This window comes from Dermacentor silvarum, chromosome 1, assembly GCF_013339745.2.
Source record: "Dermacentor silvarum isolate Dsil-2018 chromosome 1, BIME_Dsil_1.4, whole genome shotgun sequence".
Classification (NCBI taxonomy): domain Eukaryota; kingdom Metazoa; phylum Arthropoda; class Arachnida; order Ixodida; family Ixodidae; genus Dermacentor; species Dermacentor silvarum.
In genome coordinates this window covers 204,037,714-204,181,892 of record NC_051154.1, presented here as the reverse complement: position 1 = coordinate 204,181,892, position 144,179 = coordinate 204,037,714, and the positions used below count along the sequence as shown (strand labels likewise).

At 45.1% G+C, this 144,179-nt stretch overlaps 3 protein-coding genes and 1 long non-coding RNA gene across 6 annotated transcripts in view; 3 read left to right on the top strand and 1 right to left on the bottom strand.

The window, feature by feature from the left end:
- Positions 1-23,348, top strand: part of LOC119436664 (proteasome subunit beta type-7-like) — a 24,025-nt gene extending 677 nt beyond the window's left edge. Inside the window, exons 3-7 of the mRNA XM_037703622.2 lie at positions 1-38; positions 8,260-8,400; positions 11,598-11,772; positions 18,843-18,994; positions 23,189-23,348. The exon at positions 1-38 is cut by the window's left edge and continues 60 nt beyond it. Of these exons, the coding sequence (XP_037559550.1) occupies positions 1-38; positions 8,260-8,400; positions 11,598-11,772; positions 18,843-18,994; positions 23,189-23,309 (627 nt within the window). The 3' untranslated portion in view covers positions 23,310-23,348. The remainder of the gene's footprint in view (positions 39-8,259; positions 8,401-11,597; positions 11,773-18,842; positions 18,995-23,188) is intronic.
- LOC125941768 (uncharacterized) lies at positions 46-6,886 on the top strand. Its single transcript, XR_007464590.1, has 2 exons — positions 46-1,085; positions 1,148-6,886. It is a non-coding gene; the product is annotated as an uncharacterized LOC125941768 (long non-coding RNA).
- Positions 23,349-34,447: 11,099 nt separating the features above from the next.
- On the bottom strand, positions 34,448-96,178 carry LOC119436663 (ubiquitin-associated domain-containing protein 1-like). Of its 3 annotated transcripts, none has more exons than XM_049659583.1 (10): positions 95,754-96,178; positions 95,495-95,577; positions 95,328-95,429; positions 95,140-95,242; positions 87,175-87,283; positions 83,102-83,232; positions 80,856-80,977; positions 80,656-80,742; positions 67,049-67,187; positions 34,448-46,066 (listed from the first exon to the last, which is right to left on the bottom strand). In XM_049659583.1, exons 1-10 carry the CDS (start codon positions 96,007-96,009, stop codon positions 45,924-45,926), a joined length of 1,275 nt encoding a protein of 424 aa, XP_049515540.1. In that variant the 5' UTR covers positions 96,010-96,178; the 3' UTR covers positions 34,448-45,923. The 3 variants fall into 3 exon arrangements, with proteins under 3 accessions (XP_049515540.1, XP_049515545.1, XP_049515544.1); XM_049659588.1 differs by having other exon boundaries at positions 95,510-95,577; XM_049659587.1 differs by having other exon boundaries at positions 95,328-95,435; positions 95,510-95,577; positions 95,754-96,177.
- A 16,238-nt stretch (positions 96,179-112,416) lies between these two features.
- On the top strand, positions 112,417-129,141 carry LOC125941401 (transcription factor btd-like). Its single transcript, XM_049658566.1, is given in 5 exon segments — positions 112,417-112,569; positions 128,542-128,592; positions 128,595-128,669; positions 128,672-128,702; positions 128,705-129,141. Coding segments are annotated over 5 exon segments (747 nt in total).
- Positions 129,142-144,179: the final 15,038 nt, after the last annotated feature.

Below are 144,179 nucleotides of genomic sequence, written 5' to 3'. Positions count from 1 at the left end.
AACTGCGACAAGATTCATTACCTTGCTCCAAATATCTAGTATGGTTTGTTTGGAATATTATCTACTGGTGACAAGTTATGTTAACATGGTTGTGATATTGAGTTGCTCCAATTTGTATATGTAAGCAGTGCTGTTTTACGTCGAAGGTTAGCCACAGTGTCTTCCTCAGTACCAGTCGTAGTTATTGTTTGCATGTGTTAGAGCACTGCACGGGCCCGGGCCGTCCGAAACGTTTTTCGGTGGGCTCGAGCCGGGCCCGGGCTTAAAGCCACGGGCCCGGGCCGGGCTCGGGCTTGAAAAGCCGCGGGCCCTGGTCGGTCTCGGGTCCGTTCATTAAAGGACCCAAGTTGGGCCTTCGACCACACGCGAAAGTTATGCATTGCATGGATCAAGGCAATCTGTGCCAAGCTCCTGTGACACGTGCAAAGTGCTGGCTTTTAATATACCTTAGCACAGAAAATCCACAAAAACAAACATTTTTTCCGTGTCAGGAAAAATAAATTATACAAAAGCCACCTTTCAAACCATTTGCCTGTTACCGCTTTTGTGGTTGCAATATAACCACTCTTGACAGCATTATATTATTTTAGCACTAACGCAATGGGTGTCTCCTTCTACTTGTGCATTTAATTTTTGTTGTATGCTCGTGAATTCGCCTGTTCATATATATATATATATATATATATATATATATATATATATGCATGCTACATCATCTCATTGGACCAAATAGTACGATCAAGGTAAATGCATGGGCACCTGCGGAAAAATAACAGCATAGGCAATGGGCCAGATCAGTGATGTTCCCATGGGGGAAACAAAGATTTCAGTATATTATTGCTTATACCCTGCAGCTGAGTCTCGAGAAGGTGAGGCTGACACATATGGTACACTCTAAGTAAAAAATATATATATTTGTTTACTTAGAGGTTGGGCCTATGCATGCACATGCTGGCCCTGGCTAAACTTAGTAATGAATGCCCGGGCTGGGCCCGGGCTTAGCAACACGGGCCAGGGTAGGGCCCGGGCTTGGAACCACGGGCCTGGGCAGTGCTCTAGCATGTGTAGCACATAATAATTTGACAGTTGCATTTGACAGTATTGTTAACACAGTATTGTGACAGTATTGTGACAGTATTGTTAACAGTTAATTTGACAGTATTGCAGTTCAACAAAATTTTTCATTGGGTTATAGCACCTTCCGGCAAAAACCTGTTTAAGGAACACAGTATGTCATGCCCTTTTGATGAATGATAATAGTTGTCATGGTAAAGCACATCTAATGGCTCTCCATGGCTGCATTACTTTTTTTTTTAATTGGCTTGGTTTGATTAGGACTAGGCTACATAATGCACGCAAAAGCTCATCTTGGTTTCAGGAGTGCATGCTGCATGAAAGTACTGTGAGGGTACCTCGGCAGATTTCTCTTCAGTATCCTATTTACTCTAAAGTAACCAGTCTTAATTTTCTAAAAGTGCACAGCCTTTTTATAGTTGCTAATTTTTGTTGTATTTTCTGTCATAAGTAAAAATTATCTTGTGTTACCATTCTACATTATTTATCTATGAAAGCAAAATAGCTTTTTTTTGTACTTCTGAAATGTGATGCTAATTTACAAAGTGATGAATTATTCATTTAGTCACCTGCACTTTATGAACTATTTCTGGGGCACTGTGGCTCTGCAACTCATTTCAACAGTTGATCTGGTCTTGCTTGCACAGTCATCATGCAGACGGCATTCTGAGCAGTTTCTTGTTCTTGAAAGGCCAACTGCTACAAAATTTTTGACCATGTTAAAAGCATAGTTGCAGATAGAGTAGATATATAACATCCTATCCGGAAAATTTAGAAATAGAAGTACTAGTGGTTGCATCATGAAAATTTATGAAAAATAGATGTTTTTGATACCAAAACTCGAAATACTGGAATTACCACTCGCCGGAAATAATGCACGTTGCGCAACATTGTGAACCAGCACACAAACTGGGCATGACCTCCGAGATGGGCACCGCCCGCAACACGCTGAAAATCTGAGGTCATGGTCTGGATTATGCATCATTTCTTGTAACCACCAGGTCCCTGTGTCATCTGCTAACGTGATATAATTGCCTGTCCTGCAGTTTTGCCAAGTTTACTTCAATAGTATGTCCTCCTAAGACCCCTTGTACAATACATTGAACATTGCCTTCTACATTTTTTCTAAATTCGCTCGGTAGTGATTATGCAGATTCTGCGTATAAAGTATGGTGCATGTGTAACTGTAAAGAAGTGGTTTACTCATATTCTTGTCATCCGCTTTCAAGGTATTTGACCCTCTATTAATCTAGACCTTTGTGTCGTCCCAGACCGCCCAAAGCAACCGTGAGGTGTGTTTCGAAATCACTGAGATTGCGTGAAAATACCGGGTGCGCCAGCAACATGGCAATATACTACACGTAGTTCCATCTTCATCTCTGCATTTAAGCAATGAAATGCAGTTTTTACCATAGGAAACATGAGGAGATGTTTACATACATGGAGACACAGTGTTTGGCATCTAACCGTGGTATTAAAAATTTTTAAATTGTTTTTCAAGTTCATAACATAACAGTAGACAATAAAAACCACCTTAAAGAGCAGTTATATCACATAGCTGAGTTCGGGTCTCAGGTGGTTACACTACTCATTTATAACCAATTTAGCCATATTGAAAATTGGTTGTGCTTGGCCTTTAAATAGGCCCTGTAACCAACCAATACAGGTACCTGAAGGAACACTTCACACCAGGCACACATGTGCCGTAGGTAAGACATCTGAGTGAGGCGCAAACATCAGATATTCTCTCACTAGCCTGTGATACACCAGTTGACACCACACACTTCATATCAATGTAGGCACAAAAAAAAACTCGACACAAAAAGCGACACGGAAACGGTTGAGTCTATGAACGAAGTAATACACACAATACAAGCCGCTCGCCCAAATGTACACATAACTGTGACAACTGTTGCTCCCCGCTTACAAAACAAACATTGCTCACTAATCCACCAAACTAACGCACTCATGAAACATAATGAGGAGACCAACAAACTTAACTCGTTAATATTCAACTAGGAGCACTTCAACGAGAACGTTGACACAATGCACCACGCAGAAATACACGAAGCACCGCACGAACATCTAGCTTCGAACAGTTTCCATCTAAACAGAAATACAGCTAGTTTCCCAACATATCAAATCCTTTATTAATGACAAGTACAGAAAAACACTACCTAAATCTACCTCAGAAACCACATCCACCGACTCTGCTGACCATGCCACCTCGAACAACAAAACTGCAACAGTCACCTCAGGAACACTCGGAACACAACCAGCGGAAAGTGAAACGAGCCACTGGACACATGCTACTCCAAAAATGAAATCAACAGCTGTCCAAGCAGACAACACAAAATCCACTACCGAAGTGTTCACACAGACACCCACACGCCCATCTGCACATGCACAGACTCAAACAGAAACAGAGCTGGAATTAAGTGAGGCTTGTGGGAAGAAACCTGCCAAACAGAAACACACCCGAAGCAGATCTACCCATCAAAAGCTAAATAAATGACAGCCATTGAAAATTAATAACCCTTCTCTGCCACGAAGCACTGAATTTTTACAGGCTAGAAAACTTACCAAAAAACGTGCTAGCTACACCTTCCATCTCAAAACGTACTCAAACTGTACACAGAACAATATAATCCCTAAAGGTTAGTACTAACACTGTAGGCTATACCAGCCCTAGGCACTCCCCACTACATCATCATGCAAACTGGCAAACAACATTAAACAATGCTTCACTCTCACTTTTGAATATCCTCAAGGAACACTGCAAAGAACAACTGGAAAGCTTTATCCACAGAATTCAGAACATTGATCTGACACCGGATGAGATGAAAGATTTAGAGCATTACCATGAAAAACAGAGGAAGAAAGCTTCGTGGTGGCGCATGAAAGGTGTTGCGTTGTACTATGCCATGGCTAGACCATGCTGGAGGTTTGTGGTGAGCCTCTATAACCCATTGCCTGGGTGCAAGGTGTTGATCAGCGCATGCACGAATCATGCCAGATGAATTCAAGTACTCCCAGCTTGCATCCAAGGAAGAGTTCAGATCTTTGTTCACCCGGGGCCAGCAGGCACCCTCCGGGTGAACAGGAACCATACTGAAATGGCTGGGGGCTTTGGTACGCCCCTGTAATCCAAATGCTTGGAGGCCTTGGTATGAAAATGCATTCCTTGTGAAAGAGTCAATAACTGTGTTGTTAGGGCCGGGGGTTGGTTGTGCGCCCCTGTAATCCAGCTTACTGGAGGCCACAGCGCAGAAGCCGGGTCTCGTAAGTCGGTCCTGGGAAGAGTCCGGTGACCATTCATGGTCCAGAGGCACCTGAACGATGTGGATGGTTGTGTGTCCGCGTAATCCAGCTTGTTTGGAGTCGCGGCTTCTGGACAGAAGCTCTCCCCACCTCCATGGGGTGCGTCACGGGCAACGTGCGGGTGGCTTCGGATGCCTGCACGGCTTAGAGGGGGAGCTCGCGCTGCTGTCTGGAGTCGCGAGGACCGCGGTGGCAGTGAGGGGGAAAAAGGTTGTACCTATTACGCGTGGCCTAGTTGTAGAGCGTCCACCTCGGCTGCGGGAGGTGGTGGGTTCGATTCCCACCACCGCCGGGCACCCACTGGTTAAAATGGGCACAACTGTACCCCGGCCTGGCGTTCAGCTTCCTTCAGGGGTTACATGCTTGGGAAAGGAGTCTGCGCCCTAAATTCTTGTCAAAACCCTCGTGAGCACAACTAGGCCACGGCTGCGGTTTAATCAAAAAGCAACCTTCCATGCAAACAGCCACCTCATGCCAGCAAGAGGGAGCTCGAACTAGAAACACCAGATATGGCTTAATTCTCCACAAAATTAATCCAGTCTAAAGCTGTAGATGTTTAAAAAAAATAAATAGGGAAGAAATAGGCGTGCTTAGCAAGGGCCTAAACTTTTGTCCCACGAACACAATAAGTAAGTTCGAGCTTCACAAGGACCATTCAGAATTTTCCCGACAAATGCATATCAGGCATTTTTTCACAGGCAACACTCTAGACACTGGGATGACACCACTTAGAGCCCAGTCCACTTGGATTCCTGAACCAGAACAAGCCACAGAACTCGACCTATATCTTAAACCTGTCACTAAAGAAATTATAAGCCAATCCAAGACAGCTAGGCAACCTGAAAAGATAACTGTCTCAGAGAGTCGTATCATCTCAAATCTTGGTTGCCGGAATGACATCATTAAGGAAGCAGATAAGGGTGAAGTGCAATTATTTGGCCAGTAGATAAGTACAAGCACAAGTCTTATAGACAGCTAAAAAAACCCTGAACATTACCGTAAGCTAGACAACAGTCCAACATTGCCATACACACTTTGCCACCAACAGGCTGAAATCACTTTTTCCTGATGAATTGATAACACCGTCAGAATTCAATTTTCTTAAACCAAGCAACAAAACAGCAGGACGCTTCTACCTCCTGAATATTCACAAAATTCCACATACTGAACTATACATTGCTCATATTCCAGGGCGTCCGATAGTATCAAATAACACCACCCTGACAGAGAGCCTCTCCACATTTCTTAACCACTTCCTTGGTGAAATACCAAAAAACTTCCGTCATTTGTACAAGATACCCCCCACCTACTGAGAATTATGGAGGACATTAATAAAGGCAGACTACCGCAGAACATAATTCTCGCTACACTATAGTACATGATGGACCTGTACAGCAACATTTTAATCCCTGATGGCTTATCTTCGATAAAAGAAATGCTGTCCAAACACAATGCACAACACTCTATTGAAGTCTACTTGTCTCGTCTTGAATTAGTTCTAACATATAACTACTTCGAATTTGAAGACAATTACAACCTACAAATACATCGGACAAGTATTGGTGCACCTTTTGCACCAACTTATGCAAACATTTATGGGGACTTTAAAAACAGATTTCCTATATCGCTGCACAGACAAGCCTCATAGATACGTACAATACATAGATGACATATTTATACTATGGGGACATGGTCAGGAGAATCTAGATAAATTTGTAACATTCCTAAATTCTTTTCACACAATAATAAAATTCACATTGGAATCTTCAACTCGGCACATAAACTTTCTGGACACAGCAATATATATTGACAATAGGACGCTAAAGACAACGCTGTATAGGAAACCTTTTGACAAACAACAGTACCTAGAATGTACAAGCCACCATCACAGACATTGCAAACAAGGTATCTTTAAAGGTCAGCCGCATGACTACGTCACATTTGTGTTGAAAACCAAGACTGCATAGACTCGGTCACCTTAAAGAAACCCTATCAAACAGGAACCACTGGAACTCTGCCCTTCAAAAAGCCTACACTGATGCAACAAAACTTGAGCGAGCCGAGGTCCTTAAACCCCGCCATACGATCACAAGATCTACGATCATACGATCTTGCTACTAAATTCTCAAGCAAGGTAACTTCGACTTTAACATGCACATAAAGCAATGTAGTCTACTGTCTTGAGTGTGTATCTTGTAACAAACAATATGTAGGTGAGACTGGACAACAAATTCATACAAGGCTCAACGGCCATCGCGCAGATACAAAACTCAATTTACTTAAAGCAGTAGCCAGCCACTTCAATGAACATGGCCTAATATTTGATAAAGCAAGGCTACAGTACTACAAACAAATTTACATTCACCTCGCGAGAGGAAATATACGAAATCATGCCTCATACACAAGTTTAAATGCCTACACTCGATGGGAATCAATTTGGCACATGGCAACTTAGAATTGCTGAAAGCTGTAACTTAAACTTGAAATTCTCGTATCATAAACAAAGGCACAAAAGCAGGTTACGCCACCAGCTAACCTAGATTCTTAAGCTCATCTATTCCTACATTTCCAGCCCTTCCCTGCCTCTCCCCTACCACTCGATTTAATATTTTCTTCCACGCTTTTACGCATATATCAACCATACGAGCCCTTTTCCCATGTACACCTGCCCCCTCCCGCTTTTTCTGCTTTAAGCCTCCTATTTGTTCTTCCATGTTGTTTTTTTCTCTTTTCTTTCCTTCTTCCTCCCTCTCGCATTCCAAAGTCCCAGATGCTAGAATATCTTTTTCAGTGCCTCCACCACACAGGGTTGTGTCGCAGGATCAAATCCCAGCCACGGCGGCCGCATTTCGCCCCTGCGAAATGTGAAAACACCCGTGTACTTGGGTTTCCCCAGGTGGTCCAAATTATACCGGAATCCCCCACTACAGCTAGCCTCATAATCAGATCGTGGTTTTGGCACGTAAAACCCCATGATTAAATTTTTTTTAACCACACGGGGTTGTGCCACAAGCATGCTGCCGTGGCGATGCCTACGCTGAACATCTGAGGCCCTTAAAAGACCCAACCCCTCCCCTTTTTACTACCCCCATCCATTGCCATGTTGCCTTCAAAGTTACATGATACGCTGCTGCTGCTGCACTACTCAAGACATTCTTTCAACTCATGTCTTTTTGTTACTCGCGCACTGACTGGCTGACCGGCTTTTTTAAAACCACAAATGCACGCCACCTATGACACCTATGGTTTCTGTTCAGTTCTCTGAAAGCTTCCTAACCTCTCGCTCACACAACCCCTCCTATGTCCTCCTCCTTTCTTTTCTCTGTAGCCTTCCTACTCTCCCGCTCTTGTCCCCTCAGAAACCACGCCTAGAGACAACAAGCGACAGCGTTCATCTTCTTTTCAGTCTCTCCCTTTATAGCCACTGACGACCGCACGTGACGTCACTCAACTAACCTGTTAAAACTAACCTGCCGAGGATGACAAGGCCGCCCTTGACAAAGATAGGTCCTCCTATCGAAACGTTGGCCAGCCTTTCTGAGGCACCTTATCCCTGTTTATAACTTTTATACCACAGTGTGCTACTCCATCTGTCTGAAGGTAAGGTTTTCAGGCAAGGTTTTTTTTTCCTGGTAACAAGAAGCCAAGTTTCAGCAAGACAAATGCAATGAAAATGCTGAATGATCAACCATATAAGTTTACTACTGAAGTTTGTGGCAGGAAACTCTTATTCTTGTTCCTCCCCTCCTACCTTTGTGTTTTGCAAAGAAACGCATGTAGGTTATGTTTAAAAGGCTGTTGTACTTCGAAAAGTGCACTTATGCTGATATGTTATGGTTTTATTTTGCGCTCTGTCCTGGTCAGTTGCTGTGGTGCTGGAACTGCTGCTGACACGGTAAAGACAACAAGAATGATATCATCACAGCTGGAGCTTCACCGCTTGGCCACAGGACGGATTGTTCCCGTGTGCACAGCAAACCGCTTGTTGAAGCAGATGCTCTTTCGGTAAGCATTATCATTTTCAGAGTTTCCCGCGTTTCAGATGCAATTTTGCGCGCTTTCATTGCTAGCCTCTGGCATCCTGATTGACTTGGAACAACAGCTTGACATTGCGTGGAGCTACATGCTGCCAGGTGCCTGTACAGAGTTTGGTCCTTTATGTGGTTGACACTGAAATTGACTAACATGGTCATTGAGAACAGGAGCAACATAAAATACTAAGGGAAATTACTTGTACTTACTAATTAAATTAAATAAGTGATAAAGGAATGGAAATTACAGTGGATGAAAAAACTTGCCGCAGGTGGGGAATGATCCCATGTCATTGCATTACGCGTGTGATGCTCTTACCATTGAGCTACTGTGGCGCCGTTTTAGTCACACACAGCTTATTACTTTGTAGTGTTGCTTGCATGTAGGCACAGTAAAATATAACAGGCAAAACATAATTTCACTGAAATCAAGATAATAAGTATACAGGTAGGCATAGGTCGGTAAACTCACTCATGAGTCGACTCACTCAGACACAGACTGACCCGTGAGTGAGACTCAGTCAGTCCAGCTGAGTAGAATGCATGAGAGTTTGAGTCCGAGTGAATATAGCTAAGTAGAATTTTCGCAAGTCTGAGTGCGAGTGAACCTGGCTGAATAGAATTTTGGTGAGACTGAGTCTGAGTGAGCCTTAAGCAAAAAATAAATTTTGTGACTGAGCCTGAGTGAGTTATTATTTGGCTAACCTATGGTCAATTAAAAAAAAAAGCCATTGCTAAAATCGTGGTGACGGTGGCAAAGTTCAAAATTTATCCAAGTGGCACGCACTATACTTTAAACAACTGCATCAAGAGAAGAAAAAAAGGACCCCAGCACAGAACCGCACTGTGCTATTGCTGCATTGTCAGCAGCACTACGCTTGCACTTAAGCTGCACTCCCCAATTCCATCACACACATACAAGCTTTATGTACGCGGCTGTAGCATCAGTCCAGAGCTTTCGCAGCATCGGCAACACTCAGTCTAGACGTATAGCACCTGCTTCCACCTCCCTCCCAGTCTGGTGCTTCTTGTTACTGTGTCCACTGTTTGCGCCTCCGTGGCATGATAGATGGAGCTTGGAAGGGAAACGTGGCGAGCCTTGCAGGCAAGCGCGAAGCATTGGGTGCTATGCGAACGTAGCTTTCGCCTTCGCCTTCAGTTTTGTAGGTAATGTTGGTAACACCTTTGGTAATGTAAGCGTCATTAACTGGCAGAAAGTACATAATGAAAACAATGCTGATGAAGCTTCTGTAAGTTACTAAAGGAAAAATCCATGCAAAGAGCGATGGAACAAAAAAATACTAGGTGTAATGTTAAGAGACGGGAAGAGAGTGGTGTGGATCAGAGAGCAAATGGGGATAACAAATATTCTAGTTGACATTAAGAGATGTGGATCCCACACACTGTGGGAATTGATGTAAGCAAAGCCTTTTGTGCTGTTTGCTTTGATCGACGATAAAGCATTGCAGAAACTGCAGCGCTTACCTTAGTACTAACATGCAACAGTTCAGAGGGGAGGTAGATATAATGGTAGAGAGGAGGTAGGAAGAGGATGCAGAGAATGGGTAGAACAGGCGCAGTCACAAAACGAGTGAATAACAGCCTTGTCACTCTTTGCTCGCAGCTCGCATACATAGGGGAAGGGCGGGAGAGGGAAAAGTCAACAGCAGTTGTAGACAAACTGGATAAATTTAAGTTCAAGGTATGGTACAGTACGGTACATTCCTACGATTTCTAAAAAATAAACACCATGCAAATTTGCGAAGCGGGCAACTGACACAGGGTGTGCAAACTCAAAGCCACAACAAAGAACCGTAGTGTCTAGGCGGCACTATGGAACCGATAGCTCAGCACAAAGCCATAGGTTCAATTTCCGCCTGCAACTACTGCATAATGCAAAAAAATTTTTACAGCATATCCACGGGGTGAATGATGATGAGTGGGCGAAGCTCCGGAGGTTCATGACTCTTCCGTGAAAATTCGCCCATTACATCATCATGAAAGACGTGAGAACCAGTGTGTGAGGTTATATAAGAACTTTTATTCATTTTCTTAGATGAGGTTTGGCTTCCGTTGTCCCTTCCAAATGACGGCTTTATGGTCCGTGAAATGCAAGGAGAGCGGTTCTTGTATGGGTTGCAGTTGGACGTTCGTAAATGCAATGTCTATGCACGTCCCTCAGGCAACGAAGAAGGGCAGAGCTCGCTTGAGCCGCTTAGCAGCAGCTTCCCGCGCTCGCGCAGCCTCGGGATCCGCCTGCCTGTACGCGCGTTTCCTCGCCGCTTCTCAGGTTCTCACAGTTTCTGGATCCGCTTCTCGGCGTCGCCGTGCACCTTCTGCTTCGCGGGCTCGAAAGTCGGAATCCGTTTCTTGGCGCCTCCGTGCAGCTTTGGCTTCGCGGGCTCTCACCTCCGGGTTCTGTCTGCGAGCGCGCGCTGCAGCCGCTTTCCGTGCCCTTCGCTCCGCCGCCTTGTCTTCCATATGGCGCAGTGACTCCTAGCGAAAGAGGAAGCGCGCCAAGAGCGAGCGCATTTTATAGCTCTCACCCCTAGCGGTCTCCTATCGCACTGTATCGAAACATCTCGAACGATCGCCTCCATCCAATGATCTAGTGATCGCTCATCACACTATGCGCTCCCATACATCTGAATGGAGCGAGCGCCGCAGCGCCATCTCGTATTTTAATGCGTCAACTATGCTGCGCTAGCGCCATCTAGTGATATCCCGTCACACTAGCCTTTACCATGTATCTCTATGGAGCGAGTGCCACCAACGCCATCTAGTGATCACTTCACGAACTAGACGAGGTGGCTACGACGGAGGAGAGACTGACCCACGGCGTAAGGAGCTTTGCCCCTAAAATGTCAGTGCACTGAGCTTTGGGTGCCTGCACTGCATGGTAAAGGACCGCCAGTGATTAAAATTAATTGCCACTATGGCATTTCTCTTTAACCCCTATGTTTCTTTAAGATACTGAACCCAATCAATCGGTCAATAGGTTGGTCAGTCAAGTTTTGGGGGATATGTTTTGTCATTTAAAATGTGCACTGTGTTGTGGATGGAGGAAAAATTTTCAGAGACTAAGGTTGTGGTTCCAAAACACATGATGTGTATCTTTATTATTTCTTAAAGTTGGGTAGTTGGGTACACCTAGTGCCGTTTTCTTCCCAGATACCAGGGCCATATAAGTGCAGCGCTGGTACTGGGGGGAGTGGACAGAACTGGTGGTGTCCTCTGCAGTATTCACCCTCATGGCTCTACAGACAGGCTTCCTTATGTGACCATGGGGTCAGGATCCTTGGCTGCAATGGCTGTCTTTGAGCGTGACTGGAAACCCAACATGGCAGTATGTAAACCTTTTGTTGCCTTACACATATGTAAAATTGGATTCTATGTTCAGTCTACAGCATTTCATTTTGCTCTTACATTGCTCTCTTGTCCAAATGAACTGTTGTGCTGTTCTGAGGTGATTAAGCGTGGAAAAAAGCACTATTGGGCATTGCACAGGAGCTCATTGCCATGAAACTGCATACTCTGTATAATTTGCTAAAATTAGTCTTCCAAATTCTTTAGTGAATGCAAAAAAAATATATATATATATATATATATATATATATATATATATATATAACAATAAGAATAGTTCAGGTATAGGAGCAGAATAATGCCTCTAGACCTGTAGTTCACCCAACTTCTCTCTGCATTCATGTTTTTTAAAGTGTTTATCCGCGTGTTTATCCAGCTACAACCTATGGCTCGACACTGGTGGGCTGGGTTTTGTGCTACCCTTTACACAAAAATGACTCTTTTCACTTCCTGAGCAGGCCCGTAGCCAGGAGGGAGGGGGGTGGGCTAGCATCCCCCCCCCCTCGCAATTTTGATCTTTACCGCAAATAATTACTGAAAAATAGGTACTTTCTGCGAATAGTCAAGGCCTTCAGCAAGTGCCCCCCCTCCTTCGAAAAAAATTCCTGGCTACGGGCTTGCTCCTGAGTAAGACCTCATTATAATGAACTCCTATGTAATGAGTTGTTGGACACATGGAAGCAAATTTAAAATTTGGTTGACCTCTAAATTTGGCTATAATGAAACTGGAAAACAAGATCCGAAGCAATATCAGATAAAGGAAAGTGAATACTACAGTTGAACCCCGCTGTAACGAAATTGGCAGGGAAATTGAAATAATTCACTTTCACTATAATTTTGTTGTGAAATGAGACAGCACAGATAGGGAATGCGCTGCAAAATGAAACTTTACAGTCAAAATTCCATTAGCCTACCTTGGAGAGCATTGTTCGAGGCTACAGAACCGCACTGCCGAGAACACAGTGTGCCCCGTGCATCGCTGATAACGTTCGGGGATACGATCACTTTCACAAAATTTCACCTATACTCCATCTCACAAGCTGTTGTCAGCACTGCCGAAGGTACGAGGCGTACACCGGCAATATCCTTGCGCAGCGGTATATAGTTCCGGGAGTAACTGGCTGATTATTGGCTACACTACAGAGTTTTATGATTGATCGCTACATGATACGGTACAGCCATACGTAACATGTTATGGCCTTTGCACATGCACGTCGTATACGGAGAATTACTGTGGCAGTTACCGCCGGTAACTGTGATCACTTATAGAAACATGGCAGCACCCATACAGCGCCGACCACCCGCTTCGATCCAAATTCACACTTTTTACTGACTTTCCCTGTCAGCAAGAAACAAGGGGCAAAATTCGTCATCGCTAAGTCAAAACATTAGGTATGTTTTGTAGAAATTATTGAGATCGGCTGTTTGTTTTCACGCTGCTAGGACTACAGACACGGCACCGAGCCGTAATGGTTTGATTTCTAGTCAGCAGATGGGCGCCACAGCATTAACATTGGTGATGCATTGACGATGCGGAACGCTATAAAAGCCTAATTATTTACTGCATCATTAATTTACTACCCCGCTCTAGCATGGTACTGGATGACGGTAGCGAGCCAATGTCAAGTGTAGATGCCGAGCAGACTCTGTGCCGCAGGGGAACATTTATGAGCGCGTTCGTCCTTATTACTTGCTAAGGAGGCTGCAAGGTAACTGCAGGGAAAGTGTACAGGTAAAGCGAAGCCCTGCTGTCGCATGCATGTTAACGCAGCATATGGTTACGGAGTCGAACCATTTTTTGCGTCAATCCACCAACCATGGAGCATGTAAATGAATGGCAAGCAGACGCTGAGCAGACGACGCGGTGCAGATGAGCACATCTCGAGGGGCATTCGGCCTCCCTATTGGCTAAGAATTCGTGTAGCTTCCACAGTGCTGACAACAGCTTGTGAGATGGAGTACAGTAAAATCTCAATATAATGAACTTCAGGGGACCGCAGTAAATAGTTCGTTATTCTGAAAAGTCGTTATAGTGAAAGCCCCGAATTGAAACATTCCGCCCATTAACTTATCAGTTCATAAGTTATCACCATATGAGCTATCCACGAAGACGTCGCTGTTGGCTCTCAGCTCGCGCAGTTGCTATTCACGCACCACCGAAGCACTTTGTAATAAGAGTGATGCGCTCAAAACAGACGCTGATGCCGAGAAAACTACCGAAAAAAAGGAAGCTCCATGTCGCCTCCAAAGCACAATGTTTCTTGTTTATTTTCACAATCCTTGCTGCCGTGGACACCGCAACTGTCTTGCGAGAGGCGGACACCTTAACTATATTAAAGTTAAGTTTCCGGGCGGTTCTTATAAAAAAAAAAAAAAAAAAAAAAAAAGCTGACGCGTTTCCGGCGGTGCGTAAATGGCACCGCCCGGAAAGTACAAAGTGTGATCGTGTGGCAACCCCGCGAGCACGAAGGCTAAATTTATCCGCGCATGTAGCTACTACGGCCGCAGGAAGCGCAAAAGAGGTGCGCCGAAAGAAGGAAGAGACGCGCCTCCGTTGCTAGGCAACACTTGTCTGGGCGGAACATGCGCTCGCAAAACCTGATGCGTCGTCGCCTCAGCTTTTGTTCGAATGGTCCTGCACGTGACAATCGCCACTTCCGGACCTTCTCAGAAAGAACAGCTTGCTTGACTGTTCAGCTCACACACTGTTACCCTGCCTCGGAACGAAAAAGCACGAGTCTAGAGCCAAAGTATTTTGCGGTGATGCCCAACCCGATGCGCCTTCCGGCCCCACTGGTCCCGGTGCTGTACTGAGCTGCGCCGTTCAAATATCCGTCCACGCGGGGCCTTCGGGCACAATGCGCCGCTGTAGAGCGCAAGGGCGCCATCCTAAACCAGGGACGAATCCATTGCAACGCATGCCGGCATGTCATCTGAGGGCTGGGTGTTACGGAAAAGGCGTGCGCGAAAGAACCTGTATGCGCACGCGGGCGACAGCCGCTTCCTTTGTGACATGCCGCTGTCACCAATTCGTATGATCGTCGCGCTACTTTCGAGTCTTTTTCGGAACTCGTGGAGTGATTATTGTGGGCGATTGGCCTTTCGGTAGGTGGCCGCCCGGCTGCATGCCGGGCGGCCACCTACCGATGCTGCATGCCAGCGTAGTTTTTCCTCAGGCGCCATCTCAGGTTTTCCGGACCTGTGCGCCGCGGCGTCCGCTTTCTGCGCCTTGTCGTCTGCTAGCCTCCTGTTTCGGCTGCCGTGACTGGATACACGGAAATCTAAGAATCCCAGATTTTGGAATATGAGTTCGTAGTACTCATGCGTTGTTAACATGACATGACCACTGAATAACCATCGTTATTCTGAAAAGTTCGGTATTCTGAAGTTCGTAGTACTGAAATATTTTTACATTGAAACTATAAGAAGTCAGCAGGGAGATTTCTGAAAAGTTCATAAATCTGAAAAGTTTGTTAATGTGGGGTTCATTGTAACGAGATTTTACTGTATAACTCAGCCTTATATACACGTCGGCCTCTACAAGCAACTGTGTTCCGGATGAACATTTGCCCAATGGGGCTGTATTCTTGGTCGATCGCTTCCGGAGGTACTATCACTTTTGCAAGATTTCGTGCAACTCGGCACCAGACGCATCAGCGTCCACAGCCAACATGTAGAAATATAGCTTTTTTCTTTTCCTTTATGCAACGTCTCTCTCTTCCGGAGTTTATCTGCACAGAGTAGAAATTTATTTGCACTGAATGACCATAGTCGTCAATCTGAGACTGTTTTTAATTGCTGTCTTGCAGTCCATTAGGTTTGATAATCCGTATTTTTTAAACTGCTCAAAACTAAAGTTGTAAATGGGATCCTGCAATGCACAGAAGTTTCCAAAGCGCCGAAAACATGTGATGCAACTCCAATGCCACTATTAGCATGTAAAATGCCTTTGGATGAGCTTTCATAATTAAAGGTTGAAAGCAGTGCGTCATGGTCTGCACCCTGCGCAAAAACTTGTCGCCATCTTGTGATGGCAAGCTTAGAAGTATTCAAGCTATTAGACTGGGAAGGCTTAGGAGTGAGGATCAATTGTAAATATCTTGGCAACCTTAGGTTTGCAGATGTTTGTCCTGTTCAGCCACACTGGGGATGTATCACAACAAATGATTGAGGACCTTAACCAAGAAAGTGCAAGAGTGGGGTTGAAGATTAATAGCAGTAGACCAGGGGTTCTCAAGCATGTTCGTTACAGGGAACCCTGCTGAGCTCCATAAAGCGCCAAGGAACCCCCCCACACGCACAGAATTAACCAAATTAAAATGACCTAATTAACCTAAGGCCGAATTATCCAGGGTATCAAGAAAACAGTAAATGAATGCTTAGGTCAACACGCTTTTATTTATCGAATGAATCAGCAAGTCTTGTTTCTATTTTGCACAAGAGCAGTGTGGAAGCTGAAATTTTTGTCATCTCATAACTGATTAGAGCTAGCAGCAGCGAAGGCCTCACAATATCCTTTGCAGCGTGGCCGCGGTACGGGTCTTCATCTGAGACACACTTTTCACTACCACACGCACATCCCGATTATTTTTTCGCTAGTGAGCTGGTCGCCAACAAATTGTCCGTCCATCGCGATGTAGCCGGTGCTCTTCATCTTCGACAGCTTTGCGCCGAGTCAAAGCACAACCACTGCTTGCTGCAACTACTGTGGACGAAACGGCGGCTGTTATCCATGCGATCATGGACGGCGACTTTGCGGTTCAGAAGGCAGGCGGCCGACGCACGCACCAAGTCAAAACGAAACTACCGTTTGCTGTAACAAGTATGGACGAATCTGCGGTTGCTATCGACACGATCATGGATGGAGACTACACGGTTTTGAAGGCATACAGCTGACGCGTGCACCAAGTCAAATAGAAACTACTGATTGCCCCAACCACTGCGGACGAAACTGTGGTGGCTATCGACGCGATCATAAATGGTGACTACGCACTTATGAAGGCATGCGACTAGCCGCCAACGCGATGTTACGCACGGCGATTAACGCAAGAATAAAGGCTTTGAGGGCACAATTAAGCATGAAGCGTTCCGATGTTGCTGTCAGTCACGTATAGCGTACATAGCGTACGATTGCCGCTGAGGACCATGGCGATGCGGACTGCGCCGCTTCGTTTTTGGACGCTAGCGCCGTTTTTGCTCTTTTGCGGCACGCATTTGTGGTGCTCCATGCAATTATTTTTTTATTCCTCTGGCGTATACGTCAGTGCGCACACTATCGGCACCTACCCTATCTACAGATAGGAGAAATGCACATGTTGGTAAGTTACGGCTTCCGAGATTCAAGTGCAAAAGCTTAGGCGTGCTGCCTGTTTTCGTAGGTTGGGTGGCTACAAACTGCTTGCGGATTTATTGCGCAGTTCACGCGTTGCCGTTAAACACTGTGATGTGCTTTTTGACACTCAGGCATGGGTAATGGAGGTTGTGTGGATCGAGCAGGGGCCTGGAACCCCGAGCAGGGGCCTGGGAACCCCAGGGTTCCGCGGAACCCACTTTGACAACCCATGCAATATACAAAGATAATGTTCAATAGGCTGGCAAGGGAACAAGAATTCAGTATTGCCAGTCAGCTGCTACAGTCTGTACAGGAGTACATTTATCTTGCTTAATTACAGGGGACCCTGATCATAAGAAAATTTACAGAATTAGAAAAATGGGTTGGAGTGCATACGGCAGGCATTACCAAATCCTGACTGGGAGCTTACCACTGTCGTTGAAAAGAAAAGTGTAGAATCATTGCTATCTACCGGTGCTAACATATGAGGCAGAAAGTTGGAAGTTAACAAAGAAGCTCGAGAACAAGTTAAGGACCATGCAAAGGTTAGCCGTAATGTTAGGGTGTGGATCAGAAAGCAAACGAGGATAGCTGATAGTTTAATTGACATAAAGAGAAAGAAATTGAGCTGGGTAGGCGATGTATATCGTAGGGTAGATTATCGGTGGACCATTAGAGGTACAGAATGGGTGCCAAGGGAAGGAAAGCACAGTCTAGGACGGCAGAAAACTAGGTGGGGTGGTGAAGTTGGGAAATTTGCAGGTGCAAGTTGGAATCGGCTAGTGCAAAACTGTGGTAATTGGAGATCGAAGGGGAAGCCTTTGTCCTGCGGTGGACATAGAATAAGCTGATGATGTGATGGCAGTGGCGATAACTCTGGCTCTGACAGTAGGCTGTTGCTGACAGCCAGTGTGGTTTTGGTTTCGTATCCAATTGCAGGCTGTTTTCGGACCAATTTTGTTGAAAAAATGTTTGTTCTAAAATTGATAATATGGGACTCATTCGCTGTGAGCTACTGTTTTCTCTTCGGAATCGGCCGAAAGCCGGGGCCAAGAATAGGCATTTTTGGCAGGAGGTAATGTGTCTGACGTATTCACTTTCCCCTAGCACTGCCAAGATAGATGCCACAGCTATTGAAGTCAGTTGCATGCATGTGCTGACCATTCATTTTGGAATTATTCGGAGATGGCCATCAAAATAACGAAAGTTGCTATAAAAATATACGAGTCTTGACCGGGACCTTTGGTCGAGATTGATTAACCAAAAAAATGATTAACTTAAATCTAATTAACAGAAGTTTGCTGTAGCGCCTTATAAAATCACAAATATGGTGGAATGCCCTCTGGTCAGGGAAGATCATTGTAATAATACAGTATTGACCCAGATAAAATTTGTTAAGACATTTCAGCTCCCTCATGTGATTGTGAACAAGGCTTCCTTGAAGCTGTCCGTGCTGTGTCTATGAATTACTATCACCTTCACTTTTTTGCCAAGACGTCAGATTTGCATTTTCTTCCCAACTCCACTGTTTATTGACACTGAGTTGAAATGCGTCAATATGACATAAACCGTAACAAAGTTAACCTCTCGGGCTTTTGAGTATTTTCACTTTCTCCCCCCCTAGTAGCACATGTTGATACACATGTGCTACTATAGTAGTGCTGTTGTGAAAAAACAATGGATGTTGAGCACCACATACTTTGTGTACTCTTTTACAGCTGGAAGATGGAAAGAAGTTGGTGAGAGATGCTATTGCTGCTGGTATCTTCAATGACTTGGGATCAGGTGGCAATGTTGATATGGTTGTCATTACTCGAGAAGGACTTACTCGTGCACGTCCTTATGAGGAAGCAAACAAGAAGGGTGAACGGTAAGTTACAAGAGCAACTTTTTTGCTTGCGAACAGCTAGTTAATTAATGTAGTGCTCCCAGTACACTTCCATTTAATGCTAAGCTTAAAGGGTTATTTGTTTAGTACAGTAAAACCTCATTAATTTGCATTTCACGGGGCCAAAAAAATGTCCGAATTAACCGAATGTCAAATTATCGAGGGTATCAAGGAAAACAAATGATAACGACCTCAACACGCTTTTATTTACTGAATGAATCGGCAAATCCTGTTTCTATTTTGCACAAAAGCAGTTTGGAAGCTGCAATTCTCGTCATCTCGTGACCGATTAGCACTCGCAGCGGTGAAGGCCTCGTGACTTCCTTCGCAGTGCGGCTACGACGCATCTTCATTCGAGATACGCTTTGCATTACCGTGCGCACATTCCTATTACAGTGTAGACCGCTTATAACGTAAGTCGCCGGAGTCGTGAATATCTGCACTATAAGCGGTACCGCACTATATAACCAAAACAGCGATTTTCAAGCCCTGTACGTATGCAAAACATGTAGACCAAGCAGCCGCGTGTATCCGTGAATCGAAGCGTGCGACTGGAATTTTGCATCCGTTTAAATTTACGAACGTTGAAAGGTTAATGTCCAAGTGCCCACGATCTTCGCATGAAGCAGACAAAGTAATAATTTTAAGAAATGTCTCAGTTTCGCCCGAAAGGCAAAGCATCAATTGCGATAGCAAATTGGTAGAGAGCTATAAGGAGTAGGGATAGTAGTTTTATCGGCTGCATAAACTTGACACATTCGCTTACTAACTGAATTAACAAGCGTGGTGTCAACGCGCACAAGCAAACATGAATAGACTCAATGACCGCAGACAACTACAGTAGAACCCTGCTGTTACGTTTTTCACGGGACCATAAAAAAAAAAACGTAAGAGCCGGGAAACGCAAGAGCCAGGAAACAGGAAAAATTGAGAAATGCGAAGTAGGGGGGTGTTGAACTGCACACAATATTATTTTAATTCTTACGTGCGACAAAAAGTAGTTTCGCCCGACAGCCGAAGTATCGATTGCGATGAGCTATACAAAGTAAGAATAGTAGTTTTATCGTCTGTATAAACTTGTAAACATTCGGTTATTAACTAATTAACAAACATGGTGTCAGCGCCCACAGGCAAACATGAACACATCACACTCGATGAGCGCGGACACGCGCAGTTAAGCGCCGCTGCAGAAGCGAGCGAAGTGACCTTCGTGCTGTTGTCTATCGCTTCAACCCAAACTGAGCGCCGAGAACACGCAGCACGCACAAAGCCACGAGCCGCCGACGCACCTACACTGCGTAGAATCTGCCCCACGCAGATCGCTTTCAACATACGGCCCGCGGGACTGCGCGCCGCCGCGCAGTATGATGCCAGAGCACAACGCTGCCTGCTATCCCCCCCCCCCCCCTTGCTCCCTCGCTGGTGCCTCGAGCGCAACGGAAGGAGGCGCGCTTCCTCCGTGCTTTTCTTTCGCGCACGAGACGCGGTCGTCGGCTCCCCTCTCACGCTTTCACTCGCACATTCAGCATACGGCCGCGCGGCTTCCCTCGCACGCTTTCACTCACACATACAGCATATGTCGCCACGCGCCGTCGACGTATGCTGTATGTGCGAGTGAAAGCGTGCGAGGGGAGCCGACGACTGCGTCTCGCACGCGAAAGAAAGCATACGGCGCGCGGCGACGGCATTATCGCACTTGGACTTTATACGGAACATCTATGAGCCAAATCCAATTTTAGGGCCGCAACACGTCATAGACATCATCTTTAGATAGCAAAAGCGGATATCAAAGGCCATACTTTTGCTGGCGGAAACCGAAAATACGTAATAAATGTCGCCCCCAGCACTTTGGGCGGCCAATGCCATCGTCAAGCAACCAAGCCAAGCGACATGAAAAGTCAAAATGGCCACTCGGGCCGGCGCGGTGTGGCAGTTCGCAACGTATGATGCGGGAACGGTCCCACAGTTGCGACGTAACAGCAGGGTTACCAATGCATTGGGTTCTATGGAAACTGTGCCGGGACCGGCCGAAAACGACGTAACAGCCGGGAAAACGCAGCACCCGGGAACGTAACAGCGGGGTTCTACTGTACTATCAAAACCCGGGCGTGGGGAAACACGGCCGCGGCAGCGAGAGAAGGTGCGCGCAGTTTATTGCTCTATCGCTTCAACGGAAACTGAGCAGCGTAAGCACAGCGCATACAAAGGTCAGAGCCGTGTGGAGATGGCTTTCAAGATACGGTGCGCGCGACAACACCGACAGCCGGCACAGGCGCGAACGCGTTTGTTGGCAGAGTAGAAGCCGCTCCCCTCCCTTCCTCCTGCGCTGCCTTCTCGCTTTTTTCCTTTTGCGTGGGAGATTGCGTCACCAGTTCCCCTTGCGCCCGGTTGCAAGATACGCATTTGGTGCCGCAGCGAAGCGTCGCCCCCTCCCCCCCCCCCCTCCCTCCCTCCCATACCCCCACGGCCTTTCGCGCAATAGAAGTCGCGTTTGCCCTCCACTGTGCGTTCGCTCTCCGTGAAAGCACGTGTCCCCCGCGCGCTTTCACTCGCACATACGGCGCGCGGCGACGATTTTATCGCCCTTGGACTCATGCTCCATGTCTCATGCTCCTCCGCATCACCCTCGTTGATCTCCTCTCCCATCGGTGGGCGCACCTCGTTGAGAAGCGTGCTCGCTACCACCCTTGTCGGCGAGATTTTCCCGCGGAAGCCGCATTACAACCGGTATTTCGTCTCACGCGGCTGCACTGTAAGCGGTATGCGTATACATGGAGTGCTATGGGAAAATTAACGTGAGTCTGAAAAGACCGTGCTATATCCGGTCCTGCCCTATAAGCGGTTACGTTATAAGTGGTCTGTACTGTATGTTTTTTTGCCAATGAGCTGGTCATCAACAGATAGTCTTTTCATCGCGATGCAGCCAGCGCTCTTCACCCTCGACAGCTTCTGCCGTGTTTGTGAGATTGCGCGTGTAGCCATTGCACTGAGTCAAAACAAAACTGTTTGCCGCTACCACTGTCAACGAAATTGCGGCTTCTATTGAAGCGATAATGGACGTTGACCATGCAATTCAGAACGCACGCAGCTGACACGCACCAAGTAAAAACGAAACTGTGTACTGTTTGCAGAAACAGCGGTCGCTATCGACGCGGTCATAAACTACCGTTTATGACCGCGTCATAAAAAAGCAGTTCTGAAGGCACGTGGCCGATGCACACACAGTCACAACAAACTACTTCTGTTTGCCCCAAACTGCTGTGGATAAAACCGTGGTCGCTTTAGACCTTTGGTCGAGATTAACCGAGAAAATGATTAAATCTAATTAACAGAAGTTTGCTGTAGCACAAAGTGTTCCGGCATTCCTATCGTTCACATATGATTTTCGTTTGTACACTAGGGCAGCTTTTGATTTTTTGCATCGCACTCTCCGCCCTCGCCGAGCTCTAAGAGTTGTCTGAATTAACCACTCACTGTCCAGCCAAGTACTTCGAATTAACGAGAGTTTGATACCATTAATTAAACAATACATACGCCTGCCGGGACCAGACGACGAATCCGAATTATCCAATTTTTTATTGTGATGGGAATGTGGCGAAATGCAAAAACACCCCCGTGTACCGTGCATTGGGTGCATGTTAAAGAACCCAAGGTGGTTAAAATTAACCCGGAGTCCCCCACTACGGCATGTCTCATAATCGTAACGTGGTTTTGGCATATAAAATCATAGAATGAAATTTTTTTAACTATTTGCTTCAAAATTATTCTACTATATTTACTATTCGCTTTGACCTTCCTTCGAACAAAAAATTTATATTTGCTCAAACCTACCTGGAGGGTAACAAGTTGAGTTGTGTGTCCCGGATAGTGGAAATGCAATTGCAAATGAGTTTGTGCGACTGCGTAGAGATGGCAGCATCTCTCAACAACCAGTGGTGTTGAATACACATGAAATATAAAACATAAGGTCGGCGCCATACATGTACGGCAAAAACCCTCAAAGAATTATTCTTGTACAACAGTTGCTATTGTGCAAGGTGCTTATCATGGATTTAACTTATTTGTAGTTATTTATATTGAAAAATACTTTATCGAATTCTTTGTTTGGTCATCTTGGCAATGTGCCAGTTATTGTCACTGCTAATTGTCATTGTTCCTTGTTCCATTCTTGCACAGACACCTGACCTACAAGTTCAAGAAGGGTACAAGTGCTGTCTTGGCAACCAAAGTAGTTCCCATTGAGGTGGAAGAGACAATTGTGAAACACACAGAGGGTGAAGCCATGGACACTGCCTGACTGTAATATTCTTTGCACAGTTCGAAATAAAGTGGACTGCTTACATTAGAAGGCAGTTTTTTTGTTGTTCTTTTGAAGCAAATACCGTATTTACTTGTGTAAGGCCTGGTTCCGTACTTACGAGTTCAAAAGTTTCAAAACAAGTTTCACTAATCGTCACACACATACCCAATTAATTTCCGCAAGAAGCTAGTACTACATGGCACTAATTCAGCTGCCGAGGATGGCATCATCACCACCGTATACCACATTCAATTAGAGGGTAGGCTGTGTAGGTACTAGGCCACTCCCAATTCGGCAGTGGTTCCTTATTCTACAAACAAACCGCAACTTTGGTTGCGGATGAAGTGGCACTGGTTAGGTTCTAGCCAGTGAGTGAGGTGAGCGGGAAGCTGTTGCTGGAAGTTAACCTTTAAAATGTTTGTACTAGTAGACCACATTGAAGATAGGACATGAGATCACGAGCTGGACTGATGCCCACGGGTTATCAGCAGGCCACTACTGTGAATGCTTACCAAGTTTGTGTGTGTGCATACTGAATGGAACAGCATAAGCTCGCATGTACAGAGGTCATCACACTTCTCTAGAATGCGCAAACCACGTTCTCAGGATTACGCTGGTGATATCTGAAGATGGCATGTGGCACAAAATCGGCTGTATGTGAGGTTGAGTGCCTAAATTTAGTTTCCATTTATTTCTCTCGACCTAGTGGTCGGTTTAAGCTTTGATAGCTTCTTTGGCCCTCAGAAGTGTGTTCTAGACAAGTGTGTTGATCTCTGTACTAGGCATGAAGCCAATAAAGCTCCAAACTGATGTTGCGCAGCACAGCCCAAAACTGATCGTGTTGCGGAGTCGAGGTCGCGTATGTGGTATCTTCACTTTATGACAATGTGCAGAGCAGAGCAGCCTAGGCCATGGCTTATTTTATAGAAAGTGCGGAGGTTGTGGATTCAGCGCCCACTGGCAGCAAGTTGTATTTTTCTTTCACGGTTGTTTTCCTTAATAACTCATTTTATTCAAAGGAGGCTATTCTGTGGCTGTGCTGTCTGTTAGCTTTGTAAGGCTATTACCAACAATAAATTACCCCAAGCCTCTCGTGGTTCCTCCAATTCTTGCTCTTTTTTTTTAAGTAAACATGTGATTTGATAAACTTGCTTCCTTCAGACTCGTTAGGTAACAACATTTAATATCAATAGAACCTCGTTGATACGATCCCGTTACGTACAATTTCCCTGCACCAACGGTCGTGATCGAGAACATAGAAAATGACTCAATAGAGTTATGCTTATTTTTTACCGGTTCATACGTTGCGAGACCGATGACTTGTCGTTTAACATTTTCTTCTTTGTTGAGTAGCAAGGACTCCCAGGATTCTCTACATCTATCTGGCTCATCAAAGCTAGGACAGGTCCAAACCGTGTGGACTAAGTCCGCTATACTATCACAATGCCTACACCGGGGGCTATACACCGAGGGATGCCATTTGCTCAACAGTTGTGGGTTTGGAAATACCCCCGTTTGCAGCTTCCTCCATATAACATCCTCGCTTTTGGTAAGGTTCTTATCCGCTCTCGGGCAAGTCTTACGCCCCAGCTTATAATGGTTAAGAATTTCCTGAAAAGTGTTAAGTTCGTCAGCGGTCTGTAGGGATTCCTCGCTTGGGGGTGTTGTCGAAACAGCGCTGGGATCCCGGAAAGTGAGACCTCGGGCCAGCGCAGTGCGCCTTCTCGTTTCCTCGCAAAACCTGATGAGCCGGTGTCCAGATTAGCAAAACCTGCTCCCCGACGGCTATATGTGTACAACTGCGGCTAAGATCCTGCCCGCATCAAAATTTCTGATTGCAGATTTTGAATCACTAACAATAACTCTCACATTCTTTTGAGTCAAAGCCAGAGCAATGGCAACTTCTTCCGCCTCTGTTGCTCCTAAATGTCTCGCGCTGCAGCACGACGCAGGGCCTCTGTTTTCGCGTGTAATTACGGCTGCGTATACTTTGCCTTGCTTGTATTCGGCCGCATCCGTGTATATCACATCCTGCCTGCCTTCCAGTCTTTTCTGCAGCACCTCAGCTTTGTCCCTTCGCCTGCCCTCGTGATGCACCAGTTGCATATTCTTGGGCAACGGGAGTATTCTCAGCCTGTCCCCGACTCGCAGTGGGACTTCGCCTGTCTGCTTAGAACATGCCTGGGGCTCGAACCCCAGCAGCTCCAGGATCATTCTGCCAGCCTGAGTGCGCAGCAGTCTTTGATATTGCGATACTGTCGCCGCTTCATTGAGCTCGTCTAACCGGAAAACACAATTTTTCAGCACCAACATTCAGTACATCGCCAAATTGCGATTGTATGATACGTTTTCTGGCCACTAGAACCCATGCAAACAAGAAAATGCATGAGGCGCGAGCGATCAAGAATAGTATATTGTAACGAATGGTTCAAGGAATTCTGAGATATCACTATTTATTGTGGGCCAACAATAAATAAATAACTGCAGTAAATAAGATAACGGCAAGTAAATAAATAACTGCAGCGTTCTAAGCAGGGGATCAAGGAGCCTTCTTTTTTTTTTTTTTCATCGAGCGGCGCTTCACTTTCTCCTCTTCTATTGTTCACCGACAACGGCCACATATGATGCGAGTGTGTGCGGTGAATGCACGTGCCATTACGTCTTCGTCTTTGTTGTTCTCACCAATACGCCATTGTCCTCTTGGAGGGAGCATAAGCCTGCGTGCGTTATTTAAAGATGGTTTCTGTCTTGCGTCAATATATGTAGTTACCTGCCACGGCAGCTTCTTCGCAATATTCGCCCGCCCAACTCGCGTGAAAATGCCGGCGCACACCCCCCAGTTTTTTTATTCCAGTACCAGCAGTTCTCCCGGGCCGTCGCATGTTGCATTCACTGCTATCGCCGCCAACTCTACTGCCATAAGCATCTTCACCTATCTGTTTTACAGCGCGTGGGTCGTAGAGCCGTTGGTAGCATACTGCACGCTTTTAGTAGGTGATAATCAAAACGTGCCGCCGTTCCCTGCTGCAGGCGACGCAATGTGAGCGTTACATTTCGCTTTGGCGTCATTGGGCGTTGCCCAGCAGCTCAATTTTGTTTCCCATCACCGTCTTGAAACACTGGAAACATTGCGCAATAGGAAAACAATACGTGTCTGGGGCCGCCGAAGCTCCACCAGCTCGACGGAGTCTCGTGCACAAACTTCAGTTGATTCTGTCAATTTTTTTAGTTAGTTCAGGTGAAACGTTTTCACGGTTAGTAGGTTTTTTTCTTGCGTTTTTTTCCCCCAGAACGTATGAATGAGGTTCTACTGTATACCATGCGTTCCACAAAAATTGTGCCAAAATTTAAAAATGTGCAAGTGCCACATAGCTGGACAGGACCAAGGTAATGTTTGCCGTTGCTTGGAACATAGCAGACTATTTTTTTGTATTTCACCTAATTACATAAGTTATTATTAATCAACTTCTCAAATATTCAGAGCGCAAGTGTCGATGCGAAAATCCAGCCTGAAAAATTTCCAATCCAGCTTTCTGATGCTTAACACGTGCAACATAAATGCTTTTTCTAAGCCTGAAAGAAAGCCCACAAAACACAAGAAAGTTGCACGGGAATTTGTATTTTGCCTAATTACATAACTAATTAATCCATGCAACTAGCCATGCAGATTAATGAACTAATTATGTAGTTAGGCGAAATGTAGAGTGCCGTGTGGCTGTCGCGCAGCACTTTTTCATGTTTCGTGGGCTTTCTTTCAGGCTTGGAAAAGAACTTTTTTGTAGCTCGTATTAAGCATCAGAAAGCTGGATCGGGAATTTTTCAGGATGGTTTACAATTTTCTCATTGACACTTTTGCTCTGAATATAATTGAGAAGTTGATTTATTAACTCATTATGTAATTAGGCAAAATAAAAAAAATTGTCCGACTTGCTCCAAGCGATGGCAAGCATTACCTTGCTTCTGTGCAACTATGTGGCGCTTGCATATTTTTACATTTTGGCACAAGTTACGTGGGACACATTGTATATCCTGGGTGTTGATTAGACCATACAGAATTTACAAGAATTGCCTGTGACAGATAGCACAATTCTAGTCTTTGAGCTTGATTACTTGAAGAGGCAGGCATTACTTGCCATCTAAATGCATAATTAACGAAATATTTTTACAAAGTTAATTACGGCCCATATTTCAATTTATGAACAGGAAGATTGCTAAGCAACTTATTTTACAAAGGCTTGTTATTGAGCCACAAACATATAACTTCACATTCTGATCTGCCATAATGTCCTCCGTATTTTATCTAAATTTGATTTTGGTGGCATTTATATTTCTCCCAGGGCATCTGGATAAATTCTGCTATTTGTAAAACGTGCTATAATGTCCCGGATCACTTAAATACATAACTATTGCAAAGTTCCTAATTAACTTTGAACATTGCCTACAAATTGCCCAGAACTTTCCTCTTATTTTAATGAAAACTAAACCATGTGCCTTTATTTCAACAAAGGTGCCGTGGACACCAAATGCGAAATCACTGCTTTCAGCTTAGTGCTGCACCGCTACTGCAAGTGCAAGATTCCACTTGGCACTGATGTGGAAAGGCATTTAACACCTACAGGTGATAATTTGGGAAAATCCGCTCTACAAACTTTAGTTGTAATGTGCAAAATGTTGAGCTAGACGGTGCCTCTGCATCCCGCTCTCAGGTTCGAAAAATCGGGCGTCTGAAAAATCGCTCTGCATTTGACATTTTTGCTACCGGAATATGTATTTTCAGGCACATGCAAAAAAGAAAAAAAATTGCTTCCCTATCAAATTTATACCGTTTCAGATCCTGAATTTTTTATTTTGTTTTAGCAGAATACTCCTTTGAAATAAATCATGACCAACAAAATTTTGTATTTCATTATATCCATGTCTGTTATATTGAGGTTAAACTATTTACTTATATATCCGATAATTATTTTTATCAGTGTTCAATACATTGAGGATCAGCTGTATTTCCATCATAGTATTAGATTTTCTGGATAGTATTAAGTCTACACCCATGTTGTACTCGTGCAAACAAAGTATTGTGCAATCAGTGTCCCTGGAAAGGGGCTAGTATTGGCCCACAAACTGAATATGTGCAAATGCTCCATTGCTCTGCTGCCTTTCCCTATAACTGTTCATAGGGTCTGCATCAGCCTCACCTCAGAAAAATGCCACTTCAGATTTATTGTGCTCAAGAAGAGTACAAGTGCAAGAGGACACATGCTTGTGAGGCTGTGCAAACACCATAAATGAAAATACAAAGCCTTTTATGCATGCTTAACTCTGGTAGTGTTCCACAAAAACATGCAGACTTGACTTTCTGAACATATTCAAGATAATTGGTGCAGAAACATGGTAATGTATCACACAGACTTCCAGTCCACTTTATATGTGCACAACAGATAAATATCTCTTAAAGGGTAGCTGAATCACTTTTCAAAACACTTTCAATGAATTATTATACTTATAAATAATTCAATAATTATTATTCTTATAAAGACGATCGTGACGTCATCTTGAGTATCGGCGAGCGTGATTCGAAGAGAGCGCTCACGTGACCCCTGTATTGACATCATCCTCGGGCTCGGTCTTTCGCCGCTATGCTCGCCGCGCGAAGGGGGCGGAGCTTCGACGAAAATTTAAACAACGATTGCGGCAATGCTGCGCGCATAATCGAGAAAATAACTGCAGGAGTTTAATTATACTGTGTCAGCCTTCCAAACCCCCGTAAATCTTCAAATTCTAAAACCTCTTCAGCTTCCCTTTAATGCTTTCTGCGAAGGCCAAATCTGTTGAAGAAAACTGCGAAACAAAGAATCTTAATTTTCACGCCAAGCTTATTGCGTTACACGTGTAAGAAAATTCCATTCTCCGACAGCAAATCAGAGGGAAGAATGCAGACCTTGCTCCTACCAGTTTTATTTCCACTTCTTACAGCACAAGATCTGGCTTCAAATATTTTTCTATAGCAGCATTTGTTTGTTCATAGACAGACTAACCCAATTTATTACCAGAGAGTCAACTTGCAGTGATGAATGTTGGACATAAAGAAAACTACATTAACTCTTCCTTTACCGCGCCCATTGGGCATCTTTAGCCCTCTATCAATGGTTTGAAACGCTGCTTCCGAGACCTTCCGCGCCACTCACGGACATACTATAGGAGGAGAACTATATTTTAGTTTTCTAAGCAATTCGCTTTTTTCCTGTGAGGCGGTGATTTTTAAACGCGCTCCAAAGTTTCGCGATCGGCAAAGGGAAACGCAAAAATGTCCGGCTCTGGAAACGGCGCGCATGCTTCGGGAGATCGCAGATATCACGATTCCGCGGCCGATATTATCGATACATCGAATAGCAGCGAGTCAGAGCACGCTGACTTTTCGTCGGACTTTGAGTTGGAAAGCGACGACGACGCAAACCAGCTCTGAACATCGGCGGCCGCAGCCCGGCACGCCCAACTATAGTGCTTGCATTAAAATTTTTGTAGCGAAATACCTGTTCAATGAAAATTTTTGATTTCTTCGGAGATAGTGCCTAATAAACGGCAATGCATTCTGTATATCTCACAATTTCATAACATTTTTTTCTTAGTAGATACAAGCGTGTCTTTACGAACTTTGTTCAATTTTATCGCAGTCTTGATTTTAACAATTTATATCTTTTTTTATTACATAAATCTCGTTAATAAAACTTTTATGCGTGAAAAGTGCATTCACTTTGCTTTCTGTTTATGGATTACATTAAATATTGAGTGCAGTAGTTCCTTCAGAAAAAAACATCTGCCGTAACATACAAAAAACACCTATTTTCCCCATGGTAGGGAAAGAGTTAATAACTACAACTGTAGCAGTACATCGGGCCACTCAAGTCTCTATGCCAAAATTGGGAATATGTATCTTTATTACAAGAATGTGCTGCCAACAAGCCAAGCCTAATAATGTGTGACGATTGATTACTGTAGGGCACAGCCTAAATTTTACAAACTGGACATGAAGGCAACATAACACATGGCAGGCAGGCAGGCAGGCAGGCAGGCAGGCAGGCAGGCAGGCAGGCAGGCAGTGAACTTTATTTATAACACATGGCAGTTTGTAAATTTTAGGCTGTGTGCTACAGAATTGTGACCCAGCTAGCTCAGACAAAACCTTTGTTGGTGTAATGATGGACACAACAATAATAAAATGACTGTGAAACAGGTGCAGTAGTGCATCTGCTTCACTGGCCGAAAAAAAAAAGAAAGTTACCTATACTGTTCACATGCAGCACGATAAACTCGGCATAACAAAAAAGGAGGGAAAATAGTAATATATTTGCCTCCAATATGTTGTTTTTAGTGCTATGCGAGTATGTACAGTAGACTTCAGTTAATTCGATCCCGACCTAAGGTGCCGGCCGACGCATTTCTATGGGCCCAAACTTTCGTTGTTTCGATAGTAAATTTGACCTTGGCCGGATAATTTGAACTTGGCCAGTCTACATGCCTGACCCCTGTGATGACCCTAATAACGAACCCTTTATACTGGCAGCGTCTTGGCAGAGCTTAGGGAACAGTGAATGCATTGAATACACGTAACCTCCCATCAAAAACGCCCAATTTCGGCCGGACCTAGCTATGAAGATTTTCAAGCAATAACGGTAGCTTACGATGTCCGATTACGGTATTTACCCGATAATAAAGCGCGGCTTTTTTTTTTTTTTTTCACAAGAAAATTGTATTAAAAACTGTGTTCACAGCGTCAGTATGCTTTACCGCATAACACAGTTGTATTGCGACAAAGCTGACTTTAGGAAACCGGCCGCCACTGTGCAACACAGATTAGACCCTTGCCCACTCGGTAAAAAATTGGGTGTGCGTTAGATTTCTAGTTTGTTTTAGAACTTTAATGTTAATTCTGCGTTATTTTTCTGCTTCAGACACATAGAAAGTGGGCGTGTTGATTCTGTAGGATTCGGGGGCGTGGTGGAATTGGACAAATGCAGCCAAATGAATCAGCGGTGAGTTTAGGAGTTTCTGCAGTTGTTCAATTCGATCCGCCGGATAATTCGATCAATTTTGTAGGTGGGGTAGAATCAACGGAACACGACTGTATTACGCACATGCAAGGTATATCCCAAAAGTTAGTACGTGCAGTACGCTATATATATATATATATATATATATATATATATATATATATATATATATATATATATATATAAATCCATTTCACAAAATTTCAGATACATCAATGTGGTCCCCTTCAAAATACTTCCTATTAGACGCAATACACTGGTTTAACGTCTTATTCCATTGTTAGAAGCACCCTTGGAAGTTCTCTTCTGGCGCTTCAGCAGCGATGATTCCTTTTGCATTGTCGTCACATCCCTGAAATGCTGCAGGCATGCCCCTGGAGCACCAGCTTGCATTAGGAAAAAAAAAAAAAAAAAAAAGTTGCAGGAGGCTAAATCCCGAGAATAGAGAGGGTGTTTCATCACAGTGATGGAAGTGCGTACCAAAAACTTGCGCACTATCAATGCAGAGTGCGCAGGGGCATTATTGTGGTACGGAATTAATCCAGTGCCGCTCATTCGATAAATTTGGTCGCACGCGGTGCACACAATCTTTCAGACGCCTCACGACCTCCATATAGAAAGCTGCATTGACAGTTTGACATTCAGGTACAAATTCGTGATGCACAATTCCATGGCAGTTAAAAAACATGATCGGAATAACTGATTTTAGAGCGCAGCTAGTTCTTGGGCACCCGTTCCTGCGATGAGCGTCAGCGTCGGCGGCATAACTGAGCTAACGAGCATAGCGAAAAATGAAAGCGAGCGCAGAGCGCAGCGGGGGATGAAAGACACGAGGAAAACGAAGAGGGTGCAGCGGAACCATGAGGCGGAAAAGCGGAGGAGAGTATGGTGAAAGCATGACAAAAGCGTAGTGTGGCGACGATGGCTACGAGATGGCGCAGTAGCACGCGTTGTCTGGTAGGTCTGTCGGCGGCAGTTGCTGTAAATCGCGCCCACGCGTCACCCACGCGTCACCCACGCGCTGGCTCTCGCGATCACCAGATTAACGAGGCAGTCGTGCCTCACTTCGCTCCGTTTGCAATGTGCCGCACGAGACAGATTGTCTGCGCCAGCCAATATATCACGAAATACTCAAATTTCGCGTTCGGGAGTATCGTAATCGTCGGTGAATTTTTGCCTTGTTCTCCTGCATTTTCTGGCTTTGGCTCACATCTAATTTTCTTGCTCTGGAACTTCAGCTCGATGTCACAATTCGTAAATCCAAGTTACATCGCTGGTCGACCCTTTGCAAGAATTCATTGCTGTCTGCAGTTTTCCAATAAATGCAACATTCTTTTCATCAACTTCTGCTCAGGAGTCATCAGTTTCGGCACCATCTTGGTGCAAACGTTTTTAATTTCCACATTTTCAGTCAGAATTCGGTGAATGAACGACTTTCCTTAACCAAGTGCTTTTGATATTATTCTAACAGTAATTTGGCGGTCACTGAGCACGAAAGAATGCACATGATGTTTTCATCTTCACATGAAATGGAAGAGTTTCCTGACCTTGCATCATCCTTGGGGTCTTTCTTCCCAAAAGGTTCTTCCCTTTAGGGCATCCTTTCCATAAGCCTTTTGCAACATTTTTTTAAAAATTGCTGCACCATTCGATCTTGCCCAATTTTACAAGAAATTTCATAGTGATCTTTCATTACGTTTGTTCATCGATATCCATTTCGACAGACCAAAAATGGATTGCACGAAAAGTGTGCGCATAAAATTCTACCTTGTGATAAGAGCAGTCCGGCTCGTATTAGAGGTTACCTGGGGTCCTTTCGAGTGGAGTGGGTGGTGCTGCTACTCTCTCCCCCACTTTCTTACTGACTCACTGCATGAACTTTTGGGACAGACCTCATACAATGCGAACCAAGGTTAATTGAAACAGCGCTGTATTCGTTATTTTACTCTCAGTTTTCTGCTTAATTGATATGCCACATTTCAAGCAGCTGCTAAAGCCATAAAACATTGTTGCAATTTGATGCTATTAAAAAAGAAATAAATGGAAGCAACCTGAGATGGGATAATGTAACAACTCTGTTCCAATGATATATTCCTTTCCACGCTTCGTCAATGGTCTGAATGGTCGTGAACGGTGGATGCTAATAAATGAATACTATAAAATCGAATGAACGGCATCATTATATTATACTGACCCTATGTACTGCTACTCAACAAGGACAAGGCAAGAGAGCCTACCCAAACAAGTTTATGCACTATGGCTGTTTAAAGGGCCCACACCAAGTATTGCTAGAAATTTTTGTTATGCACGAGATGTTGCAAAGCGCCATCCCAGGGAGCGTTTTACTACAAGAATTTTTCAATGGCTTTAGTAATATCGGAGGTAGATGCAAATGTAACGTAATGAGGAGATGGTGTGAGGAGTTGAGCTACCCTGCCCGCAGTAGAGGCAGTCTCCTACTGCCTCAAGCAGCACGTGCAAGCGAAATTCCTCTTCTGTCTGCTCCCAAATCAGAGCTAAGAGTCCACACGTGAGGTACATGTCAGGAGCGCCACCTCTTCATCTTTTGTTGCATGGTCCACATTCAGTAGCAGTGCAGAGCCCTCTTCCTTTAACAGGAATTCCCATGTTGTTCACATGGCTGCTGGATGTGCGATATAAGTGAAACCTACTAAGTCTTTGCTGGCAGGGAGACTGGCTGCTCCGACAATAAAGGCATGCGGGTTTTCGTTTATTGTTCAGCTGTTTTTGGAGCGCATATGGATATACCTTGCAGACACGATCGGCACCACATGACCTACATGCCAGGCTAGTTTATGTTTACAATGCCCAAACCTGGTGAGAGTCCCTTTAACAGAGGCCGAGCCACTGCTGATGTATCCCACAAGGTGAAGATGATCAGCATGAGTGTTATTAGTGCTAAACTGAGAGTGGTCATATATTAAAAGTGAGGATACTTTGAGGACAGTATGTGACAAGAGCAACATATGGCAGCAGCAGCAGCCATACTTGATATCGCCTTAAAGTAGCACCAGCTTTACTAATTAAATCAAGTGTCTATAATGCTGGACAACAAACAAAACTGAAAGATTGGGATAACATTTTATTTGACATTGCTTGTCTTTTTTTTTACATCATTATTTATACAGTCAACCCCAGCTACTCTACTGTTCAGTCACCAGAAGGAATACCTGAACGTCTTGATATCATTTGAAAGTTGTCAAAAATTGCTTCATTAATATAAAAATCTCGGTTTTCAAGTCATGTCATGAAGAAGCATGCTTTTCTGTAAGCATGTCTTGCTACTCAGAAAATGCAATTTCCTACAGGTAGCACAGTGTTCCCAAGAGTTGAAGGTGCTTAACATTCAACACAAAGCACTTCTTCCAAAGCATAACACTTTCCATGAAGTTGGCAGCTTCTGCACAGTTGTTCACCCAGATATCTCAGGCAAATTCAACAGTAACAAATACTGTGACGATACCAATATACACTTTATGTATCATTAAATCATGCCTTGAGCATGATTCATTCACAACATGAATAATGCGCATTCATTATCTCCGAAACTCCCTGAATGAAAGCGGGTTGGACAAGTTGAAATATCCAGACAGATCAGCAGCAAACACACCCCGAGTGTACTTTTCCGGGAAGTAAATAGTTTTGCACTAAAATGCAACACGAGAAGTAAAAATCGGGTGACAGTTTGCAAAGAGCTATGTGCAAACTTAGCCGAGACACGTTGCGTGTAGTTGGCAACACGTGTCCAAACATGTGGTCCAAATATGCCCACCACTATTCATGAATTCCATTGCTAGACATTTTCTATAGTGCTACCAATACTTTGGACTTGTGGACATAGAGAATGTTAACTTTGTACACCATGCAAGTTTATTGTTGCACCTAATGAGGTTGTGAATTTTGTAAGCACACCTGTACATCAATGCAGAATGAAAGATTGCATAGAAAGCCTTCATTAGACATGAGAAATTGTAGAACAGAGTGGACCCACATTCTCTCAAAGAAAGGGTCCAATTACGTTAAACATCTGGCTCTAAGATCCGGTATAAAGTTTAAGTGCAATGGCAAAAATGAGGGATCCATACATCCAGGTATTCTCTGGATCCACCTGCTGTTTCAATGTAATCTCAGATCATCATGTAGCATTTATTATTATTTATTATTTCTTTAGTTAAGATTTCATTCATTATTTCATTATCTATTATTTCTTAGTGCACACAATGGAGTTACCGTTTTTATTTAACAGTCATGCAAATCATGAGTGAGAGTGTATTCAACAGGAACTACATTGATTTTAACCGGAAATTTTCACTACCACATTGTTTAAGTTAATATAGCGGCATTGCAATGCCGAGAGCCCGTCAGAAGCAGCCGTTGGTCTTCCAGTCCCGAAATGATCATGGTGGTTTCATCACGGATGTGCTCATGTGTCAAAAGCGGGGACATGATACAAGAAATCACTATTTTCAGCCATGAAACATATTTTTAGTTTTCAGTTCCTTCACAATTCAATGTCGTATTTGCTACATATTATCTGCATTGTTGCCCTAAAAATCCCAAAATTTGCATTTGTTCATCAGCCAGTGTAATCTGCACAGTTATGGTGGGAGCAACTACAACATTCAACGCGCGCTTGAGAAGTGAGGAATACGCCTAGCGCTGCAAGTCAACCACCATCAGAAAAGTTGTTCTCAAGTTCTTATAACATGCTAGAAAGCCAGGATGTGGCACATGATAAGAAGCAAGCATGGCAAGCAAAGCCATAGACAATGCTACTGCTTCGCTACAAGCACCAAAAGGAAGCCAGGACCACCCTGAACACCTCTCATGGATTGTCCTGAACTTTCTCTGTACAAGGCTGTTGCCAGCGATTGCCTCATCATCTCTCTTCCAACACTGTCAGTGTGAGATGTACAAATACTGGTACAAATACTGGTCACACTTCCGAGAAACTCTGAACTAGGTTTTATCGTTTCATTAAAACTATTCTCGCTATATATTACACAAGATGTATCTAACTTTAGGCTTTTTTCTGGTATAGAATTTTTAACTGAGGTTGCCGCATACAGAAAAAAAAAAAGAAAGAATATATATAATATACAGGGTGTTTCAGCGAACACTTTCAAAATTTATTTAAGGTTGTCTGTGGCAGATAGCCCAATTCTAGTTAATGAGCTGGTCTACTCGAAAAGGCGGACATTACTTGCACAAGAATTGAAATGCATAATCGAATAAACAAAAATCCACTAATTAAGTTTTTAGCTAATTACCTGATGGCCCATATTGCAATTTACAAGTTGTAGCCATGGAGTTCGCAAGGCGGATCCGCTTGGAATTAATTCTCAGGATGACGCCAGTTTCGAGATATTAATTCCCGAACTTTGCAGAGAAATGCATTGGCATTCCAGTTAATTTTGTGCTTCAATGCATAAAGCGACGTTTCGTTAAGAAACTAACTGGAACACCAATGCATTTCTCTGCAAAGTTTGGGAATTAATATCTCTAAACTGGTGTCATCCCGAGAATTCGTTCCAAGTGGATCCGCCTTGCGAACTCCACGGCTACAATTTGTAAATTGCAATATGGGCCATCAGGTATTTAGTTAAAATCTTAATTAGTCAATTTTTGTTAATTACTCGATTATGTATTTCAATTTCTTGTGCAAGTAATGTCCGCCTCTTCGAGTAGACCAGCTCATGAACTAGAATTGTGCTATCTGCAGCAGGCAACCTTTGAGAACTTTTTAGAGAGTTCGCTGAAACACCCTGTATATATTTCTAGAACCAAAGCAGAAGAGGAAGAGTGGTGGTGTTGCAAAAAAATTGAAACATAGGAAACATAGCTCCACAGTAGCCTACATGAGACAATCTAAGGCATGAAACAAGCCTTCCTTTAATTCTCAAACAATACAGTTTCCGGAGCCTTGCACAAGCCACAACTTTTTGAAAAACCAGATATCGAATGAGACGCTTGTATTATTGCTACAAATGAATTCTCCAAGTTTACTTCAGACCTGGCAAGTACACTATATATAACAAAAGTTCTCATTCCTGCACCATGTCCCCCCTTAACAAACAGTCACAGAATTGTGGATATTTAGGCCTTTAGGGCAGTATTGGTTTTATGGAATACACACTGTGCAGTGTGTAAACAGTTGCACCACTCGGCAAATGATTGCAACTGTTTACACACTGCACAGTGTGTATTCCGTAAAACCAATACTGCCCTAAAGGCCTAAATATCCACAGAATTCTGTGACTGTTTGATCTCCTTATTGCTACAAACAGCTATTATGAGCCCCCAACTTACTCCGTACATTTGGAGACTCCGAACATGTGATCTTGAAAAGAACCCCACAGTACTCTTTGAAACAGCTGGACAATGCTAAGAGGCACCCCCGCAATCTGAAGTATGCAGCTTCTATGCAGTAGCCAATGTGAGGTGTCCTCAGTGCCATTCATTGGCAAGCAGAACACGCAAGACATGACCAGCTAGTGAGCCCTCTGGCCTTTAAAGGGGTCCAGAACCTCCCCTTGGGCTTGGTGAAAAAATGCAGTCCACAGATAGCATAAGCTGCTGTGAACATCTCGACCAAATTTTGCAGTCGTGCACGGCATGTCGAGCTCGTAAGCAGGTCACCTTTTTCTCAAACACTATCTTTTCAACAGAAGCCTACTCCTCACACTTTTCGGGCATTATATTTTGCCATATAGCGTACTCCCATACGCGGCTGCTAATGGCCAATACATGACATCAATCAAGAAGGGTGTTTGGATTAGTGCGCTTCTTCCTACTGCTACTGTGTATATTTATTGATGCAGTTTAATAAATAGAATGAAGCAAGCGAAAATCTGCTTTTGCCTTTCGATAAGAATTACGTACTCCTGGAAGAAGCCAACTATCGTCTGCTCATGCTCTGCCGCGGCCGCCCGCGTAGAGACTAAGCTTTGGCCAGACTGCTTATTCACTAAACTGTGTTGACTGCTGTCAACACCAAACTAGCCCTGAACCACACAAAACGAAGGTCAGACCACACGCCTGCTTGCCAGTGCACACTCACTCCTGGCTGCTCCTGGCTAGAAAGAAGCCTTGGCAGACCTTGCTTCGTATTGAGCTATTGACAGCGCTTGAAAATGTGCAAGTTAGATGTGGCTATTATCCATCATCAAGCTGGTGCAGGACAAAGACGGTCCGCACCACGTAGCACGGCCAGACAGGAGCGTGAGCGTGCACTCAAGCCATGCCATGCACCCACTACAGTTGCATGTAGCTGCGGCCTGCTATGTAGTGTAGGTACTGTGGCCAGTGCGAGGTGCTGCAACGAGGCTGATCACTGAGTGCACTGCGGCTCACTTAGGGCAACTGCGTTTGGCGCGTCGTAGGCTCCAAAATCGGAAATAGTTGTGTCTATGTGTACATCCAAAATCAAATTCGAACTGCGCACCACAGTGATGTTCAGTAGGCGGAGTGTTGTGAACACGCCCCGCTCTGCCGTAGCTTTCGCAGTACAAGGCATTGAAGAAGGAGCAGGAGCACCACGAGGAAGATCATAGGCGACCTTTCAATTCCAATAACTCCGCTTCTGCTGAACGCATTGAAGTACTCTTTGTGGCAAAGTATTTCTGAGCTGGTCTATTTTAACTTCAAATGCTTTTCTCAACTTCGATAAAAAGTGGTCAAGAGCAAGAATAAGGTGAACTGTACAGATAAGTTACCCTTCTCCAATACCAAAAAAGCCACTCTTACCACGAGAGGAGGCTTGGTAAGCCAAAAAAGACGCAAAAACGAATGACGGGTGGCAGCGCCATCTTGGAAGTTTTCACACTAACTCACTGTGACAAATTTTGACGTCTGATCATGCCTAGATAATTTTTATTGGTAAAGATGGACTACCTTGTACAGTCGAACGGGTCTACAACGAACGCCTTTACAACAAAATGACCTGCATAATGAAGGACTACATACGTGGTACGCCAACATGAAAGGAAACACCGAGTTTGCATTCAAAGCCAGTAATTTTCCTTGTGTATGCTCATGATGAGAAAAAGTTGCATGGGAATTCTTCAACAGGTGAATGGCATAATAGTAGTGGGGGGAGGTTCTGACTCACAGTTTCAAGAATCATTGTTTCAAGACGGATGGTGTTCCCTTTCATACTAGACGAGCACGTAGGTCTTGGCCGAATTTCGATCTTTCATACGTATTGCAAATGCCTCTATAGTGAAGACTACTACAATAAAATTACCTGCAAAGGAATTTAGGCGTATCTGATGGCTGATTTGTTACTTTAAAACAAATGCATATAGTAGCTGCAGCGCGCGTAGGTAGAGCGCCAATCGGCACAGCAACAAGCGCACAGGAGTGTCCGGACTCCATAGTATTCTATGACATACACACATGATGACATGCTCGAAACTGGCGATCGACGACATTGTCAAAACCATCCTGGACAGGAAAGAGGTGAAAGTAGCGGTAATAAAGAGCCTGCCAAGAACCAATTTTGACAAGGGAGGCAGTAATGACATTCAACACTCTGAATCTGTATCTTGCGCCACTCCTCGGTTTCATCGCGGAGCAGTGACATGAGTGCGATGCTGCCGTCACACATTTCATCGAACCAAGTTTGCTCAAGAAAATTCGCAACTCCTTTTACTAAGTATCTCTTGAATTCATGTTAAATTAAGGCTTTCTTTTGCTGAATCTCTATTGCAAGCGGTACGGTGTTCGATCTTTACAAAGGAGTGACCTGTATAATAAGCGATTTTTGAGGTCCCATGTGCTTCATTATAAAGGCGTTTGACTGTATTCTCAAGGGGCCAACTAATGCACCACAACGATCCAAATACAAAAAAAAAAAAATACTATGAAATATGTGGAAGTTGCTCCGATGACTAGTGTGAAATAAAAAAAAAAAAGCCAGAAGTTTGGCCTTCATTTTCTCCCTAGAAATCAACCTGTTATCATGAAATTAATGAAGATAGTTTTGAAAAAATATGTTATCAGTCTAAATTGATTTAGTGTTTCTCTTTAAGGTTCCTTTAATAAGTTCGCCTTTACTTCTGGTACATCTTATGCACTATCTTTACCAATTGGCAAATCTTGCAAATGGCACACACAGCACAATGCAAATGGCAGTGGAACAAAGGAAGACTGCGCTGCAGTGCTTATACACCAGTGCACATTCACCAGCACTGCAAGCACTGCATCTCAACCAGCACTGCAATATGGTGCACTACATGAGCATGACATAAAAGTGTCAACGTTCATCAGCACACAATAAAAGTATATTATCTATTCACTTGGGCAAAGCGGCAGTGGTGTAGTGCTTAGAATGATGGGCTGAAACTGCAAGATCATTGGTTCAATTCTGGGTATAACAGCTCTCAGATATCTTTCTTCCATTACGTTGTGCTGTGCTTAAAGCAAAGTGTGGAAAAAAAAAAAAAAAACATTCAGCTCATTACCAGCTCATAACTGCTGTTTGAAGTAAAATGTATGAACAACTTCTGCACCTCTACAAGGTGTTTTTCCTTGCTTTGACAACAGGTGGCGCCCTTTTGTCAAAGCAAGGAAAAACACAAGAACATTTTGTGCAGACATTCAGTCCATCCTTCTCACATGATTCAAATAAATGCGGAAAGTGAACATTTAAATGCACACAGTAATCAGTAATAAATAGCAGCTTGACTATAAGAAACAGGCCTTTAACACTCAAAAGTATATAAGAGAGACTAGAAGATATGCTGCAGACAGCATTTGGCGTACTGTTTGTATCATTTAATGGCTTGCAATGGGCCCAAGTTATATGGCTTCCTTCTTTTGCACTTATTCAATTTGTGTAGGTAAATAATGAGACATTCATACATCCAGAGCTACTATTTAGTCATTGATATTCTGCCTGATGGAAGTAGGCTAACTGAACTAGATTTTGTCACCAACTACACCAAAACTAGGAATGGCAGTCTTCCCCACTGGTACAGTGAAAATGCATGAATTTTTTCTTAATGGGGCTGTGCAACACCTTTCTTGAAAGGTGTGAAGTGTGCTCTTATTAAAAAGCACCCTCTCGCAAATTATTTTTTTAACAAAAAGCATTTTGAATGCACATTGTATGAATGGAGTTAATCAGCAATCAAACACTGCTAATGCCATGCCCTTGCAGCCTTTCCATCCTTTTTACGGCAGAAGCGATTTTTGTAGAGGTATCCCGCAGAATTCCGTTGCACGGATGCAACGGACATTATGTCATCGCTTGACATGGCAGCACCTCTTCTTGAAAGTGGTTCTTGATATCAAGGGATGAAGGCCTATGGTTAAAGACAGACAGCTCACGATGTCATTGCAATAGGCGCCATCTGTCCCCGCTATCAAAAAACACACTGTGCAGTGACAGATGGCACCACGGTTCTGCTGCAGAGAAATCAGCATCTCTTGAGAGGTGTCACCGCAGATGACATGCACTTGCCATTGCCTTGGATTGGCGTTGCTTTAGGCTACACCAGCATATATGCTCCTCTCGCTTGTGTATCAATGCTCAGACACATCAAATCGGTTTTATAGATATTTAATCACTTCTTAATGCATCCCACATGTGTGAGCTTCTAGTGGCTAAATTTCACTGCATGCTTCAGCGATGGCTGCATCAACTGCAAATAATATAATGGAGTTCGCAGCTTCTGTGCTTACCTACTTTGGTTCAGAAATCAAATATTCTTAAACTTTTTGGCCACTTGAACTGCACTCAAAACTGTGCTGTTGCTACTACAGCTGCTGTTCCACCATGCTATGCCCATTATTGTACTGAGCTTTTGTGTCTGCATAATCTCAAGATCATGTAGTGTGACCCTCCATCATGTTGCCCAATCTTGCGAGACCATAGTGTCAGTAAAGTGGCTTTGTTCTATGCCACCATATGGTGTCACCACCCTTTCAGTTGTGAGATTTCTCTGCTCTTGCTGGATGTGCTGCTTTAAAAGTGACATCACAAGAAATCTAGCCAGTGGCCATCGTTTTCAAAAGTGTGTAGCAATGTGCACAAAAAGTCAGTGATTCCACGAAGTTGCAAGCAATGAGCAGGCATTTTCAGAGTGAAATTGTAGGTTCCCTGCTGCATGTACAGAACAATAATTGTCTCAGATTTTCAAGATAGCAATGAGTGACTAGGCAAACTTATTTACCACATTCAAAAGGTGTTGCAAAGTGTATTTGAGAGCTACCGCATCATATATTTTTAATAATTTGAGGGAAAAGCTCAAGCACTATTTTTTCGAGTCGAGCTGCCATGGTTCAAGGTGATCTGGACATTTCAACTTTCAAGGCCTGCTTTTGTGCACAAAACTCGTTATCTACACAAGCACAATAAAAAGCAATGTAGTTACTAAGCTGTTGAGAATTTCTGCCTTCACTGGGATAATTATTTTGATAAAGATGGGCATGCCAATTCAGACAACTCCTACTTGCACTTGAAACTTTTACAGATTCCTGGACACATCCAGTCTGAAAGACTTTTTGTTCCTTCAGCACAGTAGCTTTCACTTGCAACACAAAATAATTATGGTTACAGATTTGTTGTACAGAAAAAAGAGGCCACCAGGACAATTACTCATATTGCAAGGCTTGCCTCCTGCTGACAGCATTAATATATATACGATGCAGACCAGTGACCACGCACGTGAATGTAGACAGGTTTGTACTTATAAAAGACATGAAGTCTTTTCTTTGCATGTTCAGTTTGGTCTAACTTCAGAGACTGCATTTAAAGAGACACTAAAGATCAATGCTAAGTTAGTTTAACAGTCTGGTAAAGAATGTCTTTTAACACTCAATTTGCATTTTTCTGGCAGAAAAAAAAAGTTGCTTATTACTGGAGAAAATAGAAGTATGTCATGTGACATCACAAATTTCGAAGCACATTTTTGCATGCCAGGAGCTGGTCTGGTTCAGAAATCGTTCTGGAAGCTCACTGGGTTGTGTCTTTAGAATACAATGTAATCCTTATTTATCAATAAACTAGTTCCGAGCAGATTCTGTCTCAAACTCAGGAACTAGCATGAGAACTTCATAGGACCATCTTTTGCTTTTGTCTCTCTCTTAGTTTACTAAGACTCTGCTCATGGCATTCCAGAAGTGTAATTTACGCTTCCAGCATAACTTCACAATTCACTTCAGTGTCCTTAATAAGAGTACGCCTGCTCTTTTGCACACAGCTGCTCATAACATATTTTCTCTGCTTCCACACAGTGCTATCATTTTTGACAACCCCTGCTCATCAAGTGCAACTGTATCTTGGCTTAACATAGAGGAAAGTTGAGCTTTTGCAGAAATAAAGCATCCAATCATACCATGCACCTGTGTAAAGATAAACTCTTTGGCCCTTTGTAGAACTGCAAATTTAGTGCCGAGCTTGTACATAAGGAACACACTAAAACATAGCAAAAAGAAAAAACAAGTTATATGGTTGCTGCTTTCCTCAAATAGAGGCTCTATCCTGAGATGTCGACAGCAGAAATAACTGCAGAAGCTTTTCACTTGAGAACAATAACATCCCTAACATCACACTGGTTGCAGTTCCTACCACACTGGTTGCAGTTCCTACCATCTTGAATGCGTCATTGCTGCACACATTGGCAATGAGTGCTGTACACAATGCCTGCATCTTTTTCTTTCTTGCTTGAGAATAGTGTACATAAATATTGTGACATTTGCTGTCATGATCCAAATGTTGCCATTATCCATGGCAACATTTGTATTAGGTTGCTCTATATTAGGTATGTACCCTCATTCAGTTGAGGTATTCTTGAAAGCAGCTGCAAGAATGACATAACTGTACCGTATGCAGGGATAATTTCTTTTGTTTTAGTGTAGTGACAGGTCATATAGGGCCATGGGGTATCAGCAAAAAAATTCAGCTACATACATGAGCACACAGTTAAATAATAGAGAAAGGGAGATAAAAAAAAAAAAAAAAAGATCCTATATGTAGAAATGCCGTCGGAAGCAGTAAAAAGACTGCAAAATTTTTACGCTTGGGGTTGCTTGCATGAAGTATTTTACCTGTCGGTAAGTTTACCCAGAGGCAGAAAGCTTCATGCAAGTAACCTTAAGTTGCTGCAAAGTTGTTGAATGATAAATGTGAAAAGTTTCACACAAGTTCCACTTCTCTGTCATACAACTTCCTGCGCAGCAACCTACTGTCACAAAATTGCGTGAAACTTCTGCTTGTGGGTTACCACGGGTGAAATGCTTAGTGTAAGCAGCCCCAAGTTCATCTATGCTTATTGGAAATTTGAAATGAAATTCTGTCTGCAACACTTGAGTACAAAGTTTCACATCCATCAATGTCACTGTAAACAGTTTTTAAATATATGACCTAGTTTGATGTGCACGGAGTGCATCCATGCATGTGTTTTCTGACGTGGTTACATTTACTTGAACATAGATAGCATAAAAAATTAACATACACTGAAGATTTCTTACCTCCTGTAATTCATTATTCATTACATCCGATTGTTTATTATAAAGCAGGAAATATAGCTTTTCCACACATAAAAGGCAGAAAATGTCATCACAGAAGCAACTGTAGTCTAAGCTGCAGCAATCAATGAAATACCTTAGCAATCATGCAAGCAAGATAGTGTGCCAAAAAACACAATTTAGTACCAGAGATGGGTACAGAGAAACAAAGGAAACTCAGTTATCAATACCTTTATAAAATGACCTTGAATAAAATAATATATGCTCTCCATCTGTATTGAAGGTCATAATTTATGACATAAATAATAAAAATTTCTTCACACTTTTTACTGATGTTAGTGATCACTTCTATCCGTGAGCCATGCCTTAAGTTGCCCATCTTGGAGATCTGCGCAAGACTCAATGCACTCTATGCAGTCATAAGAACACGACTGAAATGACCGTATTTATTGGAATATAAGGCGAGTTTTTTCCTCACAATCCTTAGCCTCGAAGTCACCCACCCCCTTATATGCGATGCTAATAAATCCAGTTACTATTTCAATACGGTGGCAGCAGCAGCACATTTCTAGCGATTCAGATTTTAGACAGCAGCGCAAATTATAGCATTAAGCCTTGGCAAGTGAGGCAGTACAACATCTTCGAATGTATAACCCGCACCGAGAGTTTGATAAATGTCGGCCAATTTCGTCTTGAGGCGTCTCTTCATAGCAGCGCAAGGCGAAATTCATATATAACCTGCACCGACTATTCTGGGAACTTCCGATTATTCAGTATTTCAAGCAACCCTGCCAAGTCTGAATAATTTGTCGGCTACTCTATATCACTGTATATTAAAATTAGTGTGCATATTTAAGTTCTTTTTCTCGGGTCCCCCAACTGTACCGTTACCTTATAATCGTAACCGCCTTATAACCGAAAAAATATGGTGTATCCTTACCAGCTTTATATCCTTACTAGTTGCTTTCGTACACCTCTCTAACTAGTTGCTTTAGTACAACTCTCTACATATCCCTCCTTGCACGTGAATGTAATGCTCATTACATTCCATTATTACACTCGGTAGCCATGTTTACGTCACTAAGGGCCTCACAAGTTGCACAGAGTGTTTTTCAGCATGGTAGATACGGAAGATCTGGCTTAGAATAGGTGCTGTGTCCGAGTCATTCAGCCAGCGAGAGGCACAGCCAGGATTTTCCAGCATTTGCAGCAGGGCTGTAAAACAAGAAAACAATTTGAATGAAACTTTTGAGATCGGTATTCAAGCCCTCATCATACAAGAACACCGTTCAGGAATGCTCACCTTTCTTGTTACACTCAGAAGTAGGCTACTATTTCAGAAGAAAACAAAGAATTGAACAAAGGTACACTAGTGTATGAGAAATATAGTAACCCCTTATGCCATTTCAATAATTTTTTTCTTTTTTGATGCACTACATTTGCCCGAGTGCCAGCCACTGCACCATTATTTTACTGGTGCAATGTTAAATGATGTCACTATGGAATAGTACCAACAATAGGTAGGGGACGTGCAAATATTTAAAGCTTTTGAATAAAGAATCTAATACTATTGTCTTAATTAGTGCGGTCTTTTGAAAAGGTTTTTTTTAATACTTCACATCATGATAAAACAAAACTGAAGCAAAAATTCGACAACATTATGTGGGTTATAGTGAACATACAGTACGAGAAGCTACGTAACAGATTACGCTGTGTCACTAAGGTAGCCAGGCTTTACAGCTAAGCTATGATCATTCGCACTCAAATTTCACTCTGAGATGGCTTTCTGCTGTGGGTCTTGCCAAGTACTAGGTATGGATCCTGAATCTGTGCGTTCCATTCATAATAAATCTGAATATGCTTCGTCGCAACATTTGATATGATAGCGACACCATATACTGCGACCATTCTAATTAGAGAAAAGTGTTTTTTTCACTCTGCCATTGCCACAGAAGACGCATATTTTCAGTTTATTCTCAACAGTATGCAAAGATTCTAACTGGCCCACAAGGCTACCTTTCTAAACTTCATCTGATAATGCATGACTAGTGTGCACTAAAGAGTTACTGGTATGCAAACAAACTGCTTAATTCTCTGCTCAATTTATATAAGCACTGCGAAGGAAAGCACTTGTTGCCATGACAAAGGCAAGTCCTTTGTCATGGCTAAGCCATCCTTCATTCACCCACTGCTGATAACTTCAAGTCTTTTTCCTGTGACCATTTTGTATAGACTATAATGCTTCATTTATACTTTTTAATAAACCATAAACCAATGTGCAGTGTAATGCCAAAAACATGCTTAAGTTGTGAATACTAGCATGTGAATATTAGTGGAGAAAAGGGCTGCTCATTACAGTCAAAGTCCTTTATAGCAAAGCACTTGGAACCTCCAACATCTTTCATTACACAGGCCACTTTGTTGCAAAGATCACGCACCGTATCACTCACAGTTGAGCAGGCTGAGCCCATTTAGCAAAAGGATACTTTTATTTAACATGAACGTAAGAGATACTTAGTGAAAGAAGCTGCTAATTTTCTCCTGCACATGTCGTCCGATGAAATCTGTAACTGCAGCCGACCTTGCGACATCGAGGTTCACGGTATAGTAGCGCCATTTGACAAAGTGTTCAGCCATTTAGCCTGCTGCGTTTCTTCTTTCTTCAGTAGGGAGGCGAGTGTGGGGGAGGCGTTTACCATACATAACTGCAAAAACTTAATTAAATTCTGGGGTTTCACGTGCCAAAATCACAGCCTGATTATGAGGCGCGCTGTAGTGGAGGATTCTGGATTAATTTTGACCACCTGAGGTTCTCTAATGTGCACCTAAAGCTAAGTACACGAGACCCCATCGAAATGGGTCTACTGTGACCAGGATCAAACCTGCAACTTAGAGCTCAGCAGCACGACTGGGCTACCGCAGTGAGTTTCCTACTGCTAAGTCCAGGCTTTCCCACGTGGTCTTTGTTGAGACAAGTGGCACTCACTATGTACACTGCATCTCAGTGATGGCTGAAAAGGGCAGTGGTGCCACTGCTATGTTTGTTCGGTGTAAGGCAACAAACCACCCATCGGGGACGCCTTAACTCCTTTGCTGTAAGGGCAAATTCGTCTTACTAGTCTTCCCTGTAGAGGTGTTCACAATACATATGAAAGATAGCAATTCGGCCAGGACATATGGAATCCTTTATACAGGTCCTTTCGTTGTAGAGGCATTTGACGGTAAAAGTATTCAAAAGTACAGTTGGCATCGCCCTTTTGTAGAGCGCGGGAACGGCCGCCTCTGGGGCGCTCCGAAGGCAGCCAGCGACGTCTAATGCTAGCTGCTGGGTCCGACATCTAGCGGTAGGTGCTGGGCATGTTTGGGCCCAGCAACCACCGTTAGACGTCGCTGGCTGGCTCTGGAGCACCCCAGCAGCCGCCGCTCCCGCGCTCTACACAAGGGTGACGCCGACTGTACTCGGTATTCAATTCAGTTCCGGTACTATTCAATTTGTATATACTATAGGATTTAGTCTCAAAAGTTGCTATTCACACAACCATAATAATAAGGTAATCTATAAGTTATTGCTGACAGGGATAGCTGCATTTATTAACACATGTTCTTGTGATGGTTTGACGAACTCATTTTACGTAGTATGTGACTTCATTGAACAAAGGGCATGTTTGAAATACAGCTTAAAAGTGAGAAAAACACCAGGGAATATAAACAAAATTGTACAGCAAGCATTTCAGAATGAAGTTGTGATGCGCAGTAAATTCTTAACACTGTTTCAGGCACTCCAAAAATGGCAAGATATCCATGCATGATAATGAACGATCTAAGTGTCCTTCGTCAGCTACTACAATGCTGGTGAAAAAAAAAAAAAAAAAACTCACAAACACCATTTAACTTTAATCACATAATGCAAAGCCCCTAATTTGTACTATGGACAAATTAGGGGCTTTGTTCAAATTCGACTCATTGTCGAATTTGAACATCTCAGCTGCAAACACATCAAAACGAAATTTGTGCATATCTTTACAACTGAGCAAAAGGACCATCAAATAAGGTGCACACAGAGCTCAAACAACTTCTATGAAAAATGATCACTCATTTTTTTGCATTTCTGATCAATATTGGAAGATGAAACACAAGCATGATCGCTAGGCCAACATGTGTTTTTTCTTGGTTTTCTTTTTTGCATCCTAGTGAAGCGGTTGTTCTGGATTTCGTTGTACCTCCTGTGATGTGTAAGGTAATTAACTTCTCACCAGAACACAGCAGTAATTGAAAGAAAGAAAAAAAAAAATCAGTACTGACACTAGAACTGGATTGGGCTGCCCAAAAGGCTGCTTCTTGTGACGTCAGCGGTGGTGTTAAAACAAGCATAAGCTGCAAACAAGACCAATTACAGCAGACTTCCATTAATTAGACTCCAGTTAATTCAATTTTTCGGTTAATTTGATCCTGACCAAAGGTCCCGGCCGGCGTCCATGCATTTCTATGTGCCAAAACTTTTGTTACTTTTATTCTAAAATTGGCTTTTGCCGGATAATTCGAAATTGACCAGTCACCTGACCCCTATGGTGACCCCAAGCGACACTTTTAATGGCAGCGTCTGCCTCGGCGGAGCTTAGGGGACAGTGAATGTGTAAAGCACATGTCATTTCCCATCGAAAATGCCCATTTTTGTCCTGCCCTAGGAAAATTTTCAAGCAATAACCGTAGCTCACTACGTATCACAATGCCAAGAATTATTTTGCACTTTTTATAATGGTCTTGTTGTCGACTTCAGTTTTCAAGATTTTGCTAAGGCCTTTGATTCAGTCTCACATCAGTTACCTTTTCTCAAGCTTAAGTTCAGCCTTGGTGCTAATGTTTTAGGTTATATTGAATGCTTTCTTGCTAAACACTTCCAATATGTTTCGGCTAATAGTTATGATTCTTCTTTTGCTCCTGTAACCTCGGCAGGGTGTCTTAGGGGTCTATTTTAGGACTGATGCTCTTTCTCATATACATTAACAATCTTTACCCAAGCCTCTCCTTTTATCAAATTGTTTGTGGATAACTGTCATATAGCACATAATTTTTAACCCCTGCGACTGTATTGCATTACAGACTGACCTTGATCGTATTTCCTGCTGGTGTGTTCTAACTGGCTAATGAGATCTAATAATAATAAGTGTAAAAGCATGCACATATCCCAACTTTCTTACTCCACTTATCCTGCCGATTACACCCTTTATAGCACACCCCTAATAGCTGTGACTTCTTGCAAGTACATATCTTGGTGTCATTATAACGCAGGGTGTATCACAGACTTTGCTTGTAAATTATATCATCAACAATGCTAATTGCATGCTAGGCTTTTTACATCTACTTCTTCTCACATGCCACCACTACCGTGAAGCTTCAACTTCATAAGACCTTCGTCAGACCCAAACTAGAGCACGCATAAGGTTGCACATTAGACTTAATGGTACATCATATAATAGGTCTAAGACATAGTGCACTCGAAAGAGGATAAAAGAGCGACGCAGAACAGATGCTGTGAGTGTGAACATAGCACCGTGCATGGGTTGTGTGACACCCTGTTGTCCTGTGTTGGGTGCGCTATGCCTAAGGCTGTAGAAAAAGTAGTTAAATAATAAATGTGGCCAGCCAGCATAGGCAAAGAAAAAAAAAAAAAAAAAAAACAAGACATTGTAATACGTAGATGCATTGCCATGGCTCTAGACCTTTAACCCATTGCTGTCTAAGCATCTATATTTGGCACCGAAAACCCACGTGTGGACCTGTCCCTTTTCTATGCACAACTAATCAGGCTCTAATCTCACTTCACATTGTGGGTGGCGCAGAATTGCCTGACCGTGGATGTGAAGATTGCTGTGGGTGCCAGCACATCAGCCAGTTTCGATGCTATCCAGATGAACTGTTTTAAAGGCAAGCGATCTGCATGATGGGAGCAGAACGCTAAGATCATTCAGCCCGATCCTTGCTTGATTCTGCTAACGTCGACATCACGAAACTTTCAGCAGCTGTCCTAGATCGTCTCTCCGCAAGCAATGACAAGCTTTCGCAGTTTACCGTACCCTAGTTTGAGGAATATATTCCGACCGGACATTTCAAAAAGAAGTACACAGCCGCAGTGGAATATAGTGATCAGGCAATTAGCATGCTTGCTGAGCTTCATTGCTGAATCGCTCAGAAAGAACGAGCACGAAGTGTTCAATCACAAACTTTAAGCACAAAAGGTGTAGCCATATCGCCCGCCAGAAATGAGACTCCAGCCAGACTTGTGGGACCCCGATTGCCACAGCTGCATATCTCAATGTTCAAAGGGGACCTCAATAGACAATTTTAGAATAGCATTTGCAACCAAACGTAAATGCATTACGCATGTAAAGAAATAGCGTATAACGTACATTATTTGGCGAGTTTAATGTTTGTAATCTTTAAACGCTAAGAAATAGCATTGTCAAAAATGGTGGCACCCATGGCTCCAGCTTCAGCATGAATTCTCGTGATGGCCATGCCCTCACTCTCGTTGACTGCCAAAAAGTAAGCAAGAAGAATGGGAACCGAGGGGCTCGATTTTTATTAGTCATAACCACATTAAGGCAACAGACAACGAAGCCAAGGAAAGCATCGGGGAAATTAAGTGTAGTTGAAATTGGAAGGAGGAGGAATGAACGTTTATTGCTAGAAACAGCGAGAAAGTGTTCTTTCTTCGCCCTAGGTGGGCGGCTCTCTCAGTCCAGAAAGCCATTGGCTAATGCCGCAGCCCGGGCTCGGTCCACCAGACTTCGCTGATCCTCCAGGCTCTGTGCCGTTAACATTGCCTCCCACGTTTCTTCGGTGGCTTGTATCGTTTCTGAGGCATCGTCTTGACTGTTTTTCTCGCGGTGTGGGCACACCAACACCATGTGTTGTAGGGTGTCTGGTACATCACAATATCGGCATAGGTATGAGAATTTAGTGGGATGCATCCGGTGCATGATAATTCCATGGACATATGTATTTGTTTGTAGTCTGCGGAGGGCGGTGGCTTCTTCCTTGCTTAATTTTGGATGTGGTAAAGGATATTCTCTTCTTTCGAGTCGGTAATGTTGCAGTATTACGGCGTAGTTGATGGGAATGTCCTCCACCCTCGTCGATTTCCGGATCCCGTGCGGCAGGAAATCCCGGCTGGTATGTTCTCGGGAGACAGCATGTGCTGCTTCGTTTCCTGCCAGGTGTTCGTGGCCTGGGGTCCATACGACGTAGGTTTCGGGTAGTTCTTGGCGTCTTGATAGCTCTTTTAGAATTTTCACGGCTGCGGCAGAGATTCGGCCTTTTTGTAAGTTTCTACATGCCGTTTGCGAGTCGCTCAAGATGACTGCGGTGTCCTTGCATGTGGCGATGCCGAGGATGATGGCCACTTCCTCCGCCGTTTCTGGATTTCTGGCCGGTATGGTGGCAGCGACTAGCTCATTCCCTTTGTTGTTGGTCACGGTAATTGCGTAGGCTCTTCTACCTGGGTATTTTGCCGCATCTGTATATCTCGTGTAGGGGTTCCTTGAGTATTTCTTGCTTAGCGCTCGAACTCTTGCTTGTCTTCTGTCTTTGTGGTGTGTTGCATGCATGTTTCGAGGTATTGGAGCGACTGAAATAGAGTCACGGAGAAGTGGTGGCAATCGGGCTTTCACGTCTGAGTCCGCTATAAAGTTTTCGCTGTATGCGAGTTTGCGAAGTACTGCTCTTCCTGTTTGAGTCAGCTTAAGGCGTTCCAGCTGGCTGGCCCTGTGCGCTTCACTCATTTCTTCCCAGGTGTTATGGAGGCCAAGTTTGAGTAGTGTCGTGGTTGAGGTCGTACTGGGAAGTCCTAGTGCGCTCTTGATTGCCTTTCTGATGACAATGTTGAGTTTTTCAATTTCAGCTTTCTTGAGGAGTAGATACGGGGTGCCATATGTTATCCGGCTTATAAGGAGTGCTTGGATAATTTGGACGGTTTCTTGCTCTTTAAGTCCTCTTCTTTGAGTGGTTATACGCCTAATGAGATGAGTTACTTGTGTTAGGGTCTTCTGAAGCTTCGGAAGTGTAGCTGCACCAGAACCATCTTTATGTAGGGTGAGGCCAAGGACGCGGAGGGAGTCAACTTGAGGTATATCAATTCCATTGAGTGTGACGTTGGGATCTGGGTCGACGTAGGCTGGTGGTCTTCCCCGGGTCCTTGCCTTGAGTATAAGTAGCTCTGATTTTTCGGGGGCGCACTGGAGACCGCATCTTGATAGGTACTGTTCTATTAGATCGATTGCCTCTTGCAGGGTAGTTTGCTGTCGGCCGGTTGTCGACGCTTTTGTCCATAACGTTATATCGTCGGCGTAAATTGCATGGCTTAAACCTTCGATGTCATCGAGTTGTTGCGGGAGCTTAATCATAGCGAGGTTGAACAGCAAAGGTGAAATGACTGACCCTTGTGGAGTGCCTTTGTTGGGCATTTCGAATTTGTCGCTTCGGATGTTGCCGATGCCCACCGTAGCCGTGCGATCCTTGAGAAAGTCCTGTACGTAATGGTAGGTCCGGATTCCGCAGTTTGTGTCTTGGAGATTCCGGAGGATTGCATCATGCTTCACATTATCGAAGGCTCCTTTTACATCTATTGCTAAAATAGAGAACTTTTTGTGGCGTTCTAGGTAGTCCAAGAGGTCTTCCTTGAGCTGTAAAAGTATATCTTGGGCTGAGAGGAGCTGTCGGAAGCCAAACATTGTGTCAGGCATGAGTCCTGAGTCTTCGAGGTATGTGGTGAGGCGATCGTGAACCATGTGTTCGAGAAGCTTTCCAGCGCAGGAAGTCAGGGAGATGGGCCGTAGGTTGCTGATTTGTAGTGGCTTGTTGGGTTTTGGAATCATAATGACTTCTGCGTGCTTCCATTCTGCCGGGAGCTTACCTTCTTCCCAGCAGTTATTCATGTAGTCGAGGAGCCAATTTAGGGCCTTGTCCGGGAGGTTTCGTAGGATCCTGTTGGTCACCTTGTCATTTCCTGGCGACGTGTTACGGGTCAATTTGGCAAGAGCGGCGTGAAGTTCAGGAAGCGTAAAAGGGCTGTCGAGGGTCAGGTTTGGTTCGCCTTTGTACGGTCGGGGATCCGAGACCTTGGGGGCATTGTCTCCGACAAGTTTACGCTTGAGTTCTTCCAAAATTTGTTTCTCAGTTCCTGGATGAGAGTGAATGATTTTCTTGAGGTCATGTCTTTGTTGTGTCTTGGTGTTGGTGGTAGCTAGAAGGGCTCGCAGTATATGCCAGGTCTTCTTTGTGCTGAGTGTGCCTTGAAGTTGGTCGCACAGTTTATGCCAGTTCTGACTGCTGAGTTTATCTCCGTATTCTTCTGCTTGCTTTGTTATGTGAGCGATCCGTTTCTGCAGTTTGCGGTTATGTTTCATCTTTTTCCACCGCCTCAGTAGGCTTTTCCACCGCCTCAGTAGGATGTTGAAATTGGAATGTAGAAAATAATGAAGAAAACGGAAATGAAAGTGGACGAAAAGATAACTTGTCGCCGGCGGGAGCCGAACCCGCAACCTCCGCATTACGCGTGCGTTGCACTACCAATAGTGCTACAGCGACGGCCATCAATTCGTCCACTAACTTGGGTATTTATGTTTACTAGATCTAGCCCTAGGAGTGTTAGCCAGCGCCACTCAGAACCATGGTGGGCGGATGTGGAACATCCTTTTTAGCCCGATGGCGTCACGATACACGTGATCTTGGGAGAGCAGGCACGTGGCTAATAAACCCTCGCATGCTACCTAATGACATCAAGGCTGTCAGATTCGAGACCCTCGTAATGAAATACGAAAGATGAATGGGAACCGAGGGGCTCGATTTTTATTAGTCATAACCACATTAAGCCAACAGACAACGAAGCCAAGGAAAGCATCGGGGAAATTAAGTGTAGTTGAAATTGGAATGTAGAAAATAATGAAGAAAACGGAAATGAAAGTGGATGAAAAGATAACTTGTCGCCGGCGGGAGCTGAACCCGCAACCTCCGCATTACGCGTGCGTTGCACTACCAATTGTGCTACAGCGACGGCCATCAATTCGTCCACTAACTTGGGTATTTATGTTTACTAGATCTAGCCCTAGGAGTGTTAGCCAGCGCCACTCAGAACCATGGTGGGCGGATGTGGAACATTCTTTTTAGCCCGATGGCGTCACGATACACGTGATCTTGGGAGAGCAGGCACGTGGCTAATAAACCCTCGCATGCTACCTAATGACATCAAGGCTGTCAGATTCGAGACCCTCGTAATGAAATACCAAAGAAGAATGGGAACCGAGGGGCTCAATTTTTATTAGTCATAACCACATTAAGCCAACAGACAATGAAGCCAAGGAAAGCATCGGGGAAATTAAGTGTAGTTGAAATTGGAATGTAGAAAATAATGAAGAAAAGGGAAAAGGTAAGCAAGTGTTACACGTTCGTAAAACGTGAAGGCGAAAGCCTGCCAGCTGTGGAAGAAGACGACGACGAACGTACGCACAGTGGCACGAGTGCGAGGGGCCGTATGGAAACGCTGGCATGATCAGTGGCATCGGAGCCAGCTGTGGAAGAAGAAGACAACGAATGTGCGAGGAGTGGCACGTGCACGTCTCTGTGACCATGTGACGTGTGCAATCAGGAACGCACTAGGCACACCTTTAGTAGGCCGGAACTGTGGAGCAGCCGTGGCTTCAGGGAAGCGTGCTCAGCTCGCATCCCGAAGGCCCAGCTTCAATTCCCACCCAGACCGAAATGTACCAAATTTTCTTTTCAAAGCCGCTAATTTACTTTGTTTACAGGAACCTCCCTGAGAAATGTTATGTCAATCTGAGTATTTTTAGACATGTTATTACTTTTTGCGACGTTGGACATTTTTCGTTAAGCGCAGTTCAGCCGAAGTCACCACCAACATAGACACCTTAGGCTTTCACCTTAATAACTAGTGACATGAAGTTTCACTTCCTCTAATCTCAACTGAAATCCTAGTTATGAGTGCACAGTGCATCCAATTTCTGAGATCGTTTGGCGATTCCAGCATCCGTAGGCCTGAGACGCATCCGCATAGCAACAACAGGATGGTTGATAATGGACTGTCTTGGCTTCGAAACGTTTGGCATGAGGCGCCAGACGGCGCCCTGTCTTTTAACGTCTTCCTTATGTTTGCATTCCCGTATGTTAAACTAAATGTCTTGAAGGGACGCGCACTGTAACATACAGCAAAGGTGCTTGTGTTTAACGTATGTAAGGCGACAAACGTTATTCTAAAACTGTCTATTCAGTGGAGAGGCTTCTGGGAACAAATTCAACAGATCGTTCACGTCAAGAATGATGTGACGCCTTCCACCATATTTCACAACCTCAAAAGCAGTCTGGCTGGCAATGCAGCAGCAGCAGCAATCGCAGGTTTGCCCACGTCTGAACCGTGCTACACGGACGCCATCGCACTGTTGAAGGAAAGATTCGGAGAATGAACAAAGATCATTCAGCACCATTTGACGGCACTGCGACATCTTGCGAAAGTGAAGTTGGCCAACGAGATATGCGGTCTGCGACGATTGTATAACGCCATGCAGCTATACATCCCCTGTCTTGGTGCACTGAATGTGCCAACCCTAACATACTCGGGAAGCTCATCATCATCCTTCAGCAGGCTCTTCACGATGTCACTCAATTTCACACAAGAAAATCAAAGCATCACTTTCAGGGCCCAATTATCTGACAGCCACTGTACACAAGCCTCTGCGTCAGTTCCGCCATCAGCTTCGTCAGACACCGAACCATGGTGGAAGATATATAGATCGGGACACATCACGGGCGATGCACAGGGGACAAGCGACCCAGATAAAGTACCAGCCACGCTCCTGTGAACCGAGCCGCTGATCACAGCCTCAGCCCGGCCTAGCAGTGAAACTTCGACAGAAGAAACAAAAACATACATGAAAGATCTCGTTGTGATAGCAATCAGATGACATCGCGTGGCTCGTTTGTGTCGCACACGCCGTTCGCATGGCCTGAACTGTTCCTTACGTCGTCGCCAGCAGCATCGTCGTAGCTCTTTAAGCACGCTGACTGCGATTTTACGCCAGCACTGCCCCAGCGGCACGGTGGTGATCGGTAAACTGCAGTGATGGGTCGCAAGTGCTTCGTTGAAAACTGCAACAGTGGCTACGCAACAGTAGCACGCATGCATGCATGCATCCTTGCAAGGATGTAGCCGTGGAATCCAGCGTGGTTGGCTAGTAATGTTTTTGCACTAAAACAATGGAACACGCAGACAAATCAAGAGCGAGTAAACGACTGAGTGAATTAATGGTATAATAAGCAAGTGCACGGAAGTATGAACAAGCGGTGTGTACGAAAGCTGGAACAAATGCTGCAATCATTTAAGGAACAAACGAGCGAGCGAACTAGCGAACAAACAATCAGGGTGTGGCATGGGCGAACCAGTGAGCAGGCAAACTAACGTACGAAGAAAAGGACAAGCCAACGGACCAGAGAACAAAAGAGACGAGCGAAGGTTACGGCTCCTTTATCAGGGCGCCGGTGCTTACTCGTGTAGCAGGTTCAAATAACCCATCAGAAGGCATTGCCTTCTACGTTTCTACATTCTCTTTCTACACTGCCTTGTTTTTGAAGATACCCCGTACTCTGGAATTGGCTTGCTAATAGGCTCGGACTACCTATGGCAAGTCGTCACAGGTGAAGCCATCTGCTGCCCATATGTTTCAGGCCTCTTCGCGATAGACAATATTCGGTCGAACAATCCCAGGAGCAGTCTGTCAAAACACTCTTTTAGACTCTGGCACTCATCTCCTTGTCAGCATCTTCCGAGGAGACATTATAGAAGAAGAATCCACAGCAGAAATTTTTCAGTCTTTCTGCAAATAGAGTCATCACTGACTCGACCAAGATCCCTCTGAAAAGTACCTTGTACAGTTCAAGGGTAGTGTCAAAAAGTCCAGTTGCAGATACACAGTTGCACTGCTGTGGAAAGACAACCACAAACATCTTTTGGGGGAGAACCGTGATACAGCTGTCAACCACCTTCAGAAGCTTGTCAAAGGACTTTTTCACCATAATGGTCTACTCGTGAAATATGACAGCACAAGGCCACACGGGCAGTTGGGGCATGCTGAAGTTCTGCTCAAAGTGACCTCTGACGACAACAGGCTATATTACACGCCACCTCGAGAGGACATCCGAGAAGATTCCCTGACAACGAAGTTGCGAGTTGTGCTCAACGCGTCATCGCATGTAAAAAAAAAAATCTGTCGCTCAAGGATTGTTTGGAAAAAGAGACAAACCTAATACTGGATTTGCTTGAAGTTTTGCTTTGTTTTCGGTGGTTTCCATTAGCCATAACTGCTGACATTACGGATGAGGAAGAGCGGCTAGAAAGATTGACAAGTTCAGCAGCAATCGGGGTTATGCTCTTCGGGACTCCTATGGAATGCTGAACTACCCAGCTAAATTGAAGCTGCATGGAAGGAATGGTTCGCTGAAGTCACTCAGCTGAAGGTGATCAAGGTTCATATGTCCGGACAGTGAGGAACGGACTCACGTGAAGAGCTGAGAACTCTACTTCGACAAGTAGAGGCTGTGACCAACTCCTGTCCTCTGGCCTATGCATATTCACAAGCTCGACAGCCACTCCCAATATGCTCGGCATGCTCTTTGGTTGGAAATTCAATCCTCCCTAATCCTGACCCAACTTCTTTCAGCGTCTCGAACTGTGCGCAGGCTGCTTGAAGAGATGAAATCCAGAAGCTTCAGCAGCTAAGAGGTTTTTCACAGGTTCATCACTGTGAAAACAACAGGAACGATGGATGGAGTATCTCCTGAAATTGGAATCTCTGCAGCATTACCCTGGAAGACCTGACCAAAGTGTGAAGGTGCACGATGTCATTTTGCTGCAGGACAACAGCAAGTCTCAATGTTTTTGGCACCTGGCTTGAGTGCTGCAAGCATATCCCTGCAACAATGAATTGGTGCAGGCTTGCTGCATGAAGACGCAGGGCAGCAGAGTCCTCAAAAAGGCCATTTAAATTCTGCATCGCCTGGAGATGCCAACTGCTTCTTGGGAGGGGCAGGATGCAGAAAAAGAAGGTAAATAATAAATGCGGCCAGCCAGTGTAGGCAAAGAAAAACTAAGAAGACACTGGAATACGTAGGTGCTACGCCATGGCTCCCACCTAGGTATACAGTGTAGACTGCTTATAACGTAAGTCGCCGGAGTCGTGAGTATCTGCACTATAAGCGGTACCGCACTATAACCAAAACAACAATTTTCAAGCCCTGCACGTATGCAAAACATGTAGACCAAGCAGCCGCGCGTATCCGAGAATCGAAGCGTGTGACTGGGAGTTTTGCATCCGTTTGAATTTACGAACATTGAAAGGTTAATGTCCAAGTACCCACGATCTTCGCATAAAGCAGACAAAGTAATAATTTAAAAGAAAGTCTCAGTTTCGCCCGAAAGGCGAAGCATCAATTGCGATAGCAAATTAGTAGGGAGCTATAAGGAGTAGGGATAGTAGTTTTATTGGCTGCATAAACTTGACACATTCGCTTACTAACTGAATTAACAAGCATGGTGTCAACGCGCACAAGCAAACATGAATAGACTCGATGACCGCAGACAACCACTGTCAAAACGCGGGCGTGGGGAAACGCGGCTGCCGCAGCGAGCAATGGTTCGTGCGGTCTATCGCTTCAACGGAAACTGAGCGTCGTAAGCACAGCGCATACAAAGGTCAGAGCCGTGTGGAGATCGCTTTCAAGATACGGTGTGCGCGACAACACCGACAGCCGGCACAGGCGTGAACGCTTTTGTTGGCAGAGTAGAAGCCCCCCTCCCTCCCTCCCTCGCTCCCGTGCTGCCTTCCTGCTTTGCTCCTTTCGCGTGGGAGAGATTGCGTTGCCAGCTCCCCTTGCCCCCGGTTGCAAGATACGCATTTGGTGCCGTAGCACAGAGTCGCCCCACTCCCCCTCCCTCCCATATCTCCCACGGCCTTGGAAGTCGCGTTTGCTCTCCGCTGTGCGTTCGCTCTCCGTGAAGACGCGCGTCACCTTCGCGCTTTCACTCCCACATACGGCGCGCGGCGACGATTTTATCGCCCTTGGACTCATTCTCCACGCTTCTCGAGCACGCTTCTCCTCCGCATCGCCCTCGTTGAGAAGCGTGCTCGCTACCGCCCTTGTCGGCGAGATTTTTCCCGCGGAAGCCGCATTATAACCGGTATTTCGCCTCACGCGGCTGCACTGTAAGCAGTATGCGTATACATGGAGTGCTATGGGAAAATTAACGGGAGTCTGAAAAGACCGTACTATATCCGGTCCTGCGATATAAGCGGTTACGTTAGAAGTGGTCTATACTGTATTTCTATCCGGTTGCCGTCTAAGCATCTATAAAGGCGTTTAGTTTGAGTATGCCTACTAAATTTGAGTTTAGTTTGAGTAGGCCAGGTAACAATAACAAACCTTTTAAAATCCATCCAGAATTGCAGCACCAGGTTTATTCTTTCTAACTACAATCATTATTCTAGAGTTTCCTCAATGAAACTAGTGCTTGAACTACAAGACCTCGATTTGCACCGAAATCGTTCTCTACTGTGCCTCTTCAAAATGTTTTCTTTCAGTCAGACCCTTAAGGAGGAGTTACTTTATCAGCCATCGTACGTATCATCTCGCATTGATCATTCCACAAAAGTTGGTGTACCCTTTTTTGGCACCAAAATTAACCCTGACTCATTTGTATAAAGAACCTCTGAAGACTGGAACCATCATCACCCTGCCTCCATCATTGCCATCTCTAACTCCAAGAAATTGTATACAGCCACTAAAACTCATATCTGTTCTTGCCTCTCCTCTCTGTAAAGCCTTTGGGCAACAGAGAGTATGAAAATAAATAATTTAATTTTGTGGCTTACAGAAGCTCCTTTGATTTATTGTTTATTGGGTACCTGCATTCCTGCAGAGGGGGAATGCACAGAGTTACAACACTGATAACATGTGTAATTAGACATTTAACACATGAACAAAGGCATCATCTGATACAGAAAACACAACTTCAAAGATTGCTCCAATCGAGAGTGATAAAAACTAAAGAAGAATGAAGAATTTCGCTAGTTTTCATGCTGAATTTCCTTCTTTCTCAGTAGTTTTACAATTGAACCTACTTAGTATAACAATATTCAAGTGCATAGAAACCCACTGTTATAACTAGGACTCCGTGTTTTCGGATAAATCCGAAAAAATCCGATAAACACTCACTGGTAAAATTTTTGACAATTCGGATTTATCCGATAAACTCCGATTTTAATGGCCAATATGATCCTGTTCCGTTCTTTATCGAAAGGGCATGTTCTAAGCAGTCATTGATACATCGCCCGGTTTGGCCGATATAAACTACCTCACGTCAAAAGTATCTCATAGACCGCACCCATCACAGATTTAACAAAGGGCTTGTCGCGCACGGAGCGAGGGACGTATGACCACTCAACGACTGTCGCAGACCTTCATAGATCCTACGCTGCTGTCGCTGAAAAGTGGAGACAGACAGTTGAGAGGAACCTTTGAGATGCACTCCAGTACACCAGTGAATTGTTTTTGTATAGTGTTCAAATTGTGAATCCAAATGTGAAGCATGAGCTACCCCAGTAGTTCCTTAGGACCTTAATAAAGTTTGCTAACTGACTGACTGATGAGCTACCCCATGCGTTTGAAACCTATGAGCCGATTTTTAAGTTAGTGTTTCTTGAAACTAATGACATGAGCCAGCTGATGAGCGATTTCTCGAACTATCACAGCTATGAAATCAGTAACATTGTTGAACCCTGGTCGTTTTGGAGACTTCACACTGTCCAGTGGCCAGTGCTTCCTCGCTGCAAGCTGAATCTTCTGGCTCTCCCTGTTTCTAGCGCGAACGTTGAAAGGGCATTTTCAAAACTGAGAATCATCAATCGAAAATAGCGCGCTTCCATCAGTGACAGTAACCTCGTAAAGTATGCTTGCGTCTATTACAACAAGCTTTAAGGTTGTAATACGCACAAACGTAGGTGTTTTGTATTCAAGTATTTGTGCTTGTGTGTATATGTGCTAATGCGTTCAAACCTTCCAGACAACTAAAATACAGTGGAACCTCGATGATACGAATCTCACAGGGTCACGAAAAATATTCGTATTAGCCAAAATTCGTATCATCGAAACACAATTAAAACTAGCTAAATTAAAGAGTCAGAGGTGAACTCACTCAGGCACACGCACGTAAAAAGCATTTACAGTATAGATCACTTATAACGTAACCGTTTATAGTGAAGAACTGGCTACAATGCGGCCTTTTCCGACTCCCGTTTACCCTCCCATAAAACTCCATGTATACGCATACCGCTTACAGTGCAGCCGCGTGAGACGAAATACCGATTATAATGCGGCTTCCGCGGTAAAATCTCGCTGACAAGGGCGGTAGCGAGCACGCTTCTTAACGAGGTGCGCCCACCGATGGGAGAGGAGATCAACGAGGGCGATGCGGAGGAGGAGCATGAGACGTGGAGCATGAGTCCAAGGGCGATAAAATTGTCGCCGCGCGCCGTATGTGCCAGTAAAAGCGCGCGGGGGATGCGCGCCTTCACGGAGAGCGAACGCAAAGCGGAGAGAAAACGCGACTTCCGTGGCGCGAAAGGCTGTGGGGGTAAGAGAGGGAGGGGGAGGGGGGCGTGGCGACCCTGTACTACGGCAATCTCCCACACGAAAGGCGCAAAGCGGGAAGGTAGTGCAAGAGGGAGGGAGTGGGGGCGGTTTTTACTCTGCCAACAAATGCGTTCTTGTACTTTGCGCCTGTGCCGGCTGTCGGTGTTGTCGCGTGCACCGTATCTTGAAAGCGATCTCCATACGGCTCTGACCTTTGTATGCGCCGTGCTTACGCCGCTCAGTTTCCGTTGAAGCGATAGACCGCACGAGCCTTCGCTTGCTGCGGCGGCTGCACGTGGGAAAGAGCAAAGAGACAAAAGGAAAAGCACAAAAGCAACAAAAGCGCCGCTTCAAACTCTTCGCGCCCAGTCGCGGTTTTCGCGCTGTCCGGCGACGCGTTCGCACCTCCGCATCAAAAGAGAAAGGGAAAACGCGCGTAACTGCTCGCTGTTCTCTTTCGCGGCTGTCGGTGGGGCGGCGTTTATTTGTATCAACCGACGCGGGTCGAAAATCTATTCGTAACAACTGTTCTCTAGCACGTTGCAAAGTAATGGGGCTCGGCCGGGACCTCAGAAAAATTCGTATCATCCAGAAATTCGTATTAGCCGTGATCGTATCATCGAGATTCCACTGTACGCTTCGTGTGTTCTGATGTTTTCGTGTTCAGATATCATTTCATCTAAGATTTTGGAGTATTGAGAATAATGCAAAATTAAACTCCGAATATCAGAGAATTGGTGATTTACGAGAAATAAACTCCGAAAACACGGAGCCCTAATTATAATCAATAATTGTTTTAACCGGGTTGCATGAAAAAAGCAGAGAGGACAAACATTCAAACATCTTAATTAGACGAAAAGAAGTACAGTCGAACCCACTAATGGCACTACTGGGTTTAACATTACTCAGATGTAACCACGGAGTAAGATAAACAGGAGCGCCGACTCCGCCGCCGCGCAACGCATTCGCTCGGGACAAACCGTGCAACGCAAATTATACATCGCGTAGCGCCATCTGTCGAGGCGCGTGGAAAACACTCAACAGCTTGCTTCCATGTGCGCACGCGCTGAGTGGCGGAGACCGGCGGCGACGGCGGCGCAGAACGGGCAGCGCGGCACCCGCAGAGCGTGTCGTCTGCTACAAACGTGGACCCTCGGCCGTCTCAATTTGACAGCAATCAAACACAAAAAATATATGCGCACAAATAATAAAAGCGCAAATAAACACGCGGTAGCGCTTTTATGCATGCATACGGAACATATTAAGAAGTCTTTAGAGGAAACAGACGATAAATGATGCTGTACAAAAAGACACAACAGAAGTACTTGTTTTTCACTCCTCTACGTCTGCGCGGAAGCGAAGGTGCGAAATTTTCGTCTTCTTCGCTTTGTTTACCATGTCTGCAGTATGTTTATTCATGCCGGACGGAACAAGGTATTTTGATACTTGTGTGTGAAGAGACTGAGCAACAGGACAGTGTTTTGTTCCCGGCTGTAAATCTGATTATGGCAAAGGACGCGAGAAGTTTTCGCTCTTCGCTTCGCCATCTGATCTTCAACTACTGCACCAGTGGCGTCAAAAAAATTCCTGAAAGTAAGCAAGCGCTTAAAGCAATGGACAAAATATGTGCGCGACACTTCGAGAAGCAGCTTATTTTTGATAGTTACTTCAGCAAAGACGTCCTACTAGATGTAAAGAAAGTGCCTCGACTTCGAAGCGGAGCCGTTCCTTCAAATTGTTTAGGGAAGCCTGGCGTAGCTCAATGTTGCTGAATGCCAGGAGGAACCAGAAGACGCCAATGCGGAAGGACGGGAGGAGCTCAATTTAAATTTCTCTACGACTACACACAGTGCAGGTGCCTTTTCTTGTCCAGAGACATGCCGTAATGTAGAGAGAGAGAAAGGGAAAGAAAGACAAGGAGGTTAGCCAGTGTAAATACCGGCTGGCTACCGTGTAAATTCTCAGCCTTGCCTTCGAGATGATTCCCCCAGTTATGCAGACACATAATCAGAGCTTCTCTTGTGAAATAATGAGCAGGAAACACTGGCAGGAATTCCTAATTATTATGCTTAATGAGAATGTGGCGATTCTGCTCGCAAGAGAACTGGGCGACACGAAAAGCACCGCGAGAAACAAAGAAGCAAGCGAAGCATCTTGGCACTTGATGCGTGCTCAGATAAAAAAGAGTGATAAACGTCAGCTTTTCCGTAAAAACTTATTTTCGTTGTCGTCTGTCATTGCTTGAGACCACCCGAACTGCCGTTATATCGCCTTACCATTTGCTATAGCTTTTCTTTCCGTCTTAGTTTCCATAATTTGTTTATTTTCTGTTCCTGTGCCTTGTAAAGTTCCATGTAGGCCACCTGACAAATGCCCTGCATTTGGCCTGTATAAAATAAATTAAATAAAATGATACATTACTTGTTTCTCCTGCTAACGTTACTCCTGTGAACCGCAAGAGCTATCAGGGCGTGCGCGGAGCAGACAAGCAGGTGCCGCGAGAGAGCCCCCGCGCCTTTGCTCCTCTTCGCTGCAGAGTTTTCTTCATTCGTAGCGCCGTCTGGCGAACACACTGTGAAGCAGGAGCCGGCGTTCCTGCCTTATCTTACTCCGTGGATGTAACAATGGGCGGCTGCTGCACTATGAACCTTTCTTGAGTGCTCTATGGTAAAATTAACAGCTTACTACAATGTTCCCATGCCACATTATTGGCTATAAGAAATAAATCTGGCTACTGGGTGTGTCAGCAAAAAGAAAAGGAATGCGAAATCCAGGAAAAGAAAGAAAATGCAAGCCGCTACGCCATGCCCGCCTTTGTGCCGCGCACGGCATGCCTTCATCGGCCCTCTACCATCTCCCTTCCAGCCCTCTGAGGTCGGTGAGACGGTGGAAGGGAAACGAGATAGGGGCGCATGAGGCCGGCAACGCAATGTGATGCGACGAAGGCGGGCCGTGTAGAGTGAACAGCACAAAGGCAGGTGTGGCAAAGGGGTTCATGCTTTCTTTTTGTTTTTGTTCTTTCAGAGGATTTTGCGTTGTTTTTGCTTTTCGGCGCACAACACACTCAGTAGCCAGATTTAACTGTTATAACCAATAACATGTCATGGGAGCATTGTAGTAAGGCAGTTTATTTTATTATAGAACACATACAAAAGTTGGCGGTGCATCGGCTGTTCCTTGTTATAATCCCGATATATTGTTAAACCTGGTGGTATCGTTACAAATTGGTTCGATTGTACCTACTTTTCACACTATTACTGTTTGCACGTGATGAACTTTGGACTGTGGTTTTTTAGGGGCGAAGCACCTTAGGGCCGAGCCTTGTCCCTCGTAGTCCGTAGCTTTGTTGGCATGGAGACCGCTAATGTATACTATATATATATATATATATATATATATATGTATAGAATATGTACGCCAAGCTCCGGCTTCCGGAAGCCAGAACTGGAAGCCGGCTTCCGCTTCCGGCTCCGCTTCCGTTTCCGCTTCCGGAAGCTAGCTCCTGGTTTCCGGAGAACACTCCCTGGCGTTTTGCCCGAATGATCCCCCCGTGCTTCGCCCTACTCATCATCATTCACTTCGTGGATATGCGGTGTTTTTTTTTAATGCAATCTTTAAGCTGTTACCATTACCATTTGTTGTTCACTTAATGTCATACTTTGTGTCATAATGTAATTGCCAGTTACGAAACAGCCTGCCCCCGTTTTGGATGTAATTGGCAATTGGGGCTGCGATGCTAACTGCACGCTAAGTTAGTTTAGGCACCTCAGTTTAGACAGGTAAAACGACACAATATGACATCAAAAAATGAATTACTATGTACATGTAATGACAATGCACAAAAAATTGCGCTCATTCTAACCAGATTGATGCTGTAACTGGGTAACGCTCCATGAGGTTCTAGCAACATTTATATCCATAATAAATAAATATTTAAATAAAATTTTAATGAAATTACATTATGGGGTTTTACATGCCAATACCATGTTATGATTAAGCGGCACACCATGGTGGGGGACTACAGATTAATTCGACCATCTGGGGTTCTTAAATGTACACCAAATGCACGGTACACAGGTGTTTTTGCCTCGTCTGAATGCGACCGCCCCGGCTGGATTTGAACCTGCGCCCTCGAGCTCAGCAGTGCAATGCCACAGCCACTGAGTTACCACGGCGAGTAATATTCAAATAAATAACTAAAACAATTTTATGGGATGATAGAAAACTAAAAAAAAAAAAAATCCAGGCAGTCAATCTATGAATGAAGTGCTAGAAATTGATTGCGTTAAAATTTTTATCGCATGCCCGGCCATTCAGTAAACAATTGCACAGTCAGTACATTTTTACTTTGAGCCTGAGTGCACTATTATTATTATTCATTAGCCAGATCCTTGTCCTACTTTGAGTTTCCCTTGATCATAGCATGGCATTGAACTGTGTTCACAACTCGGTAACTCAAAGTAACAGCATAATAAAAAATAAAAAAACTGGAATCTTTCTGCGCACCCAGGAGAGTCTTCGGTGAACAAAGGCCCAGCTGCACCACAGGATTACTGACGATAGACCTGTATATACCACTGTTGGTGTCAAGGCCAACTTGCAAGTCCACAGGCTTAGGTCGGCGGTCCCCTAGTAGCCACTCACACTGCACAGTGACAGAAAGAAAAAGATGTAGATGCCACTGCATTAAATCCTCTTACAACTGAAAAAAAAAAAAAAAATGCATGAAATCAAGTTGACTGAATGTTTCAAACATGTACATTAACCATACTGACCACTCACTCCCTCTGTTGACAGTCAATAAAATAATAAATAATAAATAATAAAGTTAACCTATTGTCTTGAGGCAGCATATTCTGACCAAGATGTCAAATGCTCTTAGATTCTAAGCATCTTTCACATGAATTGCCCATGGACTAAACTCAATAATGCTGCGATCACCTTATATTGCAATTTATATTATGCATTGCTGTAACACTGCAATTAAAGAGACACTAAAGACAGTTTTATATACTTTATTTACTTCAAAAAATTTCAATATAGATTCCCAATATTACGTTTTCGCAAGTTTTAAGCTCATCTAAATGCATGTTTCTCAAGAAACGGGGGTTGTATAAAGCATGTTTGTACCTACTATGCTCCCGATGACATAATTATATAAGGCAATTGTGAGCGAGGTGTTGGTGATGATTACAATAGGTGCTACCAGAGTCACTCAATGCTTTTGACTTGGCTAATCATTGTTACTCTGGGTCAGCTACTAGCATCTGCCAAAATGAAGGCGCACCAGACAATGCCTGCATGCAAAGTAGTTGGCGCATGGCACTTTCATTGAGTGAAGTCTCTCCTGAGTGCAGTTTCTAATGGCCCCTCAGACTATTTTGGTATGGTGTATATGAATGCAGCTGTCCCTGCACACGCCTCCACAACAGAGCTTGCTACATGGTTTTAAATTCACCTTTCTGACATGGTGTTAAGGCAACATTAAGGATGCAGATTGTACACTACAGGAGATCCCACTGAAGGGAGTCCAGGGCGATGTAGCGATTCCTTTCACTCAATTCTATTGCTTTCTGATCATCCACCACTCACAGCCAGCCAATGCTAGTGATAACATAGGCGAGGCGTGACTCGAACCACTGACAAAGCACGAAAAGGAAAAGGATTGGAATAGAATCATTGTACTATTATCCAGGTCCAGGTTAAGTTTCGCATGCGGCCATTGATCAGACTGGTGCCACAACTTCTTTGTAGTTGCATTATGTTGAAGCCATTGCAAATATTGCCTAAGTGCACTTTCTATGAAAATGCAATTTTGGAAAACTCACCAAAAATGTGAAGTCATCAACCAATCACATGCGTGTGTGTACTACCGACTCGTGGCTTACAGCAGTTCATGCCAGTGGCAATGGATTCATCAACCGCCTCCTCCCTTAGTGTGCTTTATCAATAAATTATAGCTATGGACCCCAGGAGAAAAGTACTAGGGATCTATACGGTGAATTCACACCTATGATTTACCTTCACTTCAGTGCCTCTTTTAGGGGCCATCTTCTTTTTAAAAAGCTTTATCTATATCTATAAATTGGTGAAGCCTGCATTCCTTATATATTGTGATGTGCTGAATTCGAACGTGTACTCAAGTTCAATGTACAAAAGGTAGTTTTGAAGGTGCGCAAAATTTCTTGTTCTTAGTTTGATGGTGGCTTAGCTACACAACCATAAGTAAAATGAAGAATACTGGTGTACTGGATATGGAAGTATTGGATTTGGAATACACAGTACGTGCAATACAGCAAAAAAAGAAAGATTTGGAACACTTAGGATCAATGTTATAGGCCAACAGACCATCCTATTTAACTCTACAATAGTCCATCTTTTTAAGAAAATGAGAATTACACTGGTATCTGTAGCAGAACCTCAGCTAGAGCTCCTCTAAAATAAAGAAATCATCAAACTTGGGCTTGTGAGAAGCTAAACTTCTCTGGGCAAGTTTCTCGTGAATATGTAAAAATAATCACATTAGCATTATCATACATTGTTTAGAGTGTGCTATAGGGCAAAAATGAACATCTTTCATCTAAACTGGGAAAAAACTTGAAGCGTGCCACACCATTAATCATAAAATACATTTATGCACATAAGACTAATGCATTTTTTAAAGTTCTGAAAATTATTTGATGTAGTAGCCTTATTGCATTTGTCATGAATTTACCTTCCTAAGAGAAGCTATAGCTATTAGAAAAAAAGAAAAGCAAGACAGGCGATACACTCCACCAGGTTTGCAACACCTTCAATGTAGCCCTAAGAAACATGCTTCAGAACACCTTTGCGGGTGGAAAAAAAAGTAAAATGACCTAAAATCCATTGAAATATTTACACATTCCAAAAATGAACTGAGGTACATTCGTGTCGCATGTCATGGCCCAATGCGCATTCCTGTTACATGAACAGCAACCAGTGCCATAGCAGACGTCAATATGCCTAACAACACTATCACTTAGAAGCAGAAGTGTGTGGCATGTGTGGGAAACCTCGGGTCCCATGACCGCCGCACGCGCGGCGAACGTCGCATCGGGCGTATGCGTGCCAGGGGAGAGGGGAAGCTTTCCTTTCGCGGGCGGTGCACGGGAATCCCAAGCGCTATCAGCGCCACCGGGCGTGTCACTAGAGATCCCTCTGACGTCGCCCTGGTCTCTTCGGTCATCAGCAAGCGGTGATAGCGGAAGGCTCTACCGCCGCTCCCGTTTTTCCGCACGTGGTTAGTCAACTGCGTTCTTGCCACGGCGATGTTCTTGTGATAGCAGAAGGCTCCGCCGCTGCTCCCGTTTTTCCGCACGTGGTTAGTCAACCGCGTTCTTGCCACGGCGATGTTCTTGCCACGACCGTCCGTCCGTGCCCTGGAACGGTGGCAGCTGTGGCCTCTCCCCCTCACACTCTCTCAGCAATCATGTGATGGCACAGCGGCGCATAGAAACAGTTGCGCCGCCACAGCTATGGCCTCTCCCCCTTACACTCTCTCAGCAATCACGTGATGGCACAGCGGCGGCGTCCGACCGTCCGTGCCCTGGAACGGTGCCAGCTGTGGCCTGGAGAAGTGTGTGCAGTCAGGCTGTCGACTGAGCTCTTTGTAGTCTGTGTGTACTTGGCCCGAAACCTCGGACAAGAAGCAGCCATTGCCTTTGTGTATCGCATCCTACCAAGAAGCGTCAGGCATCGGCCGATGGTCATTGATGGGGATTCCAACCAGGACGCTAGGAACAGACATGCATTTGTCAGTGGTCTACAAAGTTCACTAGCGTTGCAGTTGGTCACACCGACGACAAAAAAAAAAAAGAAGATATGGCATAGTCAGTCGAATGGCCACAGGCTTTCGCTGAACACACTTTGGAATTTACAAAGTGTCCTTCAATTTTCCCCAGTTAGTAAGTCTATTATTAAGTAAGTAGTAAGTCTTTAGTCGTTAGTAAGTCTTTAATATAGTAAGTGTATTATTCTCTTTGAGGGAACCCTCAGCGATGTCAACTATAGCTAGCTGGCCTGCTCGAAGTGTTAGTTGCAGTCATAATAAATGCTGTCCGAGTGTACACGTGGTTGTCGTCTATTGTTTCCTCGACATTGTACCCGACCGCGGTTGATGCGCAGGCGTGAGCCAACCGCGGGGCTCAGTGTGCCGAGGCAGAGCGCCGTTGGCATCCACCCCATATCCCGACATTTGGTGTTCCCAACGTGGGGGCAAGCTCTTGGAAAACGGGACGACAATTGGTTCGCTGCGAGGAAGGCTCTGTCCAGACCAGCGTTAGGCCTCACCCAAAAGCGTGATTGCTAGCTAGACTGGGCGTGTGCTTTGTCGAGTGCGAGTTAACGTTGCGCCAGTGTCGCCGAACTCGTGTAGATGCTGAGATTTGCAGCGAGTTTTCTCCTAAGAGTATGCCCGAAGCGAGTGAGTGCAGCAGCCGACGCCGTGGTCGATTTTCCCTGTACATATCTAAATAGCCTCCTTTCTGTATCTTTGGCTCTGGGAGCCAGGCGCTGGAAACACTGGCTCGGACGTCAGCGGGACGCAGTTCCATGAGTCTGCTCGGAAGCTGCGTGTTGAGCAGCGAGCGGGGACCACTTAGCTAGGCCTGCATCTCCTCACGGCGGCTCATTGGAACCCTTTATTCTAAGTGTTTGTGGAGTGCATTTCAGTGACTTTGCAGAACGAGTGAAGCCGCCTGGACTTGCTATTGCTGCCATCGTCCACGTCCATGCCTGCTGGTTCGGCCTGAAATTGCAGCGGAGGCTCCTCCCTGTTCTCGGTCCAACGCAGCAGCATATGGCAGCCACGATGAGGGAGGCCCACCATCATGTACTCCCACGAGGATGCGTCGGTGTGAGGTTGATCGTGCCGGCGCGCACGCCGCTTCGCTGAAGTCCTGACTCACTGTTCCCGGGTGGACATTGCGATGCGGACCTTGAGTGCAAGCTGTCTTCAGCCCCCGTCATCGTCAACCACTGTGACAGCTGCCATATCTGGACGGCCGCCACACAGGACGGTGCTGCCTATCGACGTGGATTCTGCCATTCCTGCTGGAGTTTACCATCGCATCTGCACGGACACTTCGTCAACGTCGTCCTTCCAGCGATTTCTCCGCCGTAGGGGAACATTTAAGGGTGGAGGGATGTGGGGATCCTCAGGTCCCATGACCGCCACACGCGCAGCGAACGTTGCGTCGGGCGCATGCGAGCCAGTGAGGGTGGGGAGAGGGTAAACTTTCCTTTTGCGGGAGCGCACGGGAATCGCAAGCGCTATCAGCGCCACCGGGTGGGTCACGTGAGATCCCTTTGACATCGCCCAAATGGCCTGGGTCTCTTTGGTGACCAGCAAGTGGCGATAGCGGAAGGCTCCGCCGCTGCTTCCGTTTTCCCGCACGTGGTTAGTCAACCGAGTTTCTTGCCGCGGCAATCGCCGCAGCCGCCCGTATTCCCCAGTTATTAAGTTGGAAGCCCTTCTTTACTTAGTGTATTATACTCTTCCGAGGGAACCCTCAGCGATGTCAACTATAGCTAGCTGGCCTGCTTGAAGTGTTAGTTGCAGTCATAATAAATGCTCTCCGAGTGTACAAGTGGTTGTCGTCTATTGTTTTCTCGAGCTTGTACCGGACCGCGGTTGATGGGCAGGCATGCACCCACCGCGGGGTTCGGGGTGCCGAGGCAGAGGGTCGTTGGTATCCCCTCCCTTATTCCGACACATGGTAAACCACGACACTTGTGCACACAGAGAAAACACGGGGAATGCGGGAGATGGAAATTCAAGATGATGAGCAACACGAGAACAAGGTGAGAGCAGGAGCCAACATTTCGACAAGTGGACTTGTCTTTTTCAAGGTGACATATGCTCTCCTCGGCACAGTATATATAGGGACGGTTCTTCTCAAGGGGAGAGGAGGTAAGGCGGGTGGGCGAGGTAATGAGTGAAGGTGTGGCAGCGGCGAAGGTGTAGATTTAAAAAGAAAGATAATGCGCAACTGATCGTCGGTGGAGAAATTTGAGGCAGCGCTGTGTGTTAGCCAGTTGACGTGTCATAGTAGGTTCCTCTTTTCAGTGGAAGGGGGTTGCACGACAGGGAGAGGGGGGAGGGGGGTATGTTGCACAGTATCTATGGAGGCAATTTCAAGTGTCCAGGTGATATATGTGCGGCACAAGAGATTAACAAAATTGTTAATCTACAGGGCCAGCTAGAACGCCCTATAAACAGCTGAAATTAATTTACAAGCTCTCGCTATAAGCAAGGGAATAAATATTTTGAGCTGGAACCTTGACCAGGCATTGTTGAATCCCTGTGTGAGCTGGTGTGGACACTGAAGACTGCGTTGCAAAATTATAAATATAAAGTACGTTAAATAGGTGGGTGCACACAGGAGCAGAGGCGGAGAGATCACGTGAGCAGTGTGTGTTGAAGGAATGAAATAATGTCCAGCATAGAGTTTTCCTACAAGAACTACTAGATGGAAATGTGGCACCAGTGTCAATGGGAGCTGTAAGCACGGTGGTTTAGCCAGCATGGGAATGATGGTTAGTACGAGGGACGTTCCGAAAGTAAGTTTCATTGTTTTTTTTTTAAAGACAACATGGTACACTAGAGGTGACAAACAATATCCATAAGAATCCACGCCCGTTGGTGGTCCAAAGACAGAAGGAGTGTCAGCGGAGGAGGAATGACGCACGCGCAGAGCGCTGAAGAAGAGAGAGTAGTAGCAGACCAGTGTGCCCGAAGTTATTCGAGTACAAATCAGGATGGCAGACAGACGTGTGCTCACAATGTAGTCATCAATGAAAGTGTGTCCGTTATCCATGAATGCCTACAGATCGTGTATGGTGAATAGGTCATGTTTCGTCAAATCGTTGGCCGCTGGTGTTGCATGTTCAGTGAAGGAAGGCAGAGTGTGGAGGATGAAGGTCGAAGTGGGCTTCTCTCTACATACATGAATGAAAACAACATTAGTAGAGTACAGGACAAGCCGCACGCTCAGGACGTCACCTCCAAAACAATGCTGAGGTTAAAAAAAAAATTATGGGGTTTTACGTGCCAAAACCAGTTCTGATTATGAGGCACGCCGTAGTGGGGGACTCCGGAAATTTGGACCACCTGGGGTTCTTTAACGTGCACCTAAATCTAAGTACACGGGTGTTTTCGCATTTCGCCCCCATCGAAATGCGGCCGCCGTGGCCGGGATTCGATCCCGCGACCTCGTGCTCAGCAGCCTAACACCATAGCCACTGAGCAACCACGGCGGGTAATGCTGAGGTTGAGCAGGCTGTGCGACAATTCCTTGCATCCCAGGGCACAGAGTTTTACCAGAGTGGTTTCTTCAAACTGATTGCATGCTACGACAAATGTCTCAATGTCGGTGGTGACTATGTGGAAAAATAGTGCAAGGTGTATAGTTCATGATGCCATGGTGTAATGTTTTTTGGCAATAAAGTTTCCGTGTAAAAATAATGATGAAACTTACTTTCAGAAATGTCCCTCATACATGAATTTGCCTAAACTGCATCCTTCTAGCTTGAAATCGCTTTGCAACTTTGAGAATAGATGATTTCCAACAAAAAAATTTAGTTATAAATGCAACAATTTACAGTGATTATGCATCTTCGCAGAACCATATTGCTTTCTGGATTAAGAAAAACAGGACTACGTCGAAATTTAGACTAATAAAGGCAGACAAAGCGTAGCAAATAAAGCCACAAGAACATCTGGAGTCACAATCATGAAGGTCGTGCAAATCCATGAGCTAGCCATCATTCCAATGGTGGCCAAACGATCACAGCTGCAGATCCCTCTGGTAATATTAGTAGGAAATTCTATGGTGTCCAGAGGGCATAGCGCATTATGAAGGCATGATTCTTTTTGGTGGGAAAGATAGACAGCTTCACTGGTCGTCGATAAATAATTTAGCTAAGCTGATGCATAGGTCTGCTAAAATTTTCATTTCCCTCTTTTTTTTTTTTTTCTGGCACATATCATCCTACATCACAACCAGTATTTCAACCCTAACTAGGCCAAGTTCAGTTGGCAAGGTGATTTATTGCCCCCTTGGTCAACTCTAACAAGCAGAGCTTGAACTAGTCAAGCTTCACCACACACACGAAAGGAACAAAAATACCTGGGATAGTGCATATAAAGCCTAGCTTTAGAGAAATGAGCATAGAGCTGGGCCAGTTGGTAAATGTTAATCTTTACAAACAGCCCGAAACAGACAAGGACAGTCGAAGAAACAAAGGGATAGCACTGGCTTTGAATATGAAATTCAGTGCTATCCTGTGCACTCACCTGTTCTGGCTGTTTGCAAAAGATAAAGCAGACTGTTTTAATCTGAGAGAACTATTCCTGTTGGAAAAACTAGAAATGCCGATAGACATACCTGTCTTCAGAAATGTGCCGCAGAACTTTGGTGACATAAAACAAATTCCTTGGCAATTGGCATCAAAGGATGAAAATGTTACTTTACCAACCTTACAGAAATACTTGGTGTCTTGTTCACTGGCACATTGCGCACACCATAACAGTATGTTACTTAATATCAGTTTTTTAAATATGCTGCAGCCGATACGAAAGATTTACATGTGAAGGGGAGCTTGTTATTTTCATTTACAACTTTCAGATGCTGGTTGATTCAAACAATTCAAATACATGAACTGAATTATTAATACACAGTATATTGACAATGCATGCCAGGTACTCTTGGGAGGGCACCAGACGCATGCGTACTGTGTGGGCAGCAAGTCCCTATTGTCTACTCTTTCTATTTTGCCTCTATTTCACAGGGCTGATGGAGATGGGTGCTTAGGCAGTCACTGTTAGATATACAGTAAAACCTAGTTATATAAAGAAGTTGATGAGGAAGCCAGAATTACTGTATTTACTCGCATAATGAACGCACTTTTATTCCTGAAAAATATGCACAAAGTTCGGGGGTGCGTTCATTATGCGAGGTAAAATTTGAGCAATTTTTCTTTGAGGCCACCTTTAAAAATGTTACAGTTTCGCCCAAAAGGCAAACCATCGATTGTGATAGCAACTGTGTAGACAGCTACACGAAGTAAGGGTAATAGTCTTATCAGCCGTATAAACTTGCAAACATTCGCTAACTATGTAAATTAACAAGCATGGTGTCAGAGCACACACAGGCAAACATGAACACATCACACTCAATGACTGCGGACCCTTGCGGTCAAAACGTTGGCATGAGGAAGCGCGGCTTCAATGCAAACTGAGCGGCGCGAACAGAGCACGCACAAAGGTATAAGCTGCCGTCGCAATGCTAGACGCAGATCGCTTTCAAGATAAGGCACCCGCGGCCGTGCAATGCGCATTCTGTGCGTGTTGCGGTGCAGCCCTTGCAGATTGGACTGCTGCAACAATTGCCACATCTGCTTGCATAGCGTTCACGCATGCTTTCAATGCAAGAAAAACGCATTCCATTCAGTGCCCCTCGATGCAATACTATGACAATGTGTGCTTCTAGCACATAAACCAATGATGCAATTAAGCTCTGCTACCAATCCACTTTGCAAATGCGTCCGTGTTGCAGCATTTCGCCATTATGAAGATGTTGAAGTTAGAACTGTGATCCACAAATTGACAGAAACATTATGTAAATGAAGCAGAAAAGCGAACTCTTCTCCGAACAGTTAGCTTTGCTGGCTGCACTTCAACTCGCCCTCAGTTTCTGTTCTCGAACAAGCGCGGATGACCCTTGTCATGCCGCTTGCTTTGTCAATCAAAGCAGTTGTTTCTTGACCCTTCTTTGGGAGATTGCTTTAAAGGGGCCCTGAACCACTTTTTATTGAAATGGAGAAAGGCATTTGAAGTGAAAATAGGCCATTTCAGAAATCCTTTGCCCAAAAAGTACTTCAATGTGTTCAGCAGAAGCGGAGTTATTGGCAATCAAACACTACCTCCGCTGTGATCCCTTTCCTTCTTCAATACCTTGCACTGCAAAGGCTACGGCGGAGTGAGGCGTGGCAACAACGCTCTGCATTTTCAATGTCACGGTGGCGTGCATCTCAAATTTCATTTTGGATGTGAACTATGATGCCACGACTTCCGATTTTGGTTCCTACGACGCACTAAACACAAGCCAAACGCGGTTCTCCTCAGCGAGCTGCAGTGCGCTTGGCCAGTGGACTCGTTGTGGCACCCCGCGGCAGCCGCGGTATCTACGCTGCATAGCCGAGCGCAGCTACCAATAGCAGCTGCGTATGGGAATCCACTTTATTACGAAATAAAGCATCCAGAAGAAAGTGAGGAGCAGGCTTCTATTTGAAAAGAGAGCGTTTAAAAGAAAGGTGACTTCACACTCCGCTTGCGAGTTTCACACACTGCGTACAGCAGCAAAACTTGGCTGAGATGTTCACAGCAGTGTATGCTACCCGCAGGCTATGTTATTTCATCAAGCCTGAGGGGTGGATCAGCGCCCCTTTAATCCTACCACTATGAAGACCACTAATAAAAACGTAAGAATTGATAGCGCAAGTTACGGCATCATATGAGATATTGTAGTTCTGCATGCGTTTAAAAACATTTTCAGCCATGTCTGTATGTACACATTTTTATTTTGATGCTGTTTTGTCTACTTAAAGTAGTGAATGCTGTATAGATGAAGTTCTGCGCAAACGCGATGGAAAGTATATGCGCAGTAGCTCACTTCAATGGTAATCAGTGCCAATGGGGCTGAAAGCTCGCTTTTTTAACCAAACATGCAGTGGGTGTTTGTGTTCAATACGTTACAGACAAAAGGTTAGAGAAGAATGTAGGTAAAGCACACAAGAATTGGATTTTAGAAATGCTGAAATCAAAAATCATGTGGCAGAAACTTGGAACAGGCAGTCCATAGTTAATATTACAAATACAGAAATGACTGCAAGTTGGCCGTTTCGCTAGCGTTGTGGTAAAATTTCCGATTGCTGCGCTGGATACCTGGGTTGGACACTGATTCACTAATTCTTTTTTCTTTCGTTACTTTTCTTGTCCGCGGCAGTTTGCCTGACGTTGCGAAAATCTTTACCACTTAGATTTGACAAGGCACGGTGACAGGAAATAGCCCGTCCTCACTACTGCTGAACAGCCACACACATTGGACCATCAGGTCACACGTTGAAATTAAGTTTATCACGCCGCTCTTACATGCGTTACACAGCACATGTAAAAACAGCAGAAAGAACGTAGTATTCAAACAGTGCTATAAATGTATTAATATGTATACTCGTACACATTCCACTCACACGCATGACCTGATGGTGCAATAGATCATGCTGTTGAGTGGCAGTGAGGGTGCAAGGATTGCTGTCATTTGCCATTATCAGATGCAAATGGCGAAAAGGTGAAGAGAAGAAGTAAGAAAAAAAAAATCAAATGCAGGACCGCAACATGACAATCAGAGGCACTACCTCTACACCACAGCTGCAGGTTACCGGAACGAATTTTCAGAACCACTGCCTTAAAGCTGTCCGAACCGTTTCCACATTATTTTTGTTCATTCCAGCATTTCCAGGGCATATTTTTGAGCACTTTAAGTACATTGTGCTCGACCCTTTTGTCCTAGAACATATTTAATGCCTAGATCTAATCTAAACGCCTCTTTCATTAGAATAGCGAGCCCTCCCACCATTCTAGCACTAACTTCCATCAAAGTGTGCTACAGCTCATAGATTCTCCCGCTTGTTTGCACAGGATTCTGCCTAACACATTTGATAACGGGAATGTATGCATGTGTGATAAGAAGCTCTGTACGTATTCTAACCACTGTACTCTGAAGGTAGTGCGAAGCTTTGCAGAATGTGGTTGCAGAAAAGCTTTCTCACGAGATCCGCAGTATTGGGTAGTTCACGCGTACGTCTGACGTGGCTTTAGACACTTTGTAAATTATTAGCCAATGAAGCTTTTACTTGACCAATCATTAAGTGCATGCTCGCACTGTGGGACCCCACCTGTTTACGCTCTTGCTTGTGTTGCCTGCCAGAGCTCAAATGAAATCTGTACATTAAGTGACAGTGCAACTTTATACCTCTCATGAGAACATGCTGAGAATGTGTAATAGAGCACGCCATCTTGCTAGACTGTTTGCACAGCATCCATTTGCAAGCAGAATCATATATCATCATTAAAGGTCAACTGCAGCGAAATTTCACTTGGGCTAAAGTGGCTATAAATGCATAACATATACTATCAAAGCAATCTTGGCAAAGCTGCAGGGCTGGTAATTGTCTAATTTTCTCATTAGCAGCCTTTCACTTAAGCAGACGATGCCAATGTGTAAGCAGACGAGTGGTACTAATGCAGATGTGGCGAAAGTCCCGCAACCGTACGCAACAGCTGATATCACAGTTGTGCCCAGGCACATCGCTCGCTCAAAATTTGCAAGTTGATGGGTGTCTCTCTTGGCATGCCTTGTTGTTCATGTGATTTGAGTTGTTGCAAGAATGCTGACACACTGCGTGGCTGCCAGCTGCTCGAACATGTGCTCGAACACGAGCAATAACTGTGCATTACACAACGCTACACAAAGGAAGACAGAACAAACCTTTCCTGTCACAGCTTTCACGATGCAAGTGCGAAGCAGACCAGCCAATGCACACAAAGAACGTAAATTAACTGCTCTTGACGAAGCTGCACAGGCTAATTTTTGCAAGCACAGTCACTTCCCCATGCAAGATCTGCTTGCCAAACACTTTCTCGGGATGACTATAAGTACTATATGCCGTGATGGTGCACGAAAAGCAAAGGCCGCGGATTGATGCGAGAGGCCAACTTCGCGAAATTACTACCGTGGGGTAAGTTGTATGTTGTATTCAGGGGCAATATTTTGCGCGTCTCAACATCGGACGTGCTTAAGTAGATGAATGAAAGCCTTTCGGACACAGTGCTAAAACGCTGTCAGCAGGAACCACGTGCTGCATTTATAATGAAGGAGAATGTGACATGGCAGCAATGGTGTAGATGCAATGGTAAACTATACCAGAATGCGATGGCACTCAGAGCAAAACAGGCAAAACTTTACCACGACCCGAGTCCGGCCGTAAGCGCACTTTGCGCTGAGTCTCAGCTACTTCTCACCCTTTACTACAGGTGGCGGTAGCCGCCTGCTCGGTCTAAGGTAGCTATGGTTAAAGGCGCATTTCCAGCGTGCCAGGCATTGCCCGGTGAAGTTGGATACGCCATGCCGGTAACGATAAGATCGCTAAATTGTGCCCTCTGTATAACTCAATGCGTTAAAACGCGGCCTGTAGCAGCGCAGCGATCAGTTGCTGCAGCGCAAGCGCGCGGTGAGCGAGCACTTTGTTGTTTGTCGAAGACACAAACTCAGCACACTTGCTTCAGTGAACCTGAACTGTAGGCCAGCATGCTGCTGGTCAGCCAAGCTAGTGCGCGATGCACCCTGCTCCAGAAGCTCCGGTGTGAGATAGGACATGTTCTAGTCCCCCGCCAGCCACGCTACACTGTAGAGCGTCCAATTTTTGCCGATGTATCGCAACTGTGCCTTGCATGGATCGTGTCTGTGCCTTTAGTTAGGTCCCCCCCAATGCACTCTTCAACACATCGAGCCTCTGCTTGTTGAAAGTAGACAACCAGATACAGACAACCGGCTTGACTTGAAGAAGAATGCTTCGCATTAAAATGAATGTCCTGGGCGTGCAATGGCATGAGCACAGCGCACGAAGCAGCTAGCAGAGTATACTAACTCAGTGGCTATCAGACCTGTGGGACCTGTTCGCTGATACACGGCAATGGTACAAGCAAGGGAAAGACAACACGTGCGAACAGTCCAAGTCGTATGTCACTTCCAGCAAATGGTAACGATAGTTTTTTTTTTTTAGTTTCGGTATGGAAAACATTAATGTTTGAGAGCTATTGTTATGTACCCACTCGCATTTCAAGCTTAAAATTTTCCACAGAGACTACTCTATGTCTAAGGTAACTGAAACTGGGCTTCTTAAACGGTCAAAAATTTCGTTGCAGATGACCTTTAAGAGTTACTTCAATTAAGGTGCAGTTGAACTAATCTGAGCCAATTCTGCATGCTCCACCGCAGTGGGATTAATTCAAATCAACAAAAAAGAGCACATACCGCAGCTTCCTGGCTGTTGCTGTGAATTCGGAGTGCATCCAAGATTGCAGTTTCCGAAAATCCCATCTCTTTAAGATTGTTCATGGCCTAAAACACACATAAAAAAGAAAAAAAAAAGAAATAGAGGTTCAAATGACTATTGTCAGAGCTAGAGAGAACATAAATCAATATTTGGTATACCGATGTTACAAGTCTTGTACCTTTTTATTGGGCTTAAAGTCTTTCCGTTTGTACTCTTGAAAGCATTCAAGCATCGCATTCACGATTCCTTTTTGCTCTGGTTCAGTTGTAGGTGCACTGCAATTTGATACATCAGCATTCGCTGGAAAAGAACCATTGTCACAAATAAGTTTACAGCAGAACTACCATGACTCACACAATAACAATTTAGTCAAAAACAACGTAGGTAAGTTTTTCACACAGAGGAGCTCACAACAATACTACGATTGGCCACACTTTCATATTTTTCATGACCAGAATAAAGGAAACTCCATATGTTTGTGGCCATAAGAAAACATAGGAATAACCCAGGAATTCAAGAAGCAATTCAAAAACTACAGCCGAGGGCTCAACTCTTTCCGTACTGCGCCCATTGGGCATGGTTAGCCCTCTATCGATGGTTTGAAACGCCGCTTTCGAGACCTTCCACGCCGCTCACGCACATACTGCTCTAATGGACGTTAAGGAGGAGAAACTATATGTTTTCTAAGCAGTTCACTTTTTCCCCGCCAAGCGGTGATTTTTAAACGCGCCCCGAAGTTTCACGATCGTCAAAGCAGAATGCAAAAATGTCCAGCTTCGGAAACGGTGCGTGCGCTTCGGGAGATCGCAGATATCACGATTCCGCTGCCTCTACGGCTGATCTTATCGATACATCAAATAGCAGCGAGTCAGAAGACGCTGACTTTTCATCGGACTTTGAGTCTGAAAGCAACGATGACGTAAACCAGCTCAGGACATCGGCGGCCGCAGCCCGGCACGCCAATTGTAGTGCTTGCAGTTAAATTTTTGTAGCGAAATATCTGTTCAATGAGACAGTGCCTAATAGACAGCAATACATTTTATATATCTCATAATTTTCATCACATTTTTTTCTCAGTAGATACCAAGTGTGTCTTTACAAAGTTTGTTCAATTTTAGCGCACAATCTTGATTTTAACAATTTACATGTTTTTTATAACATACATCTCGTTAATAAAACTTGTATGCGTGAAAAGTGCATACATTTTGCTTTCTGTTTATATATTACATTAAATATTGAGTGCAGTAGTTCCTTAAAAAAAAAAAAAAAAACGACTGCCGTAACATACAAAGAACACCTATTTTCCCCATGGTAGGGAAAGAGTTAAGAGGTGGGTAAAGCATAGTAAAGGCATTTAAAAATATGACAGCTACACATGCTACAGAAGCTATAGCACAATGAGCTCAGTATTTCAATACAGATAAGAGGCACTCAAGGACTTCTAATAGCATTCACTCTACAATACACCTGCTCTAGCAAGCCAGGATACTCAGAGACCTAAGTGATGACATAGTGCCTGCTCCAGACAGTCAAGACACTGACTTGTAGCTTCAGCATGTGCAGTGCACAAATCATGGTTTTTATGTTCTAGCGCCACAATAATAACACTGCTGCTGATGTTTCTGTTATTACAAAAGGCTCCCTGCACTATTTGTGATTGTTCTTTATTGGGAAAAACTGAGCAGCAAGCTTGCATACATCATTCAACCTCACTAACTGAAAATGATGCTCATATTCAGCACACATTAGTGCTACATGCTCTCAATGTTCTGCCTTGTTAATCAGTACACACATTTAAATTTCATTACATTACTTGATTAAGATGGTCAGATAGCATCTTTGAAGCGATACAAAAAAATATGCTTGTACAAGCACTTCCAGAGGAAAGCCATAAAAGCAAATAAAAAAATTGAATTGCAGGGTTTAATATCCTGAAATGTGCAGAGGGTTTTGAGGGATGCCATAATGGAGCACTCTGCTATCAATTTCTAGCACTTGGGATTCCATAATGCGCACCCAAATCTAAGTATGCAAGCATTTTTGCATTCCACCTTTAACAGAATATGGCCACCGTGCCCGAAAATTGAACCCATGACCTCATGCTCAGCAGTGGAATGCCATAGCTACTGAGCCACTGCAGTAGCTGAAAGCCACAGTGACCAAAAGTGGCCATAAGTAACCATTTGTACTCAAGAAGTAGACTCTGAACATATTTTCACTTCCAGTGTTGAACATATCAGCATAGCAACTATAACAAAACAATTTAGACAGTGAGCACAGCTGCAAAGCAAGTGAACTCATTTCATATGTATACTGCCGACAATGAGAGTCCAAGCATGCCGAGTACCAGATACAAGGAGAGAAGGATGGTGATAATTTCAGACAAATAACAATATTGACAAATATTACAAATTTCCAACTAACTATGCTTATCCACACTAGCTTGAGCAGTGGCACCAGCAGGAACATCTTTAGTGGAAGTTTCAGACTCGGCATCCTTTTCTTGCCTGCAGCCCTTGGCTAATAGCCAATCCATTGCTGCCATTGGACACATCCTAGAAAAAACAAAGTGCAATTTATAGAGTAATGCACAACACAATGTATCAAATGACCAACTCGCATACACGAGGCTCTGGACAAAAGGAAAATCAAAATAAATATTCGACAGCCCCAAGAAAAATAAGAATGTTTACAGAAAGCGACAACCACAGAAATAACGCAGGCTCTACACTAGGACTTGCCTTCTAGGCCAAAAGTAAAGAAAATAATAAGAAAGCCTTTGAAATGAACGATGAGCAAGACGAGAACAAGGTGAGAGCAGGAGCCAACGTTTCGACAAGTGGACTTGTCTTTTTCAAGGCGACATATGCTCTCCTCGGCACAGTATATATAGGGACAGTTCTTCTAAAGGCGAGAGAGGGTAACGCGGGTGGGCGAGGTAATGATCGAGCGTGTTAGCGGCTAGGGTGTACAATTGAAAAAAAAAAAAAAAGGTAATGCGCTACTGATCATTGGTGAAGGAATTTGAGGCAGCGTCGTGTGTTAGACGGTTGACCTGTCATTGTAGGTTCCTCTTTTCGTGGAAGGGGGCTAGACGACGTGGCGGGGAGGGGTATCTGTTCTACTGGAGGTCAGTGAACTATCGTGTCTCTGAAAGAGAGAATAAAAGTAGAGGCCAAAAAATGGTGCTCGTGGAAAAAAAAAAAGAATAAATTTAGAAATAAAAGAACTAAAGGAATGAATGAAAGGAAAGGGAGGTTGGAATATTATTGACAAAAAAAAAAAAAAAACTACATTAATAATAACTAAGTGGTGTTGCCTATAGTTTAGAAATGAATGCAGTGTGAAAGATAAACGGACAGCACTTAAATCAGATTCAGTTCATTTTAGCAAGATGTAGATATGTGCATTAATAAAATAAAATTTAATTAAACTCTGGGGTTTTACGAGCCAATACCATGCTCTGAAATAGGATTAATTTTGACCATCTGGGGTTCTTTAATGTGCACGTAATGCACGATACATGGGGACGTTTTTGTATTTCATCCCCTTGGAAATGCGTGCAAGCGTACAACATATACCTTGTCCTTAATTTAAATTAAGTGAATTAATTTCAGTAGTTTTACGTGCCAAAACCACAATCTGATTATGAGTGGGGAACTCTGGATTATATTTGGCCACCTGGGATTCTTTAACGTGCACCCAATCCCCAGTACACAGACCATTTTTGCATTTCACTCCCAGCAAAATGTGGCTGGCGCGGCTGGGTTGTAGATATGTTCTTCATGCACATAAAGCTCATCAGCCTACACATTATTTCGATACAGGAAGAAGCACTGTGCAGCATGCATCTGCAATAAAGCTACAGGAGACACAGCCAGGCTCGTACAAGTAAATGTGTTTATTAAACCTAGCAGTTATGCATGCAACACACTAACCGAGAATTAATGTGATTCAGTGGTGCTCGACAGTAGACCTTAGAAATGCTTATACAAAAAGACTGAAGCCGGACCTAAATCGAGCATGTTTATTCTTGTATAAACTTAAAGGGACACTAAAGAGAAACAGTAAATCAGTTTTAGACTGATACAGCATTCTTTCAAAACTCAATTTTCGTTTATTTGTACCAAAAATTCCCAAGTGGTACAAAACTACAAGAGAACCCCACACAGATTCTTCAGAAAGAAAGCTTAAAATATAAGTTCTGTGGTTTTACGTGCCAAAACCATGATCTGATTATGAAGCATTCCATTGTGAAAGACAATGGGTTAATTTTGACCACCTAAGGTTCTTAAACGGGCACCCAATGCACAGCACACAAGTGTTTCTGCATTCTGCCTCCATCGAAATGAGGCTTCCACGGCCAGGATCTAATCTGCAACCTTATGCTTAGCGACGCAATGCCATAGCCACCGAGCTATTGTGGCTGGTGCAAAGAAAGCTTTACAGCAGAAGAAAAAGAGGGTATTGCTTGTAGCTTCATGTAGCTGAGGTGGAATATAACTCTCCCTCTCATGACCTGAGAATTCACTATCAGGGTACAACAGGGTTATGACTGTGCAAGCAGATGCTGTATTAACGACGTCCTACAGAAAATGAAGGCTACCATGTTGAGTGGATTTGCACAATGTTTTGAGAGGGTGTGTTCTTGGTCTCGAAGTCCTATGTGCCTGTGATACGTTGTCAGCCGATAGCCATATACATTGGTTATCAGCTGACTCACTTCATTCAACGTCCTTAACTTAGATATTTTACCCGTTTCACATACATTTACAAACTGCTACAAAATGAGAAATGTCTACTTCTTCCTTCTGTTTGATGAGAGGCAGTTTAGATATGTGCTACCACATAATTTTACATGAAAATGGAACAAGTGCAGTGTCCAAGAAAGTCTGCATTTTTTTGTGAAATGAAAGAAGAATAATGCCTTAAAGTGCACAAGGGCAACTAAGCGACCTTAGAAAGTCACAAAATGGCAGGCAAATTTTGTACTGTATCAGTGTGATGACATACAGGTTCTTAAACTTATGAATGAGAATATTTTAAGAACCTACAAACAAGTGCAAAGCAAATGAAAAAAACACATCAAAAACTGAATATAGGAATGGGTGTGTTGGTAATCTATAATACTATGAATAGAACAGTGCAAACAGCAAGACAAGGATGAGTGAGACGGAACGAGACAAAAACAAGTATAAAAAAGAAAAAAGATAAACTTCAGGGAATTCAAATATACCAAATCAATACATGACAGGCACAGCCTGACCCACAAGCACAACACAAATGTGTTTCAGTCCCTCTTAACAGTTCAGGCACAAAAAAATTAAATAATAACTCAGTTCACAAGATGCAGCCTTTGACTGTTTATCAAAGGAACAAAACATTCTCAAAGGAAAGAAGACCAAGCGTGGGGTCAACCTCGATGGCCTCGTGATGTTGGGTGGCTGTCTTTGGCGTTCTTCTGCAGTGGAGCGGACTACGCCCGCCTCAAGGCTGTTTGCCTACAACTACTGTCAGCCTTTGAACCAAGCCCCCAATCGCTTCCCCACTTCGTTCTCATCTCCTTGCCATTTTTTTTCTAGATGTATGATTTTGTTTTTTTGCCAGTCATTTTATCACAATCAGCTGAATAGTTGAGTTTGCGGAAGTCATGCATCTCAAGAAATTCTAATTTGCACATGATTCCAAGTCAGGACTATAGTGTGACTAACTTATGTTGCATGTGGAGGCCACAACACCTCCCACTTTCCAAAGGAGCGTTAGATGTGCAGGCAATGGCTTAGGTAATGATAGAGGTGACGCGATCCCAATTTTACTTCGATAGGTTTTGCAACAGTCATCAAGAGTGCATCAACACATCATGTGGCAAGAGGCAAACACTGTTGAACACGAAGACCTACACTCTTCTAAATAAATACTATTCTAAAAAATGGGAAGTGTTAAGATCCCTATGTGTCCCTTTTTCACAATGAAAGTGCATGGTTCAGAACCATACCTAAAGCACGAAATGACAGCATAAAGATCTTGCATACTATATATCTAGCATATATTGGTGTGTCAAGGTAGGCATAAAGGCAGTAGGTTGAATATGCAATGATATGAGCAGAAGGCAGGTTATATAAGTAATTTTTATTTTGCAACTAGACAAATGTGCACTGAAATTCGCAATTCTTTTTGATTCAATTCTTTTTTCAACTTACATTAACTCATTAAGTTTAGCGAGTATAAGCAAGGAGCAGGTGTGGGCTAATTGGTTGAACATGATTCAGTTTAATTAGTTGTTAGTAAGCTGTTAGTTAAAATAGTGAGCATATGCTGTATGTTCAACATGGTTTGTGGGTACAATGAAAACTTCTGAGCTTCCCCTATGCCATGATGGACTACTTTAAGGCCATTCAATGGAATTTACCGCAAACATGTAAGCATGGTGTATTATTCTACAAAAACATGCTAACAGTTTCTAGCGTCATAGCAAGTTGCATCACAACCACACTTACTTGTTTTCTTTCAATGCGTGAACTGCTTGTTGCTCCTCAAATCCCATCTCCAACAGCTTTTTCAATGCCGCTTCATCAATTTCAGGTTCACGGTTCTCCATAAGCTTGCCTTGAGTAAAATCACAATGTCCCAAGTTAAACACAGCTGTAAAATTTTCTGCAGGCAGTTCACACACAACACAAATGTCATGCAATAAATAATTTCAAGTAAGCCTTACATTGTGATCTATGCCTGATATTTTTTTTAGAATGCAACAGATGCACTGATGTCATGCATCAACCATGGTGAAAGACACTAAATGGCCATTAACAACCTGCTGCCTCTATAGCATTACTGAAAAGAAGTGAAGATAGTTCAAGAGTGCCACAAGACAACAGACTAGTTGTTGGGGAGGAAAAATTGTAAGTAAAGCAAATCCAGTTCAGTTATATGATCCCAAACAAGTTCCTTTTTCATTGTAAGCAACAATGGGGCTGTTGGCACACTTACTAAATGTGCTTTCACAAAACTGTGCATGTATGCAATGTCTACTTACTGCAAATTCAGCTTACTTTATCTATAAACACCAGAAAAAGACACATTCAAAACAGATGCATCAACAGGCAGCACAGCATGTCTACGGCATGCTTTCTCTTGTCATGGGTGCTGATAAGGGGCACTCTGAATGGTTGTTACAGGTTGCTTGAAAATTTGTTTTGACTGAGAACATAGTAATTTTTCACTTGAAAATTGCAAAAAAAAAAGCAAATAGAATGACACACAAAATGAATCAAATATATATGGTGACTACTTGCTCACATTGCAGTTACTCACGAGAGTGTGTTTCTTTGTCTTGTCTGAAAACGTTAAGGGGCCCTTAACCACTTTTTATCAAAGTGGATAAAGACATTTGAAGTGAAAATAGGCTATTTCAGAAATATATCGCCTCAAAAAGTACTTCGATTCGTTCAGCAGAAGCGGAGTTATTGGCAATCAAACACGGCCTCTGCTGTGCTCCCGTTCCTTCTTCAATGTCTTGCACGGCGAAGGGTACGGCAAGGTGGGGTGTGGCCACAACACTTCGCCTTTGAAATTTCACAGTGGCGCGCAGTTCAAATTTCACTTTGGATGCTAACGTAGATGCCATGACTTCCGATTTTGGTGCCTACGATGCGCTAAACCTAAGCCAAACGCGGTTGTCTTCGTCTTCGGCGAGCCGCAGTACGCTTCGCCAGCGAACTCGTGGCGACACGCCGCGGTGTAGCCGACTGCAGCGACCCATAGCAGCTGTGTATTGGGATGTGCTTTATTACGAAATAAAGCAAACAGAAAAGAGTGAGGATCATGGCTTCTGTTGAAACGAGAGCGTTTGAGAGAAAGGTGACTTCGCGCTCCACTTGCGAGCTCCACACACGGCGTATGACACTGCAAAACTTGGCCGAGATGTTTACAGCAACGTATGCTACCGGCGGATTATGTTATTTCACCAAGCCCGAGGGGTGGTTCAGGGCCCCTTTAAAGAAGTGTACTCCGCTTAAACTGAACTCGATGGTAAATAAAATGGAAATCTTGTAATCTAGCATTGTTTCAAAGCCATTAGAGAATTATTATAAGCAGAGTTCAAAAAATGTTTACGATTATGCTCTACTTTAATTTCACAGCTTCTTTTGTAGAAGGTGTGTGTATACACGAGGATTACTCCAAGAATTCTGCAGTATCATTCTGTTCAATATTGCTACACGCGTGTTGTATTTGGTTGTTTGAACGAGGTGCACGGGCGCCATCACTTCAGAAAAGAGGAGGAAGAATGAACTGGGCTCGCACTGTGAATCCGACCGGTCAGCGCTGCAACCGCTGTTGAAAATATCTCCCTGTAAATAGTTACTCGTCTAATTGACTCATCCTTCGCGTAACATTGTGGTGGAGGTGGAATGTTCCCCATCCTCGCCACGGAGCTCCGAAGCAGCCGCACCGTCGTCTTCTCAACCATGGCTTCCGCTGGAACCACCCCGTCGCCACCTACACCTGCGGCGCCAACCACAACGTACGTTACGGTTCCCAGTCTCCGTGATCTTGGGACATTCTCCGCCCAAAATGGCGTTGACGACAGGCTAAGCATGTCGTCCCCTTGATGGTACCCTTGACCCACAACCCCTTGATGGTACCTTTGACCAAGCGGCTCCCACTATTTCCATTATTCAAGCTGTTGTGCAGCAAGAAATGGCAAACCTTGGCATCCCTACCGCCTGCTCCGTCTCCCAACCTGATTTGGCCCCCGTTCCTATGGCCACAACCTGCAATGACCAGTATTTCACTCCCAGACCACGCAATCCTGCTGAATGGCGAACCCCAGACGACAAACCGATATACTTCCGCTGCCACCGAGTTGGTCATGTATCCCGCCCCTGCCGCACCCCCTGGATGCCGCCATACTGGAGCTCATTCCTTGTTCCTCGCCCATACGCCGACACTCGCCGTTATTCACCTTGCCATCTGTACCCTACTTCTGATGCCCCGGACAGCCGCTCCTCCGTGCGATCGCCGTCGCCTCAGTGCCGTAGCTCCCTGTCATCCCAACCTCGCTGCTTTTCCTTGCCAACCCGCCGGATGGAAAACTGCCAAGCAGCTCTTAGTGCTGCATCACGTTCATCCTGTCAAAATTCTCCGTTGACGCTCCTCACGAACATGAACCTAATTGAAGTAGACGTAGATGGTGTTCTGTTGACAGCATTGGTTGATACTGGAGCCCAAGTGTTCATAATGAGCGCTAACCTATGCCGTCACCTCAAAAAAGTTCTTACGCCCGCCATGACTCCAGCCGTACACATCGCCAATGACGCCCCTGTTGCCGTCAGTGGTATGTGCACTGCTCGCATAGGAATTGCTGGCCGCCAAGTTCCAGTCCTGTTCACCGTGTTGACCAGTTGCCCTCATGACCTAATCTTAGGGGTAGACTTTCTGATGACACATTCTGCCCTCAACGAATGTTCCGCCGGTACACTGTGCCTCGAGCTTCCTCTTCTTTCAGACATTCGCCCTGAACAACCGAACACCCTCTGCACTACAGCGTTTGTTCGCTTACCTTTGTTGAATTGGCCTCAACGGCAACCGTGCCTGATGGCGACTATGTCGTCGCGCCTATTCTTGCTGTCCTCCTGGCGCGTGACATCTCTGTGCCACACTCCGTCGTAACCCTTGCCGCTAATCGGATATGTCTCCCCGTTATCAAATTTTGGCTTGACGAAGCAAGTGTTACCTGAAGGCACAGCGGTGGCCATGCTCCGGTCAGTGACAGACGACCACGTCACTGCTTTTGCAACCAACGCGTCTCCAGATCCTCCTGATTACCCGCAAGATGCCATGAACCTCGACGGCCCATTACGTCCCATGGTCGCTCCGGACCTCGCACCTGCTCAAGCAGCCGCCCTATATCGCCTTTTGCTTTCCTACCGTGACATATTTGACACTGACAATCATCCACTTGGTCAGACGTCCCTTGATAAGCATCGAATAAACACTGGTGATGCTGTTCCCATTCACTGATGATTGTATTGCGTGTCCACGGCAGAGCGGCAAGTTATTCAGCAGGAAGTAAACAAGATGCTCGCGAAAGGCATAGTTGAGCCCTCGTCGAGTCCTAGGGCGTCGCCGGTCGTGCTCATCAAAAAGAAAGATGACACGTGGCATTTCTGCATTGATTACCACCACCTAAACTGAATCACTAAAAAGGACATTTACCCTTTACCACGAATCGACGACGCTCTTGATTGTCTTCACAGTGCTAAATACTTTTCGTCCATAGACCTTCGATCTGGTTATTGGCAGATTTCTGTAGATGAGCAAGACCAAGAAAAGACCGCTTTTGTCACTCCAGATGGCCTCTACCAATTCCAAGGTTATGCCATTCGGTCTATGGAATGCCCCCGCCACGTTCGAACGGATGATGGACTCTCTGCTTCAAGGTTTCAAATGGTCAACTTGCCTTTGTTACCTCGACGACGTCCTTGTGTTTTTTCCTACATTTGAGAGGCACCTCGAGTGCGTCACAGCTATCCTTGACGTCTTCCGCAAGGCTGGGCTCCAACAGATTACAGTGCTAGGCCATCTTGTCGATGCTTCCGGCGTACCACCCGACCTGGAGAAGGTTCGAGCAGTAACGGCTTTTCCTGTACCTCAGTCTGTCAAAGACATCCAGAGTTTTGGGGGACTCTGTTCTTATTTCAGACGGTTCGTGAAAGATTTCACAGCAATCACTCGACCACTCAATGAACTTCTGAAGAAAGACGTGCCTTTTACATGGGGTTCCCCTCAGGCTGCCGCATTTTCACGCCTTATCACGATTCTGACCAATCCATTGATCTTGGCCCACTTTGACCCGTCCGCACCTACAGAGGTCCGAACCGATGCCAGTGGTTATGGGATCGGCGCAGTCTTAGCGCAACGACAACACGGACACGACCGCGTTATAGCCTACGCTAGCCGGCTCCTGACAACTGCAGAGCGCAACTATTCGATTACCGAGCGCGAATGTCTTGCTCTCGTCTGGGCTGTTTCAAAGTTCCGCCCATATTTATATGGCAAGCCCTTCTCAGTAATCACAGACCATCATGCGCTGTGTTGGCTTTCGTCTCTCAAGGATCCTACTGGTAGGCTTGGTCGTTGGGCTCTCCGACTACAAGAATATCCCTACGCAGTGACGTACAAGTCGGGACGCCAACACCAGAATGAAGACTGCCTCTCTCGCTACCCAGTCGAAGACCCGACCTCTACGTCTGATACTGGCACAGACGCCTGCGTTCTCTCTGTTTTTCCACTGCTCCATGTCGCCAACGAGCAGCGCTGTGACCAGTCCTTGCGTATCATCATTGACCGCCTGGAATCGTCACTTGCCGACATTTCCCTTCGCTTATTCATACTTCAAGATGGCGTACTCGACCGCCACAACATTCGCCCCAACGGCCCAGCATTACTCCTTGTGATCCCTAAACACCTTCGCTCGGCTGTTCTCCACAAACTTCACGACCTCCCTGCTGCCGGCCACCTCGGTGTGTCACGTACCTATGATTGGATCCGCCGACGCTTCTTTTGGCGAGGGCTTGCTCACCTCCGTTCGGAGATACATAGCAGCGTGTGAGAAATGCCAGCGAGGCAAGACACTATCGACGCTCGCTGCCGGGTTCCTTGAACCACTAGACATTCCCGCGGAGCCATTCTTTCGGGTTGGTTTAGACTTACTTTGCCCTTTTCCTCTATCTACCTCTGGGAACAGGTGGATTGCTGTGGCCATGGATTACGCCACGGATTACGCCACGCGCTATGCCAACACCCGAGCGTCTCCTACAAGCTGCACCACAGATGTCGCCAATTATCTTCTATGCGACGTGATTTTATTACATGGAGCTCCACGACCACTTCTCACAGACCGTGGCCAGACATTCCTATCAAAAGTTATCGCAGACATCCTGCAGTCCTGTGCAACGAGGCACAAGCTATCCACGTCATACCATCCGAAAACAAATGGCCTCACGGAGCGTCTCAATCGCACTCTCACAGACATGCTCGTGAAGTATGTCTCTTCAGACCACACTAACTGGGACCTTGCTCTACCGTTTGTCCCGTTTGCTTATAACACCTTGCACCACGACACCCAGCCGGTTATTCCCCATTTTTCCTTCTGTCTGGCTGAGAACCAGCACTGCCCCTCGACACAACCCTCCCTGTTCACGCGGCACCAACCAGTGAATATGCACTTGACGCCATCGCCCGCACTGCCCACACAAGGGAAATTGCCCGTGACCGCCTTCTGAACTCCCAAGAGAGTCAAAGGCATCTGTACAACCGGCGACACCGAGACATGCACTTCCCGCCTGGTTCTTTGGTGCTTCTGTGGCCTCCGTCACGTCAGGTTGGCCTGTCTGAAAAACTGCTGTCTCGCTACACAGGACCATACCGAGTGCTTCGTGCCGTGACTCCAATCAGCTACGAGATCGCCCGTGATGCCCCATCTGCTTCCCAGTCCAGTGATATGGTGCACGTTACACGACTGAAGCAGTATCACCCGCCCAGTGATGACATTTAGACACTCCGAGACGTCCCTTCTGCCGCCGGGGAATTATGCTACACGTGTGTTGTATTTGGTTGTTTGAACGAGGCGCGCGGGCGCCATCACTAGAGAAAAGAGGAGGAAGAACAAACTGGGCTCACGCTGTGAATCCAACCGGTCAGCGCTGCAACCGCTGTTGAAAATATAATCTGTATATAGTTGCTCGTCTAATTGACTCGTCCTTCGCGTAACAATATAAAGCAGTAAAACTTCCTTTCCCACATGGCCCCACACAATAACATGTGCAGCATCATTGCTGGTACACAGGTACTTTGTGTGGCTGCTCTACACATCAAGACACAGCACCAAATGCTCAAGCTAATAAGCTGAGCAGTGTGAATGCCATGGAGGAGTCATTGACGTCAGAATGATGCAAGTGCCAGGTAGACCAGATTTTCTTGACCATCCCTCATTACCCCCTCACGTGGTTGTTGGACTGCAGTTGTCTCACATCCTGTATAACAGCCGGTGAAGGCCACGGTAGTTTTATGTCCAGTTCCGTTAACCAAAGTTTGCAAAGAGAAAGGTTTAGCTTAAATGAAGAACAGTATCATCATGCTTCTATGTGGTCAACGAAAGTTGGTACTCTCATTCCATTTAAGCGAGTTTTTGTTTATCTGAAGTACACTTAAATTACGCCAATTACATTTTTCTCCCATATATTTCAGCTCCCTTGGTGTTTGAACTGTGACTTACCCAAACAAATACTGCTCAAGAGCTACAATGCACTAAGAAAATGAAAATTCCAACTTTGTCAAAAGGCTGTCTGGTTTAAAAAAAAAAAAAAAGAACAGAACACACAGCAGCCTGGCACATCCCTTACTCACAAACTTACTACGGTGGCGAAGTTATTTGTCACACACAATGTACCTGTAGTTGGCTGCAGCACATGAATAGCTAGCTCCAGGCTGCCCTTGTGACATCTTGTGGCAGCTACTTGGTCTGGAATCCATTAGCGAAGAATGCCAAGTGTGTGCATCTATGGCTTTCTACCAAGGAGCATGCCTGAGACGTTGCTGTTTGCAAGTAGTGGCCGAGCTTGGAAAGGAAAAGCACTGAGCAACCACTGGCAACTTGTGTAGCAAACCATGTGCACCTCTGCTTTCATAAAGTCAGGTGTGCATGCCAAATACATGTACCAAATGCATACTCCTTGTGCTATTGCACAAACGATCTCAAATCCAGTACATACCATCGTAAATCACAAGTGTAGTCTGGAGCCGGCCACTAACCACTCCAAATAAATGGGATTTGGATCTGTACTGTTGCTAATATGTATGGAATTACATACCTCACGAAGCGATTTTCTGTGCTTTTTATATGTACAATACTCATGGAATGAAACACGACAGTAAACATTTAAGGTGGAACACTTAAAACATGCAATTTCTCCATAGTTTTATGCCATGTTGCTAAGAATATGGTCACTAAGAGTGACGCAGACTCTGACCTAAGTGTACGAAACAAAATTACGCTGATGTCGCATGAATTGCAAACGTTGCAAATGGGAGTATGCGCATTGGTTAGGCCTAAATTGATGCATTTCATTACGTAAGCACTGTACTTCTGACAACTGTATGTGTATTTGCACAGTGCTGACAAATAAAACTGTTGTGGCTCTGTGGCATGCTACTGTAAAAATTGCATATGATACAAATAGGCCTCACACTTTATGCAATATTGCAGAAATGCTGCAAAAGATTCTTGCACTTCCTTTCTCTCCCTGACTTTTGGCTTCAAAGCTTTATCCCTGACCAGGAGAAATAGCAGCTGCCTGTGCTCCAAATTGCTGCCTCATGATGATGCAAGATGGTAAGAGACTTGTAGACCACGCTTATGTACAAAGATTATGTAACACAGAGAAGAAGCATAGCAAACTCACTCTGCAAATTCTTGAAGATGTTCTCAATGTCTGGATGATGACGAAGCAGTTTCTCGGACAACTCCACAAGAGAAACCAATATCCTTCTCAGCTCAGTGTGAAACTGTAATAGGCACAGATGGAAGGCAAACCGTGCAGAAACGTCGCAAAGCATTCAGAGCGCAAGCACGAAGAAAGTTTGCACTTACATCAGGAACTAGAGGCACACCCATGGCAGGTTTGTCAAAATTCTTGCGTTCGACATTCACCGTCGCTAAATCGATGGCAGCTTTGTCTGGAACTGCTTGCTTCTGACCCTGTTACGGGAGTTTTGCACAGGTACAAGAATAAAACGATGTGTACAAAGTGAAGAAACAAGAAAACAAATTACCTCAGTTGACGTTGACTTGTTTGCATTTAAAGAAAACGTGGAACTACGTTTCAGGAGCAGCAGTTCATCTGCGCACAAACAAATTGGGTTATGAATGAACTCGTCAGACACACACACTTGTGTTAACAGATACTGCGTTACACTGTTAAGAACAGCGCAGCAGCACACAACGTATATTCCAGAAAGAAAGCGCATATTTTGCATGGAATTTTATATGACTAAGCAGAAGTTTTGGTCGGCTCACCTCCATCGCGGATCTTTTCCTCCCTGACAGAACTTTGATCACACAGCGGTCTTGCCTGAGAAACGGATACTAGTTTGTAGTAATCGGAAAGCTTTATGCAGTCCAGCGGGTTGCAGAAATGACTGAGAGACATTTGCTTTAGCTTTTCAACAGTGTACTCTGGACAAATCTCAACAGTCCACTCAACACCAGTGCTGCTCATAACGCTGATCTTCATCTCGCACGCACCACTGAGCCTTGTGCTTAAGTATAACATATCTCAAAACTAGCGTGACAAACGCACTTATAATAATTCTGGACGCAGCTTTTCATGCGATTGCGGGTGCATTTTCGAAGCAACTAAATTAGAACGAGGCAGAAATAAACATCAGCTGTTTGCGACGCACACGCCTTAGCAGCCGAAGAAGTGCGAAGCACTGTGACGCCACCGACGGGAAATTTCGAAACCAAGAAAGTGGGTATATTGTGCTGCTAACTATTTACTTCGCTTCCTTGTTTACTTGAAACATATATGTAGGCCAAACTAAATTGCTTATTTTTCAAGTTCAACAAGGTTCTTAGCGGGGTAAATTTAAAGGGACTGACAACCGATATTTATGAACCCAGTTTTTTATGGCGCAACGAAAAGCTCACCCTCGGTAGTGTTTACATATGCTGCGGTCACTTCCAAAAGTGCGTGGATATTTTGTAAGCAGAATTTTTCGATCTGAGCAGCCTCTAAAAAAATAAGAGTCCCTCCTCCAGCAACGCTGAGAAGTGATAGTGATGCCGATAGCCCGCCTCGCAAATTGTGAAAGCCGCCCATCGTCCTGCCAACGTTGGTCCTGCTTTCACTGGAGTACAGTGTTCTAGTACACTGTAACTGGAGGAAGTGCAACTGTGGTTAATCATCTATATTCTCAATTTCGAGCCATTTTTAAAGATAAATAGACTGGTACAATAAGTTTGCGTTGCTGTACAGACCTTCCTTATAGCTGCACCGCATTTTTTCTCCCCAAGTACACGCCTACGTTATGGCTGGCTGGCCCCCGTCTTCGTTATTCGGTCGATAGACGAGCCAAGCCAATCATCGAAAACGAAGGCGAAGCCAGCGCCACTTTTCTACTCACTACAAACGAAGGCTTATCTGCACATCGCAAGAATGATACTGCATTTCAATATTAATAAAAAGACCAGGAACAGCATACACTGGTAGAAAGTCACGTGGTAGACCTCTTAAATAGGTTCATGTTTTTGCCGCATGTGGCGCCAAAGGTAATTTTTCATGACTTTTATTGAAGAATTAAAAGTATAAATCCACGTTTAATGAGAAAAACAGCGCCCGTTCTACCCAATACTAGAGACGATCTTTCCATCCGCGGGGTTATCTCAATTCATGTTCTGAGCGGTTGTCTGTCCCTTTAATTCGTGGCACCACTTTAAAAAAACTTTACACCCTTTGAGGCATATCTTGTCCCAAACTCTTAAAGAAGTTCGCACCCTTTGGGACTAATCTTGTCAAACAACGCTCTAAGAAATGTTTACACCCTTTGGGTCGTATCTTGTCCCCAAACAATAATCGATCGCATCTGTCTTCTCCGTATTTCCTTTCTTTAACGCTGCGAGCCCGGTAGCGCGATTCATTTTCCAGGGAAGCATGGGCCCTCGGACTGTGGCGCCGCCGCACGGGAGAACGTGAACCACGGCGGCGCCTCGGATCTGTTTGAGCCCCGGTGCCGCGGCGGAAGCTGCGGTGCCGGGCGCCGACGCGAAGCGGCGGTCGTTGGGGTGTTGCAGAGCGCAGCATGGCAACACCCCAAATAAAAAAATACTGCTCCAGTCAGGTAGACTGCTCCCTCCCTGATAGCATGATAGTGAGATTATATTTGGATCATCAAAACAGTGATGCGTTTATTTAGGAATAGCATCGATTCCTTAACAGCGGCCACAGTTGTGCCTACAAGTCTGGAAGGTGACAGTGGTCTGCCTTTTCCCGTCCTTCGGCTATTGGGGTGTTGGGTTGGCGTAGCAACACCCCAACGACCGCCGCTTCGCGTCGGCGCCCGGCACCGCAGATCCGAGGCGCCGCCGTGGTTCACGTTCTCCCGTGCGGCGGCGCCACAGTCCGAGGGTCCAGCTGCCCTGTAAAATTAATTGCGCAGCCAGGTACTTCCTAGTCACGAAAGCATAGAGTTCACGAAAGGCTTGCGCGTTATCAGCGTGACACAGCATTCTCGGAAGGAAAGTAGCGAGCGCTGAGTTTTCAAGAAAGGAAACGCAAGCAAGACAGATGACGATTATTGTTTGGGGACAAGATACGACCCAAAGAGTGTTAACTTTTTTAGAGTGAACGATAATCGTTATCTATCTTGCTTGGGTTTCCTTTCTTCGCTCGCTACTTTCCTGTCGAGAATGCTATGTCACACTGATGACGTGCATGTCGTTCATGGCCTTACAGAAGCTTTTAGTAGATACATTATATATACAGGGTGTTTCAACGAACACTCAAAATTTATTTAAGGTTGCCTGTGGCAGCCACAAACCTCAACGAGCTGGCTCACTCCAAGGCGCGAGGTCTCGCTTTCCGCGACCATGGAGAACTCCCCGGCCGGCCCGCAGTGGTGGAGAACATAGATCGACCGACAACATATAACGAAATTACGCAGCACTTTTATTTCGGCAGGAGAGACTTTCCCCTTCCTCACAAGAAGTTAAATAGAGCGCAGGCATTGAGCCTCAGATTATTGCAAACAGGCTCGTATCCCAGCCCGGCTTTATTACACAAGCTTTATCCCGACACTTATGCCAGTAGTTATTGCAGGCACTGCAATGACTTCGCTAGCCTAGACCATATGCTCTGGCGTTGCCCCTCGTTGCGAGGCACGGAGCAAACCAATGAGGACAAGTGGCTCTCCGCTATCAAGAGCCCCGAAGCCGGGGCGCAACTATGGGCTGTCCAGAGGGCCCACGATGCGGCGGTCGGGCATGGCCTGACTGTCCTAAGGTACGCTGCGCGCTCCTCAGGGCTTTCATTAAAGTTTTACATCCATCCATTCATGCCTGTGGCAGATAGCCCAATTCCAGTTAATGAGCTGGTCTACTCTAAGAGGCGGGCATTACTTGCACAAAATATTCAAATGCATAATTGACTAATTAACAAAAATTCACTAATTAAGTTTTTAACGAATTACCTGATGGCTCACATTGCAATGTACAAATTGTAGTCGTGGAGTTCGCAAGGCGGATCCACTTGGAATTTAATTCTCGGGATGACACCAGTTTCGAGATATTAATCCCCGAGAAATGCATTGGCGTTCCAGTTAATTTTGTGCTTCAGTGCATAAAGCGACGTTTTGTTAAGAAACTAACTGGAACGCCAATGCATTTCTCCGCAAAGTTCGGGGATTACTATATCGAAACTGGTGTCACCCCGAGAATTCGTTCCAAGTGCCTTACGAACTCCACAGCTACAATTTGTAAATTGCAATATGGGCCATTAGGTAATTAGTTAGAATTTTAATTTGTCATTTTTTGTTAATTATTCGATTATGCATTTCAATTTCTTGTGCAAGTAATGTCCGCCTCTTCGAGTAGACCAGCTCATGAACTAGAATTGTGCTTTCTGCCACAGGCAACCTTTAGGAATTTTTGAAAGTGTTTGCGGAAACACCATGTATATACATAGGACGATTATTCACTCTTAAACACGTTTGCACCCTTTGAGGCTTATCTTGTCCCACAAAGATAATGGTCATCTGTCTTGCGCGCCTTTCCTTTCTTTAACGCTGCGCGTCCGGTACGAGAGCACTGCACGGCTCGGGCCTACCCGAAAACCCGGGCCTGTCCCAGCCCGTGGGCCGGGCCGGGTAAAGTAGTTTTCACGGCGGGCTTTGGCCGAGCCCGGGCCTGAAGCTCCGGGCTTCGGGTCGGGCCCGGGTTTGAGGTGGCGGGCTCGTGTCAGGCCGGGCTTGTTCTTGCGTGGTGCATGCGCGCATGCGCACGTTCGCGCGAGCGTTTCCGTGTTTACACTTTCCGTCGAGGGCAAAAAAAAAAAAAAAAAGAAGGCACAATTCTTTCATCGTCCACGAAGGCCTGCCACTTTAATTTTACTTCGATTTCACTATGATTCAATTCAGGAATTGAAAATGCATGCATCCCTGTATACGTTGACCAAGCTGCACAGAACTCTTTATATTGAATGCTATGTTTCGCCGGTTTCTCGATAATATAACCAAGGAATGAGTTCAATTAGCAATGTGACGAAATCTTAGTGCTCATTTTATACTATCACAGCGAAGTGAGTGCGTGGGAGCTAAATCCTCTTTGAGACGCGACCATATTACTCAGGTCACAAATACAGGAGCCCCAACAAAGCGCTCTCATTGGTACACCTCTTGGTATACTGAACTTTCCGCTGCGCCGTCCATGCACTTTCTTCCGCTCGCCTTGCCTCCTCACGGCGTCATTTCACTATCTCCCTCTGGCTGGAAAGGTGGTTGCCGTCGTGTTATTATTATTATTATTTTTTATGCGTTTCGGTTTTTCTTCTCGGGTGCGGGCAGGCTCTTCGCTTTACAGAAATTAAGTTAACCACCCTGATCGAGTTACATGAAGTGCGACAGATAAGTGGACAAAGAAAGCGATTGTCTATAGCGCTGTTAGCACGTAATATCAGCTCAGTTTTAGCTGCTATGACTGTTTAGACTAAGACAGACTGGCATTCTGTAGAAGCTCACGGAAGTATTCGCTACTGTATAGAATGATATAACTATCCGGCGCTGAGGGCGACTAAGGCCGGCCGTGCCCGTGTGAGGCAGCAACGCGTCACTCTGGCTTGCATAGGCCAATCCCAGCATCAGCTGGCCCTAAGATGGCTCGAGCCCAGCCAGAGAATTTTTAAAGAAGCATTTTCGATGTGAGCATGACAGGTAGCCCATACAAATGGAACTGTCAAAGAATTGCTTTGCCGATTTTTTTATTATATAGATAGCAAGCATATACACTTATAATTCCTTTTCAAAAATATTCAACTTCATATTTTGCTAATCGTAACAGCAATCGTAACAGCCCCTGATAATTTTACATGTATGCAATGGACAATGAATACATGCTTGAATGAGTACATTGATTCTGGGAAACTGAAGCTTGCGTCAAATCACTCCCAATAGAGTAACGTTTGGAATAAGTTCCTTTGGGTTAACTACAACAACAACACGTTATCACTCAACGCGTCAAAACGTTATCACACGTTAAACTACAACACGTTATCAGGACGTGTGCAATGCAGAGTGCAAGGCCTTTCTAAGCTTTGACACAACAAGTAAGACCGGAACATCTCACCTGCTAACTTCCTTCTTTTCTGAAAAGAAACCCACGGTTCCTGCCAGCCTAAAAGAAAGCTTGGCGACAGCGTGCGTCAGATGGTGCGCTAAAGATGTGAGGCCCTTGGATGTCGTGCGAGTTGATCGACGTTTTAAGCTTGCCAATGAGCTTGTCGGCTGCCGGTGCGCGGTACGGAATCATATCCACCAAATAATCACTTGCGCACTCCCCGACGGTGTCGCGCAAGGCAGCTGAAGTGGCCGGCGATTTGCGAGAAACGCTGAGGCCAGTGATCAAGGCAGCGATGGAGGAAGGCCGTTGTTCCATGAAGGTCGACAGGTGGACTGACGATTGTAATGCCACGTACATACTAGCGGCAAAACGCGCGCGGCGCGCCGCCGGCGGCAAAAGGAAGCTGCGGCAGGGCGGCCACACCAACCGGCGGCGCGCCGCGGCGGCAGTCACGTGACAGCATAGACTCCTCCCCCCTTCTCGAACTATCCGTCAGCTCTCGCCTGCAGATGATAGTGCGGTTGGGCGGGTCCGCATGACACCAGTTTCCCGCGCGCACGTCACGTAAGCGGGCCGCTCTGATTGGTCTCCTCCATCTGCGGCACGCGGCAAACCGCAAAAAATGTCACAGTTTCGCCCTAAGGGCGAAGCAATGAATGCGATAGCAACACAGCAATGTCATACGAAGTAAGGTGAGCGGCTTTGGTAGCAATATGAATTGTAGTAAACATGAGCTGATTAAGTAAGCAGGTGTGCTGCGGCGTAAGTAGACCGACATGAAGAGAGACTCGATGACCACGAGAAGGCGCGTGTGAAACGGTGGTGTTGATGAGAAGCGCTTCCCGTGGGCAGCGCGTCCGAAGGGACACACCTGTAGTGCTGCACTGCCGATCCGGGCAGCATTGCATGTGTAGCGTGCGTTGGAAAAAGTGGCCCGACTATTACTAACTGAATGAACAAGCGTGGTGTGAGCGCACACAAACAAACATAAAGAGATCACACTGAATGACTGCAGACAACGGCTGTCAAAACGCTGGCAGCGAGCCCATACGCCGCAGCGGGCGAAGGTACGTGCGGTCTATCGCTTCAACGGAAACTGAGCGGCGAATGCACGGCGCATAAAGGTCAGAGCCGTGTGGAGATAAGAGGCGAGCGACGAGCGCGGTTGTTGACAGCGTAGAAGTGCGCCCCCCGCGCTCCCTCCGGCGCTGGCTTCCCGCTTCCTTGCTTGCGCGTGGGTGATTGAGTGCGTTCGCTCTCCGTGATAGCGCGCGTCCCCGCACGCTTCCGCTCGGGCATACGGCGCGCGGCGAAGATTTTATCTATAGGGAACCTCACGGCGACGGCGACGGCAGAAATCCGGTTGAAGTGTCCATATAATTGCTATCGCAATAAAAATAGGTCCAGGAGCGATCCCTGCCGCGGCAAGAAAAACCTGTTTCGCGGCTGCTTTCGCGGCGCGCGTCTTGCCGCCGGCGGCGCAGAACGGCGTACATCACAGCCACTGCTCACAACTTGAATGATGACTGGGAACTAAAAAGTTTGCTATTATTTACGAGGGATTTCTCCCACGCACAAACGTCATCAATGCCATTCGACCGTACAGGAGCATCAGCTGCACCGCACATGTCCTCAACACCATCCTCCGCCACATCTTTGAATGGTTTCTTGAATGAGCATCTACCACACGTGCGTGGACAGTTGCAAAATGTGAAGACCGTCGTCACCTTCCTGAAGAAGGGCGGGCTGGTTAGCCAGCTACCCCACGTATAAATCAAGGAGTAGAAGGTGGAATTCAAAATTCACCATGCTGAATTCTGTGCACACGCAGTACGAGAAGTTAGAAGTACCCCTGGATTCCAGAGTTGCAGGCTCATTCACTGACGCCCCCGCAAGATATGAAGCGGGATATATAGACCAGCCAGGCACCACTTCGGTTGGGCACGACGCCGCTGAAGGGATGGGACGCTTACCGCTGCTGTATTTCCAGGTTGGTTACTTCAAAGATGCTTCCTGTCTAAAAAGCAGCCATTACTGCCTTGTAGCGGTGTCGTGCCCGACCGATTTGCGTGATATGATGCGTCGTTTATTGCTGTTCTTTTCACGCTTGCGCAAGAAATCTGCATGTCTGTTGTTGTTGCTTTCGGGTGACATTGAATCAAATCCCGGACCTAGCGTGGAACAAACACTTGAACTTGTCCTTGAAACCGTGCGTAGGCTAGAAGTGGGTCAGAATACATTAACCGGTGAAATTAAGTGGCTGAGAGAAAGCAAGATGCAACCGAGAAAGAAATTAATGGCTTGACCGAGAGAGTGGTCACTTTGGAAGCAAAGCTTGTTTCATATGCCCCTACACTATCCAACTTCTCGGATCATGCTGCTGGTTCATTTGCGAATCAACTTCAGGCAGTTGTGTCAAGGTGTGATGAAGCTGAGAACAGAATGCGACGGTGCAATCTGTTGTTCTTTGGAATTCCCGACGAGGAAAAAGAGAGCTGGGCAACTACAGAGGGAAAAGTTATTACCCTGTGCACAGATAAGTTGGAAACGACAACTACTAGTTCTCAGTTTGAACGTGTACACCGGCTGGGAAAATTTGCTTCAAATAAATGTAGGCCAATAATTGCTAAGTTTACGTTTTTTAAGGACAAGCAGGAAATTCTCACCCGTGCACATAAGCTGAAAAATTCTGGGATCTCTATTAGATAAGATTTTTCGCTGACTACACGACAGGCACGCAGGAAACTGCTTCAATTTGCCAGAGAACGGAATTGCCCTTATAAATTGAATGTCGACAAACTTCGTATTGATAATAACACATATACTTACGACAGTGTTTCTGACTCTGTACTCTGTAGTAACTGCTAGATAGCTAGTTGCCGATGTGCGCAGTGCGAAAGTGCAGTGGCCATCAACTTCACGTGCACCTTCATTTTCAGTATCATTTACTAACATCCGCAGTGTGTTGCCAAAACGTGTCCTGCTTGAATCATATCTTGAAGATAGTAAGCCCGATGTTGTATTGCTGACCGAGACTTGGCTTCACGCCGATGTATGTGACCCTGAGTTATATCATACTTCTAACCAGTATGCCATTTATCGCCATAATCGTGCACATAAAAAAGGTGGCGGCGTGTTGATAGCCATCAATAAAACTATACCTTCCTTTCTTGTTGACACTGACTCTGCTCTTGAAGTAGTCTGGGTAGCTTGTCCTACGTTATTCGGAAAGTTATTGATGGGTGTATGTTACCGCCCACCTGCCTCTGACCGCCTGTTTGTATCTGATCTTCACAAAACTATTTCCAGGGCTCTTGAACAGTTTCCCACTAACAAAATCTACCTATTTGGTGATTTTAATTTTCCTGATATTAATTGGTCTCGCTTGTCGTCATCGAGCAGTGAATCAAGTGATTTTATTGAGCTGTGTTTAGAGTTTAATCTTACCCAGATTGTTACAGAGCCCACTCGCGGCACTAATATATTAGATCTTATCCTCACAACAGAGCCACATAGCATTAGCCCTGTCGTGCAGCTTGACGGCTTTAGCGACCATAACCTACTGCAATTCTCAATTAATATTCCACGGAATTTTGCTGGTGTTGAACGTAAGGTTATTAGGGATTATAATAGGGCAAATTGTGAACAAATGAACACTGAACTTGAGGTTTTTTTTCATAAAACGTTTCTTCCATCATTCACCAACAGGTCTGTTGAAGAAAATTGGAATTCATTTAAAAATATTATGACACTTCTAGTAGATAAGTACGTGCCATTAGTCGCAATATCTAACGACAAACATAACCCATGGTTTAATAAATCGCTTAGATCACTCAGAAATAAAAAAGAAAAGGTTATACGCATCTGCTAAACGGCTATCATGTCCTTCATCATGGTCTAAATATAAAGATTGTTTAAAGACTTACTGTCTTGCAATATCTGAAGCGAAAAAGAAGTATTTTTCCACCGATCTGTCCTCACTTTTACGCACTAACCCTAGGAAGTTTTGGCGAGCTGTTTCTCCTGACCGTGGCTGTAATACTGTTACACTACATAACGCCGACAATGTTCCTGTCTCTGCAGCTGAGTGTGCTTCTACTTTCAATTCGTTTTTTTTGCTCTGTTTTCACTAATGAAGACTGCTCCTCCATTCCCTGTGTCCCCGACCTTAATTATCGCTTCATGTCTCCTATAAGTATTAGTGTTGATGGCATCTCGAAACTAATACGCGATTCGAAAGTGTCTACATCGTGCGGTGTTGATAATAATAATAATAATAATAATAATAATAATAATAATAATAATAATAATAATAATAATAATAATAATAATAATAATAATAATAATAATAATAATAATAATAATAATAATAATAATAATAATAATCATCATCGTCATCATCATCAGCCTATATTTATGTCCACTGCAGGATGAAGGCCTCTCCCTGCGATCTCCAATTACCCCTGTCATGCGCTAGCGTATTCCAACTTGCGCCTGCGAATTTCCTAACCTCATCATCCCACCTGACTTTCTGCCGTCCTCGACTGCGCTTCCCTTCTCTTGGTATCCATTCTGTAACCCTAATGGTCCACCGGTTATCCATCCTACGCATTACATGGCCTGCCCAGCTCCATTTCTTCCGCTTAATGTCAACTAGAATATCGTCTACCCCCGTTTGTTCTCTGATCCACACCGCTCTCTTCCTGTCTCTTAACGTTACTCCTACGATTTGTCGATCCATCGCTCTTTGTCTCTTTGTGCGGTCCTTAACTTGTTCTCTAGCTTCTTTGTTAACCTCCAAGTTTCTGCCCCATATGTTAGCACCGGTAGAATGCAATGATTGTACACTTTTCTTTTCAACGACAGTGGTAAGCTCCCAGTCAGGATTTGGTAATGCCTGCCGTATGCACTCCAACCCAATTTTATTCTTCTGTAAATTTCTTTCTCATGATCGGGTTCCCCTGTGAGTAATTGACCTAGATAAACATATTCCTTTACAGACTCTAGAGGCTGACTGGCGATCCTGAATTCTTGTTCCCTTGCCAGGCTATTGAACATTATCTTTGTCTTCTGCATATTCATCTTCAACCCAATTCTTGCACTTTCTCGATGAAGGTCCTCAATCATTTGTTGTAATTCCTCTCCATTGTTGCTCAATAGGACAATGTCATCTGCAAACCGAAGGTTGCTGAGATATTCGCCGTCGATCCTCACTCCTAATCCTTCCCAGTCTAAGAGCTTGAATACTTCTTCTAAGCATGCAGTGAATAGCATTGGAGAGATTGTGTCTCCTTGCCTGACCCCTTTCTTGATAGGTATCTTTCTACTTTTCTTGTGGAGAACCAAGGTTGCTGTGCAACCCTTGTAGATATTTGCCAAGATATTCACGTATGCCTCCTCTACTCCTTGATTACGCAATGCCTCTATGACTGCTGGTATCTCTACTGAATCGAATGCCTTTTCATAATCTATGAAAGCCATATAGAGAGGTTGATTGTACTCCGCAGATTTCTCGATTACCTGATTGATGGCATGGATATGGTCCATCGTAGAATATCCCTTCCTGAAGCCAGCCTGTTCTCTTGGTTGGCTGAAGTCAAGTGTTGTCCTGATTCTAATGGAAATTATCTTGGTGAATATTTTATACAATACTGAAAGCAAGCTAATGGGTCTGTAATTCTTCAATTCTTTAACGTCTCCCTTCTTATGGATAAGTATAATGTTGGCGTTCTTCCAGCTCTCTGGTACACTTGAAGTTGTGAGGCATTGCGTATAAAGGGCCGCAAGCTTTTCAAGCATGATATCTCCTCCATCTTTGATTAAATCTACTGTTATTCCTTCTTCTCCAGGCGCTTTTCCCCTGGTCATGTCTTTTAAGGCCCTTCTAACTTCATCGCTGTTGATAATATTAATTCTAAAATCCTAAAAAACACGTCAGCTATGTCCAGTCAGATTTTATATCACATTTTTCAGCAGTCTTTATCAACTGGTCTTCTTGCAGCTGACTGGAAGATAGCCAAAGTCATTCCGATTTTCAAAGATGGAAACAGGCACTCTCCTGGTAACTACCGCCCCATTTCGCTAACATGCATTTGTTGTAAGTTTCTCGAGCACCATCATTGCCTCCCATATTTTCAACCATCTTGAATCTAATAACTTTTTCTTTCAAAATCAACATGGTTTCCGTAAAGCGTTGTCTTGTGACACTCAACTATTGGAATTTACGTCAGATTTACATAATGGCATGAATAATAGCAAACTTATTGACTGCATTTTCCTTGACTATGCAAAAGCCTTTGACAGAGTCGCTCACTGTCGCCTAATAGCTAAATTAACTGTTCTTAGGATCGATTCATTAACATTATCCTGGATTCGTAATTTCTTATCTAATCGGCGGCAGTTCGTATCTGTTAATAACTTTAGCTCCTCCACATCAGTAGTAACGTCAGGTGTACCGCAGGGTAGTGTATTAGGCCCTCTTTTCTTAACTTTTATTAATGATTTACCCAGCAACATTTCTTCCTGCATAAGACTTTTTGCGGATGACTGCGTAATTTACAGAACCATTGATTGTCATGGTGACCATTTAACTTTACAAAATGACCTTCACTTAGTTAATCAGTGGTGCGACCGTTGGCAAATGTCACTTAACACATCTAAATGCTGCGTACTTTCCTTCACTCGCGTGAAATCAGCTCTTAATTTCCCGTACAAAATCTGTTCGGCTGAAGTTCCTCGTGTCTCTACTTACAAATATCTTGGTGTTCATTTCTCTACTAATCTTTCCTGGTGTACTCACATCGAGAAGATATGCGCTAAAGCTAACAGAACTTTAGGGTTTTTACGTCGTCATCTGCACCTTTCCCCCTCTACCATTCGATAACAGGCCTACCAAACATTGGTACGCCCTCAACTAGAATATGCTTCATCGATCTGGTCTCCTCATCAACAGTACCTAATAGACAAATTGGAATCCATCCAAAATCGTGCTGCCCGCTTTATAACTTCTAATTACAGTCGTCAATCTAGCATTACCCAAATTAAACGTGATATTTCCATTCCCGACTTGGATTCCCGCCGCTCTGTTGCCCTTCTATGCCTCTTTCATAAATACTTCTATAACTCGTGGTCCAGCCGTTTGTCACTTGAAATTCCTTCTCGCACATCTAGTCGACTTCATAATCATCTCAGCTTCAGGCGCATTTTTGACCACACACAGTCATTCAATAATTCTGCATTGCCACGCGCCATCGCACTATGGAATAACCTTCCAAATGATATTGTTTCAATAAAAGATTCTGCCAAATTTCGTGAACAATTGCAACTTCATATGTTCTCTTGACTTTGTATTAATATATCTTTTTTTATGATTACCAGTGTTCCTATTACCCTTCCAATGTACAAATTTACTTGTTTTTTCCTACTATGTAGTTATTTTTATGCCTTATTTATTGCCTTTTTTCTGTAACCCCCCCCCCCCCCCCCCTACGCAATGCTCCACTGGAGCCTGTGGGGTAATATGAATAAATGAATAAATAAACAGAGAAAGATCGCTAATAGAAGAAGTTAGCAAAAATACTATAAATGAGATAATTGACTTTTTGGCACCGTTTAAAGAAGCAACTGACATGCTCGAGGAAGAGAGGCAATCTACCCTGCCACTCGTTCGGCTCTGTCAAACAAAGCTGAAGAAGCATTTCACGGTCATGCTGACGCATCAACAATTGCAGCGAGGGAAACTGGAGATGAGTGAACTCCACAAGCCAACCTGCTATTAAAGTGGGGACGGGTTCTACAAATAATTTTGCCCGATACAAAATCTGCTCCAAAACGCCCTTGACGATTCCCACCACTGTATTCGCAGAAAAAGTACAGTATGCCGGAGCTGAATAAACGTTCCTCGTACCTGTACGTCTGGTCATCTTTTTCCACCATGACGTTTTGTAAAATAAATTACTGAAGGTTAAAGTACTTGATAGCAATGCATGCGCCAACAAAAACTCGGTTGTTGCTATTTCAAACACCTTGCTCTCGACAGCCTCCGTTCGGGCCTCCGTCGGGCATGATTTGCAGTCGGGCCGGGCCGGGTCGGGTAGGCGACATTTTTTTCGGGCTCGGGCCGGGCCCGGGTCTCGCTTTGAATCACCGGGCCGGGCTCGGGCGGGTAACCATTTACAATCGCCGGGCCCGGGCCGATAATAACGGCCCGTGCAGTGCTCTATCCGGTACACTGTAATGGCCTCATGGAGGAAAGAAACAAAATAGAAGAGGCCCTGACGTCACGTTCTCGAAGCTGGAAGTGCAGTCATGTTGGTGTGTCATCTTCCTTTGCGCGTCCAATCAGCTCGCTAGGGCAGATAGGCGTGAGCTTTGAACTTGCATTGTTACGAGCCGCCGGAAGTGTGTGCTGCCGACGTGCGTCAAAACAAAGCCTACGAAACTTCTGTAGCAGTTTTAGTGAAGCAGTCGCGCTCCTGTTTTTTTCCGTGGCAAGTTGAAGAAGACGATGAAGACCCGCGCCATGATTGCTTTAGTGTAGCTGTTGCTAGCTGACACTCACAGCCCCAAAACAACTTTCAAGCTTACACACAACACATCAAAGTCAACTTTTGTCGCGAACAAATTGTGCAGCGAGAAAGACATGGGCGGAAAAATCTCACTTTTCAGAGGCCGAGAGCACCAGCGAGAGCTTCAGGAGCGCGGTTGCTATGGCAACGTTGACGTTTGGGGTACCAGTCACAGTGCTCCTTTGCGAAAAACAGCACGTGAATTCCTCCCCACTTTCTCCAAAACGTCCGTGCTGGCGGGGCCTCTCCTACGCTTTACCTTCCTCCATGAATGGCCTGGAAGTACGGGACGCGCAGCGTTAAAGAAAAGGAAAGGCGCGCAAGCAGATGACCATTATCGTTGTGAGACAAGCCCCGAGGGGTGAAAACGTGTTTAAGAGTGAAAAATCGTCATCTGTCTTGCCCGCATTTGCTTTCTTTAACGCTGCGAGCCCGGTACTTACACGTTACGAACAGCGTGCGCGGTATCAGCGTGACATAGCATTCTCGACAGGAAAGTAGTGGGCGCAGAGTTTTCAAGAAAGAAAACGGAAGCAAGGCAGATGATGATTATAACGGTGTGGGACAAGATAAGCACCAAAGGGTGCAAACTTTTTTTATCAGTGCTCAAAAGTTTACACACTTTCGGTGTAACCCTTTACTGTGCCCCCTACTAAAATGCAGGCGCTGTGGCATAAATAGAAGACGTGAGCTCAAGATCGGAAGGTAAAACATTACGGCTATTTTTTTTTGTTTTACCTACACTGGCTACACGAGTGTAGAAAGTCGCCATTTTTTTTTTTTTTACTTGGTGTAGAAAAGTGTAGCTGCACCCACCTGCACGCAGCCATTTTTTAAAGTGTAGTGTAACATGAAAACTACACTGTCTACACAGTGGCACGACCGCTGGATATATATAAAGTGCGGCCTGCCGCGTGCATCGAAAATGGCAGGATCTATCGTGGCGCCACCAATCAAGGACTGCCATCTGGGAATTAACGGCGTAGAAAAAGCGTCAGGAACACGCTAGGAACGCCGTATCGGAGCTATTTTTTTTACCTACACTTCCTGCAGGCTCATGTAGACGAGTGTACTGCTGGGAAGAGGAGGAGGAGGAAAGAACTTTATTCTGACAGGGCGTTTGGGACCTCCCAGGCCCCCTGGGTCCCCGCACGACCCCACCGCACTCAAACGTTCATGTTTCACATGTCCAGGACGCTGGCAGCACCGCTGGTGGCGATCTTATGCCTTGCCGGGTCTGTGGAGCGCAGTGAGGTCTCCCAGTCCTCCCAGGTTTAGAGTGCATAGTGTCAGCCCCCCCCCCCCCCCCCCTCCCCTCGAGGGGGGGGGGGGGGGAGCAGAAGCCGGACAGGCCAGGAGTATGTGGGTGAGGTTTGCTTTCGGCGCATTGCACAGAGGGCAGGAAGGTGGGATGGGTCGGCAGATGAAATAGCTAATACCCATAGTCAAGCAATATAAGTACCTCGGCGTATACATAAACTAAGGAAAGACTTTTTCTAGCCACCAAGATAATCTGAAAATAAAGGGGAAGCGTAATGCAGCAATAATGAAACACAGAGCATTTTGGGGCCCATAATAAGTATGAGGTGGAGCGTGGAATCGGGAAAGGAGTAATGGTGCCAGCGCTAACGTTCGCAAATGCCACTCTATGCTTAAAATCGGATGTCTTGTCGGGGTTGGAAGTTAGCCAAAGATCAGTAGGCCGGTTGGCTTTGGGAGCCCACGGTAATACCACAAATGAGTTAGTGCAGGGTGACATGGGTTGGGCCTCTTGTGACGTCAGAGAAGCACAGAGCAAAATTAGTTTTGAAGAAAGGCTCAGGAACATGGATGAAAATAAATGGGCGACTAAAGTGCACAAGTATCTGTACCTGAAAAGCGTGGACGCAGAATGGAGGAAGAGGTCAAGAAAGTTGGCAACCAAGTACAGGATAATTCAAACTCTGAATAGAAAACCAGGAGTCATCAGAAAGAGAGAGATATATAGAGACAGTGAATTGGATGCAAAGAATGGAAACAAAAAGGACAATAGAGATTTACAAGAATGAGAAGAAAGAAATTAGAAGAGAAAATCTGTACGGTAACATAAAGGGCAGTGCCTTGCTATTTGAGGGTCGAGCCGGCTGCCTAAGGACCAAAACATACCGGAGCAAATATTTGGAACTAGATGAGGCATGTGTATGCTGCAGCAAAGATCCGGAGACCCCTCAACACATCCTAATGGAATGTGAAGGGATTCACCCAGTGAGAACAGCAGGTAAAGTACACCTTCCAGAAGCGCGTGGTTTTAAAGTGGACGGAAGCATCAACCGGTCAGCAGTCGAGATAAGCAAGAAACGTTTAGAGTATTAATGGAAGAAAAGCAGGAAAAAGATTGATACGACCTGATTTGATCTCTCTGTCATAGGGAGGTACAAGGTTGATATTGAGGGAAAAAAGAGTAACGAAAGGTATACAAAAATGCTAGATAAAAAACATGTATAGCATACCTGATTAAATTACGCAGGCTAGGTGACATTTTGTCACCGCCCAGTTTCAAAGGAGAGACGATTAAATCATCATTATCATCATCATCGGTAGTGGGGAGAGAAGTAATGGGGTAGGTTGGGTCCGCGTTTGCAGATGGCGCCATAGGTGTTGCTCCCTGGCTGGTAGTGAGGGAAGTGTGGGAGGATGGGTATATTTGCCTCTCGGCGCGAGCATTCGCGATGAGTTCTGCGAAGGCACATGCGCGCTCCCTCGAAACCCCCCCCCCCCCCCCCCCCCCCCCCCCCCCCCCCCCCATGAGGTCCGCCTGTGCCCGGTTGGTCGACCCTCGGGCTGAAGAATCGGCGGCCTTATTGCCAGGGTTTCCCGAGTGCGCGGGCACCCAGATGAGCTCAGCGCTGCGGGAGAAGGGCGGGGGTTTTCTGGGCCAGTATGTGGAAGGTCGCAGGGTGAACTCGGCCCCTAGCATAATGTAGCAGTGCAGTTTTAGAGTCACTCAGGATGTAGGTAGCACTGGAGCTGCCGAGCGCTAGAGGCTGCGACAGCGTACGCTGCACTTGGCTCGCTGGGCTGTAGCCAATCAGACTGCCAGTCGTCTTCTGCATCAGGAGACGAAAAGCGCCTGACTCCGCACTTACTGGTTGCGTATATGCCCTCGTCTGAAACTATACGCCCTTGTCTGAAACAAGCAAAAAAGTTATTGGGACACCACGCGCTGTGGGAATTGGTTTACGCGATCGGTGTTTGCAAGTAATGCTGTTTTGTTTAGCGACGCATGCGCCCGTACGCTTGTAATAACCTAAAATAGCTTGCACCCTGGTGTGGACGTTAAAAATTATATGATACATCGATTATCAACGTATTAAAATATAGCTCACTAGTGTTGCTGTCCCCTTGATTGCTTAGCTGAAACACTTGTCGATTGACTGCAAGACAGGGCCGACTGAGTCGCGAGCCAAGAGTCATCGGCGGCGCCACTTCGTCAGCCTCGTCTTTCCTTGATCGCATAGGCGGAAAGTTGTCATTTTTCCGGGGGGGGGGGGGGGGGGGGCTGGCGCCCGACCAGCTTTCCGAACGGTACTATATATATATATATATATATATATATTATATATATATATATATATATATATATTCTATTTCTAGCTTTATGGCGAAAGCAATTATATATCGATACTTCAAGCAAATTGTCGCGGTTGTCGTCGCCGTGATGTTCCGCATTAAATCCAAAAGCCATATACATGAACGACCCATACCCTGTGGGTGCGGGAAAAAGCACTTAATAGTGAGCCGAAAAGGATGGCGGCTTGATGGGCATTATTTTCCGCGCGCTCAATATACTGGTTAGTTGTAGGTCACGTAACCAAACGCGACTGGGAAGGAGAGCACGCGTCTTCTCCTCTAGCCCTGCCGTAGCTGTGAATGGCTGCGCGCGGCTGACGCTTATGGGGCCCGCGTGCCATATCTAATTGTTGGTAATCATTGGTGGGTGAAATGATAAAGGGTGACCAGGGATGGCTGCTAACTCAATACGCGCTGTCTTCCTTGCCGGGCTGTCTTTCTGCGCCCCTAGGGTTGGAAAGTTAAGAGACAGAGGTCATCACAGATCACTCACAGAGGCCGTCAGTAGTGGACATAAAAATAGGCAGATAATGATGATGGATCTAATTTTCAGAGTTGCGGTGAATCGCGTGGCTGTACGAACCGTTCGCCTCCGCTGCCGGCATTCTTCACAGTGCTTGCGTTGTGAAAGCGAGTGCTCGAGGTCATCCAGTGAGGTTTACATGGTCCGTGCTTACTATGTTCACTATGCTTACTATTTTAATTTTAGGTGAATGTTTACTACACTTTATATGACCACTATAACTAACGTATAGACTCGTGTAAGGGCCACACTTTTCTGTCGCGATTTTGACGAGCCTTTCATGGGACCGGGCCATTTGAGCTCATTTTCCAACTACTATACGAGTATGAAATCCGCCGTAAACCTCCGCGATCGCCTCCTCTCGACATCCAGTAGCGACGCGCGAAAGTACGCTGCGCGCGACAATTCGCTGTTGAGCCCGATCAGAATCAGCGCACGGAACGCGATTGCTTCTCGGTTGGATGTCTTTTTTTTTAAATAATGGCTGTCAAGTTATGGGTGCGGCCCATACACGGGTGCGATCCTTACACGGATTTACACGGTAAGAATCTTACTTTATGTCATTGTCTTCTACTTCGCTATCACTAATACTGCTTCGCCTTCCCGGCCAAACTGCACTCTTTTTTATTTTTTTAGTACTTTGAGTCCGAGTATAAGCACTGCTGCGCATGACTTCTAGACTTCTATTTATTCTGATTTTGAGTGAATCCGGCTTGGCATCATTTCGGTTACTCAGTGAATTCTATATACAAGGTGTTTCAGCGAACAGTTTCCACAATTTTTAAAGGTGGCCTGTGGCAGATAGTACAATTCTAGTTCATGAGCTCGTCTACTCGAAGAGGCGGGCATTACTTGCACAAAAAAATTGAAATGCATAATCGACTAATTAACAAAATTAACTAATGAAGTTTTTAGCTGATTACCTTATGGCCAATGTTCCAATTTACAAATTCTAGCCGTGGAGTGCGGATCCACTTTGAACTAAATCTCAGGCTGACACCAGTGTCGAGATATTAATTCTCTAACTTTGCGTAGAAATACATTGGCGTGCCAGTCACTTTCTCAACAAAACATCGTTTTATGCATCAAAGCACAAAAGTATGAAAAGAACAAATTATGGGATTTTACGTGGTAAAACCACGATGGTGAATTTTTGGTAATTAGTCGATGATGCATTTCAATTTTTTGTGCAAGTAATGTCCGCCTCTTCGAGTAGACCAGCTCATGAATTATAATTGTGCTATCTGCGACACCTATGCATGCGCACCTGCACCGAGACGGATCAGGAGTCGCCACGCTCCCACGGCTCCAACGCACAATCTCCCAACTCACACACCTCGTAAGGAGAGTAGCCAATCGACGCAGTGGCCTCAAGGACCACGACACCCTGAGAGTCGTTCAAGCTCTACTGACCAGCAGAATAACGTACGCAACCCCGTACCTGCTCTCAAGAATTGCGAAGTCGACACGCTCAATGTCATCATCCGCAAAGCTACGAAGCTTGCCATGGGTCTACCACCCGTGGCATCTACCACCCGACTTCTCAAAATGGGTGCTCATAACATCTAGCAAGAGCTGGTGCAAGCCCAGAAGACCAACCAACTCGAGAGGCTGAAGCTCACGCCGACGGGCAGATCGGTCCTTGCGCGCCTCGGCTACGGAGAACGCTACATCTCCGACGCGGACCGCAAGGTCAAGATACCGCCATGCATAAGAGAATCCTTGAGCGTCGGCAAACTACCACGCAACATGCATCCCGAGCATCATCGGGGACGCCGGCTCGCTCGAGTCGACGCCATCCGAAGATGCCACAAGCACGATCCAGATGCTCGCTACGTAGATGCGTCGAAATACCCGGGCAAAACCGCATGCGCCCTGAGTGTGGTTGACTCGAGAGGCAAAGAACTGGCATCCGCCACCGTCAGGGTGCGGAACTCGGAGACAGCGGAAGAAGCGGCGATCGCTCTCGCCACCACCACGAGCACGAACGCGGTCGTAGTCTTCACGGACTCCCAATCCGCAGTACGCAATTACACGAGAGGCCGAATATCGGTGGAAGCTGTCAAAATTCCGAAGAAAAGAAGCACTCCGCTCCCTTACACCTGCGTCACGTGGGTACCAGGGCACGAGAGGCTCGAGGGAAACGAAGCGGCACGCGCCGCGGCCCGCGATCACGTCAACCGGGCCTCTTTCACCGCCTCGCGAGACTCCCGACCGCCTGGTGACGCAGCGGAAGCGGAGACCATACCCCCCACGTATAACGCCATCCTCCAACACTACCGACTGGGACGCAGGGTGTACCCGCCACCTCACCCAAAACTAACCAAAGAGGAAAGCACCGCATTCCGAAGACTGCAGAGCAACACGTACACCCATGGGATCCTCATGCATCGCATCCATCCGACACTACACACCTACAACTGCCCGATCTGCGTCGTGCCAGACACTCTGGATCATTTACTACTCGAGTGCCCAAGGCGCCCCGAAGACGCCGTTACCAAGCATACAACGGCCGAAGACGTGAACCTCCTCGCCGAGACGTGGGAGGCCAAGATCTCCACCCCGGCCCTGGACGAACAACGGCGTCTTGTCGCCAGAGCCCGGGATGCTATCGCGGCCAGAAGATTCCTGGAATGAGGGACCCTCCCACCTAGAGTGATCCACAGCTCAAACGCTCGGGGAACTGTCTCGAAAATTAAAGTTTATTTCATCATCATATCTGCGACAAGCAACCTTTAAAATTTTTTTGAAAGTGTTTGCTGAAACACCCCGTATTTATGGCCTCTGCCTGCAAGAGGCGATGTTTCCATCCCTAATGCGTAAATGTTGTAAATAATTAGAAGATCTTTTTTTTTCTTTTATTTTGTCGCCAGCCATTAGCATTGCCTACTGTAAAGAGAATCAATATAGAGACACATATCACTCACGTGCTTTTCCCACGCTGTTGATAGAAGACTCTGCCGAAGGGGCCACTGAAGTCTGCATTTTTTTTTTCAGGGTCAAAAAAGCACGCAAAGTAATTTGAAGTGAAGTGAACATAAATCAACATATTCATTCTCTAGGTATAGGCTATCCGTTTAGTTGGCTACCTCCTTCTCTTTAAAAAATATAACAAACTTAGTCCTTTGTATATATTTAAATATATTGTGTCTGTGCGTGGTGTTCTCAGCGGAAATAAAAAAAAAATGTTAAAGTAAGGAAACACGGATGAGGTAGCCGCTGGTGCTTCTGATGCGCTTGTCCTATTATCAGGATTTGCCGAAATAAAACCAAAGTATAAATAAAAGCCGTGCACGTCCGCGACAACAATGGTGCCGTAAGCTTGCAGCCACAACAAAAGTGAAAAGGTGGAGGCAACGCAAGAGAATCCTCAAATTATGTGGGTAACAGAACTCCAGTAATGACATTTTAGGGGCGGGGGGTAGGCTACGGATCTCCGGGGGAGAGGGGGGGGGGGGGTTCAGCCCTTCCGGGAAAATTCCGGAGGGGGCTCGAGCCCCGGGGCCCCCCCCCCCCCCCCCCCCCCGCCAATGCTTGATCGAACAGGCACCGATTACGATAAATACTTAACTATTTAATAAGTAACGTTAGTGCGCGCTATTTACTCGCATAATCGAAGTGTGCCAGCGGTCGAGCCATGCCTGTTCAAGTCTCCCGAAGGTGCGACACATTCGCCCTGAATATGCGTCACAAAATACATTGGCGTCTCGTATAGTATATTGCTTCGGGAGGCTTGAGAAGCGCGTCTGAGGCAAATACGCACAACGATTATGTATTTCGCCGTACAATTTGGCCACGGCTACCTTAAAACGTTGGCCGCTTCAGGATCCACGATTTTTCACGGAAGAACGTTATAAATCTCGCATGAACAGATAAGTGAAGCGTCCGCTTCAGACAAGTGTGGCATATTAGTGATTTGTTTAGTAAACATTCAAGTGAACTGAGCACACGTATATAGTCATTAGAAAGAGTAGAGTATACGATGTTTTACTACGATCAATTTCAGTACTATATTTTTTTTTAGTACTTAAGCAAACCGAACGCACTCGATGTCAAAGCGTGTCGGAATGAATATGTTCCCATCTCCACAGCAAGGTCTGAGAGATGAGTAGTCTTCGCCATCGTGGTGCATTGTTCGGCAGGAAAACGCTCCCATACGAGAATACCGCAGCGCGTATGGATCCCGGGCCCATCGCATTTATAGGGGATACTCGTGCCCCGGTAGCCCTTTTGAACACTGTAGCCTTCAAGGTCAGAAGGACCCCTGTAGGCCATGCAAGTGCCACGTCACCTACTCCGAGTAGGGGACGCACGCGTGACCGGGTGACGCCGCTTCACGCGTTCCCTCAGCTAGGGTGGCTAGAATTCTAGCCACCCTACCTCAGCTATACCGATGGGTGAACGTGACCCTTCTTCGATTCATAGCGTATTACATTATGTACAAGGAGCATACAACCCTAATGATCAAGAGAAGAACAAAAACAAATTGCAAATATTTGGAGAAGGAAAATATAGGCCAATAGGGTGACGCGCTAAGCCGGCCGTATTTACCTTGTGCTGTTAAAACTATTGAGGTGACCCTGCTCTTTGTTATTTGCGCTATCTTAGGTAAGTCAACGAAAAATAGATACAGTTGCGGCACGCCACACGGTCTCTTGCTTTTCTTTTGCCTTCCATTGTAGGCATTCGTTTTCTTTAATTGAATCTTTATTTTCATGATTGTCATGTATACATGAAGGATGGCGGGAGTAAAAGCTGCATAAAAGCAACTTGACTAGCGCCCTCTACCTACAAAAGGGCAGCAAAGCAGTGACATCTAATAATAAACAAAACATAATATATCAAACATGAGATATGCTAATTTTTACAATAACAATAATTCAGAATTATTAAAAAAATAAAGTTTAACAGGATATATACAGTATAGTTACTGATGAAGCGTCGCAAAATAGAAGGGAAAGGGAAAATATATACGCATGTTGAAAAGGCACTGGATTACAGTAATACAATTGGGTACATGCATCACACATAATGAATAACTCGTATAAATTAGCATTAACGTTACAAAAACAATGCAACAACATCTATTGAAGTCACATTGTTATGTTTATATCAAAGCCACTAAGATAATTTGACATCTTTGGAATAACATTGCGTAGCATCTGGTCACCATAGTTAGTGCGTGAACGAAGCACTAACCAACGATCATGCTGGTGTGTATCATTTATTCCCAGTGGGTTTTAGGTTGGCTAGGTCTGAAATTATTGTTCTTTGTCTAAGTTCTTTCTTTATCACCTTACAAATGTTGCAATTGTGAAGATTCTGCATACCTACTAGCTTATATTCTTCCTGTATATAACTTACAGAATGATTACACTCTTTTTTTTTAGCAACAATTTTTAAAAATCTAGTTTGAAGTCTTGTTAGCTTATCAATGTTTGTTTGCGTTGTGTCACCCCATACGAGAAAACAGTAGTGAGCATAGGATAAAAACAACGAATGTTAAACAATAAGTATTGTTTTCAACTGAAGTAGATAATGGTTGCGATAAATTATACCAACAATACGTGCAGTATTTGTTACTACCTGCTCTACTTGTGCGTCCCACAACATCTTATTCGAAAATATGACACCTAAAGTTTTAACATGATCGACAATTTGGATAATATCATTAAGATACAGCGAAGGAGTTGCAGGCACCTGCTTGCCTTTTGCTCGAAAAATAACCGGCTTAGTTTTTTCTGCATTAATTAATAGCCCATTGAAGCAGGCCCAGTCATAACTTCCGTAATATACGATTTCCTTTTTGAATTAACGGGTTAATATCGTAATGTGCAAAAAATATACTCGTATCCCCAGCATAAACAATAAATTTTGCTGAACAATCTATGTTTACAATATGTTTTATGTATAAATTGAAAAGAAAAGGCCCTAAGATACTGCCCTGAGGAACACCGAGAGAATTTGATTTAAACGTCGAAGCAAAATTATTTATATGAGTACATACATTGTTTCCTTTCGCTTAAATACGAGCCAAAATTATCTAAGGCGACACCGCGTACACCGTATAAATCTAATTTTTGTAAAAGCAAATTTCCAGTCAGATAATAGAAAGCCTTGCTGAAATCAACGAAAACACCAAGCACCAATTGTTTACTTTCTATGCTATTTATAATAAACTCATTCTGGTCAAGTAGCGCAAATTCAGTAGACCTATTTTTTCTAAAGCCGTATTGTGCGTCACAATAAGTTATGTTTGTTAATGAATTCCGCTAACTGTGAATGAAAAAATTGCCCGCCAATCCACCCTGTGAAGGTGGTTGGAAAGCGAAGCTTTTTACGCCAACCTCACGGTGACTGCGGCGCACTTGATATTTCACACACTACAACGTAACTTTAACCACGGCCTTTATTATTATTTACTTCACAACAATGTTCACTACTGCTTTATGATCGGTGTGATATACACTACTAGACTACCCCATAGTGGGGTAGTCTAGAAAATGAACCGAAGCAGTTACTAGGCTGGAAGGGTTTCGAATGACGTCAACCCTCTTTCAAGCAGCTGCATAAGCTTTGCAACAGCTGCAATCTAATCTTACGGACCGCGCCGAGCCTGTTTCCGTTGTTTGCCCGCAGCCCTTATCATCCATCATGTTGGCTCATCACTTTGAAGCTTGTTTTTGTGGTTTTTCTTGCGAAAACGAGTGCTTTGGGTACGCTGAATGCCTGAATTCAAGTAAGCTATACTGCTATACCTGCAATTGTTAGCGGTTCCTCGGGATCGTTTTTTGATTACAACGACGGACACGACAGAACCCTTGGCTGGTAGAGGTACAAAGCTTCGCTTTAAAAAAATTTATATTTGAGAAAATACCGGCAAAATTGATATCGGCCTGTAGTTTGCTAAATTATTTTTATCTCCCTTTTTGTACAAAATGCGCACCTTAGCGGTCTGTAATATTGAGGGGAAACTTCCTAATGACAGGCAAAGGTTAATGAGATGAGAAAGTGGTTGTGCGATTATTTCGGCAACGTATTTAATTGGTTTAACTTGAAAATCAAAATAATCACAGCAGTTACTGTTTCTAAGCGGCACGATTGTTTTATAGACATCGTTTTCGTAAGTAGGCCTTAAAAACATAAAGGCATTTGTCCTTAATGTATGACGTAATATCATGAGGTGTTCCAGCAAAATTTAAGTTCACTAGGTAATCATTAAGCGTATTAGATAACTGGCTACCACTAATAACATTGCCGTTGATTGTAAGTTCTGTAATTGCGCTTGAGTTGGGTGTTCCTTACACTTTATTCATATTTTCCCAAGTAAGCGGAATTACCAGATGAGTATATAAAAAGATTATCAAAGTAGTTTCGTCTAGCCTTTTGGATATCTTTATTTAGGCGATTACGAAATTTTTAAAGGTACTAAATAGTTGTGGGTCGCGACAAGCTAAAAATGTATTGTACATTACATTTTTTTTTCGTTAATTTTGTGTAACAGGACTTTCGTTCGTTTGGTGTAACAGGACTTTCGTTCGTTTGGTGTAACAGGACTTTCGTTCGTTTGGTGTAACAGGACTTTCGTTCGTTTGGTGTAACAGGACTTTCGTTCGTTTGGTGTAACAGGACTTTCGTTCGTTTGGTGTAACAGGACTTTCGTTCGTTTGGTGTAACAGGACTTTCGTTCGTTTGGTGTAACAGGACTTTCGTTCGTTTGGTGTAACAGGACTTTCGTTCGTTTGGTGTAACAGGACTTTCGTTCGTTTGGTGTAACAGGACTTTCGTTCGTTTGGTGTAACAGGACTTTCGTTCGTTTGGTGTAACAGGACTTTCGTTCGTTTGGTGTAACAGGACTTTCGTTCGTTTGGTGTAACAGGTCTTTCGTCCATTTGGTGTAACAGGTCTTTCGTACATTTGGTGTAACAGGTCTTTCGTACATTTGGTGTAACAGGTCTTTCGTACATTTGGTGTAACAGGTCTTTCGTACATTTGGTGTAACAGGTCTTTCGTACATTTGGTGTAACAGGTCTTTCGTCCATTTGGTGTAACAGGTCTTTCGTTCATTTGGTGTAACAGGTCTTTCGTCCATTTGGTGTAACAGGTCTTTCGTCCATTTGGTGTAACAGGTTTTTCGTTCATTTTGCGTTCACTAACTATTAGTGCACTAACACACGCGTCAGCGAACTAACCGCTCATTTCCCTTCTTTCCTTCCCTCCTCTCTCTCCCTGTCATCTTTGTGTTCCTCTTCCCATTCCCCCGGTGTAGGGTAGGCAACCGGACGTTATCCTGGTTAACCTCCCTGCCTTCTGCCTTTCTCTTGCTTCCTCCTCCTAGGTAACAGGTCTCGCGTGATCCACGGCTTCCTAATTTTTTTAGATGGACAGTGGGTAATTCGAGGAAAATTATGATAATATACTTGTTTGAATTTTTTCAATAAATGTATTGACTGCAATGCATCTTCGCGTTAGAACGTCATTCCATGATGTGTGAATTAGTTCTTGACGAAAATTCTCAAGTTTAGGCCCTGTTATAGAACGCGTTGATATAGAGAGTCGTTTCTCTTTATTTGTTGCTTAGTAACTAGAAATACAAGTAGGTGATCACTAATATCATATGACATGGTTCCTGCTCTAACACACTCAGAATTAACGTTCCTGAGAAAGACATCAATTAGTGTAGATGAATTGGGAGTAACTCTTGTTGGCATATTAATCATGTTAAGTAGTCCAAAGGTATCAAACACACGTCATGTCATGTTTAGAAGTTTCGTTAGATAACATGTCAATATTAATATCGCCGCCACATACAATTAAATATATATTCATCACAGCATGGTTAAACAAGTTTTCTAAATGAGCCATACATTTTGAATTATTTCCTAAGGGGGGGGGGGGGGGCGATACACGGCTGATATGACGGAATTGTTTAGGACAGCTGTCAGCATCTCACAATCAGATTCTGAACAACAAAATTCTGTTCGCAGTTTCTTTTACAAGCAAGCAAACACCACCACCTCGACAATAGGAACGAATTACTCAGTAAAAATCCTAACCAGGTCGAGAAATTGGATTGTCATCATTCGTGTACCAAGTTTCGGTTAACATGATTATGTCAAACTGAAAATCAAGCTGTGAAAATAAGGAATCTAGAGACATACTTGTTTCTTGCGGATTGGCAATTTAACTGGTTATATATAATTGTGAGCGCATTTTGCGCATATCGTCGTCGTAATCTGCAACGGCCCCGACTATTCTACACACTGATGCCAGTGGGCATGGAATTGGCGCTGTCCTGCTGCAGCGGAATCAGAAGTCCGAAGAGCAAGTCGTGCTCTTTCTCCTGCTGAGCGCAACTACACGATTACAGAACAGGAATGCCTCGCCATCGTATGGTCAATACAAAAAATTCGTCCCTATCTCTACGGCCACCATTTCACAGTTGTGACGGACCATCATGCTCTCTGTTGGTTGTCGTCCCTGAAAAACTTGTCTGGACGCCTCGGCCGTTGGGTACTGCGCTTACAGGAATATGACTTCACTGTCACGTATAGGTCCGGCAAACAACATCAAGATGCCGACGCTTTGTCGCGCTGCCCGCTGTCCCCAAACGCCCATGCTTCACCTTCAGTATGCACGCCACCATCTAGCCACACGTCTCAGCACACGCCCAGTAGCCCGGGACAGTCAGTTGCCTCAGTTGACTTTCTCCTGTCTACTGACCTCGTCTCACTCCAACGTACTGACCCATACTGCCGTACGCTGATCGACCGACTTATCGGCTTGGCACGACCCCCCCCAACAGTCGCTTAAGACGACAACTTTCGCGTTTTAAGCTTCAAGGTGGATCGTTATTTCGATCAATCTACCATCCTTCCAGGTAACCGATGGGTACCAGTCATACCTCGCTCACTTCGACTCCAAGTATTAGAAGCATTTCACGACGACTGGTCACTTGGGCTTTCATAAGACCTACGACCGCATCAAAACGCGTTGTTTCTGGCCGGGCTTTTTCCACCTCTGTCGCCAAATACGTTGGATCCTGCGCGTCATGCCAGCACAGAAAACGCTCGACATCCCTTCCAGCCGGTCCTCTGCAGCCTCTACCATGCCCGTCCACCCCCTTCGAAATTGTGGGCATAGACTTGTACGGGCCCCTTCCACTCACGCCCGCTGGTCACCGCTGGATCGTTATCTCAGTGGATCATCTAACGCGGTACGCTGAGACAGCTGCTCTTCGCTCTGGTACTGCCTCCGAAGTCGCCGAGTTTTTCGTGCACAGTATCGTTTTGCGCCACGGCGCACCTCGTGTCCTCCCGAGTGACCGTGGCAAGACGTTCCTATCGCATGTCCTACGTGAAGTCCTCCAGGCCTCGGACACCACCCATAAGACCACATCATCGTACCATCCGCAAACAAATGGTCTTACGGAGCGTTTTCATCGAACTTTGTCTGACATGATGTCAATGTATGTTGGACACGATCACACCAACTGGAACACCATCCTACCTTTTTTGGACGTTTGCGTATAATACTGCCGTCCAACGTACAACCAATTACAGTCCCTTCTTCCTTGTGTACGGTCGAGCGCCGTCTTTCGTCTTGGACACTACACTCCTTTCAACACCTGCTGCTCCATCCGCGTCTCTTCCTGAAGAATTTGCCGCTCGCATCTCCCGGTGCCGTGAAATTGCCCGCGCCAACACCGCTACCATTCAGGACAAAAGGAAAATTCGCTATGATGCGACGCGTCGTGTTGCTTCGTTCCTTTGTGACACCAGTTCTTTTGTGGACACCTGTTCGCGCACCGGGGCTATGTGAAAAATTTCTCCACAGATATCTCGGCCGCTACACCGTTTTGCAACGAACTTCGGCCATTAACTACCGCGTCACTCCTGTCACCTCATCTACTGACCGCCGCCGCCGCACTACGGAAATCGTTCACGTATCTCGCCTGAAACCCTACATGCGCCGTACCTACCCTTTCTAGCTTGCGGTCTTGCTGACCGCTTTCCTGAAGGGGGGGAGTTAGTGTGAGCGCATTTTGCGCATATCGTCGTCGTCATCTGTACAAACGACTCATCACCTTGTGTGAACGCTATTTGTGCATATCGTCGTCGTCATCTGTACATACGACTCATCATCTTTTGTCTCGTGCGGTGCTTCGTCTCTGACTCGGGCGACTGCTCGGAAATAAAGGCATCGCATCGGTCGACGTCTCACAAATTATATATATATATAGTTTGCGCATACGTCATCGCGGATGCTATCTTTAGGTACCAGCAGATCGAGAAGCGGCGTAATCAAGAAACATGACAGCATGACACGCGCGTCTTGCGTCGAATGTCAAAGCGATAACAGTGATAAACCTGTGAAAAACAGTCGCCGTCAAAAAGTAAAAGAGTCTGCCCGTGATAATACGGTGCACTGACGTCATCGCAGCCGCCATGTTTAGGTACTAGAACGGTGGGAGCTGCCTCCGTGACGTCACATGAAAACTATATTTGTCTCAATATGTCGATGCAATTCTGTTGGCAAAGCGAACACAGTTCAAGAAAAAAATATGGGTATAAATGTGACATGAACCTCAAGCTGTGCTCGGGAAATCTTCCTTACTGTTCACAAGAATGGCGGGAAAATCATCACCGCGTCTCATCAGAACTTTACCGTTCGTACACCAAAACGGATGTCATTCTCTCGTGCCCATTGCTTTGCCTCCCAGAACTGAGTCAGAGTTTGCTTGGTCAAGTTCTCCTTAGTCATCACTTCAGATTTGGCATCCCTTAGCTTCTTACGGCCATATAGCCAGGTGTCCCGAACCAACTGTCGCGAGAAGCGTACCTGGTATCTTGTCCGACCTAGAAGGTAGACGGTGTATTGCCGTGACATCACTTCCTGTTAGAGCTGGCAACTGAATTGATTCAGCAACTGTATTGACCTTTTCCAACAAGTTCTCATGATCAGTCTTACGGATTCCATGAAACTCCAGATTGAGCTTCCTATTATGTCGTTCAAGTTCATTAAGATCTTTATATCTTGAATTTCTTTAGTGCTCCAACTTGTTTCTGCTGAATCAGCTTTCCGCTTTTCATCTGACAATTTGTTGTCCTGCTCCTTAATGGCAGCTAGTACACCGTCGTATTTGTCAGACAAGATTTGCACGCTGGCCTCGATAGCAGCAACAATGTTTTTCAGAGTTTTCACTGTCTCCGTTAATTCTGCAATGACCACAACAATGGAGCAATCGACAACTTTTTTTTTTTTTTTTTTGCTCTTACTCTCCTGCACATGGGACATCTCCACTGCTTTTCTTCTGCATCAGTTTTTCCTTTAAATGTTCTCTCGCTTATACTAGAGCAGGGTACTATGTGATAAGAACTAAGACATTCACTACATACCATACAGTCATCAGAACCAACACTCAAGCCACAATCAAAGCAAGATACATCGGCAACGGTACTCATAGCTGCAAGTTCGAGGGCAATAGTGCAGGGCACAGCTAACTGCAAAATTTCTTGAAAATTATAGGAAAGTGATGCTATCCACAAACCTGTAAAGTGTAGAAATGAAGTTTAGGACGAGTCCTTTCTGTGTCTCTGCTGTTGCCGAAGTGAAGACAGCGTCAGTGAATCCTTCTTTTTAAAGATTCTGGAGGCTTGGGAGGGGCGTCGTCGTCACGTGATGAGTCCTCTGCGCACGCCTTGCTGACGAGGCAGCTAGACAACACGGTGGCACGTGTAGATCAGCAATCAGTGATTACTGATCACGGTTGGCACGGAAGGAGAGTTACACGCAACGTCTTGCGCAGCCGGTCCCCGGCTACCCTTTCGCATGTGCCGCAGTATAGCTGTCGATCCTCGCCAAACAAGCAGCACTGTAAAGTGTATAAATGAAGTTTAGGACGAGTCCTTTCTGTGCCTCTGCTGCTGCCGAAGTGAAGATCACTTCACTTCACCGATCACAACTTACGCGAGAGATTATTGAAGCCGATTTCATAGCAAGGGCTGGCAGCGCGTGTATTAGCGCCCCTTCTTTGTGTCTATGATCACAAGAGGTAAACTTTCTTGATCAGTTCAACCGAGCGTAAAATATTTGCACGTGTTCTGTGTCTAATGATGGTGCAGTCCTCTCTCAATGTGACGTTTTGTGACGTGTTCGGACGATACTGTCTGATGCTCTCGTGGCTATATATTTCGTGAAATCTGCTAATAAACCGGTTGGAAGTCTGCGCTCTGTTTCTTCTTTTGGCCGCTTCGGCTGTTTCTTCCTTTCTTTGTTGCGCTGTACAAGTTTGAAAACGTGGTATAACGTTCCTCTCTGCGGACCTCAATAACTTAATAGCACTATCAGGCACACAAACGAGCATATACGCACACAGGCAGTAATGGCAATGCGTATTCACGCATGTAAAGTGGTTAACTCGCTTAGCAGGGCGGCATTCAGAAGCGCAAATATGTAGCTCCTATTGCTCGAGACAGACGAAAATAACCATAGGCTAAAGTACATACCACGATGTGCGTTCGCCCCCCCCCCCCCCCCGGCCCTCCCCCCAGGCCGCAAACCTTAGGCAGCCTTAATTGTAATTGCCAGCTGCATTTTGTTCTGGACATGTAGCATATACTACTGTAATCTTTCTCTCTTCTCTCTCTCTCTATTTTTTTTTTACAACAGAATGTACTATGCGCAAATAAACTTTCAAATTTTGACCACCACTATGACTGATTTATTTTGAGTGCCTGGCCCTCAATGGGGGCACAGTTCGCTCGGCTTGCCCTCCCCTTCTACCCCAGGTGGCGGTGACATCTGGGTCGCCCCCCTCTCCCTTTCGGGAAAATGAGAACGCTACGCCTCTGCCCGGCGGTCAAAATTAATCCGGAACTCTCCACTGCGGCGTCTCTCGAGGCACCAGATTTGCTTCGTGACATTAAACCCCATAAAACATTTAATCACTTTCATAGGTGTTAACGATAGGTGGAGGGTTACATGTTATAAAAGTCAGCTATTTCATTTGCGCTGACGGGGCCTTTCGCAGTGGCATATCCCAGTACTGTATAAAGTTACTTGGTCGACGAAGCCAAAATAAATAAAAAACAATATATTACTGCCGAGCCCAAAACTCAACTTCTGGCAGTCGTCTTTTTTTTTTTTTACCCAATATAACAATTATATGAATCCTTGTAGTTATTCCATCAGAGCCACCAGCAGGTTCGACTATTCAACGCGTCCAAAATATCCGTATCACATAACGGCACCTAATATGAAAGCTTACTGAACCAGTTTTTTTTTTTCCCCTCCGGTATAGGCGGAGTAATTCGTACGCTGAATGGCCCCCCCCCCCCCTCCCCCCTTTCCTCTCCTCTTCATCATAAATTCTAACCATACCGTTTGCTCCTGATATAATCTACTAACGTAGAACACGTACAATAGAAATGCGCACTTTGTTTCACTTAATTTATTCTACGTTCTCTTTGGTAATAAACCGAGATCGGAAAGCCAAGGCCGACATGGGCCTGATGGATTTACATACTCGTTCTACACGCTTGCGAGACTTAATAGCTAAAAACGAGCATTTAAACTCGTTTTGAATACCCTGTTTCACTCACTCGTACACGGTACAAGCATCGGCAACAGCGGCGGCGGCGGCGGCGGCGGCGGCGGCGGCGGCGGCGGCGGCGGCGGGCGGCGGCGGCGGCAGGCGGCGGCGGCGGCCGGCAGCAGCGGCGGCAGCAGCGGCGGCAGCAGCGCGCGCACGCAGCAGGCAGCAGCAGCGCGGCAGCAGCAGCGGCAGCAGCAGCAGCAGCAGCAGCAGCAGCAGCAGCAGCAGCAGCGCAGCAGCAGCAGCAGCAGCAGCAGCAGCAGCAGCAGCAGCAGCAGCAGCAGCAGCAGCAGCAGCAGCAGCAGCATAGCAGCAGCAGCAGCAGCAGCAGCAGCAGCAGCAGACAGCAGCAGCAGCAGCAGCAGCAGCAGCAGCAGCAGCAGCAGCAGCAGCAGCAGCAGCAGCAGCAGCAGCAGCAGCAGCAGCAGCAGCAGCAGCAGCAGCAGCAGCAGCAGCAGCAGCAGCAGCCGCAGCAGCAGCAGCAGCAGCAGCAGCAGCAGCAGCAGCAGCAGCAGCAGCAGCAGCAGCAGCAGCAGCAGCAGCAGCAGCAGCACAGCAGCAGCAGCAGCAGCAGCAGCAGCAGCAACAGCAGCAGCAGCAGCAGCAGCAGCAGCAGCAGCAGCAGCAGCAGCAGCAGCAGCAGCAGCAGCAGCAACAGCAACAGCAGCAGCAGCAGCAGCAGCAGCAGCAGCAGCAGCAGCAGCAGCAGCAGCAGCAGCAGCAGCAGCAGCAGCAGCAGCAGCAGCAGCAGCAGCAGCAGCATATATGCAAGGCGTTTAAGCTATCTTGTGCCAAGACTTAAAATAAACTAGGTTTGAAGTTTGAAGTTTATTATGATTTTGACAATACAAGATTGTCATGGCGCCAGAGCAAAAGGCGAGCAAAAGGCGCTACGCGAATCCAAGCACCGCATTATTGTTGATAGTCCTCTTGGGCAACTCAAAGTATTTTTACTGTCAGCTTAAGCCACTAACTAACAAAATTACTTATCCAGTTTTTAAATATTGATTTAAACTCAGAAGCTTAAATTGAGAAGTTGTAGAGTCGCACTGAGAAACATCCAATTTATTTATTTCCAATAAGATAGCTGTTGTAGTTTTATTTCTTGAGGGCTCCAAAAATAGCGCGCGAAACCTGAGAGAGAGATGGAAATAGAGAAAAGGGAATGAAAACAGAGAAGTCAATCCAGACGCACGTCTGATTTGCTACCCTACGTAAGGGTAAATGGGTTAAGGGATGAAAAGAAAGAAAGGAGAGAAAATACCGAGAGTGTCACTTATTTCGGAGATGCACATCCCAACTACAGTCGCTCACTGAGGAATGTCAAAATCAAGAACTGCAGTAAGGCACGTACGTTTTCTCGGCTTCTGGCGCATGTGGCCATGGTCCAAATACATTTGTGGATCAGAATGATGTTGAATCCAGGTGATCTAACGTGTTGGGGAGTAGAAGGCGCTGGTCGTCATAGCTGGGACGGATACAGAGGAGAAGTTCGATAGACTCCACACATTTACAACTGTCCCACGATGGTGTGTTGCTCAACCCAATGGGGAACGAAAAGGTCTTTGTGAATGACACACGCAGCCACAACCGACGCAATAATGCTTCGTCGCAGCGGGAAAGGCAGTGTGGTAGCTGTAGCTTCGTGCAAGGGTCAATAATTCCTAGGCGACAGTTCGAGAGACGGGGGGACTGCCAGCCAGCTACAGTGTGATTAAGAGCCAGTGATCCGAGTTTGTTTGCAGCGTCCGTTCTAGACTCTCTGAAGTTTCTGGGCAGTGTCGTGGGTGAACCGCGCGGCATCGTCAGATCATTGCCAACGATGCCGCAATGACCCGGCAACCACTGAAAAACACTGTGTCGGCCCTTTTTGAGTAACACGATGGTGAGCCTTCCGGATCTCGGACACTAAAGTACTATATAAGTGCCTATAGTCGCTCGCGCGAAGCGACATTAGTGCCCCCAAACGTGCTCTGAATGCATTATCAGTGCTGCACGCAGACAGGATGCATGAATATGTCAATATAACTTGTTTGCTAAAGCGATGGAGCGAATGGAACCATGGGATATGGCGATAACTAGCGCATAAAAATTCCTGAAGGCATGTAAATTTTTTCGCTGTTGGCAGACTTACATGGACGACGGTCGTGGCCGTACAGCGTCCCAATCGTAATCTTCGCTTGCGGCCTATTCATTATGTTATCCGCGCGTGCAGCATTGATCATTCGTTCGAAGTACGGTGGTTCGAATCATGTTTGAAGGCACCCCTGTCGCTGTGCACAAGCAGCGCCTAGTCCTACGTTTTCTTTCGTTCTTTTTTTTTCTCAGGTGCTTTCTCTGGAGCACAGAAAAATTAAAACCACAACAGCTGCCTTCATGAAAAGAAATCCGTTGGATATTTCTCATTACACTCTACAACTTATACTTTTAAAGTTTTGCGTTTAAATATTAGTTACATTTTGGTCAACAAATTTTTGCTGAGTTTTTTTATTTATCCTCATTGAAAAAATACATTGAGTTACTCAAGAGGTCAGTCGACAATACTGAGTTTATTGCACATTCATAGCACATATATCTATATTTTTAAGGCTTGGCACAATTTTTCTGAAATACCCTGTATAGTCCAAGATAGAGGAATAGATCTAGAGGTACATTGCAAGCTTAACAATATGAAGTTAAAACAATTTTGTCATTTTGCTTTAAGAACATCGAAGATGTAAGAACAAGAGCATTACTTGGTACATGAAATAGAACAATTAGGCAAAGCACTGGTGCTCTTACGAGCTAAGTATGCATGAATTCGGTGCATTAGGAAAACTCAATGCACCGAAAACAGCAGAAAGCTGATACCAAACACTTTACCGTCCGTAATTCACCCTGCAATACAGAAGCACAACAGTTACTATAGCAACGTCTCGCCCGTCTCCTTTTGAGGGAAAATCCTAGCCTGCTCCTTCTCCCGGATCGAGACGACGTTTATTACCTGCGACTTCGCCATGGTTGCCGTGTTCGGATTCTGCCAGTTGCGCAAGCTACAGCAGCAGGCGTATCCATGCGCCACTCCCTCCCTGGTGTAATCCCTGGTAGAAATTAAGGGCGCGAAAAAAAAGAGCTTTAGTTGAAAAATTAAATTGTGAACTTCAACGTCCCGAAACTACACAGTGGGTTGAATGAGGGACGCCGCAGGCGAGATGTTTCCGGATTAATTGCGACCACCCCTTGGGGTTTTTTAACATGCATCGTAACGTTCTGCATAACGTGCACAAGTGTTTTCGCATTTCGCCCCCATCGAAATGCTGCAGTCATGAACGAGCACCAACATGTCCAGTTCTCTGTCCTACTTTCTACATGCCCCTACGGAGAAAAAAAAAATGTCAGAAGACTCCACGTTTGAAGGAAATATGAGTAATAAACCCTCTTGCAATTACCCCATGGCCCTACCTGACCAAGGCGGCAGTGAGACCTGCGACGTGGCATAGGGTGCTAAGAATCTCTGGATCCGGTCAGACCGCCACTGGAAAATGAACCTGGCAACGCTTAACACGCGAACCCTCTCGAGTGAGGCTAGCTTAGCAGGGCTCTTTGAGGAATTACCAGGCATTGCCTGGGATATTATTGGCATGAGTGAAGTTAGAAGAACTGGTGATACTTATAGAGTACTGACGGCCGCGTACTGCGCTACAGAGGTCTTCCTGATAAGATAGATTACAGGGTAGGATTTCTAATCCATAAGGCCATCAGAACATTGATGAGTTCCGCAGCATTAATGAGATGGTAGCAGTCGTCGTAATAAAGCTAAATCGGAGATATATATTAAAGATCGTCGTGACCTCCAGTCACGATGATGAAGAAATAGAACAGTTTTATGAAGCTGTTGAATTAGCAATGAGAAAGGTGTAAACTCAGTATACTGTAGTTATGGGCGACTTCAATAGGGGGTGGGGGGGGGGGGGGAGCAGGCTGGGGAACAAGTAGTTGGCAACTACAGGATCTATTATTCTAGGGACACTAGAGAAGAGATGTTGATAGAATTCTCGGAAAGGAATAGACTCCGAATAATGAATACCTTCTTCAGGAAGCGTGGTAACAGGAACTGGACATGGAAAAGCCCTAATGGAGAAACAAGAGATGGAATAGCTTTCATACTTTCAAACCGATCCCAGCATATAGTGCAGGATGTAGAAGTGTTAGGTAGGGTAAAGGGCAGTAACCATAGGTAAGTGAGGTGTAGGATTTCTCTCAATTTAAGATAAAAATAATAAAATTAGTCAAGAAGAAAAAGGCCAACCAAGAAGCAGTAAGGGCAAAAGCAGACGAATTCTTGCGGGTGCTCGCAAACAAATATGCAGGTTTAGAACGGGAAGATGAAGATAACATAGAGGTAATGAATGAAACCGTAACTAGGCTGATTTCAGAAGCAGCAATTGAAGTGGGACGTAAGGCACCAAGGCAACCCGCTGGTAAGCCCTTTCAAGTAACAAAGGACATAATAATGAAACGACAAACATGAAAGTGTCCAACTCAAGAGATGAGATAGGATACGCTGAACTGTCAGAACAGATCAACAAGGAGAAAGTAAACGATATTGGAAATTATGACGTGGGAAACGTGCAGGAAGCAGTAAAAAAATGGCCGCAGCATGTAACCAGTGAGAACAAAACTGGCATTGGACAAGGCAAGATATACGCGCGTATGTACTTAAATATAAGCATGGTAATGTCATTATCAATTTAGATTATATAGTAAAAGCAGTAGAAAGATTCTATACTGTCCTGTACAGTGCCCAGAGCACCCACGCTACCTTCATTCGAAGTAGTGATGAACATCATACAGAGGCTCCTTCTATAATTGGCGATGAAGTTAGAAGGTCCTTACAATAAATGACCCGGGAAAAAGCGGCAGGAGAAGATGGCATAACAGTCGATTTAATCAAGCATGAGGAAGATATCATGCTTGGAAAGCTTGTAGCCCTTTATAGGCAATGCCTCACGACTTCAAGTGTACCAGAGAGCTGGAAGAATGATAACATTATACTAATCCATAAGAAGAGAGACGTTCAAGTTATTGAACAATTATAGACCCATTAGCTTGCTTTCCGTATTAAATGCGTAAGCATTTCTATGTTTACCCAACGAGAAGAACCGTCCGTCCGTCCGTCCTTCCCGCAAGGCGATCGCTTTCAAGATTGCACCCGCAGTGCGAGCGAATTCACCTTCGTGCTGCCTCTCGCTTCAACGCCAGCGAAGCGGCGATAACACAGCGTTCACGGAGCTCTTAGCACACGCCGCACTCTGCCCCGTTCGCAGATCGCTTTCAAGACGGGCCCGCGCGTCTCTCTTCAACGCGAAGTAAGCTAGCGGCGAGAACACTGCGCGCGAAGCTCAGTCGGTACTTTCTGTCAGCATCGAAGATCGCTTTCAAGATACCGGCCGGCCGGCCGGCCGTGCCATACGCAGCCGTCGCCGGAGTACGTTTGGTCTCGTTTCATAATGGTTCGACGGGGATGGATAAGGCGCTAAAGAGCGATAACGGCTCATAATGACCGGAGCGTCATCAGCGCACCTGGCGCCGCCACTTGCAGCACTTTGGTTGCGTCATCAATGCACCTCGCACCGCCGTCCGAACCAGTTCGTGTCGCCGCAGCGCTGTCGTTTGTACAGGCCGGATCAAGTTTCATAACATTGATAATGACACCGGGGTGCGTGGAGATGAGCAAATGGCACAATGTTTACGCATACTTAGACAAATCCCAGAGGAGTTTCTGCGTGAATTTTCCAGCGGAGCTGTTTTACGCTAGTTTCCAGCGGATCGCTTCGTGCGTAGACCGAGCGCGTAGACCAAAAACGCCGTAGCCTCGATACAAAACAAGAGCGTATCGCCGCTGTGCCCCAGCTGCGTTTAATAGCCAATGGGCGATTCTCTTTGGCTAGTGACGTCACGCACTGCATAGGCACGTTATTTCAGTTGCGTTCCTACCGTGTAATGGGTAGGCCGCGTATTGTGCGGACCGAGGAAGAACAGCATGCCTACGAAGAACGACGCTTGAGCAAAAACGGGCGCGAAGGCCTCCCACCGCCTTCGCGCCCATTTTTGCTCAAGCGTCGTTATAGAACCCATGGCAGTCTACCATAGTGACCACAAAGCATATAGTCACCTTAGTCACAAAATAATAAAGACGGTAGAAAATGACAATTCATGTGGTGTCTTTATTTAAATCAATATAGTTTATCACCATATATACAGCTCCGCTGGTCATCCACCTTCACAGAGTGGAATGGCACTGAGTTTTTTTATAAAATATTCATCAAAATAATTTCCAATAGAATCAGGGCAACACTTCACTTGAATCAACAACAGAACAGGCTCACTTCAGGAAGAGATAATCTACAATGAATGACATCCGTGTCATCAATCAGGTAATCGAGAAATCTGCGGAGTACGATCAGCTTCTCTATATGGCTTTCATAGATTATGAAAAGGCATTTGAATCAGTAAAGATACCAGCAGTCATGGAGGCATTGCGCAATCAAGGAATACAGGATGCATACGTTAATATCTTGGGAAATATCTACAAAGAATCCACAGTTACCTTGTTTCTCCACAAGAAAAGCCGAAAATTATCAATCAAGAAAGTGGTCAGGCAAGGAGACGCAATCTCTCCGATGTTATTCGCTGCATGTTTAGAAGAAGTATTCAAGCTATTAGACTGGGAAGGCTAAGTAAGGATCAACGGCGAATATCTCAACAACCTTCGGTTTGCAGATGACATTGTTCTGCTCTGCAACACTGGAGATGAATTGCAACAAATGACTGATGACCTTTGCCGAGAAAGTGCAAGAGTGGGGTTGAAGATTATTATCCAGAAGACAAAGGTAATGTTTAGTAGCCTGGCAAGAAAACAAGAATTCGTGATCGCCAGTCAGCCTCTAGAGTCTGTACCGGAGTACGCTTATCTAGGTCAATTGCTCACAGGGGACCCTGACCATGAGAAGGAAATTTAAGGAAGAATAAAAATGGGTTGGAATGCATATGGCAGGCATTACCAAATACTGACTGGGAGCTTACTACTGTCGTTGAAAAGAAAAGTGCACAATCGTTGCATTCTACAGGTGCTAACCCATGGGGCAGAAAATTGGAGGTTAACAAAGAAGCTCGATAATAAGCTAAGGGTCACGCAAACAGCGATGGAAGGAAAATGTTAGGCGTAACGTTAAGAGACAGGAAGAGAGCGGTGTGGATCAGAGAGCAAACGGAGATAGCCAGTATTCTAGCTGACAATTGGAGAAAGAAAATGGATCTGGGCAGGTCATGCGCAGGGTAGATAACCGCGGTGGACCATCAGAATGACAGAATGGGCGCGAAGGGATGGGAAGCGTAGTCGAGGACGGCGGAAAACTAGGTGGGGTGATGAAATTAAGAAATTTGCTTCCGCAAGTTGGAATCAGCTCGCGCAAGACAGGGGTAATTGGAGATCACTGCGAGATGCCTTCGTCCTGCAGTGAACATAAAAATAGGCTGATGACGATAAGCAATACGCCCGATGGTAAATAAATATACGTGTGAAATTTTCGCGCTGTTCTGCAGTTTCGGACTGGCCCGCAGAACCGATTCACGACAAAACAACACAACGCCGGGCCCCGCGCGGCAGAACGGCAACGCAGTAAATATAATTTGCGCTCCTTGATACACGTATTTCAAATGAAAACGTACAGTAAACAAGAAAAAAAACTACTGGGAAGAGAGCTCAAGTTCGACGTCATGGCGTTTTTCATTCTTGGATACGAGCATGGAGAGAGGCACAACGTGCGCCGCTTTCTGCCGTTCTCATTTGCTGTCCGTTTCACATTGGGCACCGCGACTCCTCCTCCAAACCAGGAAAAAACAGAGAACGAACAGCTTTACCACATTTCTGCTCGAGAGGGAAAAAAAAAAAAAAAAAAAAAAAACATCATGAGGGCTACGCCTACGCGAGTGATTCTTGGCTGCCTCATAATGTCTGTTCCTCTGCTGTGATTTCTTACCCTTGTATTGTGTTTCTCTCTTTATCTCTTGACTATGACCACGACCGCAGGATCCAAAATGTTCCTGCTTCTGCATTCACGACGACTCGTCGCGCAGCGCGTGGGAGATACCGGCTGCTGTCGGTGTCACAAACAAGCCCGGGATTTGTCTCTTTAGACTTTTAGGCGTTTCTGCGCAGAGAGAAGTTGCGCATACATGAAACGGCTGCCCGAGCAGTCTCGTTTCTGGCGGCTGTAATTGAGGGTGTGCTATATTCATGCGGCGTAAACAAAGTCACCGCACCAATTTCACACCATAGGCCTTGGCCTATATAAAGGATGACATAAAACGAGAAGCTCACGGTTTTCCGGCTGCTTCTCGTATAGTTTCACCAGGGAAGCTGTAAGCGTAATTTTGCAACATATCAAAGGCGAACACGACCAACATTTTATTCCCCGCTTCCACTTTCTGCGCGGCTGTATGGTCGAAATATTCATTTGCTTGGTATAGACGCGCTTACGGAGTATCGGCCGGCGCCCCCCCCCCCCCCCCCCCCATCCTCCTAACCTGCCCTTTCACAGAATCAGTGCGCTCAAATCATAACTAAGCTAGGGTACGTATTGGGTCTATCCTTCATAAAAGAAAAGATCGTCGAAGAAGTAATTACGATTGACGGAAGTATGAAATGTGCTGGGCTACGCAGACCAGTTCACTGAGTCTTTTTGGTCTGAATATGATATTGGTATATAGCACTGCGTGCGATCCGAGAATTTTTTTTTTTTACCTGGCGTCCTTGAAGAGGAAAGTGTAATGTGTATTTAGAGCACATGACTCCCTTTGTACGGTATAGTTCAGGGTATTAAAAAGTAAAAAGTCGCCTACTCTTCTGTGACGTCGTCTGATTGCGATGCTCGAACAATGCGAACTTTGTGCGCGCGCATTTCAAGACGTTTGCGTAAGACATTACGTTATAGGAGCGCAAAAGGAAACCACAGACAAGTAAGGGAAGGGGGAAAAAAAAGAGAGAGAAACAGCTGCAGACTTCAGCGATTACTGCGGCTCCGAACTCAGTATTCTCCCACTGAATACCAACATTTGGTTTTGCTTGTATTCTTGCGCCTCAAATAATTGCACTCACCCACTACGGCAAAATAGCCAATAAGCTATGTGGTTATAGGGCGCTTGGGTGTTAGAGGGGTTAATTTACTTCTGTGGTGTCGCGGGATTAAATACCGGCCGCGGCGGACATTCCGATGGGGGCGAAATGCAAACACGCCCATGTCCCGAGCATTGGGGGCACGTTAAAGATCCCCAGGTGGTCGAAATTACCGGAGTCCCCCACCACGGCGTGCCTCATAATCAGATCGTGGTTTTGGCACGTAAAACCCCAGAATTTCCTTTTTTTTAATTCTGTGGTTGAAGAATAAAGTATTAATTTCAAGTAACAATATGAAAAAATATAATGAAATATCTGAAACAGTATAAATGATAGGAATAAATTAGGTGAAATTATAACACGAAAAAAAAATGTTAGCCATATCCCAAGCACTGTGGGAATCCGTGTACGCGAAGCTTTCATGAGCCAGCAAGGCAAAATGGTGCATTACGACAAAAGATGGCGTCGCAGATTTCAGTGCCGAACGCGTCCCTCAGCCACCATCATGGACCTTGCAGAGAAAGCGGGACTTTTATTCGGCATTAAAACGGTGTTGAATCACAAGACACGACGTGCTTGACCTCGTATGTGCGAATGCGCCACAGCGCCACACTACGATAACTTCTGTCAGCTTGAAGATGTGCGTGCTCACTTTTTATAAGTAAATTGTTGCTATGCGACGCGCCGAATGCGCCAAGCGTCTGAAAGCGCTGACTTGCGCAAGGGAAATTCGTAAAGGTCTTTTATTCCGTCTCTTTAGGCATGCATCAGTAGCCTAATGGTTAGAGCATCGTGCTTCTGGGCTGGGGCCAACTGGCTTCAAAACCAACAATAGACACGTCTCAAGGTCACCCTCAAGGTCACATAAACGACTGATAGAAAACTACAAAATGCAGGGAAGAGCCAAAGAAAGCTGTCGCCTTAAAAGTGTTGCTAGGTAAATAATTCGTGACTATCTTCTTCGTTGATGTACGTAACTTCCTTTTCTTATATGACGTAGTAATACATGGTGCGCAATTCGAAATATACATGCACAGACCTTAGCACTCTCAGACTGTCCATATCTAAATAGACTAGCTTTATTTAGTTCAAATGTTTAGCTTAATGTTAGCCACTGCTTGGCAAGAGGCTTACGATAATGTTTTTCTTGTTCGAGGTGGTCTAGATTTTTATTATTAGAAGATATTTGATTCAGTCAATCTCGGTTCATCATGTTTTTTTTATTTTCGTTTCTTTTCTGTGTCATGGTGAGGTTGCTTTTTGGTCACTGTAAAAAGTTACAAGAAGTTGGGTCAGACAGTCATATTTTCTGTTTACATATCAGTCACTAGAACAACGCCCATGCAACTGCATGCCCAGTGTATCGGCGGCGCGCAATATTAGATCTTCTTGAAATATAAAGTTTCCTTACATCATTTTTGAAATTCAGTGCTTGCGTAAATTAATGTTTAAGTCGCCCGCAATGAGGCACTTGCTCCGTTAAAGACTTCTTGCTTTTTAGGCTCGATTGGTCAATTAGAAGGTCCCGGCTGAGGATTAATCAACTCTGAGGCCAAAACGTCTGTAATTGAGAGAGAGAGAGAGAGAGAGAGAGAATGTCTTGACTGAGCAAAAGGATGGCTTTGCAGGAGTGGTTCCCTCTTCACGGGAACCCATGCGTAGTATTGGCTACGACCGCCCTCTCAATCAACACGATCTGATCCGAGAGGCGGGAGCTGGACAGCAGCGTCTCCCACTTATCCGGGGGGGGGGGGTCAGTGTTAGAGGAGACAAGCCTGGATTTTTCTTACCCTCTATGACAATGTGCCGGAGTGTTCCGAGGTGTTCGCAGTATTGACATTGCTCGGCATATTGGGTTAGGAACAGGAGATGTAATCTCGTTGGGTGGGGCAATGTGTTGGATTGCAACAGTCTAGAGTGTTGTCTCTTGCGTCTTCGTGAACTGTGGGTGTGGCGGAGGGAGTGTTCTGCGATTGAGTCTGCAGTGCTGAGTGATTTCCTGGTATGTTGTCAGTGGTGTGAGCTCTTCTGTGCCCTCCGTGGCCTGGTCGATGAGTTCTTGGGACTTGTAGTGGGCGAGTTTGTTGCCCTCCAGGGAGGTGTGAGCGGGTGTCCACCCTATTTCAACAATTCTGTCTAGCAGCTAGTATGCAGTTAGTATGCGGTGAGTTGTCGGTGCCCCCCAGCTCGACGTAAAGCTCTTGCATACGTCTTGCGAGTCAGTTATAAGGACTGCTGCCTTAGTCTGTGTGAGGGCTATTGCTACGGCTAGTTCCTCTGATTTCTGAGTTGTTGCATCTGGCATGGTCGCGCCGACGAGGAGGTCCGTCTTTGTCGTCCCCACGATGGCTTTGGCTCTTCTGCAACAGTATGCGGCTGCATCTATGTAAACCACCTCCTGGAGGGAAGCCGCAAGTCTTGCCCAAGGCCTTGGCTCTTGCTTGTGCAGGGAGCATATTTTTCGAGAAGGGGTGAATCATAACGTGGCGTCGCCACTTTTCTGGGAGCTGTCTGGGTGGTTCAGCGTCTGTGAGGTAGTTCCGGTTGATTTGCTTAAGCACTTTCTGACCTGTTTAGGTCAGGGCCAGGCGCGTTTTCTGACTGGAGAGGTGGTCATCTATGAGGTCTTCAACCGAGTTATGGAGATCCCTATAGAGAAGTCTGTCGACATGCTCATAGTGAGACCAAGGGCTTGCTTTGTGGCTTTTCGAATGAGAGTGCTTAGTCTGTCCTTGGCGTATTTAGTCAATACTACGTACAGCGCTATATACGTCACCATAGAGAATATGAAGACCTGAACGAGGCGGATGGTATCGTTCTCTTTCAGGCCTCGGTGTCTGTTTGCTACTTTTCGGATGCTCCGTCGTCCTGGAGTGGCGTTGGAGCATATGGTAGCATTTTGCATCAGCTTGTTTGAGGAGTCCCAGGATTCTAAGGGTTTTGCAGGGCTTTATAACCTGTCCCTCTAAGGTGACCTGTATGCTATCTTCATCCTTCTTGGTGCAGAACCACCGGACCACAATAAGCTCTGATATCTGAGCTGAGCAGACAGATCCGCTCTCCTCTGCATATTGATTTACTGTGTCCGTTGCCAATTGCAGGGTGTATTGCAGGCTCCCGGATGAGTTCGTACCCGTCCAGAGGGTCACATCGTCTGCGTATAGTGCATGACGTAGGTTGGGTATACTTCCCAGGAGCGCGATGTTAAAGAGGTACGGGCAGAAGACCGAGCCTTGGGGAGTGTCTCTGGATCCGAGTGTGATGGAGTCAGAGGCTATATCCCTGACCTTGAGTTATGGCTGTGCGGTCAGACGGAAAGTCAACGATGTAATTATACATTCTCTCCCCGCATCCTGCGTTGTTGAGATTTCAAAGGATCGCCGCGTGCGCCACGTTGTCAAATGCCCCCTTCAGGAATGGTCTAGGGAAGAGATGCGTGGTGCAGGGACGATGATCTCTTCCTTCAATTGAATTAGCACGCCCTCTGTCCCGAGACGTCCTCTAAAACCAAACATGGCGTCCGGCATTTGTTGGGTTTCGTCCAGGTGTTTTTGGGGGCATTTGAGTACTACCCTATTCATGCCAAGAGTTCAGTGTAGATGTACTTATTTCCAAGGTCATGAAGCAGCTGGTCTGAGGTTCCTTGATAGGCGCTGAGGATGCGAAAAATGCTGCTGTAAGACTCGCCTTTACTGGTCAAATGGTTGACTAAGTGGCATAGGAGGAGCCAGGCCTTCCTAGTGGATAGGATTCCCTGGAAGGAAGGAAGGAAGGAAGGAAGGAAGGAAGGAAGGAAGGAAGGAAGGAAGGAAGGGAGGGAGGAAGGAAGGAAGGAAGGAAGGAAGGAAGGAAGGAAGGAAGGAAGGAAGGAAAACATTTATTAGGGTTCCCTGGAGCCTGTCGCGTAATTTGAACCAATTGCCCCTGCATAGGGACTCGGCATAGAAAGCTGCTTGTTTGTTTATTTCGGCGATCTTTTTGCGTAGTTTTCGGTGATGTCTTTGCCTCTTTCACCTTATAGTGGGGCTTCGCGCGTGATATCTGTTTACAACGAGTGAAGTGAGGCTTTGCCACCTTCAGAATTTGAGCAAAAATATTTGTTTTCCCTGCAAACTTGCATTGCTAATATATCCGGCACTTGGCGGCTGTAAATCGTGTGAGCTACTATGTAAGGCATTATTTGACGTTGTCGTTGCGACGGCGTTGTTGCAATGACGTCGTCCATACTTTCGACGTTGTTTCCCGCTTTAGCCTGGAGATTCTCGGTGAATCCTCTATTGTGGGTATATGCCATGCTTGAGGCTCATCACCATCATTGTCATGTGCGCTTCGTTTGTGCAACTGACGATGTTTTCACGTGCATGGTGACGAACAGTTGTACGCCGACACATTGCCATCTTGTAAAGAACAACTTCTACGCGATGCACAGAGTGTCATCCTCGTCCGCTATACTACTGCTTCTTGTGACCTTCGAAATACATTCACCGCTCTCAGAGTCTGTGTGAAGTGCGAAACCTTGCACTATTACCAAGCGCTGTTGCGCGATAGCTTACTGGTTAGTTAGCGTGTCCGGCTCCCAAGTGCACATTACCGTAAGGACATGAGTTCAAATCGCAGTAGCGGGCAGTTTTGTTTTCTCGTGGCCTACGAGATTGGGCAACATGCGCAGGCCCCCATGATCTCGGAGGCCATTGCTTTAAGTGCGTAAGCGCTAATTTGGCTACCGCCAGCACCTTTTGCCAACGTTCGCATGTAACACCTAATCTCTTGCAACATATTCGGTGTTGCGCTTCTATAATAAAACCTTTGTTGAATATGCGCTGATATTGGGCATATCTGCCTGCTTTTTGAACAGTTCTGCAGTGATATGGAGATTGAACCCCAGTGGTGTGGCTGTTTTGGATTAAGTTTCCTTTTTCTACGCCATATGGCGATGGTGTAGTGTGTAGTTCAGGACGAGGAGGCGCGGCTCGACAACTACGTGATTACTGATAACGGTCGTCGTTAGCAGAACGGAATGGTTAGAAGGAGGGGCAAGGCAAACCCTGTTTGATCACTTAACTGCTGTCGCGGAAAAAAAAAAAAAAAAGCCGGACAAGCTACTCTGTGGTTCACTGGTGCTTTTATACCGTCAGAATGAACGTTGACCAATTAGAGCTTGCCTCGCACTTCTAAATAATTAACCATTGTATATACTGAGGGTGGCTACAACTTTTAATCGGTGCTATGTATCGTGAGGAATGCTCTGAAAAGGTGCTGGAGCCGGCGTACACCGCCTCCTTCTTTAAACTGCCCTCGCCATTCTCTGAACTTACCGTACCACACGCTTTTATGTTTCCAGCGTGTGATCTGGTGGACATCGTGCATGTTCATTCGGGAAGTCTTCGAAAGTGATTATTCGTTCTTGTACGCTCCAAAAACAAAGCACCCTGAACTCTAGCCTTCATTGAACCTATGTGTATTCATGTACCTGTTATTTATGTATTTTAATAAATAAATAAATAAATAAATAAATAAATAAATAAATAAATAAATAAATAAATAAATAAATAAATAAATAAATAAATAAATAAATAAATAAATAAATAAATAAATAAATAGACTGAAAAACGTAATCGCTGAGCCCCCAAACAAAGCATCCTGCCATTCGCCTCCTGCTTGCATGCGCCCGTCCCTTCCCACGCTTAAAAAAGAAAAAAAAAGAATCGTAATAAATCGGTGGTGCCACTCTGGAAACTGCCAGTTTCCGCCATTTCGTCAAGTTCCGCCATGTTGGCGTTTTGAGCCAACCAGCTATAAAGGGTGCAGCTGACTTCTCAGCCAATCAGAACTGACAAGATGGAAGCTTTTTATTGGCAAAAAGAACACGGAAGAGGAAAGGGCCAGTCGTGCTGCGAAGCCCACTCACCTGTGACGTTAAAGTTGAACAGGCGCAACAACGACACCGCTCTGAAGTATTTCTGACATTTCATGCCCTCTGCGCACAAAACGCACCTGAATGCTCATCCAAGTCAGGGCACACGCACATACACACCCAAAAATAGAAAGAAAAGTTGAACCGTGGGAGGGTAGGTGGTGCAGAAAATAACGAAGAGTTTCTAGCAACACAAAACACCGACGCGCCATCGAAAACAGAGCTTATTTTTCGACCCCGCAAAAAAATTCGCCACTGCAAAGGAAGACCCTTGGGAACGACCCGCGGTTGGTGCTTGGATGCACTGGCGCGGGAAGACCTGCATTCCGACGGCACTTTGTGCTGGACTGACGAGGCAAGACGATGAAAGTGGGCAATTTGCGGGCCTCGACCAGAGCTTTTCCTACGGCGAGCGAGCCCTGAGGTTCCGACGAGCGGAGACGCTCGGTTGTCGGTTTCGACGCTGCGGTCCAAGAGCGGCGGCCGCAGAGACGCGCGCCACTGCGCGCCATCCATCACTGATCTCGCTCGCCGCTTCTTTCTTTTCTGTCCTCCCGTGGTTGTGGGGGGGCGGGAGGGAAGTCCGGTTTCCCCGAACGCCCGATCCGTGCAGCGGGTTACGCCGATAGATGCGGAAATCGGCGCCTGTTTACACCGCGCACCACCGTTGGAGGGATGAGCGCGCGGGCGACGCAGCATAATGGCATTGCAGACGAGAGCGTGTCTGTGTGTGGCAGTGCGCAATGG

What these genes read in the sequence shown, in the direction of transcription:
- LOC119436663 (XM_049659583.1), bottom strand. Translation starts at nt 96,009, where the DNA reads ATGTTATACTTAAGCACAAGGCTCAGTGGTGCGTGCGAGATGAAGATC. An exon ending in CTGAGGTAATTTGTTTTCTT is followed by an intron (nt 95,430 to 95,494) that starts GTTTCTTCACTT and finishes TAACAGGGTCAG; the next exon opens with AAGCAAGCAGTTCCAGACAA. An exon ending in ACTTTAAGCCCAATAAAAAG is followed by an intron (nt 80,743 to 80,855) that starts GTACAAGACTTG and finishes TGTGTGTTTTAG; the next exon opens with GCCATGAACAATCTTAAAGA.